Source organism: Microtus oregoni, unplaced genomic scaffold, assembly GCF_018167655.1.
Source record: "Microtus oregoni isolate MIOR12 unplaced genomic scaffold, Mior012 000092F_000, whole genome shotgun sequence".
NCBI lineage: Eukaryota > Metazoa > Chordata > Mammalia > Rodentia > Cricetidae > Microtus > Microtus oregoni.
Genome location: NW_024544601.1, coordinates 1,794,472 through 1,938,650, shown reverse-complemented (window position 1 = coordinate 1,938,650; position 144,179 = coordinate 1,794,472). Strand labels below are relative to the sequence as shown.

Sequence of the window (144,179 nt, the reverse complement as noted above, 5' to 3'; positions counted from 1 at the left end):
TATACCATGGAAGCAAAATTAGTAAATCTTTCCAATATTTGTCACTTTTTAATTGAAGAAATAGCATTTATACCACTACCTTAATTGGAAAATTCTGTCAGGAGGGCATTTATAGCTTTCAAAGAGAAAAAAACTTAAGAAAATGTTTTTTATTACCCCACCTCCAATTGGAAAGCAAGAAAGCTGAGGTCTCTGAGAGTTAATTGTTGTTACCAGGGTGACCAGCCATTCTGATTTACCCAGGACTGAGCTGTTTCTAGGGACACGGAGCTTTCTGTGCTAAACTGCCCTATTTGTTGCCAATGATTGTTTGACAAGGATGGGGGATATGCACGTTTCCATGTGAGCCAAAAGACATTCCTTATGCATTTTCACTGACATTCTGGCTTTTCCGAACTCCTATCGTTATAGCTATTGACTGTTATTAGGTGTCGTCCATCCCCTTATTATGTTTTCTTGCCTACTCAAAGGATTGTTTCAGGCTGCTGAAGTCGTTGAAGGGTGACATCTTTTTCGATTTTACTTTTAACATCTCTGATTTTTGATCTGACATTCCATGCCAGTGAGAGAAATAAAGACTTGGAGAATGCATCCTTGGGTGCTTTCCATCTGCATGGGCACTGATGAGTGTTAGGGATATGCACGGCTAGAGAGAAAAGCACATATTGGGGAACATGCAGTCGACTAGAAGGCACTGAACATAGCTTTGTTCAAATAAGCAATAAGCCAGATGGTACCAAATTTACGCTGCCCCTTATTGCTTGATTAACTGGTTGAAACAAGCACAGAACAAAAGCTTATTTTGAAGGCATTAAAATTTCCTTCATTCGGTCCTCACTAAGAATTTATTTGTTGTTTGCTTAGCTCTAACAGCATGCTGGGAATGTAATGCTCTGAGGGGCTTATTGCCACCATTCTAGCTATGTTTATTAGACTGGAATAATAATAATAATCTATCTAACAAAGTTGATAGATTATGAGTTGGAATTCCTGTTAATAATTCCCTGAGCTGCAGTTCTCAAGTATGACACAGAATAACAAGACCCACTCTTCTGTTTCTAGGCAGCAAGATTCTTTTTACTACCCTACATTTATTATTTTCTGGCTTCAGTGGACCAGGGATCCAGACCCAACTTTCTCCAAGCCTTCTGGGTTAAGATCTCCCAAGGGCTACAGGCAAGATGCAGACAATAAGTACAGTTTGATCTCAAAGATATTTGTCTGAGAATGATTGCTTTTACTCATCTAAATGTTGGCTTGGGCACCTGATCTGAGAACCTCAGATTCTCATTGGATCTTAACTAGAAGCTACTCTCAATTTCCCATCACCTGGGTTGCCCCAATATGGCAGCTTGCTCACTGAAGCCAGTGGGATGATCTGCTACCAAATCTAGCATAATTAACCCAGCAGTTAAAATCAATTTTACGATATTTTATTTGTGAAAGTCAAATCACAAGATCCAGCTCATATTTATGAAGTGGGGATTGTATATGTATATTTACAGCATTAGGTGGTGATCTTAGGGTTAATATTAGGAATCTCCCTTCTACAAAACAATGCACTATTGAAAAGATTATAGCAAATCAGTTGATAAGCTACCTTTGAAGTCCTTGTTGGATTCTGAGCATTGCCAACTACAAGCTCTATAGATTTCAAAAGTCTTAAGTTCTTTAAACTGTAGATTCCTCTGCTGTTAAATCATGATGTTTCTTTGTACTCAGAACGGAAATGAGGTTTAAAATAATGAAATTATTGATGGGCACACTTAATGTGGTATCTGGCACTTGGTTGGTACAGTTGCCCAGCAGTTGACACAAAGAGACAGGAAAATGAGTTAGGAAGTAGGGAATGAAACCAAGATAAGCAAGGGTGAGATTTGGGCAGAAATTCTTCACAAAGAAATCACTGTAATCCCCAAAGGATACTTCCACATAGTGAATTAGGCCTCCAGTCTGTGTCTCCACAAAGGTCAGTATCTGTGCTTCTGTATTCCTACACAGTCATCTCGGAAGTCGTGTGGGAGGGTGGAAACTGCCCGCTGACCCTTCTGAGACTCTGGACAAAGCCCCAGCAGCCTAAAGATGCACCAAAGATACTGGCCTGGCAATTTGAAGAATACTGAAATTGGTGGAGGGATATCATACAAGAGTGGCATTATAAAGAGTAATTTAAAATAATCTGCATGGAGCAATGGCATTTTCTAATATACAGCCACATGGAGTTCAGTATTGACAGATTCTGCCAAATCCTTCGCCTACAATATATGATATATACCTTACTGCTTAACTAGATCATATGGCAAATATAGGCACAAACATCATAAATGTGTTTTAGTCAATGATAAACTACTGCTATCGCTGAGGTACTATGAGATTATAATGGAGCTACAGTGAGTATACAGATAATACAAATTAGACTTTTGTTATTGTTGTTGTTGTTGGAGGGGGGCCACAAGAGTGGGGATGGACATGAAGGACTGGGAAGTGAATGTGATAGGATGTATGATGTGAAATCCTCAAAGAATCAGTAAAAATATTATATTGGAAAAGAGATTATAATGGAGCTACAAAATTTCTGTCACCTTACAATGTAGGCTTCATGACACTGTCTCACAGAGCTTTGCACTCTAGCAAATGAATTTAACTTTGTTGGAAAAGAAAGGAGAGAAAGCACATGCGTATTACAAAAGACAAAGTGAACGGGTATGAGAATTGGGAGTAAAGCAGTTGTGATGGTGAGAGATAGGGGGCAGTGATTTGGATATTAGGAAGGCAGAGAGCTTGCATATTTAAGATTTCCTGAAAATAAAAAGAACCAAAAATGGGCTTTGGGCTCTGAGAAATGAGATAACTCATAGACAGTCAAAACGCAGTTACCATTGGACTTGGGGAATTCGAGATGCTGTTGTCTTAACTGGTGGCAGTTGTGAGCAGACGAACACAGATTGAGAAGGTGACTTAAGATACACAGGTTAGGGAGATAAAATCATGGACATTAGTATATTTGCCAAGATAAGAGACAAAGTCCTGGCAAAACTTTAGAATCAAGTGGAAAAAGAGAATCAAGTCGGGGTCTGTGAAGGACTATTCAGAATAAAGAGAACAAAGGGGCTTCGGCGTTATAAAAGTCATGGATAGGAGAGGTTAATGGCGGTGTGCAGAGATCTCCACGAGAGGAATAGGAGAAAAGGAAACAGCAATGAGATTGGCAATCTGTGGACAGTCACAGTGGGAAAGCCATCTGGGATACTGGCGAGTGGCTTCAGTACCCTGGTGAAAGTGCTATCTACATTTTATTTATTTTTTTTTAACTTTTTTTTTATTGAGAAAAGAGAAAAAAAAACAAATTTCCTCCTTCTCCCAGCCTCCCATTTCCCTCCCCCTCCTCCCACCCTTCTCCCCCTCCCCCCACTCCTCTCCCCCTCCCTCTCCAGCCCAAAGAGCAGTCAGATTTCCCTGCCCTGTGGTAAGTCCTAGGTCCTCCCCCCTCCGTGCATTTCTAGGAAGGTGAACATCCAAACTGGCTAGGCTCCCACAAAGCCAGCACATTACGTAGGTTCAAAACCCCGTGCCATTGTCCTTGGGTTCTCATCAGCCCTCATTGTTCGCCATGCTCAGAGAGTCCAGTTTTATCCCATGCTTTTTCAGTCACAGTCCAGCTGGCCTTGGTGAGCTCCCAATAGATCAGCTCCACTGTCTACATTTTAAAGAGATGAATAACAAGAAGGTATTGGGTTGTTGGTTTTTTTCAAAAAAGTTTAAGTGTTGTTAGTTTTGTGGCCTGTGGGAAGCAGGAGAATTTTATTTTTAATACAAGATAGACCCCAAAATATAAAGGGAAGGGCTATTGAATTAGGAAACATTAAAAATATAACTGGAAAAAGCCAGTTCAAAAGTGTTACCAGAAGAAAATGAAGTTAATATTTGGATTCTTCCTCTCTGTAGATTCTAGTCAACCCATTTGTGGCAGCTTACTGCCGTTGATGTTGGTGTTATTATCACAGCCCCCACTCCTCCTTTGAGCTTAGACACTGTCACATTGTGATTTAAATAGCCTCTCTAGTAAAGTGCCTCATTTCAGATGAAGCTTGCCGTTTGAGAAAGTAATAGGCAAAAGATGATTCCAGCAGGATGAGGAAGAGCGGATGCCTGACTAGAACGAGAGCTTACAAGTCCACCCACATACTCATCAGTATGGAAGGGAGCAATCATCCTCAAACAAGATGCCATTTACAGACATCATTTTTCTTTCTGTGGGAATGAAAATTTGTATCAGCACACAGAAAAAAAAAAAAAACCTTGCAATTGGACTTCATGTACCCAGTCCCTCTTCGGAACTTTAACGGGAACGATGAGGGTTGTTTGCTAGTCAAAGACTCCACACAGAACCCAAAATGATTGAGTGCTGAAGCCGGTCACTGTTTTCATCTTCAACACATTTTTGTTTCTGTTGCTTGATTCCCTTTCTCAGACAATGGGGAGGTAGGTTCCTACAATAGGACTAGTAATGCAGTAAGTAAATCTATATCGGTGACATCATCAGTATTTCCCTCAGTTTATTTCAAATCAGATGATGCGCTTAGATACAGAAGGCCCTTACCTTGTGCAGAGCCTTGCTATACTGTGCAGTCACCTTCCTGCTGCTAGACTTCTAAATCCCAACTTAAACAAACTGAGAATTTAGTCATATGGTATTCACATGAGAATTTCTTTTCACCCATCTGTAGTCAACATGAAAAAAGAATCTAGGACCACACAAAGGAACAGAAAATACAGCTCACAGACATTACTGGAGAAAACATGGCTGGAATGAAAGGAGCCCTGAATATGCAGACTGAAATGAAATATTCTGGAAAAACGGGCACTAAATGAATATGCCAGTTAGTCTTTCAGCTCTAAACTCACCTCTATGTTCCATTTGGTAGTTCTGGTGTTGGGCTGGGATTCTGCAAATTGATGTTTTTGTTACCTCTTGGCTCCCTAGAGATGTGCCATAAAGAAGAGGGAGCATCTTGTCTCCTGTTTGCATCATGCTCTTTTTCAAAGTATCCTACCTAAGACTCTTCGTAGTTCCAATTTCTTTTGGCATTCTCACAACTGACTTATTTTGCTGCTTTAGTCATAAGAATAGCATCCAGGAACATGTACTCTTTAGAGTGCTGAGGTTCAGTTCAATTATAAAAAGCTGGCATCAGTCATACCCCATTGAGTCCCTCCTCCACATCTGGAGGCTTTGTTCCTTCCTTTTGCTTCCTGTTTCTTGGACCTGGGAGCAGTTTTCTGGAGGTAAGGTCTTATCTTTGGGTTCCATGGGCACTTCCTGTTTGTTCTGTTAACTCTTTGATGTTTATTCAAACAATTAACTACCTATTCTAAATTTTCTCAGACTGTGATATTCCTTTTAATGATGACATATTAACTGGTAGAATGGTCAAGAGCAAAACTTATGTATTTTCTAATTTTTTATTTTTTCCTTTCTTATTTAAATTTTTTCATACAATATGTTTTGATCATACAATATGTTTTCCCTGACTGATCTCAGATCCTCCTCACTTTCTCAAACACACAACCTTATGTTCATTCTCTCTCCTGTTTAAAAAAACTAACAAAACAAAAATCAAAACAAATAAAAAACAGTAGGACAAAAATGATTAAAATTTAAAAAATCAAGAGGGTACCTTAAAACATAAAGTCACCTATAGGAATCATAACAATGACTATACATTGCTAATGGTAAAAGCATATATGAGTATTATGGCAAGATAAATATTGTTCATGTATAAAGCTAATAGCATTTTTAGTTATGCAAGAGTTCAGGAAATCTTTTTGATGAAACTGAAATAAGTTTTCTCAAGCAAGTGACTGATAGAGAGTAGGGTAAATGAACCAGCAACAGAACTGACTTTAAAATATTTCTAATAATATTATAAGACAGTAGACTGCAGATATCAAAATAAAATTTGCATATTAATGACATGAATGTGTTTATTTTTACACAAAGAATTAAATCATGGCTGAGTGATTGATACTGCAGGGCACAAAGCATCTTCAGTGTTTTTCAGAGTTAATCCACATTTTGGCACTATAATTTTCAATGCTAAGAACACAGCTTTGCATAAATATATACTATAAAATGGCAGAAGTATGCATTTAGATTTGGATTATTTTTGGTTATTGCATGTTCACATATATTTGTTATTGTCAAATAGTTTACAACCCCTCACAGTTTAAAAACTAGGGTTTACATGCATCATGAGAAGGCTTGCTAATATACTAAACACACCCTATGACAGCTAACCCACTGTTAGAGATAGCAGAATGGGAGGGGAAGCCCTTTAGGATCCAATTACTTTAAAATTTCATCACCTAATATTATCATAGTGATAATTCGATATTTTATATTTTATTTGTTTTCTTTTGTATATATGAGTGTTTTGCCTACATGTACATATGTGTAGAATGGGTGTGTCCTGCCCACAGAGGCCAGAAAAGGGTTTCATATTTTCTGGAACTGACATTGCTAGTGGTTGTGAGTCACAATGTGAGTGTTAGGAGCCAATGTTCTTAACTGCTCAACCATCTCTCCAGTCCCATGGTTATAAAACTTTAACATGAATTGCAGAAAAGACCCTCATTCTTAGCATCAATATGGCTTTTCAATATTAAGTGATAGATGTAGTGAACCACGTGTATTAATTTTTCTAGTATCAAATCAATTTGCATTCCTCAATTCAGATAAACAATGATTTGTTTATTATTTATTTATTGTCTTTGTTTTTGTTAGGGGTTTGTTTATATTTTTCTTTTTTTAATTAATTAATTTATTTATTAAAGATTTCTGTCTCCTCCCCGCCACCGCCTCCCATTTCCCTCCCCCTCCCCTAATCAACTCCCCATTTCTCATCAGCCCGAAGAGCAATCAGGGTTCCCTGCCCTATGGGAAGTCCAAAGACCTCCCACCTCCTTCCAGGTCTAATAAGGTGAGCATCCAAACTGCCTAGGCTCCCACAAAGCCAATACGTGCAGTAGGATCAAAACCCAGTGCCATTATTCTTGACTTCTCAGCAGTCCTCATTGTCCGCTATGTTCAGCAAGTCTGGTTTTATCCCAGGCTTTTTCAGACCCAAGCCAGCTGGCCTTGGTGAGTTCCCAATAGAACATCCCCATTGTCTCAGTGTGTGGGTGCACCCCTAGTGGTCCTGAGTTCCTTGCTCGTGCTCTCTCTCCTTCTGCTCCTGATTTGGACTTTGAGATTTCAGTCCGGTGCTCCAATGTGGGTCTCTGTCTCTGTCTCCTTTCATCGCCTGATGCAGGTTAATATTCAGGAGGATGCCTATCTGTTTTTCTTTGGGTTCACCTTCTTATTTAGCTACTCTAGGATCACGAATTATAGGCTCAATGTCCTTTATTTATGGCTAGAAACCAAATATGAGTGAGTACATCCCATGTTCCTCTTTTTGGGTCTGGCTTACCTCACTCAGGATAGTGTTTTCTATTTCTGTCCATTTGCATGCAAAATTCAAGAAGTCATTGTTTTTTACTGCTGAGTAGTACTCTAATATGTATATATTCCATACTTTCTTCATCCATTCTTCCATTGAAGGACATCTAGGTTGTTTCCAGGTTCTGGCTATTACAAATAATGCTGCTATGAACATAGTTGAGCATATACTTTTCTTGTATGATAAGGCCTCTCTTGGGTATATTCCCAAGAGTGGTATTGCTGGGTCCAGGGGTAAGTTGATCCTAAATTTCCTGAGAAACCGCCACACTGCTTTCCAAAGTGGTTGCACAAGTTTGAATTCCCACCAGCAATGGATGAGTGTACCCCTTACTCCACAACCTCTCCAGCAAAGGCTATCATTGGTGTTTTTGATTTTAGCCATTCTGACAGGTGTAAGATGGTATCTTAAAGTTGTCTTGATTTGCATTTCCATGATCGCTAAGGAAGTTGAGCATGACCTTAAGTGTCTTTTGGCCATTTGAACTTCTTGTGTTGATAATTCTCTGTTCAGCTCAGTGCCCCCATTTTAAAATTGGGTTGATTAGCCTTTTACAGTCTAGTTTCTTGAGTTCTTTATATATTTTGGAGATCAGACCCTTGTCAGTTGCAGGGTTGGTGAAGATCTTCTCCCAGTCAGTGGGTTGCCTTTTTGTCTTAGTGACAGTGTCCTTTGCTTTACAGAAGCTTCTCAGTCTCAGTAGGTCCCATTTATTCTATGTCTGTAGGCTTCATCCGAGAGATGCAGGGCTGGTTCAACATACGCAAATCTATCAATGTAATCCATCATATAAATAAACTGAAAGAAAAAACCGTATGATCATTTCATTAGATGTTGAAAAAGCATTTGACAAAATTCAACACCCCTTTATGATAAAGGTCTTGGAGAGATTAGGGATACAAGGGTCATACCTAAATATAATAAAAGCTATTTACAGCAAGCCGACAACCAACATTAAATTAAATGGAGAAAAACTCAAAGCCATCCCACTAAAATCAGGAACACGACAAAGCTGTCCACTCTCGCCATACCTCTTCAATATAGTGCTTAAAGTTCTAGCAATAGCAATAAGACAACATAAGGGGATCAAGGGGATTCGTATTGGAAAGGAAGAAGTTAAACTTTCGTTATTTGCAGATGATATGATAGTATACATAAGTGACCCCAAAAACTCTACCAAAGAACTCCTACAGCTGATAAACACCTTTAGTAATGTGGCAGGATACAAGATCAACTCCAAGAAATCAGTTGCCTTCCTATACACTAAGGATAAGGAACCAGAGAGGGAAATCAGAGAAGCATCACCTTTCACGATAGCCACAAACAGCATAAAATATCTTGGGGTAACTCTGACCAAGGAAGTGAAAGATCTATTTGACAAGAACTGTATGTCTATTTTTCATAGTCATCCTTTTGTACATTTCAAGATTCTTTTTTTATTTTAATTTATTTTTTAAATTTCATTTTACATTCCATCCATAGTTCTCCTCTCACCCCTCCTCCTGCTCCTCTCTTTCCCTCAGAACACCCCCAATCAACTGCTACCAATGGGTAAAAGCTCCCATGGGATGTCAACAAAGTCTGGCACATTAAGTTGGGGCAGGACCAAGCCCTTTCCCCCTGCATTAAGGCTGATCATTGCATCCCACCGTAGGGAATGGGCTCCAGTAAGCTAACTCATGCATCAGGGATAGATCCTGGTCCTACTGCCAGGGGCCCCTCAGATAGTCCAACCTTCACAACTTTCTCCCACATATGAAGAGCCTAGTTCATTCTCATGGAGGCTCCACAGCTATCAGTCTAAAGTTCATGAGTTTCTATGAGTTTGGTTCAGCTGTCTGTAGATTTCTCCATCATGATCTTGACATCTCTTGCTCATATATACCCTCATCACTCTCTTGGATTGGATTCCTGGAGCCCAGCCTGGTGCTTTGTTGTGGATCTCTGCATCTGGTTCCATCAGTTGCTAGATGAAGGCTCTATGATGATAGTTGGGGTACTCACCAATCTGATTACAAAGGAAGGCCAGTTCAGACTCCTTCTCCAGTATTGCTAGGAGTCTTAGCTGGGGTCATCCTTGTGGATTCTTAGGAATTTTCCTAGCACCAGGTTTCTTCCTAACACTTCATATCTCTCTACCAAGATCTTTCATTGCTCTCCTACTCTGTGTCTCTCGCCCCTCATGTTCTCATCTCTCATCCCCCTTACCTCCAGTTTACCCAAGAGATCTCATCTAAGTCCCCTTCCCTGGGCAATTCATGAGTCCCTCTTAGAGTCTTCCTTGATACCTAGCTTTTCTGGAGCTGTGGATTGTAGCTTGGTTATCCTTTGCTACATTTCAAAATTCTTTTTTTTTAAATATTTATTTATTTATTATGTATACAATATTCTGTCTGTATGCCTGAAGGCCAGAAGAGGGCGCCAGACCTCTTTACAGATGGTTGTGAGCCACCATGTGGTTGCTGGGAATTGAACTCAGGACCTTTGGAAGAGCAGGCAATGCTCTTAACCACTGAGCCATCTCTCCAGCCCCCCATTTCAAAATTCTTAATGAAGCATCCAAGACTCCTTCATGTATACTCAGTGATGACAATAAGCCATGATTTTCTCTTCTTGTACTATGCTTGATTGATAATTGAATCAAAATTGTGCTAACCTTATCCAATGAATTAGTGTTTCCTTTTTTTGGATTCATGACATGTATTTAATTTTACTGACACCCAAATATAAGTACTGTTTATGTGAACAGGATTGGCTAGATCCTCATTAAATAAAGGTTCTCCTTACTTTTTATGTCTGGCATGACAGGCAGATTGTAAATATAATGTTCAAAGTGTGTTGACAGGACCAAATTTGTTGATTGTCATAATTAAATCCACATCTTACTACTTTTCTGCTCCTTAATTCCTGAGGTAAATTTGTTAGTATTTTTCTATGAAAATCACAGATGTGTTCATTTCTTCTTGTATTCATGTTCTTTTTAATTGATTTTTATTGAGCTCTACATTTTTCTCTGCTCCCCTCCCTGCCTTACCCCTCCCCTTCAACCCTCTCCCAAGGTCCCTGTGCTCCCAATTTACTCAGGAAATCTTGTCTTTTTCTACTTCCCAAATAAGTTAGATTTATGAATGTCTCTCTTAAGTCCTCATTGTTATCTAGGTTCTCTGGGATCACTCTCACCACTGGACAGGTCAGTCAGACAAAAAAAATTAACAGAGAAATAAGGGAACTAGTAAATGTTATGACTCAAATGGACTTAGCAGGCATCTATAGAATATTCCATCCAAACAGAAAATAATATAACTTCTTCTCAGCACCTCATGGAACCTTCTCAAAAACTGACCACATACTAGGTAACAAAACAAACCTCAACAAATACAAAAAAATGGAATAACCCAATGTACCTTATCAGATCACCATGTTAAAACTAGAAGTCAACAGCAATGCCAGAAACTCCACAAACACATGAAAATTAAACAATGCTCACCTGAATGGGCCAAGGAAGAAATAAAGAGAGAAATTAAAGACTTCCTAAAATTCAATGAAAATGATCACACAACATACCCAAATTTATGGGACACAATGAAAGCAGTGTTAAGAGGCAAGTTCATAGCACTAAATACTTACATAAAGAAGCTGGAAAAATCCCACACTAGTAAATTAACAAACATTTGAAAACTTTAGAATGAAAAGAAGCAAACTCACCTAAGAGAACTAGACTGCAGGAAATAATCAAATTGAGAGCTGAAATCAACAAAACAGAAAAACCTTTATCCAAATTAACCAAAATGCAGAAAGAGAATATCCAAATAAACAAAATCAGAAATGTAAAAGGGGGACATAACAACAGACATGGAGGAAATCCAGAAAATCATCAGGTCATATTTCAAAAACCTGTACTCCACAAAATTGGAAAACTTAAAGGAAATGGACAACTTTCTGGATAAATATCACTTACCAAAATTAAATCAAGACTGGATAAGCAAATTAAACAGACATATAACTGCTAAAGAAATAGAAACAGTCATTAAAAGTCTCCCAACCAAAAAAGGCCCAGGACCAGATGGTTTCAGCTCAGAATTCTACAAGATTTTCAAAGAAGAACTAAATACCAATACTCCTCAAATTGTTCCGCACAATAGAAACAGAAGAAACATTGCCAAACTCTTCTTGTATTCATATTCTTACATGGCATATGCAAATGTATTATGTTACATCTTCTTGTTGACTTAAAATATGGTAAGAAGGAAACATGTTTATCTTCCTCTTGAGCAACACAAATATCCTAAGGCTTTCTCTTAAGACAACTTTTAGGCAGGTGGTGGTAGCATACACCTTAATCCCAGCACTTGTAAGGCAGAGGCAGGTGAATTTCTGAGTTCAAGGACAGCCTGGTCTATAGAGTAAGGGCTACACAGAGGAACTCTGTTTTGAAAAATAAAAAATAAAAAAGACAGCTTTACATGCAAACATAATTTTTAGTATCTTAGTTTTATATTATTTACATGTCACTATCAGTATATTTACATGTTTTCGATATTCAATTTGATTTTACCCATTAGCATTTGTCCTTAGCTCTGAGATTAGTTTTTCTTACTCAGACATGGCAGTTTTCTGAGCTTCAGTGGGTGTGGTGGTTTGAATAAGAATGACCTCCATAGGCTCATATATTTGAGTGCTTAGTCACCAGGTAGTGGCACTACTTGAGAGGGATTAGGAACGTGGTCTTGTTGGAGGACATGTGTCACTGGGGTGGACTTTAAAGTTTCAAAAGCCCAAGGCAAGTGCCAGTGTCTCTCTATTCCTGCTGCCTGTGGCAGCTCCTCCAGCATCATGTCTCTGTGTTGCCAGGCTTCCCACCATGATGACAATTAACTCAATCTCTGAAACTGGAAGCCAGCCTCAGTTAAATGTTTTCCATTATAAGAGGTGCTGTGGTCATGGTGTCTTGTCACAGCAATAGAACACTGACTAAGACAGGGGTTGCATTAGAGAAAAAAATTTCTTCAATAAAGCATCTTACTTTAGTGAAATTTAGCAGGAACCTTCCAAACTTTCTGTACTAGATTGGGAATGCTGAGGCACCCAGCCTTCTGGACTGACCTGCATCCAGTTGTCAGCCTGCCCATATGAGATAGTCACTGTGACCACTCTGACACCTGAGGCACAAAGCCTCGAACTGTTTCTGCTTGGTAATCTCCACTTTTTCAATCTCCTCCTAATTCTTGTTTTTTTCCTTCAGCATCACAGAAACAGCGCCCCCCCCCCAACACACACACACACACACACACACACACACACACACACACACACACACACACACACTCCTGGCTAAGGAGACATCTGGTGAAAGAGTAAAACTCGACCTAAGGCGATTTTCTTGAGGCCTCCATCTTGGCTTTGAAAATGTCAAATACCTTCTCTCCAATCCAGTAAGAGAAAGGAAAATGGTACCAATAAGGAGTTACAACAGCTTACTTTACAGATACTGAACAGCCAAGAGAGCCCCCTCTCCATCTTCACATCTAGTTTTCCCATTGTTTTGACTAAAAGAGGTATTGCATAGACTCTGTTTTGTTGTGAGTTCTTTCACTTTTAGGAACTTTGTTTTCTGTACTGTGTTTTAATCATGTTTGCCACTTCTCCAGCTCTTCCTGGATCCAGAGGCCTTCTCTACCCGCCTGACTTTGTGTGTCCTTCTTTTGTTTTGTCCATTAAATCTGATTTGTGCTGTCATGTAGTCTTGGATATATAGTCTTCCACTAGAGGGGGCTTGATTGACCAGGGACTAAACTCTTAGCAAAAACTGATTCTTTCTCCCAGAAGCTATCACTTGCCAATTACTCTTCAGCCAGGGATGAGAATTAATGTCCACCTCTCCTATCCATTCTGAGATTTGGTGTGGTTTCAACTTCCACAGCACTAGAACATGCTGTCAGAATCACTGAGTTCATATATGTGGAGCTACCCTGCTGTGTCCAGTGGACACTGTTTCCTTATAATAGCTCACCATTCTGACACTTAGTATCCTTTCTACTGCCTCTTTGATAATGACCCTTGAGCCTTTGGAAGAGGGATGTTGTACACTCAGATCCAAAGGAAACCGGGCTTCCCCAGATTCCAAAAGGCAGAGGGGACAAATGACTGTCTGAGGTGCCTATTAGCATATCAAAGAGCATGCTGGACTCCAGGCTCCCTCAGTAACACAAACACTTGCTCCACATTTCAGAGTCCACGCTAGCAACTCTCTTCTCACTTCCTCCCATACCAAAAACTCCCCCAGCTCACAGGCTCATCTCTCCCTAGTTACTCATTTTTGGCTATGGTTGCTCTGTCTTCTTCTTTCCCTCTCTCTCTATTGCCTCCTACTAGTTCTGTTCTTGCTTCTCTCGTGGTCAGGTCAGATCTGCTGGGTATGTTCCATCTACTAATTTCTCTTTCCACTCTGGACTCTTCCAGCTACCTCTAGGTGCTCTCTCGCATACATTGATATTAAAAACCTTCCCCTTAACCATCCCATGGAACAGGTATGCCATCAGTTTATATAGCATATATGTTCATTTAGGGGTAAACAGTTTGTGAGTCTCTTAGTCTCTGAGCCTTGAACAGATGTGGCTCTCTCTCTTTGTTAATCACCATCTGCTACACATAAAGGCTTCTCAAATTAGCACTGAGAGATGCATTAAACTATGTCTCCACCAAACTTAGGCAGGCTAGAGGGTCCATAGTGGGTAAAGTCGGGGTTCTAGCAAGTCCAAACGGGTGGTTGGAAACCTGGTTAGCAGCTTCTGAGTGACCAGAATTGGAGAGGGAGGGATCTGTACATGTGATTAAAAAATATTTAAATCACTTTCCTTACAGGTGAGTGACCCTTTGAACTTATATTTAGGATGTTAATTGGTCATTTGTCATAAGCGTTAGGCATTAATTCTAATTTCAGAGAAACAGGAAAATCTCATTCAGTATCTGGTTCTACAGAGAAGTATTATTTCTGAGAATTCCTGAATTATCACTGTCAGTTGGGTCCACAATTCTACTCTTCAGTATACTGTGCTTTAGCTCAGCTAATTAAATGAAGAATGGAATAATGTTTACAAGAGTCACTTTTTAAAAATGTTATGTGGCTCGTGCATGTGTGTGTGTGTGTGTGTGTGTGTGTGTGTGTGTGTGTGTGTGTGTGTGTGTGTGTGTGTGTTATGTGCACATTTGCCAAGTGTGATCCTGTGCAAAAGACTGTGGAGGCCGTTTCCTCTACTGCTTTCCACCTTGGTTTTTGAGACAGTTTCTCACTGAACATGAAGTTCATCAGTTAGGCTAGGCCTGTTGTTCAACAAGCTCCCAGGATCATTGTCTCCACCCATCAATGATGGGACTACAAGCACAGCTGGCCATGTCTGCTCTCTTCTGTGGGGGCTACATTCAGATACTCTTATTTCCACAACAAGAGCTCTTAACCACTGAATCATCTCCCTTCCCATCCCTAAATATTCTTGAGCTCTTAATTCCGATATTAGATTTTACTTTCCTATTCCAGACAGGGGAGCAGGAAGGCTGACTGCAGATCTTTATCCTTCCTCCAGTCTGAGACCAATCCCCTAGTCCCGTCCTCAACTCTGGAGCAGACTATCCACTCTCTGCACCCATTCCCAGGGGACTAGGCAAATCCCAGGGGAACATCCAGTGAAGACTTTCCGTCACATCCAGTCCATCCCCATTCCTAAGTATCAGGTCCCAAGACCTAGAAACACATTTAAACGGAATCCCCCAGAGGCCATGCCTATTAGGATCCCAGAAGAATTTCCTACCAGGCAACACATAGCCACCATACTCTGCAAAGAACCAGAGAGGAAACAGAAACCAAGGAAGAAAACAAGCACCTAACAGAAAAGATCAGATATCAGAACCTAGAGTTACAATGTTCCTAAATCCAGATGCCTAGGCACCCAGACAAAACAAAATCAATAACACCCAGGACAGTGACGCCTCCACTAGAGCCCAGCATTCACAGCACTGCAGGCCCTGAGTAAGCATCATAGCTGGAACCCAAGAAAAAGACCTTTAAAGCAGCATGTATGAAGATCATAGAGGTTCTAAAAAGGAAATGAATACATCCCTTAAAGAAACCCAGGAAAATACAACAAACAGTGGAAGGAAATAAAAAAAAAACTGTTTAAGACCTGAAAGTAGAAATAGAATCAATAAAGAAAAAATAAACTGAGGAAAAACTGGAAATGAAAAACTTAGGAATTTGAACTGAAACCTTAGAGGCAAGCCTCGCCAACAGAATAGAAGGAAGAAAATAATCTCAGGTACTGAATACATGATAGAAGAAATGGATTCCTTGGTCAAAGAAAATGTTAAAACTAAAAAAAAAAAAATCCTGGCACAAAACATTCAGGAAGAAAAGGATAGTATAAAAAGACCAACTATAAGAATAATGTTAGAGCCGGGCGGTGGTGGCGCACGCCTTTAATCCCAGCACTCGGGAGGCAGAGGCAGGCGGATCTCTGTGAGTTCGAGACCAGCCTGGTCTACAAGAGCTAGTTCCAGGACAGGCTCCAAAACCACAGAGAAACCCTGTCTCGAAAAACCAAAAAAAAAAAAAAAGAATAATGTTAGAGGAAAGAGAAGAAACAGAGTTCAAAGGTACAGAAAATATTCTCAACAAAATTATAGGGAATTTCTATATCCTAAAGAAAAAGATGTCTGTACAGGTACAAGAAGCATAAAGAACACTAAATAGACTGGCCTGGAGAAGAAAGTGCCTTTGTCACATAATAATTCAAACACTAAATGTACAGAACAAACAAAGAATATTAAAAACTATAAGGGGAAAAGACTAAGTAACATATAAAGGCAAACATATTAGAATGACACCTTCTCAATGGAAACCGAAAGCCAGAAGGGCCTGGACAGATGTTCTACATTTCCTAAGAGACCACAGATGCCAGCCCAGACTACCATATCCAGCAAAAATTTCGATCACATTAGATGGAGAAAATAAGATGAATGTTAAAACCATGATGAAACCAAATTCATACTATCTATAAATACAACTTCGCAGAAGGGGCTAGAAGGAAGACATTCATATCTCAACAACATATATGTTACAGTTGTGTAGCTTGGTCCTCTTGTGGGGCTACTAACAGCAGAATAGGGACTGTCTTGAACTCTTTTATAGGCTTTTGGGACCTACCTCCTCATACTGGGTCATCTTGCCCAGTCTTAATATACAGGGGATGCTTAATCTTACTGCAACTTGATGTGCCATGTTTTGCTAATATTTATGGGAGCTCTGACCTTTTCTAAATAGAAAGGATGTGTGGATTGGGGGGATGGGAGCAGAAAGGGTGGGGGAGGGGAAATAGCCCAGGATGTAAAATAAATAAGCAGATAGATAGATAGATAGATAGATAGATAGATAGATAGATAAAAAGAAAGATAAATAGATAGGATAGATAGATAGATAGATAGATAGATAGATAGATAGATAGATAGATAGATAGATAGATAGATAGATAGATAGATAGATAGATAGATAGATAGAAGAAATGGGACACAGATCTCAAAAGAGGAATCTCAAATGGATAAGAAGCACTTGCACTTAAAAATTGCTAAAATCCATAGTCAGCAGGGAAATGCAAATAACTAAAACTACTTTAAGATATCATCCTATATCCTTCAGCATGGCTAAGATCATTAAAACAGTGACAGCTCATTCTGAGGAGGATGTGGAGTAAGGGAAACACTCAGACATTGCTGGTGAGAGTGCAAACTTGTACAGCCATCATGGAAATCAGTGTGGCAGTTCCTCAGAAAGATGGAAATTGATCTACCTCACAATCCAACTATTCCGCTCTTGGGCATGTGCCCAAAAGTTGTTACATCCTTCTACAGAGACACTTGCTCAACCATATTCATTCCTGTTTTCTTCTTAAGAGCCAGAAATGGGTAAGAACCTACATGTCCCTCAAAATATTAGGTAAATAAAAGTGCTAATTTACACAATATAGTATTGCTCAGCTGTTAAAAAATGAAATAATGAAATTGACATGTAAATGGATAGAACTAGAAAAAAATTATCCTAAGTGAGGTATCCCAGACCCATGAAGAGAATGTGTAATGTATTCTTTTATATGTGGATATTAAGTGTCAAGTCAATGATTACTAAGCTACAATATGTAGTATCAGAGAGGTTAGGTATTGAAAAAGGAACTAGGGGAGACAGATCTCATTAGGAAAGGGAAATAGAATAGACATCTATGAATGGATGGGTGGGCTGGAATAGAAGATCAAGTAGGGAGGCAAAGAGAAAAAAAGGCACCCGGTAGGGAAAATGGGAGAGACAGCTAAAATTAAGAGTCATTTGAGGGGTAGTATGGAAACATAATTTAGTAGAAGCTTCCAGTATATATATGTGAATGTTATCTAAAAGATATTATCAAATAATGGAGGACACAGAGTCCCAACTAGCCACCTCTTGTCACCAAATGAAGTTCCAGTACCAGGATTGGGTTACATCTAATTGAGTTGTTGACCAAAGGGTTGCCATGAGAGTCCCCAAACAACCCAGGTGTTGCCAAGACTATATAGGTTGCTCTCCACAAACTGACAGCAAGGCCCTGTTGCAGAAGGCAACATGTAACACTACTCATTAAACATGGAGAAGTCAAGCTGGTACCTACATAGAACGTTCACCCCTACTTTCTAGTATCTTTGGTACAGGAAGGTTCTCTGACTGATACCAAAAAAGAAACAAACCAACCACAAATCCTTGGATCAACGTTGGTTTCCTACCTTCAAGATATGTTAGTGTAATGTGGATCAAAGCTTGTGGGGAGTAACCAATCTATATATGATTTGACTTAAGGTCCACTTGAGGAGTAGCAACCAATCCCCGACACTGCATGGGTGACCAAGAACTGAGAATAGCTAGCATAGGGACTAGGGCTCAAACCAAAAACTACTATTCTTTTAAAAATAGCAATAACTATTCCTAAAAATAATCTGGCTGGGCAGTGGTGGCACACTCCTTTAATACCAGCACTGGGGAGGCAGAGGCAGGCAGATCTCTGTGAATTTGAGGCCAGCCTGGTCCACAGAGCTAGTTCCAGGACAGCTAGGGCTGTTACACCGAGAAAAACTTTCTCAAAAAACAAACAAGCAAAAAAAAAAACCTAAACAAACAAAAGAATATTCTGCTTTACTCATAGATCAGTGCCTTGTTCAACCATCATCAGAGAAGCTTCCTCCTGCGGCAGATGGGAACAAATGCAGTCTCACAGATCTTGGAATGCTCAGTCATAAATGGAATGTCTCTATCATATCTCTCCCCTAAGGGTAAGGGAGCCCTGCAGAAGAGGAGGCCTAAAGAATGTAAGATCCAGTGGGAATGGGGGACACCAAAAAAGCAAGGTCTTTTAAGTAAACATGACCAACGCTCATATGCACTCATCAGAGACCTGCCTGCACAGGGCCTGCAAAGGTCTGCACCAGGTCCTTTCATGGCTTCTAATTTAGTGTTTTTATGAGATTTCCGAGTCTGTAAAAAAGTAGGTCTCCAATTCTTGTGCCTTCTTCTCTTGGGCTCTTTTTCTTTCATTTGTTTGTTCTGTCCAATTCGTATCCATTAGTTTCTGTTTCATCTTATTATATTTCATTTTAGTATTATCCTTTAGAAGCCTATTTGTTTTCTAATGGGAGACAGAAAGGAATGGATCATATTAGAGGGGATGTGAGGAGGAACTGGGAGAAGTAAAAGGCAGGAGAAACCTGCCTTATATATTATGTGAGAAAAAAAGCCTAATTTCAATAAAAGGGAAAAATTTAAAAATAGAACTTACTACTTTATAATAAGATACTACTTATATCTATTATACTTTCATAAACAGTTTGCAAGATACGTAGTCTACAGAGGTCAGTACACTCTATCTTTATCTTGAATTTTCCTTCAAAACAAAAGCAAACAAACAAAAACATCAACTTCTGGTTAGCTTTCCAAATTAGAGTGAGTACATGCACAAACTATTGATTGTCTGGATGAGCACACACTAACATCATCCATGAACAACTCTAATTAAGAGAGCATCAATTAATGCAAATCAGGCCTTTGGCTGACAATAGACATGACAGAAAGAAGTCAGGATCTACTAATTACCTAATTATTAATGGACATTTAGAAGTTGAAGGGCAATATGACACTCACAAAAAACAATGAAAATTTGAAGTAAAATGCTACATGTTTATTATAAAAGAAGTTTAAAAAGATAAACATGAAGAGAATATAATCATCTTAGCAAATACCACTTAGATAATATTAATACTTAAAAATTTTTTCTAGAAAATTAACTCATGAGCTTTTATGTTTTTATGTATATGTATTTTGCCTGCATTTATGTGTGTATACCACATTTGTGCCTGGTGCCTGCAGAGGTCAGAAGAGGGTATCAGAATCCCAGAAACTGCAGTTATAGTTACTTGTGATCCAACACGTGGATGTTAAACATGGATCCCCCATTCTCTGCAAAACAAGTCCTCTTAACAGCTGAACTACCTCTCCAGTCTCAGCCACAGTCTTGAAAAGAATCCCACTTTATCATGGTTTTGAGTATACTATATATTTTATTTTCAAAAGTTCTTCAGTATTCACCATAAATTTTCCATGTTTCCATTTTATGGGTTACACAAGATTAGTCTGTCTATCTGTAGATATTCACCTGGAATGGTCATCCTTAAGACAATGCAGAGAGGCTTATGGAACCGATTGAAAAGCAGCTAAACATTCGGTTAACCGTAGTGTTAGGGAAACCTACCAATACTGATGAGGAAGAGTATATTTAAAGTCATGGTGTTAGCATGTCCATTTTGCCTTATTGATTCCATGCTGGTGTTAAAGTAGTGGTAAGTTCATTTTGGTTTCTGTAGTAATTTGAGCAGTGGGGCTGCATCCCTGGCACCCCGGCCACCTGGCTAGCTTATGCCCCGAAATAACAACACACAAACTGTATTCTTTTTTTTTTCCCACAGGCATATAAACTATTTATTAACAGCAAAGGCCCAGAGACTCATTTCTTCTTGGATACACCCACAGTGCGGCCCCGGCGGCCAGTGGTCTTGGTGTGCTGGCCTCGGACACGAAGGCCCCAGAAGTGGCGCAGCCCTTTATGGGCCCAAATCTTCTTCAGCTGCTCCAGGTCCTCGCGCAGCTTGTTGTCCAGGCCGTTGGCCAGAACCTGGCTGTACTTCCCGTCCTTCACATCCTCTGTCTGTTCAAGAACCAGTCTGGGATCTTGTACTGCCGGGGATTCTGCATGATGGTGATCACACGCTCTACCTCGTCCTCCGTGAGCTCTCCAGCCCTCTTGGTGAGGTCAATGAACACTTTCCTCAACACCACATGAGCGTATCTCCGCCCCACACCCATAATGGCAGTGATGGCAAAGGCTATTTTCCGCCGCCCATCGATGTTGGTGTTGAGTACTCGCAGGATGTGCTGGAACTTCTCAGGGATCACGAGAGACATGGCAGCGGCACAATAGGCGGCGTGTAGGCCTCCCGTGGAAGACCACAAACTGTATTCTTTTAAACACTGCCTGGCCCATTAGTTTCAGCCTCTTAACCCATTTCTAATAATCTATGCAGCACCACGAGGTGCGCTTACCAGGAAAGATTCAGCATGTCTGACCTGGTGGCTGGCTGCATCGCCATCTGCCTCAGAGAGCAGAGCTATCGCATCTGCCCGGGAGAGGGGAGCATGGCATCTGAGCTCACTTCCTCTTCCTCCCAGCATTCTGTTCTGTTTACTCCACCCACCAATGTTCTAACCTATCAGGGCAAGCAGTTTCTTTAATTAACCAATGACCTTCCTCCATCAGGTTTCCTTCTGCATGGCTCTTCTTTATTACTGTTGTCTTTGCAATATTTCTTTTAATTGCTAAGCAGGACTGCCACCTAGCTTCAGTGGTTTAGGTTTCCAGAATGTCATTGCTTCCATCAAGTAATGAATGGTCAAGATGGAGAGCCTGTCAAATTCTCTTAACAGTTATCTTTATCACAAAGCAAAGAATCTCTTCATTTGGAAGATTGGGGTTCAAGTTTGGTTATAGTACTATCGTCAGGAATGAAGTTTTCAGGAGAAAAAGTAGAACAATTTCTTTTTGCGTGATCAGGAGATAACATGAAAGAACAGAACCTTTGGTTATGCAGAGGATGAAGCAAAGAGGAGTGTGTCAAGGTTCTTGCTTGAGGACAATGAGGGCACCCTTCTTCTACCAGGAAATTGATTCTAAGTTGCACACATTACTCATTACCAGGTGTCTTGTAATAGAAATAGTTGTTTTAATGCTCATCACAATCTATAGTCCTTAACACTGCTTGCACATTAGAATTTTCTGAGATGCTTTAAAACTGCATCAATTACTCGTTCTCATCTCCAGAGACACTGATTTAGACAGTGATTGTTCTAAGATGCCCCTTAGGCATTGGATATCTAGAAGATTCTCAGTAATTCTAACACTCATAGTTTCAAATCGCAGGAGGAAATAAATAGAAAAGAGAAGCCTCATTAAATTTTAAATCCATAATTTAAAACATGCAAGATGTTACCTTGAACAGATTCTCAAACTCTGGGAAAGGAGAAACAAGGTAGAGGGAAGACTTAGGGAGTGTTGGTTTTTCTGTGCTTTAGTATTGTTGGTTTACAGATGGGATGACCATATGGTTGATTATCCAAATAAGGACACATTATATAGTGAAGTGAAACTATTAGTAATGATACAGAACAAAAAATGTAATTGTCACTCTGCTTAGAACCATCTTTTGCCTCTATCAGTAACTGCTCAATGTTAAACTACAGTGTTGTTGATGTTTTAATATTTACCTGATTGGAAGAGTTTGAAGACACTTGTAAAAAGTGTATGTTGTCACCATATCAATTTTGGGGAACTTTTTAAAGAGTTTAAAATTTCTTTGCCCCAACATTTTTTATTCAGCTCTACTTTACCACTCTCTTCCAAGAGATGAAAAACGAAAACTACATAGGTGGGTATTAAAATAATTTAACCACAATTGGATACTCTCTAGGACCAGAGTTTAGCGAAATATAAGTTAGAAACTATGTTCTCCAATTAAGTTTTTAGATTTTATGTAACTTTTAAACACAAAATAAGTTCATTTTTCATTAACAAAGAAAATTAAATGTTATTGGAACTTAAGACAGTCATGAATTCATAGTCTTGGTTAATTACATTTATTGATCAGGTCTGTTCTTCTGGCTAATGAAATGTCATTGAAAGCTACCCAAAGAGGTAGAAAGCGCCTTCTAAATTAAGGTCATTATTATATCACAAAAATTTAAAATGTATTTGTTTTGAGGGAGAAAGAAAGAGAGAATACATTTGTGTTGGCATCACAGTACACCTATAGAAAGGATAACTTTTGAAGATTTGCTCTCTTCTTTCACCTGGTGGATCTTAGGGATTGAACTCAGCTTGATAGGCTTGGGAAAAAACACATTCACCTGCTGAACAATCTATATTTTAAAATGACAACAAAAGATTAGCTTTCTGCTACAGTCTGAAATATTAGTGTACTTCTTGAAGTTTTCTTTCTAGTTGAGGGAGATTAATATAGTCTACCACTAGTCTGCCATTCTGGAATGATGCTTGAGTCAATGATGATAGCTATATTATATTTCTTCCAATGAGAATTTACATACATCTAATACTGTCTACTTTTATACAATAAAATCATTACTAATACTCTTTTAAAGTTGAGAGAAAATACAAGACAGAAACGTAGCTTCTGAGTTAAAGAACATTCTAAGCAGATCCTTATTTTCTTTATTTACTATTTTTAGTAAAGTCAAGTATGATGGTTTGAAGGAAAATGGCCCCCAAAGGCTCATATATTTTTATGCTTAGTCCCAAGTTGATGAAAATTTTGGAATAATTAGGTAGTATGACCTGTTGGAGTAGGAGTTTTCTAGTTGGGGGAGGTGTGTCACTGGGAGTGAGCTTTGAGGTTTCAAAAGCCCACATCAGACCCAGTCTCTCTCTTTGCCTGCCGCCTGTGGATCAGGACGCAAAGCACTCAGCTACTGCTATAGCACCATGCCTATCTACTTCCTGCAATGATCATACTGGACTGACCCTCTAAAACTGTTAGCAAACCCCCACTTTATTGCTTTCTTCTATAAGTTAGTTGCCTTGGTCCTGGTGTCTCTCCACAGCAACAGAATAGTAATTAAGTTACAAAGCCAACAGAGTTCACCCACTCTTGACATTTTCTTCTCATCAATCAATAGTTAATGAATGGATGAAGAAATTGTGGTATATCAATAAGAGGACCAAATCTCAAAAACATTGTGAATGAAAGATGCTAGATACAAAAGACCACTTTTGGATTCTACTTCATAATACTTGAGAAAAGGCAGATCTGGTATCTAGAAACAGAAAGCAGATCAGTGCTGCCTATACCTGGAAGTGGAGAGGACTGACTAAAATAGAGTACAGTTTCAAATCCTTGGGGTTTGGAAACAGTTTCTATTTATATGGTGAAGCTTCCAAGAGTTTTCATATATTTGTTAAACTAACCAAAATATTCATTAAAAAGTAAGTGCATCTCTGGGGCCAATAAAATGGCATAGCAGGTACAGATGCTTCCCACCAAGCTGGGCTACATAAGTTTAATACCTGGGTCCCTCATGGTAAGACAAAACTGACTCTTTCAAGTTGTCCTCTGACATCCTCACATTACAATAGTTCATGCCTCCAACCCGAAGGAAAGGGAGGAAGTAAAGTGGTAAGATTCTATTTCAATTAAAAATTTATTTTAAAAATTTTATTTAAAAGAAATATGTAAAAATGTAAGAATATAAGTACATTTTAGTGTATATAAACAGCATGTAAGTTTAGTTGATTAAAATGTCTTATTGTCAAACAAGCAGCCATTTGTTCTTGACAGTGATGAAATATTATGTTGAAACAGTCTTGTGTGTTATATAGATGAGTTGGTCTGATTTCATCCCTTAGACATGATTCTATATTTTAAATTTATAAATTTTAAATGCAAATGCCACTTCTATATTCACTCTTTACTTTATCCTCTGGATTATTATATTTATTAATTTAATTTATATCCTCTAAATTATTTTTATTTAAACCTCATCTTAATTCTTGTCTTTACACATTTTATAGTATTTTCACGCATATACACAGAAATACTGACCACTAAGAGACTTGGAAATTCAGTGATTCTGGTTCATTTCAAAAGGCATTTCATTACTGTGGTTAGTTCAAAAAATGAATGTTTCTTGTATTCTATAAGTCTCTTCCTGAAATAAGCAGAAATTCAACCAAATGGGTTTAACAGGAGATATCCGGTTGATGAGAAACCTGGTTAAAAAATAAAACAAATATACTATGGACTTAGGTATTGGTTCTCATTGTTTTTGGTGGCAATGGAGATAAAAAGTCCCTAAATATAAAGATATTTAGGGATATTCACAGGAAACTTTCCCTTCCTGAAATCAAAACTGTCTCATGATATTGATGAAATGTATTGTTTAGGGAAGATTTGTCATTGGGAAATGTGCCCAAAGAAAAGTAAATAAGTGAAATTATAAATAACGAGTCAATGAAATAAATGTAGAAAAACCTATTAAGTAATTTCACGTCTTGGTGTAGGAGGTTATTCTATCTATGTGTTGCTTTCATTGGTTAATTAATAAAGAAACATTTTGGCCTGATAGGGCGGAACATAGGTAGGCAGGGTAGACAGAACTGAATTTGGGAGGAAGAAAGCAGGGTCAGAGATTGCTGCCATGGAGCCAGCCACCAGGTCAGATATGCTGAATCTTTCCTGGTAAGCCACTACCTCATGGTGACGTGCAAATTATTAGAAATGGGTTGAATCAAGATGTGAGAGTCAGCCAATCAGAGGCTAGAATTTATGGGCCAAGCAGTAATTTAATTAATACAATTTCTGTGTGGTTATTTCAGGGGTTAAGCTAGCCGGGTGGCAGGACGCAGCCTGCCATCCTACAACAACTTCTTGCATATGAAGTATTTCAAAATCATATAGAAATGAGCCCTTGTAAAGTTACAATAAGGATAAGAATGCAGAACACTGAGTTAAGGTATAGCTGGTCTATATGTGATTGCAGTAGGAATGTGTAGTGAAGACCTGCAAATAAAATTTAAATTAAGAAAAGGCCAAGTTCAAAACTTGTTCAGAAATTTAAAGATTATTATAAAAGACATACAAAGTTGAACAGCAATCATAATGATTTTTTCTATCATTAAAATATTTTTGCTTTAAATTAAATATCCTTTCAAAGTATTTTATAATGATAAATATACTTTTGCCAATAAGTTAATTTTCCTTCCTTCTTGTGAATGTTCATAAGGAAATAATATTATTACATAAACACTTAAGTTGAAAGGAGAGACAAGCTTAAGACTAAATTTGAAATATTTTGCATTGGCAGCAAAATTTGCTGTCTACATTATCCCTGTCGTTAATTCTTGCTACTTCAAGTGTCGATAGCTAGTCCATAGCTAGACTGCAACTATAACAATCACCTAAAATCTGTATACGCTGATGAGCCCCACACTCTACTTTTTGAATCAGAATCTGCATGTTAAAAAAACCCTAGGGGATGTGGGTACAATGCACTTTGAGAAATACAGTCCTACATTACTAATGTAACCAAACTTATTCAAGAAATTGCTATGATAAACAGCCACTTCTGTTTAAGAATATCCTGGACTAAGAGAAGTTATCTTGTACTTGAGTTCAGCTTTAGAACTGGGGAGGAAAAATTCTAGTCATGGATATTATGAGCATGCTATATCAGAAACACATCTTTCCATAATATTAGAATTTATTAATTATTAATCAGTTCACAAACTATGTCAGTTTTTTGCTGACTACAGTTTACCGAGTAATCCCCATTTCCCTTGATAGTGTCACAATTGTAATCACAAATCACTTTTTCAAATAGAAATTACTAATATTAACTTGCAGGTCTCACATTACATTTTATGCAATAGTGTGTGTGTGTTTTGTGTGCATGCATGTGTGTGAGCAATGTGTGAGTGCATACACACATAAAACAGTATGGATATGTGCCTAAGATAGGGTTGAAGATGCTGCAGAGGTCATGAGAATGCACTGGAAGCAGAAGCAGATGTAAAGACAAAGAGAATCACTGCAGATGGTTTGGTGAGGTATTAATGAACCCTGTTGGAACACAGCTGGAGGGCGTGCAGAGCTGAGCTGCTTCAAGAAAGAGCTAGTTCAGGCACGTCGAAGCTAGACACCAAGCAGTCTAGGTAGAAAAAGAGCAATTCAAGTTGCAGTGTCAAGCAGTGGGACTAGGTAAGACAAATTCCTAAAGACAGTTGGGAGTTCCCTGCCTACTTGTGGGGTTTCAGCTAGTGCAATGCTAGGTGTCCTTCTTTTTCTCCAGCCCTCCATTTAGGTGGAAGGGTGTATTCAGTAAGTTCGCTGACATTGTTTTCCTAAGATGGTTTTGATATGCTCATGTGCCCACATATTCACAATGAACTTGAATTGGGTTGTAGGTGGTGCCTTTTCACTGCATGAATAAGTTGTCAGTCAGCTCTTTTGACTTTGTGGTGTCCACGTGGATGAGCAAGATTCAGAATCATCTCACCTCTGCATTTTCACTCAACGTGGAGCTAACTAAAAGACAAGGTAGACTTCCACAGACCTTCTCCCTTCTCTGTTCCCTGAGACCCAATCCCCCAGTCTCATTCTTAGAGCTGTAACAGGGCACCAGCTGCAGCCTTCCCTCACCCCTGTCCACATCTCCTGTGGATCTACACAGACCTTCCCGTCAGAACCTCCCCAGTCTTGATGCTTCACCCCAGACCCCAACTCCAGCAGGCACCCCTGCTAACCCAAGGGCTGCTTCTCCCAAGGCAACAAGTATGCTGAAGGCAGACCCACACCCCTCCTAGTGCTCCTAAGATCCAATCCCCTCCGTCTCATTCCTAGCTCTGTAGCAGGAAACCTGCTGTGGTATCCCTTTCCTCTCTGATCCCATCCCCCAAGGGATCACAGAGACCTCCTCCTCCTCCTCCTCCTCCTCCTCCTCCTCCTCCTCCTCCTCCTCCTCCTCCTCCTCCTCCCTGTCCCCAAGTCATCCCAGTATCCCAGCCTCCAGCACCCAAAAGCATTCCCTGTGAACACTCCAGCTGAACAGGCCAGGAAAATAGGCAACACACAACAATCACCCCTTCAGAAAATCCAGAGAGAAAACAGAAACCAAAAACAAAACACTCATCCAATGACAACAAATCCAGAAATCAGCACCTAGACCTGTAATCATCAACACCCAGACACCTAGATGTCATAAAAACACAATCAATAACAATCAGGGCAATATGTCTTCAATGGGGAGCTCAACAACTCCACCACAGCAGGCCCTGAGTATTCCAACATAGCTGAAGCACAAGAAAAAGACCTTAAAGCAGCCTTATGAATATGATAAAGGTCCAGGAAAACACAGATATAGTGCAAGAAAATGAATAAAACTACTCAAGACCAGAAAATTAAAATAGAATATGTAAGTAAAACCCAAACTCAGGTAATTCAAAAATGAAACATCTAGAAATTTACACAGGAACCACAAAAGCAAATTTCACCAGCAGAACACAAGAATCGGGAGAGAGAGACTCAAGTGTCAAAGATATGATGCTTAAAAAAATGAATACATAGATCAAAGAAAAAGGCAAATCTAAAAAACTCCTGACACAAAACATCCAGGAATTTGGGGACACTATGAAAAGACCAAATCAAAGCATAACAGGAATAGAGGAAGGAGAAGAAACACAGCTCAAAGGCCTAGAAAATGTTTTCAACAAAATGATAGAGGAAAAAACTCCTAACCTAAAGAAAGACATGCCTTTATAGGTACAAGAAACATACAGAACACTAAAGAGATGGGACCAGAAAGGATAGTACCCTCAGCACACCATAATCAAAACATTAAACACACAAACAAAAAATAATATTAAAAAGCTGTAAGGGAAAAGGGCTAAATAACATATAAAGTCAGACCTATTAGAATTATACCTGACTTCTCAATGGAGACTCTAAAAACCAGAAGGGCCTGAACAGATGTGCTGCAGACTATAAGAGACCAGAGATGAGATACCATCTCAGACTACTATACCCAGCAAAACTTTCAGTCACCGTAGATACAGAAAACAAGATATTCTATGACAAAGCCAAATTTAAGTATTATCTATCTACAAGTTCAGCCCTACAGGAGATGCTAGAAGAAAATTTCAACTCTAGGGAGGTTAAATATATCTATGAAATACAGGGAACAAATAATCTCACACTAGAAAAAATTAAAAGAAGGGAAACATACACACATACACACACACAAACATACCACCACCACCAACAACAACAACAACAAAAACAAAGTAACAGGATCTCTCATTGATATCTCTCAATACCAATGATCTCAATTTCCCAGCAAAAAGAAACAGACTAACAGAATGGATGGAAAACAGCATCCATCATTCTGCGGCATCTAAGAAACATACCTCAAAATCAAGGATAGACATTACCTCAGGATAAAAAGTTGGAAAAAGATATCCCAAGAAAATGGACCTAAGAAGCAAGTTATTGTAGCCATTTTAATATCTAGCAAAAAAAGACTTCAAATAAAAATTAATAAAAAGAGATAGGGAAGGAAACTACATACTCATCAATGGAAAAAAATACCACTAAGATGGCATTTCAATTCCTTTTTAATTTTTTTTAGATTTATTTATTTTTATGTGCATTGGTGCTTGGCCTACATGTATGTCTGTGTGAGAGTATCAGATCCCCTGGAACTAGAGTTACAGACAGTTGTGAACAGCCATTTGGATACTGGAAATTGAACTTGGGTCCTCTGGAAGAACAGCCAGTGCTCTTAACTCTCTTCAACCCCGGCATTTCAATTCTTAATATCTATGCCTCAATCACGAGGGCACCAAGTTTGTAAAAGAAACACTACAGTTTACTTTACATATTGACCTTCACACTGATAATACTTCAGTATCCTACTCTCGCCAATGGACAGATCATCCAGACAAAAACTAAACAGTGAAGTACTGAAACTAACAGATATTATAAACCAAATAGACCTAACATATTTCCAGAACATTTCACCAAACAAAAGAATATACCTTCTTGGCACCTCATGCAACTGTCTCCAAAAATGACCACATTCTTGGACACAAAACACATATCAACAGATACAAAGAATTGAAATAACTCCCTACATCTTATCAGAGTGCCATGGACTAATGCTGGATATCAACAACAACAGAAAGCTTACTAACTCATGGAAACTGTACATCTGTCCACTGAATGAAAAATGGGTGAAGACAGAAATTAAGAAAGAAATTAAAGACATATTAGAATTAAATGAATAAATACACAGTATACACACACATGAGACACAAGGAAAGCAATGCTAAGAAGAAAATGTATAACACTAAGTGCCTACATAAAGAAAGCAAAGAAATCTCACACTAGCAAATTAACAGCATACCTGAAAGCTCTAGAACAAAAAGAAGCAGGCTGACCCAGGAGAAGTAGTCTACAAAAAAATAATCAAATTGAAGGAACAAATCAATAAAGTAGAAACAAAGAAAACAGTACAAAGAATCAATGAAACAAATAGTTGGTTCTTTGAGAAAATCAACAGGATAGACAAACCCGTATCCTAACTAAAAGGCAGAAAGAAACTATCCAAACTAACAAAAATCAGAAACTAAAATGGGAACATAATAACAGACACTGAGAGGATCTAGGGAATCATAAGAACATATTTTAGAAAATTGTACTCCACCAAATTGAAAAATCTAAAAGAAATAGTTAATTGTCTCAATAGGAACCACTTAGCAAAGTTAAATCAATATATATATATATATGTCTATAATCTCTAGCGAAATAGAAGTAGTCATTAACAGTCTCCCAATCAAGCCGGGCAATGGTGGCACATGCCTCTAATCCCAGCACTCAGGAGACAGAAAAAGGAGGATCTCTAAGAGTTTGAGGCCATCCTGGTCTACAAGAGCCAGTTCCATGACAGGCTCCAAAACAACAGCAAAACTCTGTCTCACCCCCACCCCCCACAAAGCCCAGTCCAGATGGTTACTACTGCATTTTGCCTTCAAAGAAGAGTTAATGCCAGTACTCCTCAAATTATTCTGCAAAATAGAAACAGAAGGTGCATTGTCCAATTCATTTTATCCTGATACCCAAGCCACAGACAGATTCAACAAAGAAACAGAATTGCAGATCCATTTCCATTATGAACACAGATGCAAAAATACAAAAAAAGTTGCAAATCGAACCTAAGAACACATCAAATGATCATCTGCCATGATCAAGTAGGCTTCATCCAAGAAATGCAGGGATGGTTCAACATATAAAAATCTGTCAACGTAATTCACCATGTAAACAAACTGAAAGACAAAACCAACAAATCATCTCATTAGAGACAGAAAAAACATTTGACAAAATTCATCATCTTTTATGATTAAAGTCCTGGAGAGAATAGGGATACAAAGGGCATTCTAAAACATAATAAAGGCAATTTACAGAATGCCTATGGTCAACATAAACTTAAATGGAGAGAAACTCAAAGCAGATCCTCTAAAATGAGGAACAAGACAAGGCTGTCCAATCTCTCTATATCTATTCAATATAGTGCTTGAAGCTTTATCTGGAGCAATAAGATAACTGCGGAAGATCAAGGGGATACAAATTGGAAAAGAAAAAGTCAAAGTAGCATTATTTGCAGATGATATGATAGTATATAAAGGTGACCCTAAAAATTCCACTAGGTAACCCTTACAGCTGATAAAAGTAGCTGAGTACAAAATTAACTAAAAAAATCAGTAACCCTCCTATATATAAATGATAAACAGACTGAGAAATAAATCTGGGAAATAGCATTTTTCACAAGAGCCTCAAATAATATAAAATATCTCTGGGTAACTCTAACTAAGCAAATTAAAGACTTGTATGGTAAGAACCTTCAAGTCTTCAAAGAAAGAAATTGAAGAAAATATTAGAAGATGAAAAGCTCTCCCATGCTCATGGATCAGTAGGATTAACATAGTAAGAATGGCCACCCTACCAAAAGAAATCTACAGATCCAACACAATCCCCATCAAAATCCCAACACAATTCTCTACAGACCTTGAAAGGACAATTCTTAACTACATATGAAAAAAACAAACAACAACAAAAAGATAGCTAAAATAATCATGAACAATAAAGATTTCCTGGAGGTCCCATCATTCCCAATTTCAAGCTGTACTACAGAGCTATAGTCCTAAAAACTGCATAACAGTTCCTCAGAAAGTTGGGAATCAATCTACTTCAAGACTCAGCTTTACCACTCTTCAGCATATACCCAAAGGGTGCCCCATCCTACCACAAGGACACTTTCACATCCATGTTCATTGTGGCTTTACTCATGATAGCCAGAAACTGGAAACAACCTAGACGTCCCTCAACAGAAGAATGGATAAAGAAAATGGTGTATATTAATACAATTGAGTATTACTCAAATGTTTTTACAAAATGACATCATGAAATTTGCAAGTAAATTGATGGAACAAGAAAAAAAAATAATCCCGAGTGAGGTAACCCAGACCGAGAAAGACAAATATGGTATATATGTACTTCTAAGTGGATTAAGTAAATGATACCCAAGCTACAATTCATAGACACAGAAAGCTTAGGTAAAGAAGGGTGGGAGGGTACGAGGTTCTCCCTGGGAGAGGGACATAGAACAGATTTCATGGGCATGCTTGGAGTAAATGAGGATGAGAGTGCATGGATAAGGTTAGTGGGGGAAGGGGTAGAGGGAGAGAGTGTGGGGAGAGAAGTCGTGATTTGGCAGGTATTTGGGGGGTGGTGTGGAAACCTAGTGCAGTGTTAATACAGAATTTCAACTGACAATCTCTTGTGGCTGGGCAAGTCTTCCAGTGGTGGGTTTAGTTTGTATTTGATTAAGGTGTTGGCCAATGGGGTCCTATGGGAATCCCCAAACAACCCAGGTTATTACTAAGACAAAGAGTTGCTCTCGGGCTGGAGAGATGGCTCAGTGGTTAAGAGCATTGTCTGTTCTTCCAAAGGTCATGCCAATTCCTGGCAACCACATGGTGGCTCACGATCATCTGTAATGAGGTCTGGTGCCCTCTTCTGGCCTGCAGACATACACACAGAAAGAATATTGTATACATAATACATAAATAAATAAATAAATAAATAAATAAATAATTTCTTTTTTAAAAAAAAGAGTTGCTCTCTATATAAACTGACAGCAGGACCCATTTTCCAATGACAGTACCCATACTGGTCGCTACATGGAGCTTTCACAACTAAGTTCTAGTGTCTTTGGTATAGGAAGTAACTCTGCAGGCTACGAAAAGAGAAATGTAAACACCAACCCAACAACAAAACCTTTGACCTACAACCTGTCCTGACCGCAAAATATGCCAGCTCAATGTGTCACAAAGGTTAAGGTAGTAACCAACCAACGTCCCATTTTACTTAAGACCCACTCCATAAGACAGAACCCATCCCTAACACTGCTTGATTGACCAAAAACCATAGACTACTTAGCCCGAAGATCAAGAATAAAACAAAACAGCATCCAACTAGGTTAAAGAAATCAGCGAAATGATTGGTAATGCTGTTCTGCTGTGCTCATAGATCAGGGCCTTATCAGCCGCCATCAGACAGGCTTCCTCTGGCAGTAGATGGGAACAGATACAGAGACACACAGCCATGAATTATGTAGATACAGAGTCTAAGTGGGATGTCTCAATCAAATCCCTCGCCTGGGAGCTCAGGAAATGCTACAGGAAAGGAGATGAAAAGATTGCAAGAGCCTGACTATAAGAACGAGTGCCTGACTCTTGTACCTATTCTTAGGACTCTTCCTCCTGTTGAGTTGCAGTGTCCAATTTCAATATGATAATTTTTGCTTTATTGCACAATATTTTATTTCATCATGTTTGGGTTTTTATCCCATAGAAGTCTGTTCTCTTATAATGAGAGACAGAAAGGGAGGAGTGGAGGGAAGGTAAATTATAATCAGGTTATATTGTATGAGAAAATAACTTATTCTCCATGAAAATATGGAGGTAACCCCTTCTTTGTAAAATGGAGGTACCCAGGGAAAGGCTTAGCTCAAAAGCCACTGTTCCATATTATATAAAAGTAACTTAAAACAGAGCACAGCCTTAACTACAGAGTGAGAAAAGGTTTGTGTAAATGTTTAGTATCTTACCTCTGTTCTTGTACTTTATATTTCTGCTCATTAGTTTTAAGTATTAAGAAAATAAATAGGGACTGGAGAGATGTCTCTTAAGTTAAGAGTACTGGCTACTCTTGCAGATGACACAAGTTTGATTCCCATGACCTACATGGCTGCTCACCACCATCTATAACTCCTGTCTAGAGTATCTTAAGCCCTCTTCTGGCCTCTGTGGGTACCAGGTACCCATGTGCTACACAGACATACATGCAGACAACATACCCATATACATAAAATAAACTTAAAAATGGAATGAGAAACATCGCTTAGTTCACTATCTTGCTGGGCTCTTGCAGCTCTTTGATCCTCCCTAATCAAAAGAATGGCACTGAGTGAGGTCCTGAGTGGATTTTGTAAAAGCTGAAGAGCTAGCATATGGAAAAACCAAGTTGGTATAAAGAAAGACCAGATATTACTCCAAACACACACTACAGAATGTCTAAAGTTCATCTTAACACTACAATGTACATCCTCGAGGTGAGATTAAGGATGTTCATGCAACTTGTGACGTTTGAAATTGTATGTAAAAGTACATGTAACAGAGAATTCATGAGAAAGTCCATGCAATGCAAATTGGCCAGTAGTGGCGTCAAATGAGTGCTATCAAAGTCTCATTATTTGCACAAGATGGCCCTTTGAGCTACTGGGCTTTCTTAGCTCCAGCCCATTTCTCCTCTCCTTTGAAGCTTGCTCTTCCTGAACCAGCTATCTCTGCTGCGACTGCTGTTGGAAATCTCTGCTCAATTCCTTGTTACAGGTGCAGAAACGTGGAATCCTTTGGGCAGTACCTCCTGAACCCTGATGTCTACTGGTATCACTCCAGGGAATCACAACACAGAACACCAGAGCTGAAAGCTTACATGTGCTAATGTATTTTGTCATTGAGTTTTTGCCTCTATGTTAAAGTACTTTCTAAGCTCAAGCAGGTTCTATTCCTTTTCTGGGTTTTCAGTCTGCAGTGAATGCATCCTGTCTGTGATCATCTCACGTCTCACGTAGCTGCAAAACTTGCAAAGAAGGCCACCAGGGATAGAGCTGTTTGCTCTCATTAGCAGGAAAACAAAGCTCTGTTTATTCCTCTTGCTACTGTCAGGGGAACCCTGGTTTAATTCCAACACAAGTCTGGGTGTTGGTTTCACGCAGAGGGATTACCTTGCACGTCTGTGAAATTTCAAAGGCAGCCTCATAGGAGCCATTTGATTCAACACCGTGTGACTAGGGAAAACTGGGTATACATGATACACTATAATTTTCTTTTAGCATGTGATTAGCAAAGAGTTGTGAAGGGAAATCAAGTAAATAAAATGCCAATGACACATTCTTATTTATTTAGAATAGAGTGTTCATTCTGGTCATCACTAACAATGCGCCTATGTATATTGTTAACCACCCATTGGATAGAAGGTGACTCATGAAAGACGATGCTGCCAGGGTTTTATGCATTTTAGCTCTCTGCAGCCTTGAATTCCCAATAGTCTGCATCTGTATCTCTTAATTGGATTGCTATCAGTGAAGAGATGGACATACACCTTCACGCTGTCACCTTCAGCACCTCTAGGAGTTCCCTTAATCTTGTAGGGGATTTTGACTTAGGCAAACTCAGGAGGTGTGGCTTGTATCATGAGAGAAAATAATTTGGGGATTAGCTAGCATGAGGCAGGGTTAGTGTTGTACTAAAACTTAATAGAGCTATGTACTAAACTGGAGCCAAGGCTCAGCAGTTAAAAGTGCTTCTCGTTCTTCCAAAGGACCTGAGTTAATTTCCAAAATCATTGTCAAGAGGCTGTAAGGAACCTGATGCTCTTCTGACCTCTATGGACACCTCCATCACCGTCCCTCCCTCTCTCTCTCTCTCTCTCTCTCTCTCTCTCTCTCTCTCTCTCTCTCTCTCTCTCTCTCTCTCTCTCTCTCTCTCTCTCTCTCACACACACACACACACACACACACACTTAAAAAGAAAAGAACAAAGTCACAGCCAAAGCATGAGCGTGGACTTTCTAGAAGAGAGTTGCAATTAGGTGTCTTAGCGTTTGTCATACTCACTTGGTAACCTTTAAGAAAAATCTGAAAGGGTTGTTAAGAAACTTTGCCTCCCTATTATAGGGTAACCCAGATGTCTTTGATGAAATTACACTCTGCTAAGATACAACCAGAAACCACTAAGGTTTCATAAGAGCTTTCTGGTGAAAGTCCCAGAAAAGTATAGGTTTTCTGCTGGGAAAAGAAAAAGCTCATAAACATTGGTTATTTTACTGGAAATTTTTTTTTTAAGTTGGTGAGAGACTTCAGTCAGATTCATGGTTGGGGGATCCTCTCTCTTCTTATGTCCCAATCTTTGGTCCTGCTTGCAGATGAGCACCCTCAAGTGGCTGGGGCTTGATTCGCCTTGAGAGAGAAAGAAGACAAATTATCTGTGTTGTTCCTTTGCAAGACTACAGCTCCCAGCGTTCCGCTGGACTCCAGCACACGCAAGCGTGGAACACATTTCCCAGAAGCCTTTGCATTCCCCGTTAGAAAGCAAAGGCCACCACGAGTTCCTTCCTTCTTCTCTCTTCCCCCGCCTTTCCTACCGTGTCCGCACGCCCCTTACCTGCCTGTTACCCCTCCCCCATTAAAGTGCACCCATGTGGGACCTCCGCGTGTCTGTGTCTTCTTCCTCGCGTAACGTCTTTACCCTCTAACCCACAGAATTAAAAACAACAATCTGGGAATCTGGATCCCTGAGGACTGTCCTTGAGCAAGCAGAGTGTGTTGATGAAGAAAATTAACACCCTAGCTCCTTTGGCATCAAGTGGGTATGTACAATACTAAAGTGTATCTTGCATTGTCTTTGCAACTCCCCTGAGTCCAAGCCAAAGCAACAGTCCTTGGATCTTTGCTTGCTCTCATAGTCAGGTGTCACCTCCTTCTCATCTTCTCTCCTAACTCCACCAACATGCTGCATTTTTATGGTAGTAATTCCTCATTCATTTCTACAGAAATCCTTGCCTTAAAGTCAACCTTGGGGAACTTAAACTGAAATATCATCTAGAAAGCATCCTAATCTCTAAGATCCCAAAGAGATGGATTGCAAAACTTGGCCACAAAAGACCATCCATCCTACAAAAATAGTCTCTACAATAACCATGATCGAAAAAATGTATATTAAGACTACATTGGCCTCCCATCCACCCTCTTATAACATTAAATTATATATCCCCCTTCTTGGACAATCCCTTTCCCTAGTCCTTTATGAGCTATATAAACTCTGTAGAGAGTCTAAATAAAACACACACATCTAAAGCTTAAAGGGGGGAATCCCACCCCTACCTAACCAAGAAGCTCTTTGAAATTGATAACTGTTGGAAGAGGGAAAATAAGTTTTCTTCAATGGAGTACATCAATCACACTCTAGCAAAAACCTCATTTTCTCACTGGTCAACACAAAACTGACTCCATGTTTGCTTGGTTGGTTTGTTTGGTGTGTGTGCATGCTGTGTGTGTGTGTGTGTGTGTGTGTGTGTGTGTGTGTGTGTGTGTTGCTATGGGATTTTTATATTTTTGTTTTATTGGGTTTTCATTTGTTTTTAGGGATTTTTGCACAATATTTTTATTTATTTATATTTATTATTTGGGGATTTCAAATCATGAACCCTGATCACACTCACTTCCCTGTCCTCCCAGGTCCACTCCCTACCCTTGTGACTTCCCTTGACTGGAGCATGTTCAAACTGCAGGTGTCCAGCCTCTTAAAGAAAATTGAGTCCTTCCCCACCCCTACCCCATCGGAAGCCGTCAATTGTAGAGAACTACACTTCAGGACCCTTATCACAATTTTTATTAACAAAATTTTACTGTTTTATTGGGATTTTCACATCACGTACTCCAATCCTGCTCCTTTCCCAGTCCCTCCATATTCTCTCCTCACTCCATAGCATCCCCCCAAAAGAAAATTTTAAAAATATTAATTAAAAACAAAACAAAACAAAATATCTACTTTACTCCTCCATCTTCCCTGTCGCTCCAACACTCTTCATTTGTCTTAATTGCATTAGAAGCTTTGATGTGACACTCAGTGTACCCTTTTGTCTACTCAGCTTCACTTAAAAATGTCCAAAGGATCACCAAGACCTCCAACCTTCCTTCCCCTACTCTGCCAGTTATCCCCGCCTCCAACAGCAGCAGGCATTCCCTCGAACACACCAGCTGAGCAGACCAGGAAATCAGGTAAATAACCAAAGACCTTCTCCATTTCCTCCTTTCTTCCAAAACCACACCCCCCCCTCAGTCACATCCCTAGATCTGCAGTGGAACACCGGCTGCAGCCTTCCTCCCTGCTCTTCCACATCTCCAGCAGATCCCATAGACCTTCTCCTTCCAGTATTGCTTTATTCCAGCCCCCATCTCCAGCAGGCACTCCCTGCTAACCCACAGACCACTCCTACCAAGAAAGCAGACAGGGTGCCTATAGATCTTCCCTCTCCTTCTCATCTTCTAGATCCAACCCTCCAACCTCATGCCCCAGCACTACAGCAGACCCTCTGCGGTGACCTCTTTCTACTGTCTCCCCCATTCCAAGGAGAGAGATTAAGCAGATGACATAGTTGAACTCTTGGCTCTCCTTCTTCCTGTGAATCCCTTCGGACTCCCAGCCTATGCCCATTCCTATGTGTCAGCTTCCAATATGCAGGAACTCATTTTATCTGAAACCCCCAGTGGGCATAATTATTAGGTCCACAGAAAATTTCCTACGAGGCAACACATAGCCAACATACTCTAAAAAATCCAAAGAGGAAATAGAAAGCAAGGAACAAAATATTTATCCAACAAGACAAACCCGGGTAGCAGCATCTAGGACTATAATCAGCCCAATGCCTAGATGCCAGCATGAAGACACAATCAGTGACAACCAGGGCAATATGTCTTCACTGGAGCTCAGCCATCCTACCACAGCAGGCTCTGAATATTCCAGCATAGATGAAATCTAAAGTAAAATACCTTAAAACAGTCACTATGAAGATGATAGAGGTCTTTAAAGAGAAAATTAATAAATCCCTTAAAGAAATGCAGGAAAACGCACACAGTGGAAGGAGACAAATAAAACTGTACAAGATCAGAACAGATATATAGAATAAATAGAGAAAACCAAAACATGGGGGAATTCTGGCAATGAAGCATTTAGGAATTTGAATAGGAGCTACAGAGGCTTCTTGAATAGAACACAAGAAATGGAAGAGAGAATCTCAGGCGCTGGTATAAAAGAAGATATGTATGCATAGGTCAAAGAAAAATGTCAAATCTAAAAACCTTCTGACACAAGTCATACAGGAAATCTGGGACACTATGAAAATACCAAACCTAAGAATAATAGGTATAGATAGTGTAGGAGTTAAGATCAGCAATTAAAAAATAAATGGTATTTCATGAATCTGAAAAGCTTCTGTTAGACAAAGTATACCATCACATAGACCAAGTGTCAACCCACAGAATGGGAAATTTTGTTTTACCAATTCCACATCAGACAGAGAGATAATATCCAAAATATATAAAAAACTCAAGAAACTAGATATCAAAAATCAAATAATCCAAATAAAATTGGGTTGCAGATCTAAACAGAGAATCTTCAATAGGGGAATCTTAAATGATTGAGGAACACTTAAATGTTTATCACCCTTAGCCATTAGTGAATTGCAAATTTGAGATCCCATCTAACACCTGTCAGAATGGGTAAGTTCAATACCACAAGTGACAGCTCATGTGCTGGTGAGAATGTGGAAGAAGGGGAACACTCCTCCATTGCTGGTGGGAGCTCCAAATAATACATCTCTATGAAAATCAACATGACAGTTTCTCACAAAGCTGAAAATTAATCTACCTCAATCTACCTCAATATCCAGCTATACCCTCTCTTGGTCATATACCCAAAGGAAGTTCCATCTTACCCCAGAAACACTTGCTCAACCATGATCATTGCAGCTTTATTCATGATAGCCAGAATGTGGAAACAACCTAGATGTCCTTCAACCAAAGAATGGATAAAGAATATCTGGTACATTTACACAATGAATCATCTGTTACTCAGTTCCTTTAAAAAGTTACACCATGAAATTTGCAGGCAAATGGATGGGACTGGAAAAAAAATCGCCCTGAGTAAGGTAACCCTGACCCAGAAAGATAGAATATTATTCAATTATTTGCATATATTTGCCATTAAATAAATGATAACCTAGAATAATATACAATTTGTATACCCAGAAAGATTAGGCATAGAACAAGGGACTAGAAAGGACACATGGAGGATCTCCCTGGAAAGGGGTAAATAAAATATATTTCACAGGTAGACTGGGAGCGGGTGGTAGAGGGAATGGGAGTATCGGGTGGGGATGAAAAGGGGAGAGCTGGTTGAGGGAGAGGCTGGGAGGAGAGGCAGCTGTAATTGAAGGTCATGTGAGGGATGAGATGTGCAGTTAAAAATTCTTAAAATATTTGAAGTGGTCCTAATGAGGTCTCCTAACAATGGGGGATACTGAGTCCCAACTGGCCATCTCTTGTCACCAAATGAGGCTTCTAATACCAGGCCTGGGTTGTAGTCAGTTGAGTTGTTGCCCAGGTAGTTAGAAATACTCAAACAATCTAGGCTCTTGCTAAGATCGTGGTTGCTTCCTACAAACAGATGACAGGGACACATTGCTACAGATAACACCCACACAACCAGTTAAACATGGAGAGAAGTTGAGCTGGTGCCTACGTGGAGCCTGCACCCCTATGTTCTAGTGTCTTTGGTGTAGGAAAGTACTCTGCAGTCTGCTTAAAGACAAACATGGAAACCAACCCAGCCACAAAATCTTTGACTTACAATCTGTTCCATCTGCAATATATAGGGCAATGTGACACAGAACTTACAGGAGTTGCTAACCAATGTCTGATTTGACTTAAGGCCCACTTCACCAGATAGAACCAACCCTGACACTGTTTAGGTGACCAAGAACCAGAGACTAGATTGCCCTGGGACCTAGGGTAAAACCAAACACTACTGGTCTAACAAAAATATCAATAACATTACTTCTATGCTCTGCTCATAGATCATCATCAGAGCCATCATCAGAGAAACTTCCCCCTGCAGTAGAAGGGAACAGATGTAAAGACCCACATTATGCAGAAAGAGAGAGATATACCTCAGAACACTCAGCTCTAAACGGGATGTCTCCATTTAGACAAATGCCTCCCCTCAGAGCTCAGGGAACCTTGTGGAACAGAAGGAAAAAGTGCAAGAGCGAGAGTGGAGGGAGGGCATCAGGAGAACAAGACCCTCTAAATTAGCTGAGCAAAGCTCATATGAACTCACAGAGACCAAAGAGCCAGAGTGGAGGGAGGGCGTCAGGAGAACAAGACCCTCTAAATCAGCTGAGCAAAGGGCATCAGGAGAACAAGACCCTCTAAATCAGCTGAGCAAAGGGCATCAGGAGAACAAGACCCTCTAAATCAGCTGAGCAAAGCTCATATGAACTCACAGAGACCAAAGCAGCAACCACAGGGCCAACACTGGTCTGCACCAGATCCTCTGTGATATTATGGTTTCCAGTTTAGTAATTTTATGGGACTCCTGAGTGTGTGGAGTAGGTCTCTGACTTCTGGGCCTTCTCCTGGGGCTCTTTTCCTTCTCTTGGGTTGCCTTGTCCAGCCTCAATATGATGGTTTTTGTTTTGTTTTTGTATTTTATTTTGTCCTGTTTGGTTGTTATATCTTAGAAGCTGTTCTTTCACAATGAAAGACAGAAAAGTGGATCCAGAGGGGAGGGAGGTGAAGTGACACTGGATGAGAAGAGGGAGGGGAAACTCTAATCAGGATATATCGTGTGAGAAAACAATCTATTTTCAATAAAAGAAAACAAAAGAGAAGAACAGGAAATTGAGTGAGCAAGGAGATGGAGGAAGATCTGGGAAGGATCGGGGAGGAGAAAGAATATGACCAAGATACATTGTATGAAAATTTTCAAGACATAATTTTAAATGTAATAAAAAGATAAACCAATATCAGCTGGGTGTGGCGGCTCATTTAAAGCACCAGGGAAGCTAAGGTAGAAGGCTTGCAACCAAGTAAAGACCAGCATGGGATACATAGTTCCAGGCTAAGCAATGCTACAGTCTAAGACTCAATCTCAAAAAGTAAAAAATTAAAAATAATGAAAAAAAAGAAAGGAAGAAAATTGCATTGTGATATGACATGAAGGCAAAACAACCATGGCTCGAAAACATGCTACTCTGGCAAGGTTTTGGGAAAACGGTCATTCCCATCAGAACTGTTGAAAGTCCAATTTATTGAAGAAATTGTAGTATATTTTAAAAATCAAGTATGCATTAATACTTTGATGATATAATTTCCTTTCAATAGATTTTTATAAAAATGCAAGATGGAATTTAAGGTCAGAAATAACTAAGTACACTAAAGAGGAGACTGGTTGAGTAAACCACAATAACTCTAAACAATGAAATATTTGTTTACATTAAAAGAAGTAGGATATTTATATATTGCATATACTATTAGAATAATTTATAAAAAGCAAAATGAAGGATGCTTGGTATCTTTGATAAAAGAAAAGTCTTGGGAACACACATACTTGCTTTTCTTTTCAGTAATACACAGTAGAGGGAAATAAAAACTTATTATTTATGTGAGGCATGTAGAAATACTTTGGAAGGAACAATGAAAGCAAGAATTTATTGAATGTAACTTGTTCTATAGTTTTGACTTTGAATCATCTAACTGTTGTAGACAAAAAGACAAAATTAAGTTAGAATAAGAAACAAAACAACCAATAAAATGTAAAACAATTGGAATGTCAAGTCTAATTATAGTCAGGTTGAGGCATAAGCACAAGGGACTTTAAAGTGTACCCCTTCTAAATCACAACTTATTCCTTGAGAAATACAGTCTAAAAATCAAAGAATTCCCAAATCAATGTTACACCACATATAATAGCCTTATTTCAATAATATCATTGTTATTTATGAAACTTTCAATGTAAATTTGCCTTATAATGTTCACTGTACAGTCAGGATTATTTGTAATTTCTAAAAATACACAGATTTCTGAATTCTTTTTACTGAAAAATTATACAGAAGCAATGAATATCCAGTAGGAATGAGAAATCCCAATGTCCCAATTATGATCTCTAAATAGTAGTTGCCAGAAAAAGAATCAGGACTTCTCAGAGCAATGCTTGGTTTCAAGTCTGGAACATAAAACGTAAAGGGAATTTGAGACCTTACATTGTTCCAGAAAACAAGAAAGCTAGCAAAGTCTTTTGGGGTTGTGATGAAATAGCAACGGCAGAAAGGAATTTCTATTGATGACATGCACCAATTTGTGCATCAAAATGGAACATTCCAGATACATAAATAGTTATGGGTTTGTAAGTTACAAAATGGGAAGAGATTCTTTGGAGGACTCTAGAGCATTGATACTGTTCTGAAAGTTGATAAAGAAAAATAATCAAACATTTATGATATTTCTCATAAAAAGCCATGTTTTAAGAAGTTGCTCCATTAGTGAACAACATACAGTAAAAATCCTCATAAGCATAAGTTGTCAAAACCATTAGGCAAATGAATCAATACCTTAACCCTATGTCATCAGTAAAGATGTTACAGAATAAAACAGTATGACACCATCAAATGAGATAGGTGGAAGATAGTTTAATAAAAGGATTACTTACCAACTACTAATGCTACTTTCCCCATTTCTGTGACAGAGTACCTAGCAGAAAGCATGCAAGAAAGGAAGTGTTTATTTAACTCCAAGTTTCAGGGATTTAAGTTCGTTATGGGAGAGAAGGCGTAACAGCTGGAGTGGCTCAGTTCATGTTGGGAGCACAAGGTGACTGATCATATTGTAATAGGCAAGAAGCATCCACCCCAAACTGAATCAGAGATAAGTATAACTTTAAAGAACTACTTCCAGTAACCCTCCTCTGCCAGCTATGACTTATAGCTCCAAAGTTCCCAAACCTCGCCAGATAACACCACACACTGGGGAGCAAGTATTGAAACATATGCGTGCATCGGGGAACATTACAACTTCAAGAAAAAAACCTACAAGGAAAAATGAAGTGTCTTAGCATTCTATTGATTGAATCTCAGTTACCCAAGGCCTAACCAGTAGAGAGGAAGCGCTAAATGGCTAGAACCTAGACAAGAGAGCTACAGCTGGAAGAGAAGACCGCCTGGGGGGAGCAGTAGCATTTTGTAGAGAAATGTAACGAAGGAAGGAAAGAAAGGAAAGAATTATGCTGACACTGGAAGAGAAGCTTGGGAGAGGGAAGGGACCCAGGTCCTGATATCTAATCTGATTTTTCTTCTGAGAAAGCCAAGAAGTCTAAAATGTTACTAAAAAGGCTTAAATGGCTCATGGAGGCAATGTATGTTTTCCAAAAGGTATCATGTCAAAGACAATCTAAATTGTGCTTACTTAGGCCCAGGTAATGCATCCCTGAAGACAGCTTAATCAAGGATGTCAAGAACAGTAAATGAACTGTGCTTACTTAGGGCCAAAGTGACCTCTAACCTGAGGATCCTCTCTTTCCTAACCCTAAATAGTGACCTCATAAATCCATTTTACACCTTTGTGTACAAAGAAAAGTTCTTGAACTTTTAACCTTGTAACTAACTACCCTCTGTGGGCAATCATTGAAGATGTAACATGAGAACCAGCCAAATCCTGTTTATACCAACTGTAAAGACATTTGGGTGAAACTTTTTCTTGAGGGGACCATACTCAAAGTAATGGAAGTGTTTGTTGTTTTCTTTTTCCTAAGGAGAAAAGGAACTCTTGAGACTATTGTGGAGGTCAGGCCAACACAGAACTGAACTGTGCCTCTGCCTGTATCATTATCATTGCCAACATAGAATGCAAGCAACTGGAGGAATAAAAGCTCTCTTTGCCAACTTCCTATTTAGTCTTATGTACCTTTCTACCATTGGTCAAGCAAGGGCTAGAGCCCATTTAGAACCAGTCTGTCTGTTTAATAAGTGTAAAGGAAAGAACAAGCTATGCAACAATGCTTCCAGCTCTCAGGACTCAATTTTTCCTGCTTGTTTAAAGACAAAAATGGAAGGAATAGGGTGGAGTTGCTTAGCCACAGAACATGTAATTGACACGTTTAAGCTCTGCTCTTCAATTTCTAGCACAAAATGAAAGGAGAAAAGGAAAGACCAGCACTATGAAACAGGTTGGTGGTGTAGGTGATTCCATCAGCAGCCTCAGAATGAAGGCTACAGTGACCTTGTTTTTGTTTTTGCTTTTTTTCTTTTAAACACTGCTTGGCCCATTAGCTCTAGCCCTTACTGGCTAATTCTCATATCCCGATCAACCCATCTCTAATAATCTGTGTAGCACCAGTCTTACCGGGAAAGATTCAGCATGTCTGACCTGGCAGCTTGCTTCATCGCGTCTGCCCTAGAGAAGAGCTGCATGGCGTCTGTCTGAGGCGTCTTACTTCACCTCCTCTTCCTCCCAGCATTCTGTTCTGTTTACTCCACCCACCTATGTTCTAAGCTATCAGGGCCAAGCAGTTTCTTTATTAATTAACCAATGACCTTCCTCCATCAGCTCGTGGCTTGTTACCTCACATCTCACTTCTCCAGCGGTTGCTCCCAGACTCTGCCTTCTTTCTCCCTGTATCTCTGTTTGGATTTCCCACCTGGCTCTATTCCACCTGGCTATTAGCCAAATCAGCTTCTTTATTAACCACTGATAATAAAACCTATTCACAGCATACAGAAGGACATCCCACATCATCTCACCTGTTTAGAGTGAAGAGGACTAGTATGCAGAGATGGGCTATAGAAGCGCGTCACTGAGGGTGGGGTGGGCTGCGGTTAGTGACCTTGTTTTTGCATCTCATCACCAGCAAGCAGGCTAAAATGCCGACAGTGAAATTAAGGAGATGTGGACCATGGTGAGCTCTGGGGACTCCGGAGAAAGATAAAACCTGTGGCAAACTCTTTCTTGTTCTCAAACAGTGAAGCTTCACTTCCATCACATCTTGGTCCCTCATCTTCACTACATTCCTAGTCACAGGCCACATTTTAAGTAGCACATCTTTAGATAATACCCATGCCAATGAAGCTATTGGCATAGTATTCAGAAGGTCAGTGAACTGGTGGAGACGAACCTATAAACAAATAACATACCGTAGAATACAACGTGTGGGTGAACACAAAACCTACTTCAATGTGTTATAGACATGGATTTGAGTTTGGAGGAGTCTACTGAAATTTCCAGGATCTTGTATTCCAGGACAAAAATTGTACCAGGTATACATGTTTAGAATGAAAATAGAGATATTTTATTAAGGACAGAAAACTTTTTCTGGAAATGAGAATGGACCAGTGAGGAGGGAAAAGACATCTGCTCAAAAGATGTTGCGCCACAAAGCTCATGACTTCAGGACATTTATGCAGCACTCGGTGCTACTATTTGCATATTGTGGTTTGTTTGTTTGTTTTCCTGAATATGCTCTGTTGCACACAGCTAAGCAGGTAAGGGCTTCCAGTCTTTCTCTGCCAAGTGGCTTCTTTTACATGTTAATCTTTATGTTGTTTCCTTCAGTCCCTATTCTGATGCCACAATAGCACATAAACATACGTCCCCCAAACCTCACCTACCTGTCGAGAATGGCATATGCAAGTCACAAAATGCCAAATCAACTATTTAATGCACATAAACTATTAGGAATTATATTTTCTTTAATAAAAAATATACACTCAGATCAAAATTTTCTGCTATCTCTTTGTTTTGCAAGGTGTTTTGTGAAATTTAGAAAGAAACAAAATGCTCCGTTGGGCTTAGTAGTGCATGCACATCTGTAATCCCAGCACACAGGTGGCAGAGAAGGGAGGATGGCGAATTCAGAATTTGCCTGAGATGCATAGTGAGAACTTGTCTCAACAGAAACTAACATGGTGAGGAGTTGCTCATTGATACATACCATCATGAACAAGTTTTGGTGAATGAAGATTTGGAAAGCTTCCAACTCAATTACTGTTGGAGCTCTGGCTGGCCAAATAGAAACTCGGTCATATTCTTATGCCCATGTCACATGCCTTTCAAAAACTAAGACCCACCACTCATGGCAATGAGCACCCAATGTACTAGAAACAAGTTTAGATGGGTCAACAAGTATATGGCAGGTAGATAGGAGCCAGATCGTAGTGAGATGGAGCCTAGTTTGTTGAAATGTGACTGTTTCTGGTTATCCCCTGCCAGATTTTCTCTTGAATGGATTGTTCTCTTATTGTCGTCTTTCTGCCCCCTCCACAAGAAGCGATTTCTGAAGTCAGACTGGTTTGAGAGCATTTGTCTTAGAGAGCCAAAAGAAAATGATGCACATTTGATCCACAGAAGCACGCATTGTAAGAAATGGGTTGTTAGCATCAAGGTGTTGATGGAAAGAAACACTTTTAGGGTTTGCTTGTTTATGCATGAAGAATAAAAATGACATTTTAAAGAAGTTTTTCCAGCACTACATGTTTCTTTCATGGACTGAAATGTATTATGCAATTCACCTACTGTATTTCTAGGAAATGTGCTCCTTTAAAGACAATGCTACGTGTCTTTAATGCTATCAATACTAGCTTACTATTTCCTTTAAGCCAGTAATATAAACTAGTAACATTTGGCTTGTCCATATCAAAGTGTACAGCATTCAAAGTACCTTCTACACCAGAGCTACTACATCTTCTTTTAATAATGTTGAAAAATCTGGTGCATCATAGACTTGACTCTTTATGTTTTGGCCATGGTAACATTGATACACTTAAAACTTGGGCAGCTTTTTGCTGTATAAAAACATACAAAACAGAGAAGATGTAAGGGTCATAGTATTAGTTTTACCAACGACTAAATTTAGGTGCTAAAGATTAGATGTTTGATCTAGGGACACTTGGGGAATTTTAATCAATTCAATCACAGTGCTGGCATAGACTCCTAATACATCTTTCGTCCCAAAGAGAATGACCATGGAATTTTAGCCATTGGGCAGGTGACTATGAGCACAAAAATGAGGAGAGTTCCCATAGGTGTGCTTTTTTCCCAGCAGCCTCTTTAGCCCATAGTCTTGCTCCCAGCACCAGAATGCTTCACAGCAATGCTGTCCATGACGACAGACCATTTATTCCTTTCAGCGCATTCATTAAAAGACTTCATGTCTGCTTCGACTCCAGATCCTACCCTCAGCCTCCCTTTTGCACACATATGACCCTAGAAAAGCCATGCAGTCAGTTACATGAAACCATGTTGGCATCCGGAGGGGCTGGACCACTGATTTTTACCTCAGTTTTTTCAAGTGTGTCTTCGCATATTTGCATGTGTGCGCCCATGTGTGTAGCTGTTTGCATAGGCATCTGTGGGCTCAAAGATAACTCCAGCATCCATCACCCTCAGGGATGCCAGTCATGTTCTTCCAGACAGGGCATTTCATTTGCCTGCAGCTCATCAATTAGGCTAAACTGGCTGGCCAGCAAAATCCCAGAAAGGCTCTTGTTCTGCCTCCCCAGTTCCAGGTTTACATGCTCACACTACCACACTCAACTTTGTAACATGGGTTCTGAGGAACAGACTCCGCCCTTGTGTTTACAAGGCAAGCACTTTGTGTACTCATTTAGAGCCTTAAAACTCTACTTCACTGCTTTGAAGGTCAAAAACTCGGAAAACCTTCCCAGAAAAAAAAAATGTGATGGGACAAGAATAGTGTATGGAATTTGCTTGACACTACTTATATTTTATTATGCTGTAAAATCTTGGAATTATTTCTAATAATATATACATGAAAATTAGGTAAAAGAGATTCATTCTGAATTAGCACTGCCACTAATAAAAGAGAAGGGCGTTGACATCTTTGAAAATAAATCTTCTCCCATGGGGAACAGATCTATTAGGTAGCTATCATGCCCGCTCTTCCAGCAGAACACAATTAATGTCATAGATAATGTTCAAGGCTGGTAAGAAAGAACACTATATATATAGATATAGATATAGATATAGATATAGATATAGATATAGATATAGATATAGATATAGATATAGATATAGATATAGAGATAGAGATAGAGATAGAGATAGAGATAGAGATAGAGATAGAGATAGAGATAGAGAGATAGAGATAGAGATAGAGAGATAGAGATATAGATAACAAATGTCTAAACCCTGAAATGTATGCATTTAATTTGCTCCAGAAGTGGCTTGTAGTCGCCTTGCCTTGTCACTGCGTTGCATTTTTTAGGATGGAGAAAGCTGTGCCTTTGTGTTTGCAGTCTGTTCTTAGAGCAGTTGATAGCAGTACAGACTTGGATGACGATGGAAGAATTTGTGGTCCCCCAACGTATTATTTAATAACTTAATTTAAGGCAGATGGTTTCTCCAGCTTAATTGTCTCTGTGACATTCTAACCAGTGCCAAATGTTCATAAAACAATGCCTACTTTGTTGGAAGGGTGAGTTACCTATTCAAAGGGAAGGGTAATTACTTTGGGGGATAAACTTCCTCCCAGCATTGACTCATTTTCCAAGATGCTGCAGTGAAGTGTCATCTTGCCTAGGGATGTAGCAAGAGCTATCCACAGTTTGGTCAAGAACTCTTTCATAATCTCTCTCTGGTTCTTGCAAGGCAGCAATGCAAAGTCGGCATCTAGCTAATGGACCATCATCTGCTTTTTCTTTGGATAGACATTTAAGTACGCCATGCAATATGTGCTGTTTCAGATACTCTGAGATAGAATTGACTGTGCAAGAGATTTATTTAGAGAAGGCCTTTAAGGAAAAATTGGGGTAGGGATTAGATGTGACCTGAGGGAACTCTTATAAATTCATGGGCCAGACCTTCCTCCATGGTCACACTCAGAAAGAGAAGAATAGTGAGGTTAATTATGAGCCTTGGGACTAGACTGGACTCGGGGCTGAATTCACTGCCTGCCCTCTTCTTTTCTTGCCCTTCTAATGTCCTATCACCCTAAGCTCTCATCCATACAGGTCTTTCTGGCTTTACCAAGTACTTTATCCTGAGCTATCACCGCTGATGCTTTGAGTCTTTGGCAATCATACCTTCTGAGATTAGGGCCACTGCACTTGCTCATTCATAGGCATCATCCGGCAAAGGAGCACTGAGAACCTTCCAAGTGTATCACCTGGGTAACACTTGGCCCAGGAAAGTTTAGTCCTAGTATATGAGAACTGGCCACAAGGTGTGATGAGAAGCACAATGAGGCAAAAAGATACAAATTTACAGAGTTCTCTTCATTTGGGACTCACAAATAAAAGTGTAATGTGGGTATCAGAAAGGCCAGTGGATCACTGAAATTCAGGATATAAGAGGAGGCTTATATAGTGATTAGGATAAATGTGACTTTCCTGTGAACTGAGATGTTATCTGGTTTATTTCAAGGTGAAGTAAAAAATATCAGGTACCTTCCTGGTATGGACAGCAACAGTTCTGGCCACAAACTTCCATATTATCACCGATATGTTTTCATTAATTTATACCATGCAGGAAAACTAGGTAAAGAGAGCAGGATACTCAGAGGTAGTAATGGTGATTACAGCTCAACATCACTGCAATCAGACATAGCTGGATACAAAACACATAGTCTCTCATTGGCTAAAAGCAGCACCTCTTTCACTTGAAAACAAGTTTTGTGCTTGAGCAGACCAAGGGGCCACTGGCAGCAGGGTCAGAATTTATCCCTAGTGCTTGACCTGGCATCTAGGAGCATGTTCCCTTTGGAGGGACACCTTGTTCAGACTAGATATGGGGGGAAGGGCTTTGGTCCTGCTTCAAAGTGAAATGTCAGACTTTGTTGACTCTCCATGGGAAGTCTTACCCTCTCTGAAGTGGAAGAGGGGTGAAGTACGGGTAAAGGTGGTGCTGGAAGAGGGGACTGAGTGGGAATGGGGATACATATAAACTGAAAAAAAGATTGTATTAAAAAATTCTTAATAAAAAAGAAGAAAAAACAAAAACACTAAAAAAAATAAAAGAAGTTTTGCTACAACTTGCTTGGTTTTCTCCAGTTGGCAGAACAATTTGGGACCAATTAGAAGAAGTGTCCTTATTTGAGGAACTGTGTCACTGGGGTGGGCTTTGAGGTCTCAAAAGATCATGCCAGACCCCGTTTGTGCTCTCTCGCTCTCTCTCCCTATGCTTGTGGATCAGATGTAACCTCTCAGTTACCTCTCTAGCATCATGCCTGACTGTCCGTTGTCGTACTCCCTGCAATGATGGTCACAGACTAGCCTTCTAAAACTATAAGCAAATCCCCTATTAAATGCCTTTTTAAATAAGTTGCCTTGGTCATGATATTTTGTCACAGCAATAGAAAACTTAGACAGTGAGTGAAGGCTTGCTCCTTTTAGAACAATTGTTTCACAAGATCTCAAAGCATCAGATTATAACTACCAAGGAATCCCTCATAAAATGTCTCAAACCTCCAATGACCTAAGGACGTCCCATTATATTCAACCTCCCAAAATTTCCAACAGCATCACCCTAGGAACCATTTTTTTTAATCACGATGGACCGTAGCCATATACCCAGACCACATCTAAAACATAGCACGTGGTCAGCTCTTATTTTACATGGGAATCTTCGCTTATGAATCAGGCTTTCCATAATCCCTGAATGGGGATGCTGGGTAAAGTTTGGAGGCAGGAAAGACAAGCTTATGTTGGAAAATAAATCCATTAGTGTGAAGACAAATTGCTAGACCCTTATGGAAGGGCCCTTTATTGTCAACTTGAAACCAAGCGATCAGGAGGAAGTGCTATGGGCCATATATGAGGAGTTCAGTATGGGACACTGTTGCTAACAAGATGACCATTCAGAAGCATCTTTATCTAAATCAGCCTTGGAAAGCATCGCTGGCCTATACCTTTGCACCATGAATACAATGCATTTATGTCTGGTGTGCCAGTTCTAAATGGTATAAAAGACTGGCTAAGTGGCCAAGTTATTATGCCTCCTTATATGGCACTTTCTGTGCTTAGTGGTGGATATTTTTGTGTGATGCCGAAATCTTTACATGCTGAATCACTTTTATGGGTCTCTCCACAACCTCTATCTCAGAACTCCTTCTCTTTTTATCTAGACTTCTCTTCGGCCTCCTGACCATATAGACAGAAAATATAGTCAGTTGCCTATTACCTGTCAACATAGCCTACCTCGCTTCCCCGACACAATGAATGATCAAAGGTACCATTCCAGTTCCACATGTTTAGAAGACTTTTTCCTCTGTCTTTCAGGCTACCAGATGTCACCATCCTTCATTTACAGCTTTCACACACATATATTGAGCAAAACCCTCTGAAAACAAATCAGGAGCTTTAGCCTTTGCCTGTTGTGGAATATTAATTTAAGATGTGTTACATTCATTTATGATGTGGAAAGTTTGTTTAATGATGCAAAGAAGTGTTGAATTCTTTCATGTTGCATTTGTTTAACTCTGTGAAGCTGTGTTACTTTGCCTGTCTAAAACACCCAGTTGGTCTAGTAAAGAGCTGAATGGATAATAGCAAGGCAGGAGAGAGGATAGGCGGGGCTGGCAGACAGAGAGGATAAATAGAAGATACAAAAGAGAGGAGATTGGGGAACTAGAAGAGGAGAGGAATCCAGGGACCAGCCACCCAGCTACACAATAAGCCACTGAAAAAGAAGTAAAGAAAGGAATAAAAAGGTCAACGCACAGAGACAAAAGTTAGACAGGATAATTTAAGTTAAGAAAATCTGGCAAGAAACAAGCCAAGATAAGGCCAGGCATTTATAAGAAAAAATAAGCCTCCATGTGATTTATTTGGGAGCTGGGTGGTGGGCTCCCAAAGAGACAAAGAGTAAAAACAAGTAGCATTCCCCTATGTGAGTGTAGGTGAAAGGCATAGGGGAGAGAAGCAATAAGGTTAAACTCATCGAGGTGACCTGAGAGTTTGGCCTACCTACTTATGCAACTTACTTGTGTCCTTGGGTTTTATTCAAGCTTCATCCTGGATGTTTCATTTTCATGTTAAAATGGATTATTAGGCCTGTTGGACTTTCTCACTTGGTTTACTGCAAAGTACCCACTCACAAGAGGTTGCTCAAATTACATGATTATTTACTACCCATTGTCAAGTATTCTAGCTCTGTCAGGGCCTAGTAATATACCAGGTCCTATTTCTCAAAGGACATAACATTTATTACCGTAGACTGCAAATCCTTGCCCCAAATTCCCAAGAATCGCCTTGTTTTTCTCCTATTGGATCATGCAATCCATGCCGCATAGTTCCCCATCACTGACAATTGTAACACCATCTGGTCTAGTAAGTAAGAGACTGCACAGATTTGTTTGTTTGCTTTATTTTTCCCACTGGAGGGAGCAGCCAATCATATCTCTGCCCATTCAGTTTCTCTACTGGGACATTTTCTCAATTTTCTATCACTGAAGTCTTTAGCAACTGATCCTTGTTCCAGAGGTAAGTTACGTCCCGCCTATCCCCTAGTACAATGTCCTTTTGACATAATGGATAGTAAATGCCTGGATCCCAATGTCACATCCTACTTCTTATATTCTCATACTATATCTAGTACTATTTCTATAGTCCAGATTTCCTTTGAACAGACATTAGATTAATTGTCCAAGAGATGTAATATGAACAGTACCTAGTAAGAACGTTGAGAGGGAACCAGGCAAATCTGGAGGCCTTAAAGCAAAACTAAAAGGGAAAAAGAGGAAAATTAAACATAAACAAACGAGACTAAAGTCCTGTATTTTGTTTGTTTTGATTTTTTGTTTTCAAGACAGGGTTTCTCTGTGTATCCCTGGCTGTCCTGGAACTCACTCTGTAGGACAGGCTTGCCTCGAACTCACAGAGATCTACCTAACTCATTCTTCCAAGTACTGGGATTAAAGACATTCACTACCATTGCTTGGCACTCAAGGAATTCTTAAGGCAGAGTTTAAAACAGTCAATTCTTGTATCATTTGTTGGCAGCAGTCTGTGGGAGCATGGCTTTTTCCTTACTTTGGTTACATACTAGTAGGACCATCGGTTACATACTACTCTAGTAGTAGACATGGCAGGCATGTTTTTGGGACTTCCACAAAAGCTTTGCTTTCCTTCCCAGGCAAATACTAATATATATGTAAAAATGCCTAGTATCACTAGGTTCATAGATCTTTTTTAGAACATTTAAAGCCACCGTGAGGGTTAAGAAACAATTTTTACAAGTTGTTACTGATCTCTTCGATTGAACAATGATATGTAAATGGAGACCAGAATACTCACACAGAAACAATATTCATTACAACACTGTTTGACCAACAGCTTAGGTATATTTCTGCCTAGCTCTTATATCTTAAATTAGCTTATTTTTTATTAATCTGTGTATCGTCATGAGGCTGTGGTTTACCAGTAGGTTTTGGCATCTGTCTCCTTTGGCATGGTGTCTCCCTGACTCTGCCTATTCTCTCTTTATATCCCTTCCAGCCTGACTAAATTTTGCCCTGCCACTGGCCAAAGCAGCTTTATTCATTAACCAATAAAAGCAACACATATACAGATGGACATCCCACATCAAGGATAGATTGGTATGAGCTGAAAGATATACATCTTTAAGAAAACCATTGTAAATTCTTGCTATAGTTTGAATGAATGTGCTATTCCATATGCATGCATTATACCTTCAACCCCAACGAGATTATATTAGAAGGTAGAGACTTTAGAAATTGACAGGGTCATGAAGATGCCTTTCTCATGAATGGACTCAGTGCCCTTATAGATGAGAATTCAGACATTAATCCATGTCTTCTGTTATCTACTGACATAGCAACAGATACTATCTTTGAAGCTGAGAGCATACATCAATATGGTTGTGACTTCATCTTAAAACTTACAGATTCCCAAACTGCTGTGAAAATAAGCTTTTGTTATTTCTAAATTATTCAGTCTATGATACTTTGCTATAGCAGGAAGATATAATAAGATAGTCTTCAAAATGTGAATAACATTTTCATTAAAATTCAGGAAGGGGCTATATATTCAATATGCAGAACAGTGAAATTGGAGGAAATACTCAGTATGAGGAGCAGAAACTGCAGAAAATTGGAGTATGTCGAATAAGTATCGCATAAGAATGTCAAGTCAATTAGTCCTATTTCAGAAATAATTTTGACAGAAAACACTTTATTATTATTATTGTTGTTGTTGTTGTTTTCAAGACAAGGCTTCTTTTTTAAAAAATATGTATTTATTATGTATACAATATTCTGTCTGTGTCTATGCCTGCAGGACAGAAGAGGGCACCAGACCCCATTACAGGTAGTTGTGAGTCACCGTGTGGTTGCTGGGAATTAAACTCAGGACCTTTGGTAGAGCAGGCAATGCTCTTAACCTCTGAGCCATCTCTCCAGCCCCAAGACAAGGTTTCTTTGTGTAACTCTGGCTTTCCTGGAACTTTTTCTGTATACCTGGCTGACCTTGAACTCCCAGAGATACTTCTGCCTCTGCTTTCTGAGTGCTGGGATTAAAGGCATGCACCACCACACCTGGTATTATAATTATTATTAACTTTTTTCTTTGGTAATTGTGGTATAATATCCTGCTGACCTGATGCCAGAGGGATAGCAAGCAGCCCTCCCTAGGTATGAACCCCTGCTGGACAATACCTGGCCTAGCTCATGAGTCAGAACACAGTTCTAATCCATCTTTGTGTTGCCGATACCTTTTATTGCCTTATGTGAATCTTGTCCAGGAGTTTCCCATGGGATACAAAGCATATGCAAAACTTGGCTTAGAGGAAACCCTGAAAACCATGGTACCTCATGAATCAGGTATTTGAATCTGGCATTGTATTTTTAGAAACTTCATTCAGTTTCTTTTGAGATATGGAAATCTACTAGCTAAAGTATGAATATAGAAAAAACTAAAGATGCCAAGAGGCAAAGGGAAAACACTTCAATTCACTGAGACTGAGACCCCTACATCAACAGAGGCTAAGTTCATTGTCAAGGTGTCTCTGAGTCTCCATTTCACGGAATCGCTCGAACCCCCCACACCTGCACCAAGTGACATGCGAAAGACAACTTCATAGCAGTAGAAAACAGCAGCAGGTATTTTTTCAACTCTGTTTGTATCCTTGTAGTTCGCATAGCAGAAATTTGGTGAGATGATCAATTGCAAAGGATCCAAACCTTATTATTATAAACAATATGTTCAATTTGATATTTTAACCAAATTGGAGGATATAAATGCAATTCCTTTCAGATAGGCAGTTCAGTTGGAGCAGCAGAAGGAAATACACTTCTAAATTCAGACAAACAATAACTGTTGGTGACTCATTCAATTCTTATGCTTTGGATTTTGGGATCTTCTTAATGTTTATAATATAAAGTTACTTTTATAATTTTAATTGAGCTAAAATGTAAATACACCCAAGTACAGAAATCGCGAGAAAGAGTTCCATAATTTTTTTGTCCATTTAGTCATGTAACCATCAAGCAGAATAAGTGGAATAACTGGATCACAGAGCAGATGAATGTTTAACATTGCTAATACTGCCAAATAGTTTGGCACCGTCTCTGTAGCAGTTTACATTTCCATCAATGAAGTATAAGAATTTTAGTTCCCTCTAAACATGGGTGGATTAGCGTCTTCTTTGTTGTTTCCTTTAGCTCCACTCACACTATCAAGCTGTCTTGACTTGTCTATCATGCTTTATTTCTAAAATGGCAAATGAACCAACATCTATTGCCTTTCTTGAGCTAGAGAAGTAGCAGAAAGGAGCCTGCATCCACTATTACATTTATCCCTTGCATCTAGTATCATGCTGAAGGTCTTTCCATTTCTGTGTGGCAAGAACCACATATGTGACCATACAGTTTCAGTTAACTTCTGTTGCTTTTTTTTATTAAGTATAGTAATATGGCCACTAATAGATGACGTGGAAGACTTTTCTTTTCCTCATGATAATTTCAAGTTAAGTGTTTGATCCTTGCTTTGACTTAGATGCAACCACCAAGTCCTGCCAATTGCCTCTTGACTCAAATCTTACATTTCTATGAGTGTTGCCCTAATTCAAGGAACAAGTTGTCATGAGACTGACTTCCCCCCAAAATCTACATAATATTAATAGATCAATCTTGATGCAACTTTACTTTTATTGCATATTTCTTGTAGGCCAAACCTTTCAGTAAAAAAAAAAGCAAATCCAAACCAACTTAAGTCTTGATGACGAAGACGTACCTTAGTTTAATACTAATAAACTTCCCTAAATACTTCCACACTAATTCCCTAATCGTATGATAAAGAAAACTCCTTTATTACCAAAGAAGCCATGGACATTCTCACCTTACATATCTGTTCATAGTCCTCTCAACTTGAATGACTCTTTCTTAGTTTATTCCATTTTTGGCAGCAATTGACTTATATTCACCCACAGACTTGAATGTGTTTTTTCATTTGTTTTGTTTTGCTTGCATTTTTTTTTTTGAGACAGGGTTTCTCTGTGTAGCCCTGGCTGTCCTGGGGACTCACTCTGTAGACCAGGCTAGCCTTGAACTCAAAGAGATCCACCAGTCTCTGCTCTAAGTGTTGGGATTAAAGGTGTGCGCCACTGTCACCTGACAATGAACGGTTTTCTTACTGACTTTAAAGGTAGTAATTTTCCCGTCCTCTTGAGCCTTACTGTGTTTCCAAGTTGTACCAACCAGACTGCAAATATTTACAGAGTACAAGGTGACATAGTAGATTTGAAAATAAATTATCTATTCCTTAAGTTAAACGAGGAAAAAATATAAGACATAAACATGAACATTTTGAATAGGAAACAAAGATACGTTGGTAACTTTTTAGCATGTACTATATAGCAGTCTATGCTTTAAGTCTTTCCCTTGCACATGCGCAATAATTCACTATTTACGGATGATGGATTTGAAGCTGTAGATCTTAGCAAAGGTCATCTCACCAATAAGAGGATAGGTGGAATTTGAATAGCCCACATTCTCATGCCCTAAGCTGTTTAGTACTTAAGAGGGAACCAAAGGGTTCAGTTGCCCTGTGAGGAAATCAGAGACCTTTAGTGGGTTGAAACAGAATGGTGAATAGAGAGAAATGGGGAAGTGTGTGTGGCCAGAAACACCAAGGTGTCTGAGTATGCCTGTGAGACGCTGCCTTAATCACATTAATTGATGTGGGAAGACTGAACTTAATTTTGGCTGGCTCATTCATTGGGCAGAGGATCCTGGATTATATAAACCGGAGAAAGTGGGTTGAGCACTAGCCTGCGTTCACTATTCTGTTTCTTAATTGTGGATACAATGGAACAAGCTGCTTCAACGTTCTCACTGCCTTGACTTCCTCACCATCATGGATTATGTGTTCAAATAAACCTTTTTCTCCCTTAAATGTATTGTCATAATATTTTATCACAGCAACAGGAAGAAAGCTAGCTAAGGCTGAGAACTAACAAGTAGAAATAAGTTAGAGTGAAATATGAGTCAGGAGAAATGCTGTTCTAGCAACATCTACTGTCCCCCACAATACTCTTTTTATGGAGAAAGTTTTAAGGACAGGTTCTTTCTTGGCTCAGATTTGTTAAGATATCTGTTCTTCAGTTTAAAGCTGTGGAAATGTTGTTTTATTCTGTTGGCTTGTCAACAGTTGAGTAGACTTCAGGGACTGTCTCATACCAACTAAATAGCCAAAAAAAATCAATCCAATTGTATATTTAGCATATGGTATATTAATTTATAATGACTAAATTTAATGATACATAATGATATACTTTTATGATATATTGACTCAAAGTTGTCTTCACAGGACATTTTCAATAGATAGGGCCTATTGATGCCCTCTAATTGAACTGAAAATTAAACCAAACTCTTTCCCTTTGCCTGAGAGATGAACATGGGGTAAGCCCTGCCAAACTTTCCAGAGTGTCTCTGTGTTTATTTCTTCCTTGCTCACTGCATTCCCACTAACCTGTCCCCTCAGATACTTGAATAATACAATTCCCCTTTCCGTCTCACACCAATCTATTCACTATTCTCCCCAGCTGGAATTCTCTTCCTCTCCATTCTTCACTTAATTATATGGGAATTAGAAATTAAATACTTTAATTTCTTTTACTGACCTTAGTTAAAGAAATGTAATTTTTACAATTATATTTAATGAAAAGCCTTAAGGGGAGATAATCTTATTAGCACAAGTACTTTGAGAATTAATTTGAAGTGTCAAGCTGGTTGTTAACCTTAGCAACACAATGGAGTGAATTTCAGAGAACATTTATAGTCTACTAAGCATGTAAAAAGATACTATAAGAAAGAAACCTGTGTCAGTGGTTGTTTTTACTTTTTACTCTTTGCTCTCTTAGAGAGCCTGTCACCCAGCTCCCAAGTAAATCACACATGGAGTCTTATTTTTACTTATGAATGTCCGGCCTTAGTTTGGCTTGCTCGAGCCAGTTTTTCTTGACTTAAATTATCCCATTTACATTTTGCCTTTGGAGTTTTACCTTTCTCTGCTTCTGTATATTTTTACTTTTCTTCTTGGTCCTTCTCTGACAGTGTAGTTGGGTAGCTGGCTCCTTCTTTTCTCTCTCCTTAACCTCCTCCAAGATTTCTCCTTCCATTTATTTTCTCTGCCTGCCAGTCCCACCTATCCTTTCTCCTGACTTGCTATTGGCTTTTCAGTTTTTTATTATTATTTGACCAATCAGGTGTTTTAGCGGGGCACAGTAACACAGCTTCACAGAGTTAAATAAAGGCAACAGAACAGACTGCAGCACGTCTTTGCATCATTAAGTAAATTATCCACAGCAAAAACAAATATAACCCATCTTATATTAATATTCCATAACATACTTGTTAGGGCAAAAGTTTTTAAAGATGTACAATCTATCCTATTTTTTAAAAGTATAGCTTTACATGTCTTTAAGCACATTTATATCTGGTACATATTTTACATATGTGATTAGAATTCAATTTTTTTATTTTTGAGAGTATAATGTATAATTTCCCCCATCCCTTTACTCCCTCTAAACCCTACCATACACTCTTTCTTGTTCTTTCTCAAATTGTGGCCTCTTTTTTCATTAATAGTTGTTACACAAATATATATATATATATATGTGTGTGTGTGTGTGTGTGTGTTTAGAAAAAAATTATTTTATATTAAATTTTTTTCTAAATATAATCTGCTGAGTTTGTATAATGTTACTTATATGCATGTTTTCAGGACTGACCTTTTGGTATTAGATCCAATTTTAAAGAGATAAATCTTTCAGAGAAATATTCCATGTTAAAACTTGTGTATATGCAATATAACCATTTATGCTCAAAATTTCTATTTGCTAAAGGAACCTGTAGCTGTTAACTAATCTAATAAACTATTTTTGTAATAAGAAATGGAATTCAGGCCTAAGAAGCTGGCTCAGTGTTTAAGAGCATTGACTCTTTCTGAGGACTTTGGTTCGATTACCAGCACCCATATGGCAGATCACAGCTTTGTGTAACTCCAAGTCCCAAGGTTATCCAATATCCTCTGCTGGTCTCCATGTATACCAGGCATGAACATAGTGTATAGATTTCCTTGCAGGCAAAAATATTTTTTAAAGAAAGAAATGAATGGGCTCACCTAATGACTCACTGAACTTGCCAGTCCTTATCGTGAACCTCCAACAAATTGGATGCAATTTCAAGGAGCAGCTTTGGTTTCCTAGTTGGTCTCATCACTCCAGACTCACTTTTAATGTCACCTTCTTTCAGAGGTTTGCTCTGGGAACTACATTTCAAGCAGTACTTCTAAACTTTTGGAAATCATTTTGTAGAGCCACAGAGGACCAAACTCTTGTCTACTTCCACAAACCAGAACTTCTCTATTCTTCATTGTCTCTCCAAGTGATCCTGTCACCCACTGAAATTCAGATCTACTATCTAAATGTGTAACTTTTATAGTATCCCTTCATTTTTCTATGACATTTGTTTCCCACACAGCTCTTGTCACAAGCTTCCATTTACACGTGGTTGTCAGTCTTAGCTCCTAGGCCAGGAACCGTGAGAACAAGAAACAGAGCTTTCCTGCCAATTACTTTCATCCCAAACCTCCACACAATGCCTAGCACAAACCTGGGGCTAAAATCTTAGATTAGGAAGATATTCTTTGTAACAGTGAATCATAAACCTTTTGATATCCAGGAGAATGTTTTTGGAAGATAAAAGCAGAATCCAGCCAGTTGTTCTAGTTTAAACAAGAATGGGCATTCCAGAGCCTTTGTCATTTGGCTTTTGTTGGATCTTTGAGGACATTATAGTACCATGATTCACAAAACATAGTCTCTGTACCACATGTATCAGGGAATGATCTGAAAGGAATGGTGGGTAAAACTCTTGACACGTTAGCAGAAGTTCAAGTTGGACAACCAAGATCTGTTGTATTCTTCCTAGTCACACAGAGGTACTTTGAAAAACATCTAGGCTCACTTTCAAAGGTCCTTGGTTAAGTGGTAACAGGTATGAGTATCAAATTTTGGCTGGTGAGTGCACATCTTTCTTATATTCTCTGTGTTGAAATACAGTGAATATTAGATCTTGTATTGCATAATGAAGCATGTACATGATAACATTATATTTAAAAGTACATGTGTGCAGTTCTTTGAGTTATGTTATTGAGCAAGTCATCGTTTTTAAAAATTAGGATACTCATTTTACTTGAAAAAAAAAGACTAACTATGGTCATTTGGATTTGGACATTTGCAAGACATTGCCCTATATAACAAATACGTAAGACTACCACTTCCAAGAAATCAACTGATTATTATCAAAGACAAAACTTGAGATTTTAAGAAATATTTCAAATTCCATAAATTTGTATAAGCTTCCCAGTACTTAAAATGTTTTTCTTTTCTTTTTTGTTGGTAATCACATTCTTTGTACTGCTGTTTATATCAGCTATTCTACTCAACATCTCTGTCACAATAGGAGATATATATATATATATATATATATATATATGCAGTATATAGTATATATTTTTTCCTTTTTCTTCCACAATTCTTTTAAAGAATTTAAGTATTAGATGCTCAAACAAATAAAAGGTCAGTAGTATTTACTTAGCATTTTTCTGGAGCGAACACTAATACATAATACTTTATTTAATCTTCCCAGGGACCCTGTGAGATTGTTTGGATTTTGGATATGACGAGAACTTAGCAAAAGAAAGACAAAATGCAGGCCTCAATGCCTTCAACGACTGATCAATAGTTACAGCCTTGGGATGTGTGTGCTGCTGTGCATTTATACTTCATGGTGTGGGGATCAAAAGAACTTCCACAAATCTTCAGGCCTACCTCAGACTGGCGATTCTCAAAGTGCAGTCCCTGGACCAGTAGCATGAGTAACGTTGGGAATTTGTTAGAAATGGAGGCAGGGCCCACAAGGGCTCACAAGGGCTCACAAAGACTGAAGCAGCAACCACGGGGCCAGTATGGGTCTGCGTTGGGCCCTCTGCATGTATGTTATGGTGGTTAGTGGTTTTGTGGGATTCCTAATACTGGGGGCAAGGGTGGTCTCTGACTCTTTTGCCTGTTTTGGGGACCTTTTTCCTCCTGCTGGGTTGCCTCTTCCAGCTTTGATATGGGGCTTTATGCCTAGTCTTGTTCAATCTTTTTGTGCTGTGTTTGGTTGATATCCCTGGGAGAACTGCTCTTTTCTGAAGGGAAAGGAGGAACAGTGGAGAGGGGAAAGTGGAGGAGGGGGTGGAAGGAGTGGCGGGAGGGAAATTTATGTATTGAAATTTAGAGTATTAATGAGCATTCATATAATGAATGAGAGAAGAAAAAAAAGAAAAAGAAAAGAAATAGACTCTCAGTCCTCACTTGAGACCAGCAGAACCAAATTTGGGGATGGGATTCAGTAATGTATGTTGGCAAGCTGGAGAGGAATCTGCTGCACCATGAAATGAAAGGACTACTAAGGTATGCCAACACTACCTCAGAATGGCAACGCTAAGGGCAGAACCACTAAACACTTCTAAAGATTGCCTTGCTATAGCAATGTAAGATCACCATAGTAACACTATGTCAGTACTGTGTCAGTGGGGTTATATCTGCTACTCAGCAGAGAAGTGGATTGCTCTCAGGTCTGTTGCATCTAAATGATACATTCCCTGTTATTAATTTGAACACATGAGAGGAAATATTTGCTATTACTAATATTCAGAATACTAATGTATGATCTTAACCGAAATGCTCATTACTAAATACAACCTTGTTGATATCTGTCTAGCTGCCTCTTCCTACTTCTCCTTCAGTGCCTGAAGGATGAGTAGTACTGACCCTCCACCTCCCAAAATACCTTATTCTAAGACGTCTTTGATCCAGTTCCCTGGAAGCAGAGTCTGGGCTGGGAATTCTGGTGTAGGCAATGTACTGAGGAAGCATTCTTGGAAGAAAGGAAACAGCTTAGAGCAGTGAGGTGAAGCCAAGTATATTAGTTGCAGGGTGGCAGTGAATGTGACTTCCCGGCTGAGTGTGTTCTCTGAATCCTGAGAGCAGTACTCGAGAGAAATGGGCGGCTAAGAGCCATTATCAGACCATAACAACTGGTGATGGGGGAGGTGAGTGGAGAAATCCAGGCAAAGTGATCCAGAGGAACCTTCACCAGCAACTCTTACCTGGATGCTTTTGTGACTGTTTATAGTTTTTGGGTTTTTTTGTTTTGTTTTTAGATTTTTCAAGATAGGGTTTCCCTATAGCTTTGGAGCCTGTCCTAGAAATAGTTCTGTCAACCAGGCTGACCTCAAACTCACAGAGATCCACCTGCCTCTGTTTCTTGAGTGGATTAAAGGCATGCACCACCACCTCCCGGCTTCTGTTTATAGTTTTAGATACCCAGGGTCTATCTCTGCCTCATGTCAGATCCCTCCTTCTGTCTAGCCTCTGACCCCACATCAGAACCATATCTCTGGACCAGCCAGTTTCCTATTCTCAACCATACCTATGAAGAAATCAAGCCAATTGGTTATATCCTAAACCTATTTATAAAGGAGTACTTAGCCCAAGAATTATCACTCTCAGATGGGTATATATTAGAAACACTGTTGTTATTTCTTAATCTTTTCCCCTTAAAAGGAAGGTACAGACTAAATTCCTGTTAAGTACTGTTCCATTTTTTGTTTTGTTTTAGTTTTTTGAGACAGGGTTTCTCTGAGGCTTTGGAGCCTGTCCTGGAACTAGCTCTGTAGACCAGGCTGATCTCGAACTCACAGAGATCCGCCTGCCTCTGCCTCCCAAGTGCTGGGATTAAAGGCGTGTGCCACCACCGCCTGGCAAATACTTTTCCATTTTTAAAATTAATTTGCCTAATGGATTTTGCTCAGAAAATAGTTGTACAAAAGCATGGATTAAAAATTAAATATAGTACTGTTGATAAAATCAAGTATTAATAAGACTGGAATGTTTAAGCCCATGACAAAGAATTGCATGCCATTTGACAGGACAATGTTTTTTTTAGCAATAACTGATACCATTTTTCTTGATGATTTAAAAGAAAAATTATTTTATATCATAGTCATAGAACTGCAAATTTGATCCATAAAACTTTGTTTCAGCTATTTGTATCCTGTATACATGCCACACAAAATCACCAAATGCCACCATTGTTTTTCTATAGGCTCTTAAAGAACTCCTCCCCTCGGTGGGACTTTTTTTTTCACTGTTGCATATGCCTGAATAGGAGTGTCATTTTCACGAATGCTATGGGGAGAAGTTCCAACAGCAACAACCAAAGGCGTGTATTTTTCCTGGCTGAAAGGCCTGGAAGGCAACAACAGACTACCATTGAGGTGCGGATCAGGGCTCAACCTTGCTGTGCACTTTCCCTTGTGGTTTTTGCACAGGGTACAATTTGCACAGCATCATATGACATTTCTGATGGCAGGACCCCTTGACCGACTTTCCATTTTCAGTATGACCCTTCATATTTGTCAAAAGGTAATCCATCCTGAAGAACTGCTAAGGCATGCCATCTCTGAAGATGTGACTTCAAGAAGTCATCAATGAGAACTTCCAAGACAAGAAGGTCCTGAAGGAATGTGCCCTGGATATCTTGTCAATCAATATACACTCTCCACTCACTCTTACCATGTGAGAAGACTTGCCCTGGATCTTTAGCAATGGAAAAAGGAGTCCCCAGCATGGTAACTATGGTTCCAGGGTTATGTGCTGCTGTGGTTTGAATACAAACTATCCCTCGATGGTCGCATGCGTTTGACAGTTGGTTCCCAATGGATGGCACGTTTTGGAATACTGGGAAACTTACAGGATGGGGAGTTGCACAGATAAAGGTAGGTCACCAGTGATAGGTCTTTGGCGATTACAGCCCGGGTTCTATGTCCACCCTAAGCCCTTTGCTCCCCGAACTGTCCAGATATGAACAAACTTCAAGGTCCTGCCACCAAGACCGTGTGTTCTGCCATGCCTTCCCAGCAGCACCTTCGGGAGGTGAGCCACAATAAACGCCTCTTTTAGGTTGCTTTTGCCAGGTACTTTTGTCACAGCGAGGCAGAAAGGAAGCAGTATAACATGCCGTCAGTTGTTACTCTGGGAAGCTGTTTCTAGCCTGGGATCTTACATTAATTAAGTCATTAGAAATATGTACATTAGAATTATCTGACATTAAATTGTTTTTCTGGAAGTAACTAAAATTGATCACCAAAAAATAAAATAAAATAAAACCTACTGAAGATTCTTTCCCAGTGTAGAAATCACTGCAGTGCAATTAAGTGTGCTTTTTCTATTTCCAATGTCACAGTGTTACAGAGAGCTTGTTAGAAAATAACTCTTTGGCTACTTTTGTTAATTAAATGGATAGTATTTCTTATATATGCCAGGGGCCCAGGGGTCACTGTTAGAGTTTTGTTAATCTTTGGAGTTTGGTGGTTTCATAAAGGTCAGCTGAGTAAGGAGGAAAGTGTAAGAAAATAAAAATAGCATTGAGAAAAACTTTAAGGTCAAGCTTTCTTCTTCCACAATTTTTTCTGATGATACAAATAATGCTTTCTTAAAATGAAAAGTTTTCAGAGCTAACAATTTCTTTTCAGTTTTGTTTAAAATAGAAGTTAAATCATGTGGAACAGAACAGTTGGAAAATTCTGAGGAAAAACTAACTACATCTTTTTTTTAAGCAAAAAAAAATGATTTCAAGTTATTTCTGGTGGAGGAAGAACACTAGCCCATGCATGTGGCTCACTCAGGTAAAGTATGAGAGCCTATCACCATGGGAGAGCATCTGGTACTTAGAAGACGATGGCTTTGTATATGTGCATAAGTATTTGTCCATGTGTAGGTATGAATGTTGAAGGTCAACATCTGCTATCTTCCTCAGTGGCTCCCCACATTATCTTTGGAGATGGATCCACTCACGAAACCTGGTACTCAGCTACAAGTCAGACTGACTGTCCAGTGAGCTCTGGGTATCGGCCTGTTCCCATGCCCCAATTCCCCCATGGCTGTGTTAGGGTTACACACACACAAACCACACCTGGCTTTTTCAACGTGGAGTTGGAAATCGGAATTCAGGTCCTCATGTGTATGTGGCAGGTACTGAGCCATTGCCCTTACCTCATTACCTTTAATGTTTGAAGGTGAACCTTCATAGTCCATGGAGTACCTGAGGGTTGGATTGTTCCAATATGCTTTGCTGGAAGATTTTCCAGAAAACCTCATTCTATTTCTCTTTTAAGTGCTTCCAATAAACTTCAATAGATGTGAAGGTCACTTTTGACATTTACCGCAAAGTTTGATATTTTTCATGATATTAGAGAATAATGTTTTATTGTATCTTCGTTGTAAATCTAATTTTTATTTATCTCTTGCTTACTCATTTAAGTCATAAATGTCTGCCAAAGAATATCAGTCAACCAGACTGAAAACATTTTTTTTAAATAGAGGTGGAACATAAAGTAAATTACATTATTTGGTCCTGTGTAAAATTGTTATTTTTAAAGAACAACCACCTATATTATTTAGAATTTCAACTAAAACATTTAAAATCATATCATAGTCATTTGATGACACAAATTTTTATCATCTACAAAGGAGATCTGTTCAAATTGTGATGAACATAGGTAGAGAGAAAATGACAAGCTAAAATAGGACAAATAGTATATTTACAGAAATAGTCGATTGTGGTATGAGTAGATTTGTGATAAACACGAGTGTGAAAGAATTAAATTGCTCTTACTGGAATACTCAGAATCAAGGGCTACATCAGTTTCTAACGGACCTGCATTGCTAGATGGGTACCCACGGTTTTACCACATGCTAACAGAGCTTTTTCCCACTTGTACCATGAAGTAGTCAATACTTCATGATTGATGGGCACAGAGAGATAGATGCTCTTGAAGGACTCCCATCTTCCCATAAGTGGTTGAAAGCCTTCAGTACGGTCAAGTTGTTATTTTTAAAGAATGTCATGATCTCTCTGTGCCTGTCTTCCTCATTGGCCTGAAAATTGTACTCTATTTGCAGGATGTCTGTCGTTTAACTTCCTCATTGGTCTTAAGACCCATGGCCATAGCCTACAGACCTCCTAGTAGCTGACTGCCTGGCAAATGTTTATTTATAAATGAGCACAAATGATCACTTATTAAGGTAATAAGCACAGATTACATTTAATGAGTTAGACATTATGCATTGCAAGCATAGTGTTTTATGTTTAATAGAAGGAAATGTGTATGATAATTAGTATGATACCCAAATGTAATTCAGAATGGTGAACTAAAGAGTGAGTTTAAACCCAGTCAAGCAGATATTAAAGTCAGTTGGCACTTAAACTACAGGCTTCAAGAAACTCTCACAATAACAAAGAAACAACATATGTTACTCATACCATGTATTAGGGATTTGTTTACATTTTAAATTCTTCTCTTTTTCCATAAACTGACTTATGCTGTTGCTAAAGAGCATTGGTTTTCTCTTGGGATGTATCACAGCATCAAAACTTTGGCTTCTGGAGCATAGGTGTGTAGTCTGTCAGCAGGGATACCATGACAGCCTGGGATGACATAATAAAGAGAAAGAAATGGATAAGCATTAGTATAACTCTGCCTTGGGACCTAAACCAAGAAAATTAGGTTTCAGTTTTTCACACCTAGAGTTAAAGTGTCTTTTCCCAAGGCCACAATGAAAGAACAGTTTTCAACTGGTATTTCCTTTTGTTTGGATAAAGGAAGGTCCTGAGACATTAGACAAACCCAAATAAATATATGCATAAACTCTGTGTTTACTTAGGACTCCTTCCCTTGAAATGTGATGTCACGGTGCTCGCAATGATTGGGTGTTCCAGTTAGTAGTGAGAACATGGGCACTGGCTGGTTTTATGGCCAAATAATTCCTTCTAGCCTAGTTCCTCATGTTTACTCCATGATTTGGACACTTGGAACCTAGAGAAGTTTGGTAGAAGCCATATGTAAGTAATAAATGTAAACTATTTAGGCTAATGAATAATGCTTGCTCTCTGAATTTCTGACTCCTGGAAAAGAGGAGTAGCTCTATAGACAGGAGTGTAACTTGTTCTTGGGCTGTCAACCACAAGTAGTTACTGTTGGTTTTACTTAACTCTCCCCAATATCCATGCTAGGGACAGTAGAAATTTATCAGAAAGACTAATAGTGAAAACACACGCATGCACGCACGTACACACACACACACACACACACACACACACACACACACACACGTACTCCTTTTGTGGATGCTGGGAACTACACTCATGACTTCTGCAAAAGCAGTATGCATTCCTAACTGCGGAGCTATCTCTCCAGCCCCATGAATGTCCTTTCAAACATCTAACTTATGCTGAGTGGTTTCTGTACATCATCACACCACTTTAAAACCTTTTATATTATATGAAGTGGTAAGAGATATGAAGTGTAAACAATAAAGATGAGGTGCAATTCTTCTGAATGGTTGGTGGTAAGAAGTGGATCTGTACTTGCTTGTTCTGGGAATTTGATCTCTGTGCTCAGATAACTCTTGCCTCACTAAATCCTCAAGACCATTGGACATTGCTTCTGCTTTTAGCTTCAGCTTTTTCAAGTGAGAAAATCTGGTTAAATGAAATTAAGATATTTTCCAAAGATCAGAGAACTGAATTTAAACTCATTTTTAAAAGCCTACATTCCCAAACCAGTATAATATACTGTCTTTAGGGTAAAAAAACAAAATGCTTTGAATACATATTTAGGATGTGTTGTAAACATGCTTGTAGATATAATGCAGAACATCACAGACATGGTCATTGTTCTTAGAAATTATCTTTTTTTCTCTCATTTCAGTAGGAGTACAATAGACAAAGAAATAAAAATACAAGGTATTAGTTTTAAACAATAATATTTGAAAGTGGTTAAAAAGATGTTGAAGAATCTGAAAAAGCATGGGATAAAACCGGACTCGCTGAACATAGCGGACAATGAGGACTACTGAGAACTCAAGAACAATGGCACTGGGTTTTTTTTTTTTTTTATTGTGAAAAGAAGAAAAAAAAACATAAACAAAAAACAAGTTTCCACCTCCTCCCAGCCTCCCATTTCCCTTCCCCTCCTCCCACCCTTCTCCCCCTCCTCCCACCCTTCTCCCCCTCCCCCCACTCCTCTCCCCCTCCCTCTCCAGTCCACAGAGCAGTCCGGGTTCCCTGCCCTGTGTTAAGTCCTAGGTCCTCTCCGTCCATATCTAGGAAGGTGAACATCCAAACTGGCTAGGCTCCCACAAAGCCAGCACATTAAGTAGGATCAAAACCCCCTGCCATTGGGTTTTTGATCCTACTGCACGTACTGGCTTTGTGGGAGCCTAGGCAGTTCGGATGCTCACCTTACTAGACCTGGATGGAGGTGGGTGGTCCTTGGACTTCCCACAGGTCAGGGAACCCTGATTGCTCTTTGGGCTGATGAGGGAGGGGGACTTGACCGGGGGAGGGGGAGGGAAATGGGAGGCGGGTGGCGGGGAGGAGGCAGAAATCTTTAATAAATAATTAATAATAAAAAAAGAAATGACAAAAAAAAGGAATCAAGTAAGAGTAAGCAGCCTAGGGAGGCCTTGGTAAAGAGAGACATTGATAAAAAGGACCCAGGGAGGCCATTCTAGGATACAAACATGTAACAGGAAAAACTGTTTAAGTTCTTTTAGGGGTTTATAGGTTGGGTCTGCATCTTCAGTTCTCCTTTATTGCTCATAGTCATACAACATGTCAAGCTGATAACACACACACACAATTAGAAATAGTGTTGCCAGGAAGACTCAAATTAAAATTTACACTTACATAGAGATGTCAGCGAAACAATACATTTTTACTATACATATATTCTAAATACCATATGGAATATGTTTATATTAAAATACATTGTTTATCTGAAATTGCAATTTAACTGGTCATAGCGTATTTAATCTGCCAATCCTAGCTTGGAGAGGAGTGAATAATTTCAAGTACTATAAATTGTATTTGTAAAGGTGTTCCATACTTAAGGGCCATCCAGATAACAGAGCTTTTAAGTATATGCATTTTCAAGGGTTTCTTCAGGTTACTTTAGTAGCATGGGTTAAAAAATGTAGACAGAGGGGAAAAAAATCTACCAAGAGTTTTATAAGTATTGCTTTCTTACTAATCACATAAAAATACAAAGCCAAACTCTCTGGAGAGGAAACGGTGCCTTTTGTTAATGTTGCTAAATGAAAGGATCTAAAGAACTGTGCACTGTGGAGAGAATGGTTTGTTCACGAGAATGCTGGGAATAGATCTGTGGGAAAGTATTTAATGTGGAGGAGACCCTACAAAGGAATTGAATGAGCACACTTCTTGAAGAACTTAAACATTTTAGGAATAAGATCTATGTTCTGAGCCTTTCAGTTGTCATTGTGCGCATCTCCGACATGGAAGCAAGGTCGCATCGTTTCTTCTCCCTTCCATCTTGATTTTAGAGGAAGTTATATAGTAGAAAATCATTCCCTAGAGTCGTGCTGCTCAATAGAACTGTCTGCAGTGATGAAAAGACACTGCCTGTGCTGTCTAATATGGTAGCTACTAGCTACAGAAAGTGTTGAACTGTGGGTTTTGAGGTTAGTTTGACCGAGAAATTGAATCTTCAATTTATTAAGTTTAATATAAATTTAAATAGCTATGTGTACCTAGTGGCTCCTGGACTGGTGGAACAATTGTAGGCTATTGTCCATTTAGAGCATCCTGTAAAAATTATCACCGTGACCATTATGGACAAGCAGAGAATAATTTTATTGCCTATAAAACGTGGATGCAGTCTGGATGACCTCTAAGGTCTCATTCTGCTTGAACGTGTTCTGCACTTAGAAATTGTAACAGGCTAGGTGAGGGCTGCATATTAGTCTCTTGTATTTTTATTTTAAATCCTCTGATGCCTGACAGAGCATCTGGCAAAGTCTGAAAGCTCAAATCATGTGGCTGAAATGAATTGAACTCCTAGAGACCTCCAAATCCTCCAGCATAGACACAAGGAGGACAGCCATGAGCTGCTGCTACCTTTTCATCATTCATGCCAAGCTTGTTAATTAACCAGTCACGCCCCCACTTTTTGTTCTACACAACAGACACAAAATTTCCTTTCATATAGGACTCCAAGTAGCCGATTGATGACATTAGTGCCCTAAATAAAATAAAGTTTCATTTGTAATCTCTATGACTCAGTGAGCTCATTTTATGTGTGAGAATATTGGGACAATTTATCCAAGATGACACAGATGGTCTGCATTAAAACACTTTGGTAGATGTTTCTTCATAGCCAGTTCAGCATTCTTTAAACTTTAGACTCTCTATATTCATTTTTAACATAGTTCTACCTTCTAGATTTCATTAAGATAAATCTTTTCCTAATGATAGTATTCAAAGGCAAAGGGGATGGTGAAACAACAGTATGACCTAGATGGATAAAGTGGGGTGTAAATATTCATTGTATGAATGTATGTCTTATAAACGTTTGAACCACATCAATACATTATACATTTATTTGGAAGTAAACTGAATTTAAACATGTTGTGTAATAATCTTTCAAAGTTCAGAAACATAGACTATCTCCATATTTGAGATTTTTAGAACTTTAAAAAGCATTTCCCCTAGTATTTCTATAACCTTCCTTAACAGATTTATGTGGATCATCTTTGGCAACTTTAATTGCTCTCTGATAAAAAATAGAATCCAAGGGGCAGTTTTCTGTCTTTTCCTAAGTTAAATGTTGGAGAGCTTCTATTTTCTATTTTTCACCATCTAGATCTTTAATACCCAAATGGTGGTCCATAATACAAGGGCACCTGAATTATCTAGGTTCTCATTAGAAACACCAACTATCCAGCTTCATCTCTGAACTAGTAAACATAAACCTTCATTTAACAAGATACTTGGGTGAGTGAAATGAACACTAAATCTTCAGAGACTAGCTTATAACACGTTAGCTACTATACTAAACATTTCATGCATTAGTTAATGTTTACAATGATCCTCTTCTCACTGATAGGTAAAGAAAAAATAAGAAAGTAGTCCTTCCCAACTTGCTTTACTCTACTATGGTGATTATTAGAAGCTAATACTATGTTTTCTAGATTTCCTTGAAGCTTTAGTACAGGAATGGTAATGAGTTACATCCACTGAAGACGTGGAAATATAAGTGGACAACACACAATGGAAGCCATTCTCTGAATGACTGACTCTCTTCTTCTGTTCCGTGTGCAGGTAGAGCATCTGTTTCAGCTAGTGCATTTGAGTCCAATGGCTGTGGGTGGTTGTGCCGGGATTTTTTCTGGCTATAGAGCACCCACAGTGGTTTGGGGTAATTTCTCTGCCTGTGATGTCCTTACTATGTGGTGCTCCATGATGATTCACTGAATCCCCTCTCCCAAAAGATTAAAAATCTCCATAATCTACATAGGATGGAGTCTGTTGTTTGCAGTTGAGACTCTGAGTGTACAGTAATTGAAATCGGTTAAACCAATTAAAAATAGTGGAGCTAACTTATAGCATGTGTGTATTCAGTTTTCCAGAAAAATTTCCCACTGAATATTGCAAAAAAAGCAGTTTTTAAGGTTAATATTTCTCAGCATATCGGTGATAAAAAATGATCAATGGTTTTGTCTGAAAGGGACTAAAAACTTCCGAAGGAAAATTTGATATGAATTTTGGAAATATTCTATTCCTATAAACCCATATATCTATATGGCCAAGCTCAAACGGAGAACTTCAATCATTTGATTAAGGTATCAAGAAAAGAATGAACAAGAAAAAGAAGAGAAAGAAGGAAATGGATTTTTAAAATCCATTTTATAGCAGGCACTGAATTAGCAGCTTCACTGAACACAGACAGATTAGAATCTAAAAATTCTATAATATGTAACAGTTGGCCAGTAAGAGTAGTTAGTTCTTACAGCAGTTAGAATTTTGATTAAAATTGATGAATTTGGAAGGAGATCAATTTTAGTTCATTAAAATATACTATGTATGCTAATATGAAATACTGACTTATTAACTTTCTGAACAAAACTAGATAGATACTAGGCTGGCAAAATGGCTCAGCAAGTAGAGACAACTTGCCAGCAAACATGAGGCCCAAAGACCCGCATGGCGAAAGTAACGAACTGACTCCTGCAAAAAAGGAAAAAAAAAACTCCCCTGGTCTCCAATTATACATCATGATAAATGTGTGTCACCTCTGCACGCTCAAAACTAATTAAATAAAGTATAATTTTAAAATGAAAAGCATATGCCATATGAGCCATCAGTAGAGTTGGATAGCCTTGGTTGCTTATTTACCCAAAAGCATGGATTGCCAAGTTGCAAGCACACTTCGACTTCCAGACTTTCTTACCCTTCCATACACACCCTTTTCCTTACCATGATTGTCCACTTTCTATTTTCTGCCTCTGGGAACACTAATGACCGTGGAGAATAAAACACTTCATCGTCCACTTCTTCCGGCTTTCTAGGCAAGCAGTGTAAAAACGTCCAGTCAGACGCAGCAACTTTAGCAGTCTAAAGAGATGGTGATAAGATGGCATTTTAAGTATCAACTCTTCTATGTGGCAATCATCTATCTCTTCTTCAGTATTTTTACTGACACAGTTGTCCTGGCCTAATGTATCACTACAAAACAAAGGATAGAGTGAAGGTTTTGGTTAAAGACACCAATAATGAATTAATTTCTTTAACCTATGGCATTTTGTAGTCACTCTTTTACATTTGGGAGATCATCACTTCAAGTTAAACCAGTAATTCACTTTTCTGATATTCTGTCTAGAAGGGCAATGGCCAATTTCAGTTCTCATATGTAATTGGTAGCAAAAGGTGCCAATATACAAAGAAGTTACTTTGATGCAATGGTATTATATTTTGAGCTTTTTTTCAAATTACAAGTGTTAGCATTTGAATTACCTTGTCACAAATTAAAATAATTTTGAAAAAAGCAGTGAGGTAGGAGTACATTAAAAAGGGTTCAGAGCATTCTGCTCCAGTTATTTTCTTCCCAATGCAAATGTGCTATGACTCTCAATTTTCACCTGCAGTTAATTCCCAGAAGTAACATTCCCCCATCCATTTCCATTTCTTCACTTACAGATTCAAACCTACATTGCCTCGTGCTTTCTTTCCTCAAAATTACTGCCTTTGTACTAAAATTTTATTTCACTTTTAAGTTGAGAATAATTGAGCTTCTAAAGTACTGGAAAAATGAGATGGAAAAGGAAGTAACATTTATACCTGTCATACATCAGGAAAATTATTATTCTGCAAGCTTACAGTACCAGAATCAGAAAATCACCCAAGGCAAGCAGGAGGCAAAGCATAGGTAAGTTAAAATAGTTCCACCAAATATTTGAAACATATATGACAAAAGATTAACCATAATGTATAAAAAGTTCCTACAAACAGCGACAAAAGGGGAATAGAAACCAAGTAACAATATGATAGCAATGTAAAGACATAGAAATGGAAATGACCAATACACATGAAAAGATCTTAGCATAACCAGAAATACGGCAAATTTTAAAACATCACAAGATATAAAATGTAAATAACAAAGATGTATGGAGAAAGAACAATAATATATATCTAGAAGAGTTTAAACTATTCACTCTGTTTGGAAGAGTATCACTGGTATTTTTTAAAGTATAGAACACAGCACACAAAAATTCTTCCTTCAGAAAATTATTCTCTAGCAACGCTTTATAAGGAAATATGAATAAGGTTGTTCATTGTAGAACTGTTTGAAATTATGATTTTTAAAATACATACATTAATATATCAGTAGGAATTATTATGGACAACATTATCAGTCACTTGTACTTCAGATTCTATGGGCAGTATTGAAAAGAATAAAATATCTAACTAGAGTTAACTACAGAACTGAGCTGTGACTGGAAGGGTCAGGGATACTGGTGATGTTTTTCCATTGAGATGCTGGAAATAAATTCACTTTGTGGAAACAGAATCATCTTTATACTTATGCTTTGTGCTTTTTTTGTTTAAATGCATACTGCTCCTCAATGAAAAAATCCATTTAAAAATCCCCAGGAACTGGAGAGATAGGTCAGCAGTTAAGAGTACTGGCTGCTCTGCTAGAGGAGCTGGGTTCGATTCCTAGCACCTACAAGGTGGTTCCCAATTGTCTGTAACTCCATTTCTAGGGGATCCAATGCTCTCTTGTGACCTCAATGGGCACTGCATGCAAGCGGTGCACAGACATACATGGAGGCAAAAAACCCATAGACATAAAATAAAAATGAAAGTAAATACATTTTTACAAAACTAAAAATATCTATATGAATTGATAAGAAAATCTAATTTTTCTTAAGTGAAAAAAGCAAGTGAGAATAATATGTCTAAAGTACCATGTATCAAAAATCAAAGCAGTATTTGTATGCAAATGGCCAAACATATGTAAATGTGCAGAAAAGGGCTGAAAAGAACCACATTGTGTTGGTAAATAGTAGATTATGTGAACATAATCACCTTTGAGAGAGGAAAAAGTAAACATGTTGGTTATGTACCTTGTTAAAAGGGGGGGAACAGTTTTGCTTTGTTTTCCAAGCTTCCATTCTATTTGATATGTAATAAAAAAAATTATTTCTGTTACTTTATCCACAATTTTTGTGCATCTGTGTAATGACTTCTCCACCCCAGTGTGCTCCTGTCATTTGGGGTATGCTTTCAGCAGAGGTTCTCAAAGTTGGGCCCTCAAGTAGCAGAACTGCATCATCCGGGAATCAGATAAGATGCAAATTCCTATGCACAGGAGCTACTGAGTCAGAATCCCTGGCGTTGCCACCTTCTAGCAACGCATACAGGCCATTCTAATGATTGCTCAAGACTGATTGAAGCAGGGTGTGTGGAGGAAGGTAGAGTCTGGTGGTAGAGTTCCTTGTCTAATATTCACTAGGCCCTGGCCTCCACGCCCATGTCCAACACTGCAGACAACAAAAGACAGAGGCGAGGAAAGGAAGGAGACAGTCAGGAAGCGAAGTTTGATATGCAGCTTTTCTGCTTTTCCTGGAAGGCATTAGATTGAAGGGGTGTCCCTTAGAGTGCCTAGGGAGGGTTGGCAAAGCTATCATGAATTTGAGAGACATTAGAAAGGAAAAGCAAGAACTAACCTGGCAAGCACAGTTGTGGGCTCTTCTTATGGGAGAAAGCTTAAGAAATTGCATGCACCTGAAGTAACGCAGTGCTCCCGAACTTACACACAATAAAGCATTTTGGGATCTCTATTGTTGTTAGAGGGGGAAAACTTACTTTTCTCTACAGCCAGGTTTCATAAGTGTTTTTTTCCCCATAGGCTATCACTGATGTTTGGGAGGACAGAGATCATGATGGGATGCAGTAAGTTCTTAATAGGGAACAGAAGGTCAGTCTACTGTCCCTAAAGAGAATGAGGGCTGGGGTGGTGCTAGTCTTCATGAATGCAGCTAATGAACCTTCAGAGAAGCAGCAGTGTGTACCTTCATCGTGACCTGGTAACCCTGGAAAGCCTGAAGACGCTTTTTCTTCTCCTCCTCTTGCCCCATACTTATCCAAGTGTCTGTAATTAATACATTGCCGCCTCGTGCTGCTTCCAATGGATCATTCGTCATTAACAGCTTGGTACCATACTAGCACAGAGAAATTTGCTGGTTAAAAAACTAAAACTTCATGGAACAACAAAAAGCAATTTGAATAGTACAAGAAGAGAGAGCATACCTCCTTGGCATACTGCTCTGCCTGCTTGACTACATTAGGATCTGGCTCATAACCCTGCAAGAAGAAAAAAATAGCTGTTATTTAGGCAGTTAGATCATTTGATTATTAACTATTTAATATATCTTATACCTATCACATACCTAATGACTTAAGACAAAACTAAATAAAGCTCAAGAATAGCCTCTCTCTTCGCTTTTTAAAAGATGTTCCATGTTCAGCAGAGCCATTGGCTTTCATGCTGTCCTTTGGACTTTAAAAAGACAAGCAATTGGTCCACCTTTTCTGGACTATCTCTGTCTTCCTCAATTGTAAAGACAAATGAAGAGCATGGTATTTTCTACCTCACCACAGAGTTCTCTTCGACCTTTCAACGGAATAAGAGTGTTAAATACAAACTTGTCCAGTGCATTTTTATCTGTGCCTTTGCACACAAAGCTCTTTTTTCTCTAACTGACATACTTTTCATCATCCATTCCATGAACAATTTTTTGAAGTCTCAGTCTGAATGACTGCTCCCCAGAAAAGTCCCCTGTGAGCATTCCAGCTAAATAGTAATGGCTCCTGCCTTATTCTTTTCCAAGGGAGTTGCGACTTGATTTGATATGCCATTTCGAATGGTTTGGAGAGGTAAGCAAGGTGCCTAGGAAGAGGTACTCAGTCTTAGGATTAAATGAGTTTGCATGTTGGGGTCTTGTTTGCTTATGCTATTCCTAGCACTAATGGACCTTCTGCTGATGACTAAAGTGGCTAAAGCTATTGCCATGCAACCATGAACAGCTTCCCCCACCCTCTTGCCTGTTTTGTTAACAGCAGTGTCAATTGGTTAGTACGTGCTCCTTATGTCAAAGCTGATTATGAGTCTCCAGCCTCTGGCTACATCCGGGCTTCCATCTCCTTTAGTTCTTCTCACTGTACTCCCACAGGAAAGCCAATCTTCTTGGCGTCCCTGTACATATTTTTGCCCTTTTCTGCCATACCAGCCTTTCACCCTTGAACACCTCTTCCGGGTGGCCATTTTCATCATAACATGTCCTTTCACACACTCTAGCCTCATCTCCAATGCCTCCATATAGGATTCGTGGCAGTTCAATCCCCACAATTACGCTCCCCCTCCTCCATCTTTCTCAGTTTTTGAATTCTAAGCATTTATTATAAATCAATTGTTGTACATTTTAAGTGTTGCTTTCTGTTGAATGTTGCGGTATCCCCTTCACACCCCACCGATATGGGAAATCACAATTAAAGGATGTACTCCTCTCTGTTTCCATGGTGATGCTAGCTGGTGGCTTCATCTGTCAGCCCCCTTTGGACACTGACTTAGCTATAGAAGATCACCTCCCTCAAGCAAACACAGCCTTCTAGGGCCCCACAGATTCAAGGACTGATTGACAGGAAGATAGGTAAATCAGAGCCTCTCTGCACATGCCCAGACAGTTCCAAGTGACCATTCCATATGCAAAATGCTCTGTAGGTCTACTGAATCTATGGGCTGGGACCACATCATAGCCCAACTTCTCCCCCTGCACACGACTGCATCCTTACCCTGCTCTTTGCCACAGCCATCGATTTCAAGAACATGCTGTCATGGGCGTTTTATACATCCTACACACTTAAACTCTCAAAGTCTGCTGTCCAAGAACCTCAGCTTGTGACAGGCATGGCCAGGTGCATTCATTTGAAATCTGGCTTCTTTACCCATACTTATCTACCATAGTTCTGCCACCATCTGATTCTAGAGGATAGAAACTGCAGACATTTTAAAGGAAGCTTTGTTGTGGTCCCACTACCATGAGCTTTTGGGGCCTGGTTTTATGGGGTTTGGGGGAAAGTAATTAATAAAGATTTGTGAATTTGGTAACAAATGTGATCAGTCTTACCAGTAAACATGAGTAAAGAGACCTGGATATTACACTAGGTGCCCACTGCTCTGAAAATGGAGTCTTGCCCTCAGAGAGCAGGTTTTAGACTAAGAATCATTCTTCGAGGAGGAATCAATAAGGACTTAGGGAACCGAGAGGAAATCACCCAACCTTGCACACCCTGAGCCATGACATAGAATGCAGAGGCAGATTCTTCTCTCACATCTCAGTTTTCAGCACTAAATCATTCATTGGCTTCTCCATAAATCTTCAAAGCAGATGAAGTAGGTGAACAGCAAACCGAGTCTAAATAAATATTCACTTAGAACAACGGTGAAAAGCATACCGTCGATGGATATAGAACACTGCCTCAAATCATGGACAGAATACTTAGTTTTGAACATGGAAGTTATTCTTGGGTGAGGCATGAGGAAATGGATTACTTATGACTTTGGAAGCTGTGCAATGTTTCTTAAATTTGCAATAAATCTCCTAGCTTTATCTTTAAGGGAAATAGTTCCAATAACAAGCAAAGACTTACAAATTGTTGGACCAACTTCTGCACTATCAGACTTAACAGCAGGGTTTTTTTTTTAAACAAAAACTTTGCTCTCACCAAGATTTAAGTGGCTTTTGGTACACTTTATCATTAAAATGAGTTTCTGTAAAAGAACAATACTGAAATTACTCTATAATATTGGAATTTTTCTCTTAATGTTAATAAAACATTTTTGACATGCAATCAAATGTTTAAACTGTATATTTCTTCAACAAAATGGAGCCATTCCAAAATCACCTTATAGCAGGGAACAATTATTGTTAATGCACATTTTAGCTGTAAAAGCAAATGCAGTCACATTTTGCCTTAATGCGGAGCCTTTCCGCAGACCAGTGTTTCAGTGAGAATGTGCTCAAACCTGTCAGATCTGAGCTTTAATTTCAGCGTGTGCTGAATGAAAGGAGTATGGTGGTTGTTGCAAGGGTCATCTCCCTGAGTCACTAAACTTCGCTGTAATAGGAGGTCTTCCGGAGCATGCCGTTATTGAATGTGCTTGCCATTTGTTCTACAGCATGACAGGTACATTTGCGCAAATAATGCCCTTAGAAAAGTCATGCCCTAAATATAGAGCAGAACTCAGAGGCAAAGTATTTAGGTAGAATATTTGAGGCCCTTACTTTGAACCCCCTGTACCAGACACACACACACACACACACACACACACACACACACACACACACACACTGCCCAATGGGAACCCCAGAATGTAACTTTATTTGGAAACAGGGTCTTTGTATATATAAGTATATATATATATATATATATATATATATATATATATATATATATAGTCATGGTGAGTGACAGTAGACCTAAATTTACTGCGCTATTATTTGGAAGAACAGGAACATTTACAAATAGAGATATATGGACACAGAATGAAGATGATAGAGGAAGGGATTGGAGTAATTCAGAAAGAATTCAAGTAACAAATGGAATACGGCTATGCCAACACCTAGATTTCAGACAATGTATTACTGTGCTTTGCGAGCCACCCAATTTGTGGTCATTTGTTTTGGCCACCCTAGGACACTTAAGAGAGAAGAACGCACTGACCAAGACTGACTTAATAGTAGAGAAAATGATGTAATGGGTTTTTTGTTGTTGTTGTTGCTGTTAACTTGTTTGGGATATAAAAGGCCACGCAAGTATGTTTCCAACATAGAACTTGCTGCTTTTTAAAGAAAGCCCACTCTCTGGCTACCAGGCTGCTCTTCTCCCTGTAAGTACCAGAGACCTTGCCACTCCACTACGCCCGTTGTCACTCAGCAGTAACCGCTCCAGAAGGAAACCTGCTCTCATGTCTCCAGACTGAGACAATTGTGACGCATACCTTCCACTCTAGACCTCGCTTGCTGTGTCAAGTTAAGCTTCTTCCTGTTTGACTGAGCATATCCCAGTGCTCGGGTGACCAAAACATCCTGGTTTCCCAAATACTCAGGACATTTTTAGCATTTCTCATCTCCAGAAATACCCAGGTCCAGGGAAACCAGGATGGTTGGTCCCTATAAATGGTACACTTCCTTGACTCTTTCCTTTCCCAAATCTTCTACTAGTTCCGCATATGTCTCCTAAATCCCTACCCAGGGATGTGTTAGGAGGAAAGAGGAAACTTAGCCTAAGACACAGGTTTGATTTGGGGGCAAGTGCATGAGGAACTCAAGGACTGGGTGATTACTATTCAAAAAATTCTGCTGTTTATCTTTATGTCATAATTCATGCTCCTGGGAGTTGGTAAGTAAAGATCAAATGGGGGGAGGGGGAGGGAAATGGGAGGCGGTGGCGGGGAAGAGACAGAAATCTTTAATAAATAAATAATTTTTTTTAAAAAAAAAAAGCAGAAGCAGAGAGAAAAATTTTGAAGTTCCCCCTATGTTCAGCTCAGAATAAGCCACAGATGAGACTACTGGGAACTAGCAACCACGTCCTTGTTAGGCAACACTGGCTCATCACTCTGGACAGTAGTTTCCTAATATGATGGTCAATTCCCTTACCACAAATCAACACTTAGTTTCTGAAATAGTTTCTTTTTAGTGGAATTTTCCTTTTTAAAAGACTCCTGAAAGAACATCAGAAGCTAAATAAGAAACAGACTGGGGAGAAAAGAGTAGCAGGTCCAGGTGTTTACCACATTCCTTGCAGATCCTTCAGGGTCGATTTGGGCTTCATTCCCTTAGGTTAATTCCTACCTTTGCCAAGTTCTGTTCATTCTGTGAGGAACAAGGGTATCTTAACATAGGGCTACTTTTAGGGAGATTTGGATGCTTTATTTTAATTTACTTATCCATGCATGTATGCTATTACGCAGATCAAACATTTATGCGTTAAGGAATTCAAACCATATAAAAGGACAATCCCCTGAAAAAAAATCTCCATTTTACCTCTATTCTTGAACCTTTTACATCTATATAGAGGCAGCAACCATTGCCATTTCCTTATATAGCAAGAGTTAAGATATGAAAAATACACATTCAATGAGAGTGTATAATTAGGATCGAAAATATGTATGGGTAATTTTCCTAGACACGTGAGACTCAGACTTAAAAATCCCAAGAGACCCTGGAGATGAGGTTCGAAATCTTAAGCTGGATGCCAGTAATGTGTCCTTCACATAGGATTGACTTTTTCTTTTTCTTTTTTTTTAAAAATCAAATTGCTGTATTAGAGAGATTATAGCACCATTTCCAAGCACTGAGGATTCTACATTGTCTGGTTTTTCGCTGCTTTTTTCAGCCTGTGTGTTGATAATAAACAAAGATGCCAGTCATCATAATGACTGGTATTAAGGCATTCAAAGGCATAATTTGGATGTGCTTCTTATCACAGACTCGAGGAATAAAAGGCATCAGCCAAGACTAGCTTCCAGTATAGAAATGGAAAATTGGGCTCTTAAGCTAGATAGCCATGCCACAGAAGAGTTGGTAATATAGCTTAAAATTGTGTAGCCTCTGCTATGCTGTTTTTGGGCAGAAGCTTTGTTCCTACCCAGTAATAACATCTGACCAACAGGGAGGATCTTGCAGGGCAGAAAGTTTTCCTACCTTTGGAGTAGCTGCTTGAATGTGCATCCCGAATTTTGCAGCACTCATCATGATGGAGTGCAGGATGTTGTTCCCATCCCCGATCCAGCTGAGGGTAAGGCCTTTGAGAGAGCCATAGTGTTCCTAAAAAAGAGGTAAAGGGAATTAAATATAGGGAGGAAACCCACTTTTATGAACAGTTACTAGAGTTAAGATAAAGGAAACAGTTTTCCACTCAAAATAAATGCCTTTGTGGAATGAATAAACTATATTTTGCATTAAATCCAATAACATGACCATACGATCACAAAACAGTAGTGAAAAGGTTCTAATATCTTGATCACAGGTCCAGCCCCCAAATGGGGTGGAGACCCTCTGCTCAACCATAGACCACCCTAGCCAAAAGACAAGAAAGGAAACAGAGACCAAGCAAGCCAAGCAATGAAGACAAACTCAGAAATAGGCACCTAGACCTATAATCACTCCAAACCCAGATGCCTAGACACCAGTGTAAGAACACAGCCAACAACAGCCAGGGCAATGTATCACCACCAGAGTCCAGCTTTCTTACTGCAGCAACGCCTGAATATTCCAACACAGCTGAAACATAAGAAAAAGACCTTAAAGCCAACTTTATGAAGATGATAGAGGTTCATAAGGAGGAAATGAATAAATTCTTTAAATATTTTGAGAAGACAAAAAAATGAGAGGAAATGAATAAATCCTTTAAAGAAAGACAAGAAAAAAATCAAACAAACAGTTGAAGCAAACTAACAAAACTCTTTAAGACCTAAAAATGTAAATAGAAGCAATAAAGAAATCACAAACTGAGGGAATTCTGGAAATGAAAAATCTAGGTAATTGAACAGGAACTATAGACACATCACCAACAGAATACAAGACATGGGAGAGAGAATCTCAGGCATTGAAGATATGATATGATAAAAAAAATTGATACCTAAGTCAAAGAAAATTTTAAATATAAAAAGTTCATGACACAAAATATCCAGGAAATCTGGGACACTGTAAAAAGACCAAACTAAGAAGCAGTCCTTGAAAGTCTCTCAACCCCCTACATCTCCCCCAAGAAAAACAGTGCTGGACAGTTTTAGCACAAAATTCTATCAGACTTTCAAAGAAGAGCTAAAACCAATTCTCCTCAAATTATTCCACAAAATAGAAACAGAAGTAATATTGCCAAATTCTTTCTATGAGGCCACAGTCACCATGATACCCAAACTACATAAGGATTCATCAAAGAAAGAAAATTAGAGACCAATTTCTGTCATAAACATAGGTATAAAAATAATAAAATACTCGCAAACTAAATCCCATAACACATCAAAAAGATCATTCACCATTATCAAGTAGGCTTCATCCCAGAGATGTAGGGATGGGTCAACATATGAAAATCAGTCAGTGTAATCCACCATATTAAAAAAAACTGAAAAAACAACATGATCATATCATTAGATGCTGAAAAAGCCTTTGACAAAGGCCAACACCTCTTTATGATAAAAGTCTTGGAAAGATCAGAGATAAAAGGAACATACCTAAACCTAAGAATGGCAATTTACAGCAAGCCTAAAGCTAAAATCAAACCAAATGGAGAGAAACTCAAAGCAACTCCACTAAAAACAAGAACAAGAGAAGGCTTTCTACTCTCTCCATATAGTCCTTGAAGTTCTAGTGGGAACAATAAGACAACTGAAGGAGATCAAGGGGATATAAATTGGAAAGGAAGAAGTCAAAGTATTGTTATTTGCAGATGATATGATAGTATACACAAGCAAGAACAAAACTTCTAGCAGGGAACTCTTACAGTTGATATATGCCTTCAGTGAAGTAACTGAATACAAAATTAACTCAAAAAATCAGTAGTCCTCTTATATACAAACAATAAGTAGGCTAAAAAAGAAATCAGAGAAACAACATCCCTTACAATAGCCATAAATGATATAAAATATCCTGTGCTAATTCTCACTAAGCAAGTGAAAGACTTGTATGATTAAAAATTTCAAGTCTTTGAAGAAAGAAATAGAAGAAAATATCAGAAGATGGAGAGACTCCCCATGCTCATGGATCAGTAGAATTTACATAACTAAAAATATCCATCCTACCAGAAGCAATCTACAGATTCAATGCAATCCCAATCAAAATTCCAGCACAACTCATTACAGATATTGAAAGTGAAAGGACAATATTCAATGTCATAGGGAAAAACAAAAAATCAGGACAGCTAAAATAATCTGTACTATAAAAAGAACTTCTGGAGATATCAGTATTCCTGATTTCTGGCTCAACTACAGAGCTATAGTAGTAAAAACTACATGGTATTGGCATCAAAACAGATAGGTTTTTCAATGGAATTGAACTGAAGACCCAGATGTAAATCCACACATCTATTAACAACCTGATTTTTGACACAGAAGCCAAAAATACACAATGGAAAATAGAAAGCATATTCAACAAATGGTGCTGGCATAACTGAATGTCAGCATGTCGAAAAATGCAAATTTCTCCATATCTACCACCCTGCACAAAACTCAAGTTCAAGTGGATCAAAGACATCAACATAAAACCAGATACACTGAACATAATAAAAGAGAAAGTGGGGGATAGCCTTAAACACATTGACGCAGGAGACAACATTTGGAACAGAACACCAATATCACAAGCACTAAGATCAACACTTAACAAGTGGAACCTCATGAAACTGTAAAGCTCTGTAAGGCAAAGAACATAATCAATAGGACAAGACAGCAGCTTACAGAACGTGAAAAGGTTTTCACCAATTCTACATCAGACAGAAGGCTAATATCCATAATATATATAAAGAATTCAAGAAATCAAACAATCCAATTTAAAAATGGGATACATATCTAAACGGAGTTCTCAAGAAAGGAATCTCAAATGGCTGAGAAATGAATTCCTAACAGTAAGAGAAGGGGCTGTCACTGACTCTTTTACTGGCTTTTGGGACCCTACTCTTCATACTAGGTCACCTTGCCCAGCTTTAATAAATGAGGAGGTGCTTAATCTTATAGCAACTTGATATGTCATGTTTTATTGATATTCATGGGAGACCTGCCCTTTCCTGAACAGAAAAGAGGAGTAGGTGTGGGGGGGGGGGGAGGCAGAGGAGGGTTAGAGAGGAGGGATGGGAAGAAAGGAGGGAAGGGAAATTGCAGCCAGGTTATAAAATAAAAAAGAGAAATGTTCAACATCTTTAGAATTTGGGGAAATGCAAATCAAAACTACTTTGAGATTCCACCTGTAATAATGGCTAAGATCAAAAACATAAGTGATAGTTCATACAGGTGAGGATGTGGAGCAAGGTAAACACTCCTCCATTGCTGGAGGGAGTACAAATTTCTACAGCCACTATGGAAATCAATGTCAGCTCCTCAGAAAACTAGGAATTGAGCTACCTCAATACCCAGCTATACCACTCTTTGGCATGTACCTAAAGGATGCTCCAGCCTATCACAAGGGCATTTTGTCAATTATATTCATATATGTTTTATTCAGAATAGCCAGAAACTGGAAACAACCCAGATGTCCTTCAACAAATAATGGATAAAAATTGCAGTACATTTGCACAAAGGATTATTACTCAGCTATTAAAAACAATAACATCATAAAATTTACAGGCAAATCGATGGAACTAGAAAGATCATGCTGTGTCAGGTAACCCAGACCCCAGAAAGACAAACATGGTATGTACTTACTCAAAAGTGGACATTAGCTGTAAAGGATAATCATGCTACACAATTCATAGACTCAAAGAGGAGAAAACAAGGAAGGATCAAAGGAGGGGGTGCATGGATCTCCCTGGGAAGGTTAAATAGAATAGATTTTGTCTGTGGACTGTGGGTGGGTAGGAATGGCGGCAGGAGGGTTCAGGTGCAGTGGTTGTGGAGGGAGAGAGTACTGGGAGAGACAACCTGAATTAGGGAGTATTGGAGGGTGATGTGGAAACCTAGTGCTGTGGAAACTCCCAGGAATCTTTGAGTGTTACCAGACTCCTAGTAATGGGTGATACAGATCCCCCAAATGGCCATCTTTTATAATCAGGCAAGGCTTCCAGCAGTGGGACTGGGGCACGAGTCAAGCCACAGAACTTTTGACCTACAATCTGTCCTGCCTCCAAGATGTGACGGGGTAATAGTGATGCAGAACTTCTGGGAGTGGCCAACCAATGACTGGTCCAAGTTCAGACCCACACCTTGAGAGGGAGCCCACCGCCCAGATGGCCAGGAAACAGACGTGGGACAGCCCAGAGACTCAGGATAGAAACAACCATGACTGTAGGTGGGGGCAGGGAATGTCAATGAAACGATTCCTCATGATAAGTCTGCTGTACTCATAGATTGGTGCCTAGTCCGGTAGCCCAGTTTTCATGAGAGAGGCATCCTTCAGCAACTGATGGTAGCAGAGGCAGAGACCCACAGTCAAACCCTAGGTGGAGCCAGGGTAACCCTGGAGAAGAGGAGCGGGTGGGAGAAAGGAAGATTGTAGGAGGCAGAGGGGTGGAGGACATCACAAGAACACCACCCACAGAATCAACCAATAAGGCTCATAGGAGCTCACAAAGACTGAATGGACAGTCATGAACCCTGTATAAGCTAGCTCTGCATATATGGTTTGGTTGTGTAGCTTTGTGTTTTGTGGGACTTCTCACAATGAGAGTGGGGGTGTCTCTAAGGCCTTCACCTGTTCTTGGGACCCTTTTCCTCCTAATGGTTTTCTTCCTCCAGCCTTGATGAGGGTTTGTGTCTAGTCTTATAGTAACTTGTTATGACATGTTTGGTTCATATCCCTGGGAGGCCTGCTCCTTTTTGTTTTTGTTTCTCGAGATCAGGTTTCTCTGTAGCTTTGAAGCCTGTCCTGGAACTAGCTCTTGTAGACCAGGCTGGCATAGAACTCACAGAGATCCACCTACCTCTGCCTCCTGAGTGTTGGGATTGAAGGTGCATGCCACCAGTGCCCTGGTGGCCTGCTCCTTTTTTTAAATAAGGGAAACAAAGGCGAAGTGGATCTAGGGGGCGGGGGAGTGTGTGTGGTGGGAACTGGGAAGAGTAGAGGGAGGGGAAACAGCAGTCAGGATGCACTATATGAGAGAAGAATAAAATAAAATAAAGCTCTAATATCTTAAATCAAGACACGTTACAGAGACTTAGATTTTCATGAATGTTGAATCTGTTTTATCATTCAAGGAATGAGCACTATTGATATCCATACATCATCTTTAATGCTGAAGATGAAACAAAGAAGAGACAAAAAGCAACCGTGACTTTCACTCACTGATGTAAGGAAGGAGCTGCTATAATGCACTAGAAACACCATCGCATAGTGACTCAGAAAACACTGCCACCATTGATGGTTGAAAACCATGCCCAATGATATTTTGATTGTTTATGGATATAGTTATGTATAAAGTATAAAGTCATTCCCGGGAATTATAAATACAAATATCACGCAAACAACTTCTTGGTGGGGTGGGAGTAAAAGGAAATGTACACAGAGGTTTCAACTCAATCATTTCATTTTGAATAGATAAATAAATTTAAAGTAATTGCTTTACCACCTGAGAATTTGACAGAAGTGCTGTGAAGATGGGGCTCACTAGTAACGTTCTTTCCAAGCCAACGTGAGGCCAAGGGTACCATCCCCAACCCCACAAAAGAAAAAAATGATAAAGTAGTATACTGTACACATAAGAACTTATCGTTATTTCTAAGATTAAAGGTATTTCTTTTATGGAGGGATGGCAAGCACATGCCACAGCATGTGTGCGGGAGTCATCTGACAACTGCCAGGGTTAGTTGTCTTCTTCCTCTATGTGGTTTCCCAGAATTGAACTTGGGTAATGAGGGTTGGTGACAAGTGCCTTTACTCCCTGAGCTATCCCATTGGCCCCGGTTTTTATTTGTCTTGAAATGTCTGTAGGCTTAATAGATTTAAATATTTAAATAGTTGCAAAGATCAAAGAAGAAAGGTAAAGACTAAGGAATTTGGAGATCATGAAACTACTAGGTTGCTAAGGTAGGATGTGAAGCCAGATTCATCTCATGCAGACCTCATGCACTTGAGAAACTGCCCTTTGGTCACCGAAATCCTCTTTTGGTGTCTCGTTGGTGAAAGCATTGCACAAGGGCCAGAAGGAGACCCTATGATGAACAGAACAGCTCATGACTCCCACCCCAGTGAGTTCATGATTTAGTAATGATAAAAACCCAAAGAGAAGCATAAAGTCATCTAGTGTCTACATGAAGGTTCACTAAAAAAACAGCACCTATCCATCTGACATCACTGTTTTGTCTCCTCTGTGTGGATCTTATCTTCATCTCTGAACAGCATTTCTTTATGTTCTATCTCTCATTTCAATGTTCACAGCTTATTCAAATGAGAAGGAAGATGGGTTTATCCAGTTTGTCCTGTCTCCACAAAATCAGATACTCAGAAACCATGATTGTTATGATGCCAAGTGACAAAAACTTGTAGTTTGGCCATGTCTAATCAAATAATGTAAGTCTTAAAAGTTATTAAAGTTCCTGATGTATGAACACATGGCCGAATTAGACCCTTAACTCCATAAATTCTACATATTTTTCATTTTATTTTTAACCATTTTTTTAAATGACAGAAAATGCTCCCCTCCTTCTACCACTAAGCATTTGACCTAAACACCTCTGATCTTCATTTCTAAGTTACAGAGTCTGGTGATTGTAGAATAACAGTATTAGCTACCTTCTACAGTGCTTGGATGAAATACTTGGCAAAAGCAAGTTAAGGAAAGAAAGGTTTATTTTTGGCTCAAAGACTCAAGGATACAGTCTATCATTGTGGGGCAATCAAGGCAGCCAGAGCTTGAGGCAGCTAGTCGGACTGCATTCAGAATCAGGAAGCAGAGAGAAAAGCGAATAACAGTATTTAGCTAATTTCCTCCTTCTTGTCGCTTCAGGATGCCAGGTCATGGAATAGTGCTGCCCACAGTTAAAGTGGCTCTTCTCCCCACCTCAGTTGACCTACTGTAGACAGTCCATCACAGACATATCTAGAGGCTTGTGTTCTGGGTGATTCTGGAGCCTACGAAGAACACAATCTTGAGCAGCAGAGTCACTTAAGTCATGGTAATTCTACATGCAATTGCATTCCTTCTTCTTCCATTGTTAAAGAGAAAGCAAAGTGATGAAAGAAGAGAGGATGTGAGAGGAGCTGGAAGAGGGTTGGAAAAGGGATTGGGAAGCAAAGGATCATACAGACTCTTTATAGCAATGCACTGTTTTCTAGATCTATAGCATTCACATGAAAGACCCTCAGAGAGGACCTTTTTCTCCAATGATGACCCCAGAACCAGGACACTCCGAGACCAGGCCACAGGATGCAATTAGCAAGAGGTTTATTGAGTAAACACAGGTACCTGTGGGCAGCAAAGTCTTTCGGAGGACTTTGCACGCCTGCAGACTGGGGGGAGGTCTTTTTATAGGGAAGAGCAAAAAGCAAGTTTACAGAAGCAAAAGCGTGGTTATCGCTTGACCGGAATGAGGCGGGGGCATGAATGGTTTCCTCTCTCAGCATGGATGCCTGGCAACAGTCATCCTGTTCCTATCTTTATAGATATCCTGTTTAGCAGTCAACCTGCTTTGTTGATGTCCTATCTTATTGACATCCTGCCTTGCAGTCTTCCTATCTCATAGACACCCTGCTCTCTCAAGCACATGGGATGTTCTTATGAGAGCAGGCTGGCTGCTGATCCGGAGAATTTTTTTTTAAAGCAAACAGACGTTCCCCCGGGAGCATGCTAGCTGCGGGTTTTGAAGAGGGGGTCTGTAGGGTCTTTCACACACATATGCTATAATTATCTTCAGACAGAAGTTATTCACAGTAATGATTAAACGTCATTTAAGTAAATGGTTCCACTTGATGGTAGGAAGGAATTATTTGTTGATTTTTTTCCTGTTTTGTAAAGCAAAGAAATAACACCAACCTGGAGTGTGAGGTAATCAGCCAGGATCTGAATAGGATGGTACAAGTCTGAGAGTCCATTGACAATTGGAATGGATGCTTCCTTAGCCAGGATGTCCAGATCTGACTGTTTATACACTCGAGCTAACACTGCGTCTGTCATGCTAGATAGCACACTGTAACAAACCAAGAAAAGACATTCTAAGCAAGTTTTACCTAATAAACCCATCTTTAATACAAGCTCCTAAAAGATATGAATAATTGCTAAAAATTAAAATGTGTATTACAATATACCTATAAACATGATAGACTGAAAAGCTAACATCAAACATATAGTCATTATAGAAAAAAGATGCTGTTCCACCCCCATCTTATACAATGACTTTGTTACATTTTTACATACATAAGAAATCAATTTTTCAGTTCAGCAGACATGATAAATTATAACTGATAAATGCCAATTTGTCAGTTTATCTATGTTTAAATGGAGAAGACCAAAAGGGAAGACATTCAAAGAAACATTAATGACCTGATACATGGCTAATTTTCTCTTATATTAGTCCACAGGGGAAAATTTCACTGTTTCTATAAAATATAAAGCATCCATATAGCAGCTATGGAAACACACATAGACTGTCCTACAAAAGATAACCTGCTATATGGAAAACTGTCCACTGACAGACTCTGAATGTCATAGCGTCTGCACCTGCAGCATCAAGGACATGGCTACCTTCTCCATAGGCTGTTCCCGTGCAGTGACTAAGTTCAGCATAGGGGAATGGCGCTGGACCATTTAGTCTTTTCTCTGGAGATGCCTATCGCCCAGTCAAGTCTTTTTCAAAGCTGCACTGCCACATGGACCTCTTCTACTCTTACCTGTATCTCTTTCCTTACTTTCTCCCATATTCAAGTCAGTCCTGCATGCTGGTATGAAGTCTCCATCAAATCCCTTCAGGCTTTCTACCTCTATTCTCTTCCTTGGGTGTTTCCCCTAATAAATGTCTTGTATGGCTAATTCCATCTTGGAGTCTGCTTCACAGTGGACCTGTCCTAACAGCTCAAAATGAACTCTGGTTCTTAGAAAATTCAAGTGTCCCCCAAAGATTTCTTGCACACAGGATCAAAGATTGGAAAGTAGATTCACATATAAACATTTCCTAGACATTTTGATTCTTTGAAATGTTGGTAGATTGAACACAGCTATAATTCCCAGACTTTCAGATTTTTTTTGAATCAGCAACGTTTCCAAAAAACATCTGGAGATCGACAAAATATCTCCAACTCCCTGACTTTGAGTTTTTAAAATGATTAAATACAATGTATTGTTAGCCTTCCCTAATAAATCAGAGAACATTTTTAAGACAAAAAAGGTGTTGGGAGTGATCCATAAAGTCTGTAAATTGAGATGTCTGAAATTTATGTTATTATTTAATTCTTTTTTTTTAAAATTTTGCTGCTGATGGGAGCTTCTCCATAGTAGGGCATCAGCAGAGGAATCCAGATGCACTGTAGCTCTAAATTGTGTAAGCACATTCTGTAGTATAGCATGAGATGGGTGACTAAAAAAACACTTTATAGTTGGGGTGATGTCCCTGCTTCCCAAGGCTCAGGGACCAATGAAGAGGAAAGTGTTGGAAATATTACAAGGAGCAGAGGTTGGATAATACCATAGTTACCCAGTGTCCTCTGGACATGATGGAACCACTTTGCTCAGGATCTCCCAGCAGCTGGGGTTGCCTGAACAAGACCTGCCCACAATCAAAGCAATCACCATTCTAGCATGGAAGAGGAAGGGGTTTATGGGCCCCTACCACTGAGGAGCTATGGACAGTTGATGGCTTCTGGGGGAGAAAAGGTTAATTTTCTTTAGGTGTGGTTCCTGGTAGCTCAACCCATACCCCAATGGACAGCCCAGTACCAAGGAGAAGTACAAAATGGATTCTCTGGGCTATTTTTTTAAAAAAAAACTAAGACAAAAGTTGGGTATTTGTCAGGAGGTGGGGTGGATTTGGGGGAAGAATGGGGGTGAGTATGATCAAACATATTATTATATTAAATTATTAAATAATTAATACAATATTTTTAAAAATACATGGTGTCTATTATCTTTTGGTGCTGCACTTAAGGCATTTCAAATCTGTTCCACACGAAAATCACTGAGAATGGTTTTGAAATTTTTGATGCTCACTCTACATAGCATCCCTTATGTCAGAAAAATCAGAATCTCTAGGAGATGGTACTTAGACATCAGTGGTTTTTGTTTGTTTGTTTGCTTGATTGATTGATTTAATTTCCAAGAAGATGCCAATTTTCAGATAAGGCCGAAAACCCAAACTAGCCCATTGTTCTTCATTTCGGTATTGGCAGAACCTGGACCCTTAGCAGCGACACAGGATCTCAGAGTCCACCCAGATTTTCTGATGCATCATCCCCACTGTAACTGGATCTCTAAGTCCAAATTTGCACATTAAAGTTTAAAGTTCTTGCTAAAAAGAGAATTGAGCCTACCAAATTTTAAAAAAATCAATGATTCTTTTCTTAGAATCATAACAAGTTAGAAAAAAATACAAGAATAAAAAATGCTTCTGAGGTAAGCGCCTATAATAGATGGTAGAGAATATTCTCTGAGTCACTTTAAATAAAAGGGTATCTCAAGTACTCTGAGTATAGAATGATTCACCAGGAAATACTTCCAGCAAAGCCTCCTGATTAGAACAACCAGCTACCCTGGATCTGATAAGCTGAGCCTTTGTTGACCTATACTATGTTGAGTAACAGAACTTTCTCCAAATATAGAGGATGACTTCTGAATTTTTAGGTGTTTCAGCTAACCATCCAAAGTTTAATAATAAAGGCACTAATAGCTATGTTAAAACAATTTTGTACCAGCTTTTCTATTCTTGATAATCAAAATACAAATCTTCCGAGTAGAATGCCAGTTTCCAACTCTACTGCAGAAAAGTAAATCAAAGGAAGTAGAAAACTCAGTAAGATCTAAATCATAACCAACCAATAAGCCCACATTTAAAGCGAATTAATTTTATGACACCTACAATCTCATAAGTGAGATGCAGTAAAAGACTTTGGGGCACCTCAGCATTACTGCACCCCCCTTCCTGGGACCCAGGAACCTGGTAACCAACCATGCGTGCACTGGAGCTTTGAGTAATTTCCATCCCCTTTGTAGTCTTTCTTCAATAGACCCAGACTCTGGAACTGGGGTGAGACGACCTGCAGATGACCTGCAAGTGCTCCTCCTTGTTCAACCAACCCAGCAACCGCCATAGCACTGATCAATTAGAGTTAGCTGACCATTAAATGAACTAGTCAAAATAGTTGACAAATGATTTCTGGACTCTCCCCTTTGATTCTGTACTACCCCCTCCCTGATTCTGTGTTTTTTTTCCTTCAAAGGATTCTGTAATAGGCAAAGCAGGGGTCCAATTCCTTTTGCTATTGCATCAACCGCGCTGAGAGTGTCTCTTGGGGCTAGCTCCTCCTTGGTGGGGCTTTAGGGCCCAACAGCAGAAGTATGTTTGAATTTATATGTCATATTTTACCTTCTTTAAACATGAGTGACTTCTTAAAGTGTATACATATGCCCCCAAACCCGGTGGCTTTGCCAAGGTACCACCTCCTAAATTTTCATCACCTCCTATTATCCTAGAAGTTTATGTTCGTCAATGAATGTGTTAATCTACTGATGATGTCACAGCTCTCATGACTCAATCATTTCTCAAACTTCCCACCTCTGGACATTTCTGCACTACTGACTAAGCCATGAACCTGTGGGGGATATGTCAAAACCAAACCACAACGACCCCTGTGTGGAAGAGTAGCCAGGCATGGAGAGAAAATGCATATGGTATGAAGACTTTGGTGGCTGAAATGAGAGGAAGACAGCCCTGGACATGGCCCTAGATTTGGAGCAGACAAGTACTGGGAATGTATGTCAGGAGGATTATACTCTAGAAAATTCTCTGCACTGTACTATCACAAAGAACCTGGAAATGGAATCTTGTAGTAACACTACAAACCAGCCTTCAGAAAGCAAAATCAACTTCTGCAGTATTCCAGCTGTTGAGCCATTTTGAAAAGGTATGAGTGCTGAGTAATACTCTAATATGTATATATTCCATACTTTAGAGGTGGGCGGTCCTTGGGCTTCCCACAGGTCAGGGAACCCTGATTGCTCTTTGAGCAGATGAGGGAGGGGGACTTGATCGGGGGAGGGGGAGGGAAATGGGAAGCGGTTGCGGGGAGGAGGCAGAAATCCTAAATAAATAAATAAATAAATAAATAAATAAATAAAAAAGGTATGAATGAACTCATGAAATGTCTGCTAACACATGATCTACAAGTTCGGTGCCACAATAAAGGGATGTAAAGATAGAAAAGATGGCAGAAGGAACTGGGAGTGTAAATCAATAAGGCACTTGACTAACATGCATGGGCTCTCGTTCCATCACCAACACTGAAGGGCAAAGTTAGGTATGATGGTGCACACCTTACTTATAGCACTCTGAAGGTTGAGATAGGAAGATAAGCACTGGCTCAAGGCCAGCCTTAGGCATATAGTAAGACACTCCTAACCCAACCCCACATACACCAAGCAGAAATAAGTTTCCATTCTAATTCCTTGTGCAGGGCACAAAAGAAGCGTCATTTGGGATAGTTCTTCAAGATCATGAAGAATTCAGGGTCAGAAGAGACATTTGTAAAGGCAAAATGGGTCATGCACTTCTCACTATTGGTCCATTACAGCAACTCAAATGCCAGAAAGAACCTGGTGTGTGCTAATAAAGTTCTTCTTGTGTTACGACAGAGAGAGAGAGAAAGAGAGGGGGGAGAGAGGGAGAAAGAGAATGGGACAACAGCATGATATGACAGACTGGAGGGATTAAGATTTTATACACATATTAAGAATTTTCATTTCAGCTCAGTCAGTAACCATGAGCTGTACAGAACATGACAGTACAGAAGCTGTTTTCCCCCCTAGATCCCTGCAAACATCTTTAGCACAAAAAAAATGGTCTTTAAAATTGTTCTATTAAAAAAAATAGAAAGGGAAACATTAGAGGCTATTCAATTCAATGTCCTTGGCAGGATAAAATCAGAACAGTTCTGTAACATCACATTGTTGCCAGGAAGCAAGAGAGCCTTTTAATTGGCAAGGGCGCAGTGAAGAAGGAGGGAGTCAACTTAAGGAAGCTTCCATTTTCCATCTATAATTATTTAGAGCAGTAAAAAATATTACATAAAACATGTTCAATTTGTAAAAGGCAATGGTACTTGTAAGAGATGGATTAAGAAGAAGAAAATGTACAAACATTAAAGGGAAATATGAAAGATAAATGAATAAAATCTCTGCATTTGAATTTATTTAAACAAGTAGGCATACCTACATACACACATACATGATTCAGACAGATATTTTATGGGTATTTTTGTTAAATATATTTCCTAAATATTAAGCATATATATCTATTATTTTCAATTTGCATAATCCATAAAAAATTGCCTTAATTTTTTCATCAACTGGTCCTAGAAACAGTAGAAACTGTTCCAAAAAAGGCCCTCTAGCATCTGTGGCCTTTTACAAGAGAGAAGCAGCAGTGTCTCCTGCAGTTTCCTAGCACCAAAAAATGTGATAGTACTGTTATTCCAAAGATAATTAGTTAGCTTTCCGTCTAAAATTTCAACTTCACATTCCTGCTTCTCTGAAGGGGAAATCTTTTCATGACTTAACTAATTCTAATGCAATGCAAAAAAACAAGGTGTATACTTAAACATGTTGAGAGAGGACAAGAGTATTACAAAGCTGTGGTAATGGGTCATGTCAGAAAGAAAATGCAAACTCCAGAATAAACATGAAATGTTATAATAAGAATTCTGTGGCCCACAGAATAATGGGTTGCAAAGGTGCCCATATTCCAATTCTCAGAACCTTCACAAAATGAATTAGACAGCTATAATCAATGTAAGGATTTGGAGAAAGGAAGATTCCACTGGGTTGAACTCAATAGGATCTCAGAGGCCTTTGTAAGTTAGAGAAAAGAGCTGAGAAATGGGAGAAGATGCAATGGAGAGAAGTTTGGGGATGAGCTGAAGGATGTGGGCAACCTCTGGGAACTGGAAAGAGAAAGAATTCAAATCTTCCCCAGAACCTCCTGAAGGAGACACTGCTTCTAAATTTCTGATTACCAATGTAATAATTAGCAAATTAACAAAATAAGAAGTTTGTTTTCTAATTGCATAAGCCATGACATTTGGGACAGTATGTTCAAGAAGCAACAAGAAACAAACAACCTCACAACAAAAGTGAGAACTATTGTTATAACAGGATACACAGCCCAGTAGATACAGGTGGAGTGCAACTCACCTTGATCTTAGCAACCAGTTCTCACTAGCCAATCAGAATCAAGTGCCTAATAACTCACTTAAATTGTATCCCTCTGTTCCTGAGATTATTATTTTTTCTTCCCATCCAGGTCAAATTATTTAAACCCTTAGAGGATGGAAAAGAACATACAGCTCAATAATGTTTAAATTCCAAGACTGTGAAAGAATAATAAAGAAGATATAAGAATAAATAAAATAATATCTATGAAACTAATAATAACATTACAACCTGTTTATCATCAAAATATTAGTTGACTCTGTAATCAATGTGATACTTTATGTGTGCATTTTCCCTTGTAAAATGCTTAGAGCATTCTGGGAAATATGAAAGGTTAAGCTGTGATTAAATTTTGAAAGCATTTGATTAAGTTTGCAATCAATACTGGAATGTTTGAGATTCCTTACTACACGATTACACATTTGATTGTATAAGCAGTATGGGCCCTTTTTCTTCTTGTAGTCCTAGGGATAGAACCCAGGACCTTGTGCATGCTATCCAAGTGCACTAGCACTGAGTTATACAGTCAGCCCTTCCATCCACATTTTAAAGAAATGCAAACTTGAATGCACATCAGAGTCACCAGGAGGTTTTGCAAAGCATCATCAGCTCTATTTCTCATTCAGTAGGTCTGGTTTCAGACCCGAGAGTTTGCATTTCTAACAAGCTCCCAAGGGTTGCTTATGTTGTGCTTTGGTAACCACATTTTGAGAGTAAGTGATTTGCAGGAATGCATTCTGTATTCTACTTAAAGGATTGGAAAATGTTTGATAAATTCGTGTGGTTAATATATTGGACCATAAACAAAGGACAGTGTAAGGAATATTGTAAAACAGAAGCATGTCAAAACTTTATCGAAAGCACCACTTGACTCCCCTTTAGCCATAAAAGGTGCAGGTGAGGTTGCATGCAATGATGTGACTATGATGTGGGCCAACTGGGAGAAGCAGTTCCCAGAATGTTTTTTTCATTAGAAACACTTGGGGGAACAAAGATATTCCAGACACTTTTAAGTAATTAGTGCATATTATTTTGTCTGTGGCATTGGTTTCTTCATGCTTATAGTTACTAGAAATAGAGAAATCACTCTTTATATGTTTTCAGGCTAATAAATATCATTTAAAAAAATAAACAAACCCTCTCACCGAAAACAATGACAAGCTTGCAGCTAGAGCTGGGTACTTCATGCAGCTCTCTCATGTAAAACCCCAGCTTTCGACATACTAAGATCTTGATTATACTTGCTACAGAAGGAAGGCTGGCAAGTCAAAAATACTTCCTGGTTCTGTAAAGGGTTTTCAATTTGGTCTCTCTTCATTTCTATTGAATGGAAATGGAATTCTGCTTGATTTCCAGTAGGTTCCTGCAAGCTTTCAGATGTTTTCAGGCCTCCGCCAACAATTATAGCTTTGGCAAAATTTGAGTTTCTTGTATTTAAAACACCCCTGGTGTGTATCAGCATGCCATAGGTATTTAATAGCCAATATTGGAATTTTTCAAGGATAAATACAGCTTAAAACATTTATCCATCATATTTTGTCTAGATGTTTGATAAGGCAAACAATTGCTTGTTCCTTTCTGCTCAGCAGAAGGCAGGACCAGCTGGAGACTTCCAATGGAAAGATGGTAAAGGACAAGCAATGGTAACCGACCCCTTCCAGATGAGGGTGGGGTCATTGCCAATAACTCTGAGTGGTTTTTTTAATCAAAAAGTGTGCTACTGTAATAATCAGAAAACATGTTTATATGATTATTTTAAAAAGTTAAAAACAATTATAAAAATTATCATTCAACAAAAGAAAACAACTCTACTTGTGGTGGTGGGTAATGCCTGTAATACCAGCACAAAATATGGTGATGCAGGGAGTTTGCTGAAAGTTCAAGGCCAATGTGGTTTACATACTGATCTCAAGGCCACCAAATGACACACCAAAACTACTCTCAAGAAGGGAGGGACAGGCTAGGGATATAACCTAGTGATAGGGTCCTCACTTACCATATGAAAGGCCTCACCATGGCATTAAGAAAATTTCTGTCTAATATGATTATAAAAATAACTAAGGTGGTATAGAGCTTCTTACATTAATGGCTAACTCTTGACCCTGTTAAAGAAATGAGATGATCTGGAATGTATTGTCATCAAAGATGAATGGGGTTTATTTCAAAAATGAGACAATTGGAACATATACCACATTTTCCAAATATGAGATATTATGTACATCCATAAGGATAACAATTGTGTGTATTGCAACTTTCAAATATATTAAAATCCATTAGTTTATAAATATGTTAAAATAGAAGAATTATAAGCCAGGCAGTGGTGGTGCACACCTTTAATTCCAGCAGTTGGGAGGCAGAGGCAGGCAGATCTCTGAATTTGAGGCCAGCCTGCTCTGCAGAGTGAGTTCCAGGGCATAAAGGTTACACAGAGAAACCCTGTCTTGAAAAAAAATACAACAAAATCTATTTAAGGTCAATTTGAAAGGGCATATAAGCTCTTAGTCAGAAAGTCAAACTACAGAAAAATGGAAGAAGGTTGTTCAGTAGGTCAAGAGTACCCCAGGGCTGGAAAGAGTGATCAGTGGTTAGATTAGGAGCACTTGTTCTGCAGGGGACCTGAACTTGATTCACAACACCCACAGTGTGACTAACAACCATTTACAAAGGAATACGACGAAAACGAAAAAAATAAAAAGTGCCCTAAAGATTGAAAGGGGGGGGGGTCGTATAGAAGAGACATGCCAAGTGTGGTTGATCTAAACATCTCCTTTCCAGCACATGGTTTCTATTGTTCTTTGATGTGTTTTGCTTCCACGTAAGACTATAAACTCAAACACCCTTAGAGCCAAACAAAACCAAATAATCAAGTCTCCCATGGTCCAAGGGAGGTCTGGTGCAGAATCTGTGGGATAAAGTAAACACGTTTTTAAAAACACAGGCCATGTTCTGAGGCAGATCGTAAGAGAAAATGTGGGTGTTGATGATATGGACAACCACAGAGCAGTTTTCCTGCTCTCAAGTAATTATTGAGGACTATCTGACCCCGGTATATGGGAACTAGCTTCAAGGTACCCTGAGAATACAGAGATACATAGATCAAAGACTGCACAGGGCACAATCTAAAATACTGATGGTCAAGTGAAGAGGCAAGACTTGAGTAATACAGAAGGTGTTCTTAAATGTGACCAGGACAAAGGTGACTGGCAATCAAGCTGAAATGTACCTGTCCACATGCCGACATAGTCTAACTTCAAACAAGCAAATGAAAACATCAGTAACATCCCTGTACCTAAGGTGCCTGGGTTTGGTTATAAAGTTCCATAATACAGCTCTCATGGATTTTCTGTATGTATCTAGAGACAAGAATGTCTTAGGGGCAATAAGGATGGCCACAAATTATGATATTCACAGTGAGGTCAAGATAGAACCCTACAAAGTTATATATCTGGAGCTACTGAGTACCGGCCTCAGCACTCTTTCAGAGTTCTATGACAAGCAAAGACTGGTTTGGGAACAGGATTTGAGGGGTAGAACAAACTGACTTAGGAACGTTTTTTCCCGCATGTATCTTTATTTCTTGGGGGAAAATGAGAGAAGGGAGAAGCAGCAGCATAGGGGCATAAGGTATAAAGGCAAAGCATCAGACAGAAGGGTAACGCATAAGGGTAAAAAGATGGCATAAGGGCATCAGGCATAAAGCACAAAGGGGTGAGGGTAAAAAAAGGGGGGGGCATAAGGCTAGGGTAAGGTGTGGTCTCCACAAAGTTTTCAATTTATATAGGCAGACAGACAAGTTAATAGTCCCAAAGGAGGAAACAAAGGTATCGAGCATGCATTTTCACAGTCACAAGAAACAGGTAGCTATGGCAAGGAGGCACTTTACCTCTCAGAGGCGGCGTGGCTGTGAAGTTCCCCTATGGCTGGGAATACAGCACTGGCAGCTATAGGAGCCTGCCCTGAGGGCTTGATTTGCATTAGCATCTAGCTGGTTGACTTAAACGGAATCTGTTCTGGGGACCCTGCTTTTGACTCCAGCAGGGTGCCCACATGAGAATTTTCCTATCTGAAGCTAGTTTTAGCAACTCAGGCCTTTTTCCTGTATAAACAGTTAGTTTCCTAGGCTATAACCCAATGTTAGTTGAAGCCACTGTAAAGGGTAAATACAAAATGTTAGTAGCCTGTTAGGTCAGAGAAGAAGACCAGTAGATCACAGTTTCCTTAGTCTGCTGTAGAACAGACATACTACCTCCTGTGTGAGGCTGCTTTCTTATAGGTGACTCCTGTCAATAAAGTTTGTGGAAGACTATTTTTATGTAGATTTTGCCTATGAGTATAAAGGCTTGACTGAATCCTTTTCATGCCATGGTGTGTGTGTGGGGGGGGGGAGTATCCAGTTGCCCTACAATAAAAGTCAGGTTTATACCCTACTGGGATACTATAGAAGGGAGAAATGCCATGATTTCACAAGACATTTACAGAATGAACAGTGACTTATCCAAAGGACAGCTGTGCCCGTAGCTCTGTACAAACAGGTTCTCCAGGTGGAGTGTACGTCTACACTTCCCATGGATAGCCCATCAGATCTGTCAGCTGCACATTTACTGTATAATACTTGTGGGCTCGCCACAGTCAGGCCAAATTCAAGTAGTCTTGTAGTGTCCTGCAATTCACATCTCCCCTTGTTCCTATGCTACCATCATCCAGACTGTGTCCCTTTGGACTCCGGTGTTTTACCAGTGACATATATCACTTGAATAGCTGACTAGGAAACAGTGGGAGAAAACGATATTCGTAATGACAACAGTGAGAACTTCATAATCATTTTCCAAGTGGATACTTCCTTTCTTCCTTCCTTCCTTCCTTCCTTCCTTCCTTCCTTCCTTCCTTCCTTCCTTCCTTCCTTCCTTCCTTCCTTCAATTCCTAAACAGTCCAGACCCTACAGTGGACACACAGGTGGTCTCTCCAGTGTAAACTGATCAATACTTCTCTAATGAGTATGTTCCAGGAAAGAAAATATCCTAGGCCTCTAGCATCTCTAACCAGGTGAAAATAACCTTGGCCTCTTTGGACTGTATTAATAAAAATTGATAGAGAACCAAAAAATATAGCTTCAGGAAACCTAAATGTAACCTTCTCAAATGAATTGGTATTGAAGAAGTACGGATGAATTCAATTCCCATATTCCTTTCGTTATGAAATTACCTCCAATGACCAGACTGTATTGGCTTAAATGTTAGATTATGAGTCTGAGGACTACAGAGTGAAAAATGTTTAAGGTGTGATAGTATTTGGAATGACCTCCTCACAATGTGCCCTGGTAACTTCAGAACTGAGTCTCTGCAAGCTGTCTATGAAACCACAGAAATGGCTGGAGCTGAGTCATAGAGTGTCCTGAGATTGCGTTAAACCATAACTTGCTTCAATCAACAGTGTAAGAATTCCTTCCGTGCCCATGACCTTTACAACATGAACTCATTACCCTTCATGAAACTCCTGAAATATTATTATCTTCATTTTACAACCCAGTAAACTGGGAATCAGAAATAACTGAAGCAACCCATAAGGGCTAGAATGTGGGAAAGCCGTGAACTGGACTAAAACTGGCCCTGTTTCAAAGTCTTTGCTCTTTACCCTATACTGTCATTCCTTAAAAAAAAAATACAGCAGGATTTAAACTTGAAGAAATTGGGTTTTAACCAAGGCCATATATCTGTCCTGAACATATCATCTAGGTCGTAGCAATTTATTAGTATCTAATTAGACACCTATTTCTTGCTAGGTACAATTTTGAAAATGCTTTATCAAAAGCCTTTCTGCTATTTATGTTTTGCCTTTCTGATATTAACGTTGTCAATACAAATACTTTCATACTAATATTTCATCTTTTTACAGTATTCTTTCCAATTAGATGATGATTCGCTCCTCTCTTAGCTGTTTTCCACACTCAATGAGATCCCTCCCTCTGGTTCATCATTTGGAATATCAGCATGGCACCGATAGGAAATTCTCCCACACTGCTGCAAGGGTAAGTGTCTCTGTGACCATAAGGCCTGACTTCTGTCCTTCAAAACACCTGTCCACCCAGAAACTCAGAATGTGACCTTGCCTGCAAATAGGGTCTTTGAAGACTAAATTAGTTAAGAAGAAATGATAGTAAGTAGGAGAAATCATAAAGCCAATGGTTGCTGCTCAACACAAATTCAACTTTCTCTTCCTCCTCCTCGTTCTTGTGTGTGGGGAGGACACAAGTGTGGGAGTGGACCAGGGAAGTGTGATTGGGGTGCATGGTGGGAAATTCCCAATTAATCAACAAAACTATTATGTTTAAAAAAGTGATGGAGTAAGGTCATTGGCTAATAAAGGAATTGCCTTGGCCCATTTTATTGGTTAGAAGATAGGTGGAAGGAGTAAACAGAACAGAACGCTGGGAGGAAGAGGAAGTGAGCTCAGACTCCACAGCTCTCCTCTCGGGAGCAGACGCCTCAGAGAGACACCATGCCCCGCTCCTGGGCAGACACACGTCATGAAGCTCCGACCCAGGATGGACTAGGCTAGAATCTTCCCGGTAAGACCGGTTCTCACAGATTATTAGAGATGGGTTGATCGGGATATCAGAATTAGCCAGTAAGGGCTAGAGCTAAAGGGCCAAGCAGTGTTTAAATGAATACAGTTTGTGTGTTGTTATTTCGGGGCATAAGCTAGCCGAGCAGGCGGCCGGGGTGCTGGGAACGCAGCCCCGCCGCCCCTATTACTACAAAAAAGAAGAGAGGATACAAAGAAACACATAGAGAAAAAATATGGAGAGAAAATGAGGGCAAACTTAGAAGTGATGCAGCTTCAAGCCAAGAAATATGAAGAACTGCTGGGAGACAGCAGAAAGGGAACCAAGATGCTGGTGGCACATGGATACGTGTTTTCTACCCTCTAGAATTGTGAAAGAATAAACAAAGTCATATTCTAAATTTATGCCAACCTTTATGATAGCTCCCGAAAATGGATCCAAGTGGTGGTGCTCTCTTAGCATCCCATCAGCAGAACACGGGAGCAGTTGCTACCATAAGGAAATTACACCCGTGGTGAAAGTGATCAGAGTTGAACAACATCACACTATTGGTTTCTTATATTGAGCCTTTTGTGCACATGGCTCCTGAAGTCGCATTACTAACTACTGTATTAAAGCGAAAATGACTGTGAAACCATCATGCCCCTGTCAACAGAGCACTCAGATCATTAGGCATGAACTGCTGTCATTATGGAAGAAACCCAGAGCCTGGGAACCGGAGAGATAATGACTCACTGTTGTAGCCAAGCTCCGTCTGATTTTAAAATTCCAAAGAATTGGTGACTTGAGTCATAATTAAGTGTCACTCCTGATGTGACATCTTAAAGTACAATGTCAAAGCAAGGAACAAAATAGAATACCTAACTCTTAACCCCAGTAGAACACCAGAGAATCTAAAAATACTTTCAAATCTGAAGTGAATTTCATGGAACGTACACAGGCATGTTTTGTGTTTTCTGGTACATTCGGTGGTGGAAGAGTGTTGTTAAGAAAGATTTCAAGAAAGGAAAGGAAGCAATGGAGCAGATTTGATTCTGTGGGATTCCTCTCCTTCAATGATCCGGGCTCCATTAGGGAAATGAGCAAAACTTTAAGGCTGTCCCTGCATGGTATAGGATAAATTCAAGTTCTCTAACCAGTTTTTAAATTGAATTTTGCTTGGTCACTGAGAAGCTTCTTTATCAGTGACCACTGGAGAGGGAGCCTGTACATCTTCTAGGACTTTGACCTGCTTTGAAAAAGAAATAAAATACGGAATAACTGTTTGGAAAATGATTACATAGCTCTCGATGGTGTCATTGTGTACAACCAAAGCTTCTCATACTGTTTCCTGGGTAGCAAGGTTGAAACACCTTCTTGTGCAGGAAAGAGCAATGTACCAGGCTTGACGTGGCAATCCTTCGAAATGGCCTGACCTCAAGGTTGGCCCAGGGCTGGCATCTGGAAATGCAGCATTTAGTGTGTGTGTGTGTGTGTGTGTGTGTGTGTGTGTGTGTGTGTGTGTGTGTGTTGGGAGGGGGGTCCTGAACTGGTAAGTATATACACACTTTGATTGTGTGGAACACCTTCCTCCTAAGGTGCCGGAATGTGGATCTAGGGTAGGCAGATGGCTGAAGTAACCAGTCCCCAATAAAAACTCTGGGATCTGTTTTTCTGAGGGAGTAATTAAGTGTGTTTATGTGACCAATCTCCAACAAAAACCCTGGTAACTGTTTTGCTGCGTGATTTAAGTACCTCCTGTGTACTTCACTTAGTGAAGACTTAGAAGTTTGTGGCAATATGGTCCACATGTCACACATACGTCTTTTCCCTTTGTAATTTTTTTGCAGTGTTGGGATGAAACTCAAATCCTTGTGCCTGGATCCCTGAGTTGTATCCTCAGCTCTCCTTTTGTGTTTTTCACTTGTAGTTTTTAATTGCTGTAAATCTTGGCCAAGAAGCACAGAGAACCCTCCTAATGAATCACTGAACCTGTATATGGTGTTGCGATTCCTCAGCATAGCAGTTCCTCCCAAACACCACTGCTGTGGGAACTGTGTGGTATTTTAATTCTGGGCGGATGGGACTGGACATGCTAGTCTCTTACCTTTCTTTCATCCTTTCTTTCTGTCAGGGACCATTGTCCTAAAGATGATAGCAGGGACCATTGTCCTAAGGATGTTTGCAGAGAGCCCCAGATCCCAACTATCTTGAGAACTGTTTGTTAACAAAACCACAAAAAGAATGTTTCCGCTTACACAAAAAAACATCAGGTGTGCTAACCTTTGCTACCCCCTACACCCCACCCCAAGCCAAATTCCTCATTCAAGGGCTATATAAGCTGTAACCATTACCCTAATAAAAGGAGACCTTGACAATTGAATTCTGCTTGGTCTCCTTCTTTTCTCTCGCCCATGATTCTTACAGGTAGAGCCTCTTCAGACCCTGAATAACTGGACCTGCTGGACGGGTCATCTTTCTTCTTCTTCTTCTTCTTCTTTTTTTTTTTATTTATTTTTTGAGATAGGGTTTCTCCGAAGCTTTTGGTTCCTGTCCTGGAACTAGCTCTTGTAGACCAGGCTGGCCTCGAACTCACAGAGATCCGCCTGCCTCTGCCTCCCGAGTGCATCTTTCTTCTTTTGGTGTGCTTTTCAAGGCATGGTTTCTCTGTGTAACAGCCCTAGCTGTCCTGGAATTCACTTTATAGACCAAGCTAGCCTCGAACTCGCAGAGATCCGCCTGCCTCTGCCTCCTAATTGCTGGGATTAAAGGAGCGTGCCACCACTGCCTGGCCATCATTGTACTTCTTAATTTACCTACCTTCAGATTATTTGGTATCCTCAATATCTTGTATGATAAACAGGTTATATTATTATAAATCAAGAAGAAAGAAGTAGAATATTTGTTCAGTAATTGTAAAAATCATCCTTGGGATACTTTTCTACTAGTCTTTAAGATCTTACTTGACCCTAAATATATTTTTTAAGGTAGGAAACATATGTAACATGAAAGATGAATGAGAAAACCAATCAGATGAGCAAAAAGGCAATCTGCAAGAAAAGGGCAAATATTTGTAATACATGTATCTGAGCACAGAGGTCAAAATGCCAAATATTTAAGGAATTCCTACAACTCAACACCAAAACAAATCCTAATTTCTAAAATGGGCAAAGCATGGGAGTTGACATTTCTGCAAAGACGCCACCCACTGGCCAACATCTATTCTGAAATAGTGTTCAGTGGTGATTCTAAGGGAAGTCCAAATCTAAGCCACAAGGAGCTACCACACCTGCTAGAATGGCTGGCATCAAAAAGACAATAGGTAAGTGGAGAGGAAGGAGGGAAACACAACAAAGCCTTGCTGGGTGGGGATGTAAATCGAAATTGGAATTAGGGATGTGGTTTCATGTAATTTTTTCCTTCCTTGGGTAGGTAAAATTGAGTTGAAAACACACATACATATGTATATAAGTATTTTCAGACTTAAAATAGATATATTTGCTAATTTTAGGGCATTCCTGGCTTCCCTTCTGCTCCTGAATAAGCAGCTTGCCACCGCTTTAGGCCCTTCTCCAGAAGTTCTTTCTTTATGTGATGTTATTCCCCCAGGGTTTCATGTCTGACTCTGTCTTTTCATTAATCTCTCAGCTTGACTGTCACATCCTTTGAGAAGCCTTCCCTGACCACAGAGTAAGGTGACCACAGGCAGGTCACACTGCCTTGTCTTCATCCCAGCACATCTTCCAATCAACTCTGCTATTCATTCTCGCTCAGTGGTTTAATAAAGTAATAGTGTATATTCCCACCCCCAAGAAAGATCTTGTTTGACCTAATCAGCATCTGATTCTCAATGCTTAAAAAGGTTTGGTAGAAAAAAAAACAGGTATTTAACAACTGGTTTTGAATAGATGAATAATTAAAGCATTTGAAAGAACAAGTTATAGTCTGGAAATTGCATTTAACAGTTATTAAGAGACCAGCCAGCTTTGCTTTATCCCTCACCTTCCAGTGGCTGCACCTATTGAATCCACCTCCACCAGTTTCATCTTCCACCAACATAAGACACTTTTTATTGTCCCCGGCCCCCAAAGCAGCCAGACAGGTAGATTGGGAAAGTGGTACCATCAATCAGTGTCGTGTGCGCACTGTTCTCTTGACTAGAAAGGGCGAGCACTGTCATTCAAGCGCCACACAGTCCCTTTGCATCTTCCAAAGTTAAACTTCTACAGAAAGCAAAGGATCCAATTGCTAAGGGTTGTTCCGTGCATATTGCAGGGTAGATGTCATTAAGATTCACCTCCCTCCTTGCCCTGTTCAGTTGCTTCTGTGGAAGGCAGGGGATTTCTCTTGTCTTCTTCAATTTGGGTTTATTGAATTTCCGAATCTCAGCATATCTTGTTTGTCAGATAGTTTGACAGATTAAGTGGTAATGGGATACAGAGAAGAGAGTCAATGTCTCCAATAACTGCTACTCTCGTCTGACTCCCCCATCTCCCAGCCCAGCCTCTTCTTATATTTGACTACACATACTCTCTTTTTTACCCTAATTGCATCTGCCCTTGATGTATGACCTTCTGAAATTCTCCCACAATGAACCTGTGGAGTTCAGTTTTTTAGAACCACTGAGCTGATACATACGTCTCCAGCTCTCAGTGTCACCTAAGGTGCTTATCTCCACTGGCATAGAGAAGTATATGTACTTGGAGGTTCAACCTTTAATGCAGTATATTCCTTCTCCCAAGATCAGAAACACACACACACAATTAACAACAAATCTGGAATAATTTAGCCACTATTACTTTTCACCTTTTAGAATCAGTTGTCATGAAGCCATGTGGATCTCTTATTATTTATCCCTTTATTTACCATGACTTCATTAATAGATCACTGCGTAACAGTCTGGATTTTCTGCACAGCTTCCCAAGTCTCCCTTTTATATGTGGTGCATGCACATTTTCATGTGTATATATTCACACACATGTGTGGAGGCCAGAAGTTTACATTGTGACATTAGTGTCTTACCCACTTGCTTTCTGCCATATTTATTTAATATAGGTTATCTCACTGAACCTGAAGCTCATTGATTCAGCTAGGCTTGTTGGTTGGCTAATGAGCCACAAGGATCCCCTGTCTTCATTTCCCACCAGCACCGGGGTTAAAGTATACCTTGCTTTACTGTGGGTGCTGGGGATCAAAGCTTGGGTCCCTCTGCTTGCACAGCAGGTACTTTGCTGAACAAGCCTTCTCCCCAACTCTCAAGGTCTCCCAAAGTGATTCCAAGTGCTCTTATATCATCATTAGAGTCATACAAACCATCTTAAACTTAACTGGGGAACAAACCTCTAAGTGTGGGGACAGAATTTTCCGTTTTAACAAACTTACCAATTCCCAAACTAGCTTTTAAAAACCCGGTCATTAATCTCCTTATCTTCCATTTCTATAGTAATCCAAATTACTTTATAACTGTCCACATATGTACAGATATTTACATTGGGACACATTTCTGTTTAGGGAACCATTCCTTTATATGTTATACATTACATGCATTTGATAAAAAAATGTGAATTTTAGGGTTGGTGAGAAGGCTCAGCGGGTAAAGGCACTTGCTGCCAAGTCTGATGACCTGATTTCAGTCTTCAGAATCTACATTACGGAAGGAAAAGAACCAACTCCTACAAGTTGTTCCCTGATCTCCACATGCACAAATATATGCTGTCACACACACACACACACACACACACACACACACACACACACACACACACACACACACTGGTAAACACACATAAATAAAAGAAGCAGACAATAACATCTTTTAAAAACTAAAAAAACAAATGGATCTTCAGGATCAGAACCCCATCTTATAGAGGACACAATGGTTTGAATTAACAAAGCAGGCCTGACTGTTACCCTTTAAAAGACCCGAATTTAAGGCTGGCTCTTGGAATAACATCTGGTAACTTCATTTGGGGGAGTTTCCACTATTCCCCAGAACTGATAACACTGTGCCTAAAATGTTTTCATAAACAATATGGCTTGAAATAAACACACACTTTATGTTGGCAGGGGGCAAGAATTTGGTTGGAATGTGCTAATGTGAACAGTCTTCAGCAAAAACTGTGAGCTGGGTCTACTGTGGGCCTCTTTTCTTGCCAATATTTCACATACTGTGTCACATGTATTAAGTCTATCCTGTGCAGCCCCACCAGAAGAGTTTTGGAAGCTCGAACCTGGTGTCTTCTGAACTCTACTTCATATGTCTTTTTCATTGTATTTGGTATCTTATTGTTATAACAAATCAGAACCATGAGTATGACTGTGTAGAGTTCTATGAAGGTTAATACAATGACTCACCAAACCTCAGCATGATGGTCTTGGAGAGCTCCCACAAGTCAATATTGTCTACAACTTATTTTTTCCATGAAATAGAAGCAACAAGAGTAGGTAATAAAAGCATGGAAACCCAGACTTAGCATCTAAGTTTCATTACTTCTGTGTCTCATGGCTTCTTTGATTATAAAACTGAGCCAATAATGCTGACTTTGCAAACATTTTACAATGATAACAGAAGAAGTCTGTGGTAAAAATCCTTTAAGAAGTAACTATTATTTTTATTTAACCTTTTAGGTTGGGTTTAATGATCAGAAAGAATTCTATGGATCCAATTTTATCCTTATTCTACCATACATACGCTAGAAGTAATTGGATGAATTCAAAAGGTCACAGTTACACTGGAGCTTGTGACTAGATGGTTTGGCTCTGGAAATGTGTAGAGCTTCTCTAAGGACCCACACGGGGAATTGCTCGGAGAGAAGTCAAAGAAAGGTACATGTTCATATTCGGCCCCAGCAATCAGCTACGGTTAGATGTTTGTCTCCTGCTTTGAGTCTCCTAACAGTCCGCTGATTTCTGGGCCCTAATATTGTTCTAGCTGCCAGAATGCACTGTTTTACCTTTTCTTGGATGCTCAGCTATTCCCTCAGCTGGGTACTTCTGCAACCATTAGTTCACGCTGCCTTATTCACTCCTGCTCACCAGGTGCTTTCTAGAGGTCCCCCCTCAAAATGTCTCTCCTAGATGCAGTCCTGTCTTTTTCTTTCACTTGCTTTTGTTACTTGCTTATGAATTAAATTGCTTTACATTGTTGTAATAAGAATCACTGGGCAATATAATCTCTGTAAGTAGCAGCATACTTGGAAAAATATCCTTAAAATGTCATGTTCATTTATTCTTTGTGTCCCTACTATCCAAAAGACAATGACATCACCTCTTTGTACTCCCATTGCTTTATATGAAATGACACAACATCTTCAAACATAAAAGGCTTGAAGAAGAGTTCTTGAAATCTCTTTAGGAATTCAACTAAGGCAAATTCTCTAGCATATACTAGAGGAGCTGGAATAAAGAGCAGACATTATTTGGAAAGAATTGCTTTGTATCATGAGATGTTTTGGGGGAAATTAGTCTTCTCTATTGCCATAAAACATTCAACAAAGGTATTTACTGTGTATTTATGAGCTAAAAATGGACAATCGTAAGATCCTTACACAGGAAGTCAAAAGACCGATGTTCAAATGTTTCAATATTATATAGTGAGCTCAACTTTCTTCTCGCTGAGTGTGAGCTGCTGGGACTTGCCAGTGTAGTGTTGCTGCCATTGACTGTGGTACTTCTCTGGAAGATAGCTTTGAAGTGAATATAGCTTTTTCATGCTCACTTCTCCTGGGATTTGACTGGAGGTTGACATCCATGGTGACCCTGGAGACTACTTATTGGATATGAGGGAGCCATTCTGTGTCAGAATTTCTAAGTGAGTATGTATTCCAATGGCCTGTCATTTTCTTTTACCAATTAAGAATATCTGTACTATATTAATACCTTGGCATTTGAGACTCTGTGCTATCACAGCTAGTATGTATGTTTCTGATTATATCATTTCACTTTTGTGTGTCAATCTGTTCAGGCTCTTACTAGGGTAGATGCTTTAGAATAATACTTGCTCATATAATGATTAATAAATGTTAGCTATTTGTATTATTGGTACAGATGAGCTATGAACCATTGAACATGGCAGTTTTCTTAGACTCACACTTCCTTGATTGTTAAATGTAAGAGTCATCTTGATAATTTTAAAATTTGGAATTTTTTTTAATACACCTCTGTGAAATTGCTAAGGAGAGATGGAGAGATTGCTCAATGGTTATTTGCAATGGGTGCTGTTACAGAAGATCTAGATTCAATTCCCAGCACCCACATGATGGCTCACAGACCTCTGTAAAGCCCATCCTGAAGTATTCAATGCCTTCTTCTATCCTCAGAGGGCACCAGGCATTTACATTGTGCACAGAAATGCATGAAGGTTGATCATCCATGCACACAAAAATAAATTGCTAAGGAAAAGACTTCAACCATTCTCCTTGTTAGATTTTTGTGTCTATGTGAACTTGATACAAACTAGTGTTGAATAAGAAGAGGAACCTCAGTTGAGGAAGTGTCTCCATCAGATTGCCATTGGGACATTTTCTTGATTGCCAATCAATAGAGGAGGGCACAGCTCACTGGGAGTGATGCCACCCCAGGGCAGGTAATTCTGGATGGTATAAAAAAGCAGGCTGAGCAAGGCAGGAAGAGTAAGCAAGGAAGCAGTGCTTGAACATGGATGGCCTCTGCATTAGTTCCTACCTCTAGGTTTCTGTCTTGAGTTCTTGTCCTGGCTTCCTGTATAATGGACCTGAAGATGAAATAAGCCCTTTTCCTCCCCAAACCGCTTTTACCTTGGTGTATATCATAGCAATGGAAGCAAACTAAGACTCTCATAGAAAGGGGCTATAGGATGAAAGAGAGGCATTTCAAACATTAGGCAAAGAGTCCAGTAAATGGGAGGGGTACAAAGGACACTGAGAGGGGGAAACCATTATTGAAGGAGAATCGTCATCTTCTCTTTTACATGAATCCATCAAAGTTTGAAGTAACATTTGGAAAGAAAAAAGAATTTACAAACCGAGCTGTGTCCGTAAGACTTTCATTCACACCCAGATGAATGTCTTGGGTGGTAAGAAAACAAGGGTGTCCTCCCAGTAGAGCAAAGCCTACAAAGAAAGAAAAAGAAAGTTTTTTTAAAAAAATAACTAAAGTGCAAAACAAAATCATGAGGCATTGGTACTAGTACCATCTCAATAGCAAAGTCTACACCTTAAAGCTCTTCAACCATTCTGTTGGGAATTTCCAAGCATAACAAAGTGATAAATCTAGGGACAAATATGAAAAATATGCAAAAATATGAATATGTAAAACCACTTACCTTTTTTGAATTCATACTTATACCCCCCCTCTTTTTATTGAGGAACTGGAAATAATGGGACATTGCTCCCTTTGGGGGAACTGTGCCTGCTTTTTAATTCTTCCAATATAGAAAGATAATCTTCTAGGATGACAAAGAAATAAACTTGAGTTATATGGGATGTCTTGGGTGACAATGGGGTATTAATCAGCAATAAAAAAGGAATGAGCCTTCAGAAACATTATGCTAAATGAAAGAGTAAATATTTAGTGTAGGGAAATGTCTAGGAGTAAATATCTGGAGTAGAAGAAATGAAGATAGCTGTTGCTGTAGCTGGGCTATGTGTGATTGTCTGGAAAGGTGTACTGCAGTGTTTTTCTGTGTTAACTGAAATATTCTACATCTTCACGGAGTTTATAGGTTACACAGAAAATGTGCATTTGTCACCACTGAATTGCACATTTAATATTGGCCATTTTCTATATGTAAATTTTACTTTAAGTTTAAAAAATATAAAGCAAGCACCGAGGTGGTAGTTTAAAGCTACTAAGAAATAAAGGGTTACTGGTCATCATCTTCTAATAAAGACAAAGCTAAGTACCAAGTGGGACATGGCCCTCACTGCTTTCCACCATATGTGTGCTTAGAACATTACAGGTGCTGGAGCACAGGAGTCTGACTCTCCCTTTTCTCCCAACACATTCTATTGAGCATAATCTCAAGATAACTCTTGTATTTTGCAAACATACTTTATATTATGATGGGTCAAACTTATGTCCTCAAAAACATATAACTGTCACAGTTTGCTAATTGCATCTGTTTAGGGGATTTACTTTGTAAGGGAAAATGCCTCCATAAGATTGGGGTGTAGACAGGCCAGTAGGGCATTTTCTTGATAGGGGAGGTCCCAACCTATTGTGGGTGGTGCAATCCCTGGCCAGGAGGTCCTGGGCTCTATCAGAAAGCAGGCTGAGCAAGTCATAGGAGCAAGCCAGTATGCAGTATTTCTCTCTATGACCTCTGCTTCAGTTCCTGCCTCCAGGTTTCTGCCTTGAGTGTTTGTCTTGAATTCCCTTCATGATGAACTGTGACCCGAGAGTTCTAACTAATACAAGTCATTTCCTCCCCAAGATGTTGTTGAACATAGTATTTATATACATCTATAGAAACCCAGACCAAGACAGACTGTTGTTGAATGTTATTAAGGAATCATTTTGTTAAAGACATTGCAGCTATTGATGAAAATATTCTGTATTTTAAATAATGTAAAGGAGGGTGTGGGGGATAAAATGTCATAGTTTTAATTTATATTAAAATACTTTAACAATGAGAACAAACAGACAAACTAAGGAAGATAATATGCTAACAATTGTTAGATTGATATAAGGGGTATTATGTGTTCTTTATGCTAATCTTTCTACTTTGTATTTACTTGAAAACTTCTATCATAAAAATAAGCATCAAAAGCTAGAATAATTACTTATGTTACAATGTTTACCATTTTACTAGAAGCCAGCATGTCTTGAATCTTACAATACAAATCAAGAGCACTTACTGGCATTTTATACACCTTTCTCTTTGATTTTTCGCTAAGAAACAGTTTAATAGAACTGTTGTATGAATTTTATAAAACATAATTCTTTGCTTTTTTGTAACTTGTATTCTAGCGGTGAAATACTGATTATAAAGCAAGTGAGTAGCCTCATATCTATTAGATATTAGATACTGGTAAGTGTTATAAAATTTGAGTAACAAAGGACAAGAGAAAATGTAAAACAGGAATTGCCATTTTAAATGTCATGGTCATTGAAGAGCTGTTTGAGTGAAGGTTGAGGAATGTGACAGTGTGGACCATGAGAAACCTATCAGATGGGCAGAAGACTAGTTATTTGTCTTGTGTAAGGGTCACAACTGGTGGATTCAGGAGCTAGCAAGAAAGTGGGTGTGGAAAATACAGTGTGTGTGAAGAGGAGTAGAAGGGAGGCTGGAAAAGGAAGGTAGGAATAAGAAGCAAGAACTGCATTTTGTCTGAGAAAAATGAAAATCTATCGAAGGTTGGAGCAGATGGGTAAGATAGACTTTGGTTTTAATGAAATATATACATAATGGGGCAGAATCAAGGAGGCCAATAAGGAGAGACATTTGTAAAATTTGGATGAATGTTCAGAACTCAGACCAGAATGGCAGTCCCTGAAGTAGTAAGAAAGTGGTTGCATGATTAATCTATGCATATCTTGAAGGTAGCAGCAGCATTAAACTGCTGGGCCTATTTCCTATCTCAATGAGCACATTACAGCTAGCAGAGGACTTCCAGGTTCCTTAGTAACACTCTACTTATCTACATCTGTGTCCATATATTCTGCTTTATTTCCCATTATGCATAGGTGAACTTCTTATCTCTCATGTTTCCATGTCTCTTCCTACTGTCTTAACATGCCCAATTCACCCATATTCTTTAGATCTTTACTCAAATGCTTAACAACTCATGTGTCATCTTTGTCCCATGCTCCCATTCATACACTAGAAGTCAACCCCTTTAACTGTTCACAAACATAATCAATGCTTTATCTCTTTATGTCATAGTCATCGAGAACTATGCTCAATCATAAACGAAATATTTTTCTTGGCACTATGTTCACTTTTGAGTATCACTTTAATTCTTTGCTCCCCTCTAATCAGTCTATCTATCCATCTATCTATCTATCTATCTATCTATCTATCTATCTATCTATCTATCTATCTATCTCTACCTTCCTCCCTCCCTTCTTCTCTCCCTCCCTCGCTCCCTCGAAGGGAGGCTTTGCTAGCCATCACTGCGGCAAGACTCCTCCCATCAACATCAATATGACCTCCACGTTGTTCCATCTTTTTGCCCCTTTCTTTTCGATCTCTTTAACAAAATGGAACAGCAGTCTCTCCCTAATAACCATCCTTTATATAAACTCCAAGATACCACACCTTCCTGCTTTTATATCCAGTTTGTCAATTATTCCTTCTTGGTCTTGATTTCTGGTTTCTACTATTTTCCTTGACTGCTAAGCATTGGAGTCTTCCAGGGTTAGTTCTTGGTCCTCTTCTTTCAATCTAACTTCACTGTAACAAGCTCTCTGGCTTCAAATACTCTCTCTATGCTGATGAACACCTCTTTCCAGGTCTTTCTCTTAAACTCCAGACTCATATACAAGCGCTTTTCAACATCTTTCTTTGTATGTCTAACAGACATCTCAAACTCAATACAAGCAACAATGAATGTCTGGTCATTTGCCTTTGATCTGTTCCACCTGAAACTTTCATAATTCCTAGGCAGAAATCTTGAAGTCATCCTTGACACCCATCTTTTGCCAAGTAAATTTAATCTCTTTGGATCTCCTTTCAAAACATATTTAGAATTCATCCCTCCTGTCTTTCTCATTACTACCACACTGGGGCTAGACTTCCTCTCTCTACGGCCTCCCCCCACACTGACAAAGTATACTGCTTTTGTATAGTTTCCATACCCCTCACACCCACAGTCCATTTTCAACAGAGTGGTCAGTGTAACCTTATAAAATGCAACTTAGAGTATGTCTACCATTCCCCCAAACTCTCAGGTAGCCTATTTCATTCTGGCTAAAAGCGCAGGTTCCAGTAATGGTGCAAAGCTTTCTGCTTTGACATTAGAGCCATTCTCTGTGCTGAGAGTGTGCATTGCCATTCACCATGCTCTATTAATAGCTTATTGATTATGTCTATTGTTTGTTGTATCTGTACCCACTAGAAAGTAAGTGCCATGAGAGAAGGGGGGTTCCCTATCCTTTGTTTACTGTTGAGTGAGTCACAAACATTTCTTATAAAGACTGCCAAATAGTAAGTGTATCAGGAATGCTTGTTGAATCTATGAGTGAAGGAAGGAAGGACATTGACTCTGAAGAGAGGACCCATTTCCCAAACCGCCGTAGTGTTGATGGAAAGATTAGAAACTTCTTGTTTTTTTTTTCTCAATTTCAACCTTTTATTAAGTTCATACCAGAGACCGTCAGAGGTACACAGGATTTCGGATTATTTCCTCAGGCTTATTGAGTCCATTGATCTCTCACTGGAGTCTCACATGTATAGGAACAGCTCCAAGGCAAAGCTGGCTCATCTTCCTGTGTCCTCTGCACTGCGGTCATTGGATCATCTTTGGACCAGTCGCTAAGGTGGGAGGAAGACTCGGGACAGATTGACTCCAATTAAGGAACCTGAGTCAATGTACCAGCAATTAACTCCCAACTAATTAGCAACGATCACATCACTATGTAAGGAACTCGCCATCTCAGCAGTGTGCACGGAAGTGCCCCCAAAGAAGTGACATCTATATTAACATTCTACAAGGCTGATCGATGAATTAGAATTGTGGGCAGTGGGAATATTGCATGCCCAGAGCCCATTGATAATTTATCTTCTGCTGTCTTCGCTTTTTAAAGAGCACTTATTGCCCACTTCTCTTTGCAAGCCAACATCTTGGTGAGTACCAGGTAAACCCTTCTGGAATTGTGTAACAGACACATCAATTCCACCTACACAAAGACTAAGAATGTCATAAAACAGCATGCAAGGTCTACAGTAGAGGCTTTCCCATGGCTGTAGCTGAGGTACCCACCAGCGTATTTGAAAGGGCTCATAACTTTCTTTGCTCTGTTGCTATGAGACTATTACATGGCCACTCATATCTGCCTTCAGAATAAACTCTCTTACTCTGCGGCAGAAGCTGTGTCTTCATGTACCAACAGCAGCATGCAGCATAAACATGTATTTCAGTCCTGTGTCTGCAGCCTGCAGCCCACCTGGGATAGCTGTTCTGGTCTGTGTTGTTCTGTGTGTTTCTCATGGTTCCTCTTCCATGAGGAGAGCACAAAAACTATAACATTCAAATCAGCAGTATCTGTGAAGTCAACTCCGGAGGTCAGCGATGAAGTCACACTTCATTGCTGATGGAAGTCAGGGCAGAAACTCAAACAGAGGAAGAAACCTGAAGGCAGTAGCTGATGCGGAGAGGATGCGGGGACACTTCGTGCTGGCTTTCTCTCCATGATATGATCGGCCTGCTTTCGTATAGCACCCAGGACCACCAGCCTAGGGGTGGCACCACTCTCTTTGGGGTGGACCCTCCCCATCAGTCATTAATCAAGAAAATGCCTTACAGACTTGACTACAGGAAAATCTTATGTAGGTATTTTCTCAACTGAGAATCCCTTTCCCAAATGACTCTAGCTTGTGTCGGGCTTGACACAAAACTAGCAGGGTCAGATACTGCTTCTGAGAAGGGGTTTCTCTTTTTCACTGGTCAAAAAGAAACTCAGACCCCAACCCAAAGGTGCAAGTCGACTATTTGCTAATTTATCAGGCCTGGGTGGTGATGCGGTATTCAAAGGGAGTTAGAGGATTTGAAAAGCACGAAGAGTGGCCATGGAAGAGGAGAGGACAGAAGGGTGAGTCTCCACGCTCCCTCACCTTTCATTAAGACGCATCTTTTTACCTCTTATATTTATTCCTGTTTTCATACCAGATATTTTCATTCCATGTTTTTTTCTCCCGTTAATTTCTCAATTTCCGTTTGAGAAAATAAAGCGAATCTTATGTTTCTCTTTGTTTTCTTTACATTTCCCTGTGGGCTCTGGAGCAAAGGGCGTAAGTAGAATCCATCCAGTACAAATAGGAGGGATTTGATGCCTCTGTCTGGTAGACGTGAGGCAGTCATTAACCTCTCCGTGCCCTGCTTCAGACTAGAATCCCAATCTTCGTATCGGTACCTTTGTAAAGATGATGAATTTGAAACAGCTGCTACAGAACCAACTTCAATTTCACCTTGACGTGACATGCTCGTGTTAAATAATGGGAAGAAGCACCACTTGCAATTCCCTGTGTGTCTTTCTCTCGGCTACTGCATTTACTAGGATTTAAAAATATGTATCTGTCTATCAACTCAATTAATTTGCAATAAAAGAATACAATTGCCAGTAGATACACAGGAGAATTGCCTGGTTTGCCACGCAGCCATACACTGAGAGATGCAGAATGAACGGTCTAAAGCTACACACAAAGACATGGGCATTGTCTTACCAACATAATGCGGAGCAAAGAAGCCAGACACAAAAGAGCACATGCTGAATGGTTCCTTAAGACTAAGGTTGAAAGCAGGCAGAGCTAGTTTGTGGTAGTAGAAGCCTAGATAATGGTTGCCTTTTCATGGATGAGTAACGGCTTGAAGGAAAAACAGGGTTGATGCAAAGGGCTTCCGAGTCCTGTTAGCATTCTGCTCTCTTAGGTATCAGTTATAATTATGCATTTACTGTAAAAATCCATTGAATTGTCATATACTTAGTGATCTATACACTTCTCTGAAAGTGTGCTAGACTTAATATACATGTTTCATGAACAATTACTATGTGTGGATAATCATGTCCTATTTCCTGAAATAAGTAGAAACATTGCTGAATCCCCGAATCTCAGTCTTAAGATGGAACCCTTAAGGACGATACTATAAGAATTGCCTCATCCTGGGGAATGGCGCAATTCTGTGGCAGCAACTGACAATGAGATACAAACTATTTTAATTCTAAATAGCAAGGATGCTGTATGTGTTGGGAAATGATATACATATACAGAGGTGGGGATGCAGTGCTGTGACAAATACCTCAAACAAGATCCTGGTCTCTATTCCCCAGTGATGCACTCAGCAGAACTGGTTTGGCCATGGCTTTGTCATTTCTGTAAGCATTTAAGGCAGCTTCTTACTCTAATTTGTCTGTTTCTGAGTTTGGTTGGCAGCATGCCATGTCCAATTAGACCCATAGGGATTTACTGAGGATAATAACAAATACCCTGTGAACCATACATTTTAAAGGCCAAACATTCCTGTCCTCGTGCATTGGTTGATAGAGTTTGCAGTGTTGTGCAGGCTTCAGAGCACTTCTTTAGAGACAGTTGTAGTCGAACATAGTGCTTCGTGCCATTTGTGGAAACAATTTCACTAGAATAAAATGTGAGCATCTCAGGCTTCAATTAAACTAGATTCTTAAAAAGGTAAACTTAACAATCACATCCAATCACATGTCTGCCATATGTTAGCTATGTGAACTTGGGCATTTCCTGAACCTAGATCAACCTGCACTCCTCTATCTTACTTTCATCGCGTTGTCATGACGATGAAGTGTGGTGATCCATATAATTAATAGGGAGCACTGTCGGAGTCATTATCCAAACTCTGCGACAGCCTCACTCTTACTGATAGCTTTAATACAGCATTATGGAGGAAACTATTCAGGGATATTTCAATATCAAGTATAATATTTAAACAGAGAAAATTGGAGAACCACCAAAACATAATCACTTAAGAAATTAAAAACTGAACAGTTTTTATATAATAATTCTTTAAGTCACCAAAAGGACTCTTGAAATACTAATGGTTAAGTTTTTAAAAAGATAAAATTCTGCCAGATTCCTAGAAAATCAGTGTTAGGAGGAAACAGAGTTTGAGAATGACTGGCACTTTTATTCATTTCTCCCCACAATTGCTCAAATGCCAAAGAAATGTCTTACAGGAGCCAGATTTAAATTTAAAAAAAAGGAGCCATCTGTTTCCTTCCAGGGACTTCTAAGATTAGGTGACATCTTACAGATTTCCCTCTTCCCGTTTCCTTCTCTCAAGGGGCAAGGGAAGTATTTTAATAAGAAATGTGGTCTTGAGGTCCGAACCTTGGTGCGATTTTTACTGAGTGAAGTTAGAGGTCACTTAATCCTTGTGAAAGTCTTTTGGGGGGGGGCTATCTATTTGGTGAACTTCATTATTAATCACTATGAGGCCACTCCATCTATCACATGTGATAGCGTAGTAGCTCACATGGAAGCTTGAGAGAGTGCTCGCCGATGCTTGTGAGGCAGGGGAAGGCATTGGAGGACTGAAGAGTCAGGCAATGTTTATGTGGTACTTCCTCCTCAGCCCTGATTGCTCATTTGGATCACACCATTGCAGGGAGGTCTGATAGGGAAGAAATGCAGAGATAAAGAGAAGAGGTAATGTGTGGCTCATAAGTTTCAAAATAAACTTTTTGAAACCCATTGTGGAGATAACAGCTTTAGACACAGACAGTAGTACTAGATTTGGAAGTCAGAACAGGTTTGCTTCTAGCTAGTCTTTTCCTCACGTGACCGCTAACACAGGAACCTGGGAGGGGAACAAGGAGAGCTCGCGAGAAGTGGAACAGCGATAGAAAGAGGTACAAGCTATGTGCTCCCGCGACCAACTTCCAAGGAGTGGGAACATGAAATTCTCACATGCGTTTGAGGAACTCTGGTGCGGAGAACATCTGTGTTCTGCCCTTAAGACAGAGCAGTGAGAGGCAGGAAATATTCTAGGGTTCCTTTGCACTGTCTTTGAGAAAGGAACTATTAGGTAAAGGTGGCCTTAGGGTATCTCTGTTCCAGTGAAGTGTGGAGTACCATCAAGAGCTAAGACAAGAGAATCTTAAAGTCTTGGAATCAGAGTGAGACAAACCTTGTAGCAAAATGCAGAGCCAATAGAGATGTAAAGACCCAGGAGGCTCTGGTGTAAACATCAGATGGCAATGCCCTGATGACCAAGCACACTAGCTGATCCCTAGCTTTCTAGACATTCAAATATCCACCAGGGCTTAGTATAACTGGAGACAGGGAAGGAGACCCGATATCCATAAAATAAACCCTGAGACAAATAAGGACTGTTGAATGCAGAAGAGGTTAAATTCCCATCGTCTAATAGAATTGGCACAGAAGAAAACATTCATGAGTAAAAAGACCCATTTCTCAGCTGAGTTTTGGGCCTCAGGGTTGGTGTCCACTTCCATTTCGCCATACACAGGAAGCAAAATCTAAAGTGGCTAGTCAACTTTTCACAGCTGGCCTCCAGATGAGGCTGGTCTTTCTGCCTGTAGCTTTTACAAGAATCGAAGGACACCCCTGCACTGCTGCCCCAGTGAGACAGCTGCTCTCTGTGGTTGCTAAAGAGACACAACAAACTCACCAGTGATGGCAGCCTTCCTCGTGCCTACCCTCTGGCTGGCTCTTCAAGCCAAGTGTGAGTTTTCCAGTGGACTCACCTGTTTCTGTGGACAGTCTTGTTCGAGTACTTCTTTTCTCAAAAATCATTCCCAAGGATTTCCCTTGCAGTAAAGGCAAATACTGAAAACCAAGGACAAAAATTACAATTAAAATGCAAGGTATACTTCCTATCCAATATCAAGGATTGTATTTCAAAATGCTAATAAAAACACAGGTCAAATAACTACTACTTCAGAGTAAATGGACACAATATTGTTTAAAAACTGAATTTAAAGTTGTTTCACATTCAATACACACAGATTATTAACATGAAATTAGGAATTAAGACTATTTTTGGATACAGGTTTCTCGTGCAGTCCAGGCTAACCTTGAACTTGCTGTGTAGCAGAGGTAGGCTTTGAACTCCCCATCATCTTATTTCCATTTTTAAAGGCCTAGGGTTACAGATGAATGTTGCTCTGCCTGGCATATATTATTGCTGATTAGTGGGCTCAATTTGGGAGCTTATCCAAAGCAGAATATTCCACACTGGAGCCATCATCTTACTGAACTCTATCCCAATCCCTTTCAATTCCAGAGATGCTGAAGATACTGAATTCGGAGTGACTTTCTCAACTAGTAAGATCCTACTTTCTCACAACATGGGACACTAAGAGTCCTACTTAGGACACTGATGAAGCTCAGTCTTTCAGACTTCATATTCATCAGTCTCCCTCATGAGAGAACATACAGACTTTGTTCCTGGAAGTCATTTGAAAACACTCCGGGAGCTTGAGTACTGGGTGGAGCGCTTTCTCCTTCCTCTTGTGTTATTAGACTTCCTGTTAAAATGCACTCTGGTCTTTTGGTCTTCAGTCAGCAAAGCATAAAAAGGCAAAGGTCTGCACCCTAAGCAGACCTTTCCCCTGTTTCAAGTCTTCTACAAGAGCATCAACACATAGACGCTGGAGCATCACCTAGCCTCTTCGGAGCTTGGAGAGCTAGCCAGCTAGATAAGAAAGCCAAAGTCATATCAATTTTCTTCAGCCTGAAACAAAATATTTTTTAAATGCCTTTGAGCCTAGCAAAGTGACACACCCCAGCACTGGGGAGGCAGAGGCAGGGGATCTCTGTGAGTTTGAGGTCAGTCTGGTCTACATAGTGAGTTCCAGGTCAGTCAAAGGTATAGAGTAAGACCCAGTCTCAGAAACAAACAAGCAGCTTTTGTACAAATTCATAACACAAATATGCTTTCAAATTAACCAAGCCCTCTAGCTGAAGCCACTTCATTTAGCATTTTGAAACAGAAATAGCTCAGAATGCAGACCAATGCCCATAGTTGAGCACCACATTCCATTCCTTCCTCGATTTGGCTAGCATTGCTTGTTCCTTTATAATTGAAATGCTTTTAAAAACATAATTTCATCAATGTGAATATTATCATAATGATGACATATCTGCGATATTTCCAGAAAAGAAACGTATTTTTAAAAACCAATACATCATCTTTAAGTTTTAACTGATAGAAAACACACGAGAGAAAAGGGACATATAAGAACAAAATCTTTCTAGACAAATGATATCTCAGTTTCAGATCCAGTTACTAATGAATTTCAGCATTCTTCTGGGAAAAAAGCACAAGGACTTGTCCTAGAATAACTGCTTTTCATGCTTATTTACATGCCTCTACACTCAGTGCTAATCAATTACCTTGCCTGAAGTTTCATTACTCAGCTAACGTTCAGGAATTTTAATGCATTTTGTTTCCCTCTGCCTTAGGAAAGCAGCTTCCAAAAGGGCTATTGGTTTGTAATGGAAGAGAAGAAAGAAATGTCACATACTTCTCCTTTGTTCTTTATCCGGTATTTCAGATCTGCAGAGAGCCATAACATGTACTGAATCTCCTCTCCAGTGAAGTTCTTCAGGGTCAGGAGGTCACGGCCTTTCAGCTGAACTTGGTTCTGTAGCGGCTTCCCACACCTAGAAAAGAGGGGAAAAATCAGAATAGGATAACATGTATTCAAGACAACAATGCTGTGGGGTGATTCACTGGCCTATTCTTGAAAGTCAAACATAGTAAATCACATGGTATAGCATGTCTCTCCCAAAGTGTTAATAAAACTGATATGGCTGTGGTTTCAATTTTACATATCCAGTAATTGTTATGTTTGAGAGAAAAGAAGAATTTGTGGAAAGAAATTGAAAACTGACATGCTTGGATTAGCTGAGTGGGCAGCTTTGGCACTTACTAAATCATACAACTTGAGGCAAGTTACCCAACCTCTCTCTGCAGCTGTTCATCACCAACACAATGAGTGTAATAATTCTATGACGCCATTGTGAACATGAAATTATTTAGGCTATGTGAAGCAGTGTTCCGCATAAGATGCACCAGGTAAAACTTACCTACTCTTCTTGCAAGCAAGAATTTATAATGCACAAGAGAAAACTGCGTTGTTTACCCCTACTCCTTTCATACAAGAGTGAAGACTTGTATTCCTTTTGTCCGTAGGTGAAAACATATCTTTTTGAGTACCATGCAGAAAGAATTTTTAAAGTTCTCTGGTTATTTTTGCACCAGAAGAATGATAGTAAACTAATAAACAATAATAATATAACAATGATAAGCATTTTTTTTAAGTTTGGGAAATCCATTGCAAGTTGACATCTTTTACCTTCAGCTCATGTCTGATTCAGATTGGTCTCCTTTATTGGCAGAAGACAAGCCAGGACCTGGTTGCTCCGTTTCATTGCCTTCAGTCCCTCAAGGTGAGGTCAACAGGAGAGCAAATCAGTTATGTTCGAGTTTTCTAGTATGGGCATAAGGGTTTGAGGGCAACTGTTTGTGTTATATTTATGGGAGTCCTCTAGAGAGACTCTCAGAACAGTTTTGGATATAAATAAAAGCATTTCCTCGGGTATTAATGGTTTATATTTATCAGCCGCTGCCACCCCCAATGAGATCTTTATGCCTCTCCAGGACATCTCTTGTCATGATCAGAAACAATGTCACGCTACGAGTTCTTTTTCTTATTCCAGCCTGTCTCAAGGGAAGCACTCCATATTGCTTGACCTGACAAGTGTAAGGTCCATTTTATTATAGAGTTCTCTTTTATTCTGCCATCAAGACAGTGAACCAATAATTACCTCTTTAATCTCTCCCCCCACCCCGCATGTGTGTGTTCTAGAACTTATTCTTCCTGCCTAATTTTGTCCCCTTTGATTAACAACTCTCATCCCTCATTAACCACTGTTCTACTCTCAATTTCTGAGTTCAACCTTTTCTGATTTTCAAGACAGGGTTTCTCTGTGTAGCCTTGACTGTCCTAGAACTAACTAGCTCTGTATACCAGGCTTGCCACAAACTCATAGACATCCTTCTGCCTCTGCCTTCCAAATGTTGGCATTAAAGGCATGCACCACCACTGCCCAGCTGAGTTCAACTTTTTTACATTCCGCATACAAATAAGATTCTGGGGTATATGTCTTTCCCATTCATGGTTTATTTCACATCATATATAATATTCTAGGTTAAGTCTGTGTTGTACCAAATGCCAGAATTTCATGGATATTTACTGGATGAATGATATTTCAGGGTGTACATATATGCTACACATCTCAATCCATCCATCTATTAATGAACACTTAGGCTGTTTCCTTATCTTGACTTCTGTGATCAGGTCTGTCAAGATGGCTGGACTACTATAATTTTAAAAAAATCCTCTGTTAATCTCCACCCCTTCACTTGGTTTCTGTAACTCATTTTATAATATGTTAGCAATAATGTATGTTATAAAAGTGATTCTTGTCTGTCTGCAAGTCTGCTTTGGGAACTCTGACTACTCACTCTGATTCAGTGAGAGCAAAGTCAGCACTGGCTTGGCCCGGGTACAAACCAAGACAGAAATACACCTATTTTAGCATTCTGCTGCACTGCGTTGATTCCTGTTATTTGAGGTAATCATTGTATAAAATGACAGATTTTATTTAATTATTCCCAGTGTTACCTGTATTTAATAAGAATTGATGTCTATCGCACTAGGGGGTGAATACTAATTAGAAAAATGACAGACTGAGGGAAGTTGATTTACCATAACTATTAATTTTTACTAGGCACAAACTAATTGTCACAAAGTGATCATGCTTGGGTTCCATCATAAAGAAAGAATTTAGGTATATATTCGGTTGAGATTTATGTATACCTTTTTGCAGTAGTGACATGGTCATAGGTATGAACATCACAAATTCACTCAAATTGTTGAACCCACTTCATGATGTCTGACAGCATGAACAAATTTCACCAAATAACTTTCTAGCAGAGTTAACTTGTTCATCTAGAGTTCAATAAGTGAGTACATCTTTTTCAGAACACATGATAGGAACTGTACGTTTCCAAGTTTTGAGTTGATAAAGAAGAGTAATTACACTGGGACTGAGAGGTTGTGGGTGGGTTGGCTATTTAGTTGACACCATTAATATGAAATACTAATGATGTATTTACTGGACATAGAAAGAATTTCATTTTTTCAGTTTTTGTGTGGAACCAAATTTTGGTCCATACACCTATTTCCGAAATGTGAGGTTGTCTTCAACTTCACAAAATATATGAATAATAGACTCTACAAATTGGAATTTCTTTCTAACAGTGATCTTTAAATTTCTAGCTAACTTTCAACCTTGGGTTAGAGAGATGGCTGAGTGGTTATACTGTTTACTCTTCTTGTAGATGACTCTGGTTTTGTTCCTAGCACACATATAGTTGCTCAAAATGTTTGTTACTCCAGTTCCAGGAAATCTAATGTCCTCTTCTTACTTCTGCAGGCTTCTGCATTTATGTGATATACATGCATACACTCAGGTACACACAAATGCACATACAATTTAAAGATATTCATAAAGAATTTTGAATATAAATATATACTTATTTATAATATGAGCTAACATAGTAACAGATTGCATATAACAAATCATAATAAAAAATTAAAAGTAAAATATAAAGAATAAAAATAACAAAATACTTTAAAAAATTTAAATATACAAAACATTTTGCTAAGAAGCTTCTAGAACAAAGTGTTACTTCCTTCCTTCTACTGGAGTCCTAGCTAAAAGTACATAAAACTGTGTACAATATCTCCATGCTAGTAAGTCATCCACTGGGTAACTTTAAGTCATAATATTTATGTAGAAAATTAGACTTCACTTAATAAATCTGGCTATACATTTGATTCTGATAACATTAAATTAATGATAATATTAACAAATACATGGCATATTGCTCCAGGAAGGTTTACAGCTGGTAATTACCCGCCTCCTGGGGCATGGCCTTTTACACTATATATCTGGACTAGGCTGCCAAGTCTGCCTCTCCTCTCCTCCCCGCTGGTTTCCGTTTACTCTTTCAGTTTGTTTTGGATCCCATCTCCATCCACCGTTCAAGCAGAGAATCCTGATTTGTAAGTTTTCCTCCTATATAAATAACTATCTGTCTCTCAGTTCTGAGCTAGTGTGGGATTTCTTTTAAGCATTCGATCTCTCTGCCATCAGCATATATAAGTGCTTGATGTTGTTGAAAAGTTAGGCTTTGACTAATATTTATGCAGCTCCAAGGTCAACTGCAGCATTCTTACGGAGCTCTATAAAATAGGTTTTCTAAATCTGTCTTGAATAGAGGTGTGGCAGTTTAATATTTAGTTCTTCACATTTAGGGTGATTTTGAAAATTATTTTCTTCTGGAATATAATCAAGGTAATTTATGATTATAGATGGTAAACTCCTTTGGCTCCACTTATTATGATAACACATTACTATTATATGGCCTGAGGCTTCCTCCAACATTATTTTTTTTAATTTTTTTTCTTTTCTTTTTTTATTGAGAAAGGAGAAAAAAAAAACAAGTTTCCACCTCCTCCCAGCCTCCCATTTCCCTCCCCCTCCTCCCACCCTACGCCCCATCCTCCCACCCTTGTCCCCCTCCCCCCTCTCCTTTCCCCCTCCCTTTCCAGTCCAAAGAGCAGTCAGGGTTTTCTGCCCTGTGTTAAGACCTAGGACCTCCCACCTCCGTCCATATCTAGGAAGGTGAACATCCAAACTGGCTAGGCTCCCACAAAGCCATCACATTACGTAGGATCAAACCCCCATGCCGTTGTCCTTTGCGTCTCATCAGCCCTCATTGAGTGAGGTATCCCAGACCCAAAAAGATGATCATGGGATGTACTCACTCATAATTGGTTTCTAGCCATAAATAAGGGTCACAGAGTCTACAATAGGTGAATCTAAAGAAGCTAAGTAAGAAGGGGAACCCAAGGAAACATATAGTTATCCTCTTGGCTAAGGGAAGTAGACAAAATTGCCGGGGAGAAAATTGGGATCTTGGGGGTGGGGTGGGATGGGGGTAAGGGGAGATGGGGAGAGAAAAGTTAGAAAGGAAGGAGGTCGGGCCTTGGGAAAACAGGAGGATTGGGATAAAGGAAGGTTGGACAGGGGAGCACGGAACCACAATTCTTAGTTAAGGGAGCCACTTTAGGGTTGGCAAGAGACCTGACCCTAGAGGGGCTCCCAGGTGCCAAAGCTGAGGTCCCCAGTTAGTTCCTTGGGCAGTTGAGGATAGGGAACCTGAAATGACCCTATCCTAGAGCAATACTGACGAATATCTTGCATATCATCATAGAACCTTCATCTGGTGATGGATGGAGATAGAGACAGAGACCCACACTGGAGCACTGGACTGAGCTCCCAAGGTCCCAATGAGGAGCAGAAGGAGGGAGAACATGAGCAAAGAAGTCGGGACCACGAGGGATGCACCCACCCACTGAGACAGTGGAGCTGATCTACTGAGAGCTCACCAAGACCAGCTGGACTGTGACTGAAAAAGCATGGGATAAAACTGGACTCTATTTTTTTAATTTTGAAAATTTCTTTCTTTCTTTTTTTTGTCTTTCTGCACTTGATGTATTTAATTTGGTTGAATATTCTTTAATTTCATCCATGTTGTTGTAAACAGCAGGAATTTCTTTTTTAAGATTAAGTAGTATTTCATTATGTATAGCCAGCCTTTTTAAAAAAACATTTGCCTTTTTACATTACAGTTTTATGAAGTTTAATTTTTTGTGTTTGGCTTTGATTTTCCTTTTTTAAATTTTTTTTTGAGACAGTGTTTCTCTGTATAGCCCTATCTATTCTGGAATATTTTTTTTTCATTTTACATACCAATCCTAGTTCCCACTCCCTTTCCTCCTCCTGCTCCCTCCATCTTCCCCCTCCCTAGTCCCACCCATTCTTCATGGGGAGTCAATAAAGTCTGAGAAAGCATGTTGAGGCAAGACCCTCCCACACCATATCAGGACTGAGCAAGGTATCCCTCCAAAGAGAATGGGCTCCAAAAAGCCAGTTCAAGAAGTAGGAAATAAATTCTGGTTCCACTGCCAGTAGCCCCAGAGTCTGCCCTAGCCATACACCTGTCACCCACATTTCAAGGGCCTAGTTTGGTCCTATGCTGCTTCCTTCCGTGTCTGACCAGAATTGGTGAGCTCCCATTAGGTCAGATCAGCTGTTTCAGTGGATGAACCCATCATGGTCTTCACCCCTTGTTCATATTCTCACTCCTCCCTCTCTTCTCCTCAGCCCAGTGTTTCATTGTGAATGTTTCCATCAGTTGCTGAATGAAAGTTCTATGATGACAATAAGGTAGTCATTAATCTGATTACAGGGGAAGGCCAGTTCAGGCTCTCTCTCCACTATAGTTTAGGGTCTTTCTTCACAGACCTCGAAAGAACAATACTCAACGTCATACAAAACAAACAAACAAACAAACAAACAAACAGGATAGCCAAAACAATCCTCTACAATAAAGGAACTTCTGGGGGCATCACCATTCCTGACATCAAGCTCTATTATAGTGCTACAGTAATGAAAACAGCTTGGTATTGGCATAAAAACAAACAAGTGGACCAATGAAATAGAATCAAAGACCCTGATATTAATCCATGCACCTATGAACACCTGATTCTTGACAAAGAAGCTAAAATTATATAATGGAAAAAAGAAAGCATCTTCAACAGATGGTGCTGGCATAAGTGCATATCAACTTGTAGAAGAATGAAACGAGATCCGTATCTATTCCCATGCGTAAAACTCAAGTCCAAATGGATCAAAGACCTCAAAATAAATCCAGATTCACTAAACCTCATAGAAGAGAGAGTGGGGAGTAGCCTTGAATGCATAGACACAGGAGATCACTTCCTAAGTATAACACCAGTAGCACAGACACTGAGAGCAACAATTAATAAATGGGACCTTCTGAAACTAAGAAGCTTTTGTAAGGCAAAGGACACAATCAATAAGACAAAACAGCAGCCTACAGAATGGGAAAAGATCTTTACCAACTCCACATCAGATAGATGACTGATCTCCAAAATATATAAAGAACTCAAGAAACTAGACATCAAAATACCAAATAATTCAATTAAAAAATAGGGTATAGATATAAACAGAGAATTCTCAACAAAAAATTCTCAACAGGCTGAGATACACTTAAAGTATTGTTCAACAGCCTTAGTTGATGTGGGAAGTCCTTCTGTATATGTGTTGCTTTTATTGGTTAATGAATAAAGAAACAACTTTGACCTGATAGGGCAGAGTAGAGCTAGGCAGGAAAACTAAACTGAATGCTGGGAGAAAGAAAGCAGAGTCAGTTGAGATGCCATGTAGCTGCTGGAGGAGACAGATGTGCCCAAGAACTTTACTGGTAAACCACGAGCCTCGTGGTAAAATATAAAATAATAGAAATGGGTTAATTTAAGATATAAGATCTAGCTAGCAATATGCTTAAGTGATTGGCCAAGCAGTGTAATTATTTTGGGTCTGAGAAGCCGGGAAAGAATGAGCAGCCCCTGACTACATGTAGTCATCAGACAAATACAAATCAAAATGACTGAGATACCATCTTACACCTGTTAGAATGGTTAAGATAAAAAACACCAATGACAGCTTATGTTGGAGAGGATGCAAAGTAAGGGGAACACTCATCCATTGCTGGTGGGAATGCAAACTTGTACAATCCCTCTGGAAATCAGTATGGCAGTTTCTCAGAAAGTTGGAAATCAACTTACCTAAATACCATTCTTAGGTATATACCCAAGTGATACTCAATCATACTACAAGGACATTTGCTCAACTATGTTCATAGCAGCATTATTTGTAATAGCCAGAACTTGAAAACAATCTAGATGCCCTTCAACTGAAGAGTGGATAAAGAAAATGTGGTACGTTTATACAGTGGAGACTCAGTGTTAAAATAAATAAATAAATGAATACTATCTTAGAATTTGCATGCAAATGAAGGGAACTAAAAAAAAAAACATCCTGAGTGAGGTAACCCAAACCCAGAAAGACACAGGTATGTACTCACTCATAAGTGGCTATTAGATGTAATGTAAAGGATAACCAGCCTATAGTCCACAACCCCAGAGAAGCTAGGTAGCAAGGAGAACCCTAAGAGAAACAAACATGAATCTCCATGGGAAGGCGAAAGAGACAAGGTCTCCTGAGAAATAAGGAGCATGGGGGTGGGGGGAGAAGGGAAGGTAGAAGGGGAAGAGAAGAGGAAGGGGTAGGAGAACATGCGGGAAAGAGAGGATCGAGATAGGGGAAGGACGGAGACGGAGAGCAAGGAAAGTGCTATTTTGATTGAGGGAGTCATTATGGTGCTAGAAAGAAACCTGGCATTAGGGAAAAGTCCCAGGAATTCACAAGGATGACGCCAGCTAAGATCCTTTAAGATTAGTTTTAAAGCATAAAACATTCTGTTGGAAAACTCCACTTCCTGTGTTTCATGGAATATGGAAAATGCCACTATAGCTGTTGGATTCGTACTTAACAACAATAAGAAAACAAACTCCTGGGCTCATTTTAAGGCTTTACTTTTGGCCTGGCATTCAAGCTCAGTCTTCTGGTTATTTTTGGAGCACACAAAAGCTGAGTTTCCAACCCTGTGTCCTTAAAGGATTAACTGCCTAGCTCTTCCTACCATCCTCTGAAGAATTTTGGTATACATTTTCTAACTCCTGAGCACTTGCATGATTCCTAGTTTCATTAAACAAACAAACAAACAAGAAGAAAGCCATAGAGTGGGGATGCAGTGGTGGCTCAGCAGTCAGGAGTGTTGACTGAGCTTCTAGAAGAGCCGGATTAGATCCCTAGCACCAACGTGGTGCCTCAGAAACATTGACAACTCCAGCTCCCAGGGGATCCAGCATTCTCTTCAAGCCTCTGTGGGTATCATCATCATCATCATCATCATCATCATCATCATCATCATCATCATAATCATAATCATTGTAATAATAATAGTCATAGACTTTAAATAGGTATTGTTCTAGATGAATTTCATGAAATAGATTTGGAAACAAAAAGGACAAATTCTTTTTCAAACACCTTAAATTTTCTTCCTGATTTTTATGAAAGAAAACAGAAAGGAGGATCAATGCCTTTTAGTGATTCAAAGCTTCTAACTCCTTGATCTTATTACCCCTCTTTAAAAAAAAAAAAAAGACAGGTTGGAGGAGGTATATGGTCTCCAGGTCTTCCTAATATTTATTCTTGTATATGTTAAATCCCATGTTTAAGGCTTAGTGTCAATGTCCTGCCATTGAGATTCATAATAAGATGCTGATATATTTCTCCACTGACTGAAAAGGTGAGTACTAATGTACAAGTAGTAGGCAAACATGTCTGTCTATTTTTTGTCCCAAACCCTTTAATCTGTAAGTTTATATACAGCAGAAGCTGCTGACTATTCTCATAAAGTGTGGGGGACAAAAGCTTGATTTTCCACAGCATCAGCTGATAATGCTGCCCTCATTCTCATTGTGCAGAGACTGTTCTAGTACCAACCGTTAGCAGACTCACTTTCCTGACCGGAGACTCCTTGTGTCTTTGCCTTTGTTTTGCAGTAAGAAAATCTAGTCTCTTTGCAAATGTTGATGTGGAAAATACCATCCTAAAAATCACAACTACTGCACCGTAAAGAGCATTCAGAACTTGTTTGTGTAGCATAACCCAAACTTTATATTCATATGCCTCATTCTCTGGCCTCACCACTGCTGCAGTCTCTGTTCCTCTATGCCGGACTAGTTTTGGTGTGATAGGTCTGTGAAATTATATCCTAGCTGTCCTTCAGTGACCACTTTAATTCACTTAGTGTAAAAGCCTCCAAAGCTTGCTTTAGAAAACATGCAAAATGTTTTCTACCTTGGCATGGTAGTGTTAGGTAATAAATAAGCATTAAATCGGAAATAATACAAACTGACATTAATAATTAGTGGGAAAATCACTATTGTTCTGTGACTTCTAAACGGGATCAATCTACCCCAGGATCCAGCAATACCACTCTTGGGAATATACCCAAGAGATGTCCTATCATACTACAAAAGCATTTGTTCAACTATGTTCATAGCAGCATTATTTGTAATAGCCAGAACCTCGAAATAACCTAGATGTCCCACAATGGAAGAATGGATAAAGAAAATGTGGGATATATACGCATTACAGTACTACTCAGCGGTAAAAAACAATGACATCTTGAATTTTGCATGCAAATGAATGGAAATAGAAAACACTATCCTGAGTGAGATAACCCAGACCCAAAAAGATGAATACGGTATATTCTCACTCATTAGTGGATTCTAGCCATAAATAAAGGACATTGAGCCTATAATTCATGATCCTAGAGAAGCTAAATAAGAATGTGAACCCAGAGAAAAATATATAGTTATCCTCCTGGATATTTGAAGTAGACAAGATTGCCAAAGTTGGGAGCACGGGGGTAGGGGTGGTGTGGGAGTAAGGGGAGATGGGGAGAGAGAAGGGAGAAGGGGAGGATGGGGAGAGCTTGGAGGAATGGGATGGTTGGGATGGAGGAAGGGTGGATATGGGAGCAGGGAAGTAGATATCTTAATTAAGGAAGCCATTTTAGGGTTCGCAAGAAACTTGACTCTAGAGGGTTCTCAGGTGTCCAAGGAGATGCTCCCAGCTTGTTCCTTGGGCAGCTGAGAAGAGGGTGCCTGAACTGGCCTTATCCTATAGCCACACTGATGAATATCTTGCATATCACCATAGAACCTTCATCTGGTAATGGATGGAGATAGAGACAGAGACCCACATTGGAGCACTGGACTGAGCTCCCAAAGTCCAAATGAGGAGCAGAAGGAGGGAGAACATGAGCAAAGAAGTCAGGACCACGAGGGGTGTGTCCACCCACTGAGATGGTGGAGCTGATCTAATGGGAGCTCACCAAAGCCAGCTGGACTGGAATTGATGGAGCATGTGATCAAACCGGACTCTCTGAATGTGGCTGACAATGAGGGCTGACTGAGAAGCCAATGATAATGACACTGGGTTTTGATTCTACTGCATGTAGTGGCTTTGTGGGAGCCTAGTCTGTTTGGATGCTCACCTTCCTAGACCTGGATGGAGGGGGCAGGACCTTGAACTTCCCACAGGGCAGGGAACCCTGACTGCTCTTTGGACTGGAGAGGGAGGGGAAGCAGGGGGAGGGGGAGGGAAATGGAAGGAGGGGAGGAGGTGGAAATTTTTTCATAAAAAATAATAAAATAAAATAAAATGATAAAAACTGAATTAATCTTGTTAACCATGAAAATGTCTAAATTAAAAAAACCTCCTTTCCAGAGCATTAAAAGCTCCCCTACTGTCCACCATAAACATGCAGAGAATCGCAAAAGCATCACAGCTGATGTGTCTTTAGTACACATTGAAAAAAACAGTGAAACTTGCAATGCTTTGTTCCTTTGTGAAATCTATCAAGATTTCACAGTGCTCGATTTTTTTTAATCATATATCTTTTCAAACAGAGCAAGGCTCTCTTCTAGTCTTTTGGTGAATTGCCATATTCCTTCTTCAGACAGGATTAACGTCTAGTGATTTATCCTTTGCACTTCCGATGCTGTATATTATCTCGGAATTTTTTAATATCAAGTGTGCAGTCAGTATCACTACCTCACAGACAACTTTGTTCTTTCCTTACAACCATTTTCTGCATTTAAGTTGATAACTTATTCTTCATTCAGTTGCTCTGGCTTTGTAATTAGTGCCTTTCGAACAGAGGCACAATCAACAATTTCATAGCCAGTTGTTGGTTCTACAGTTTCATGCGGATTCAACTCAAAGACTTGTGAGGCATGGAAAATATTAATTGTAGCCTAGAATATTGCTGAAGCTGAGACTCCCCTAGGACTCAGCTACTCTGTCACAGGATTTCATCTACTGAGAACAATGAATGGGTGTGGATTCAGAAATGAGAGTACATCCTAAGGCATATCTCTTTAGGTCAGGTGCCCAAATCTCAAATCCTAATGGGAAAAACAGGTGGCATCAATGTGTGCCCACCACACCAAGATGGCTGGATTGTAAGCATGGCAATAGTGGACCATAAGCCCCTTTTGGACAGAATGAATTGAAATGGTTCTCTGGGCCAAAAATATAGATAAATAGATATGCTACATTTTGAGACACCAATATGTTAGGACTTATTGACTAGAAAAATGATTAAGATTAAATAAACGTAGCTCAACCTGTTTATACCATTGAAAATTAATTACAGCAGTCATTATCTTTTTGAATTCTATCCAGAAGGTGGGGCAGGAAATGTTAGCTTGGGAAAAAAGTTGTTTTTCATAGATACCACGAACTAACCAGGAAAATTTATCATTAAAGGAAAGCAAACACAATGGCCTTAGTTTAATTCCTATCCTGTTTATTCTCAACTCATAGAACTTGCCTTAGCTGCAAAATGAAACTGCCACACCTCTTTCCTAAGCTAACACAAATTAGAGAAAAGCACAAGAGCTCCACAATTAAAAGAACTGAGACACAAAGCTCTTTTTTCCCAGTCCTTGTTCAACATTGTCCTCTTTGGGGTGAATGAGTCAGGTAAAGGTGCTGACAGTGTTACTAAGTCCCAATTCCGATCAGACACAGCCTGCTCTAGCTCAGGAACACCCAAACTAAGGCATGAATCACTCTTTCTCAAAAGAGATTTGTTTCATTTTTGTTTGTGTGGCTGGTGGAGGGGGTATGTGCATGGAAATGCGGGTTCCTGCTTGGCCTAGGGACCCTCGTTCCCCGGGGCTGGGGTTAGAAGTGTTTGTAAGCTGCCAGATGTCTGTGCTAGGAAGCAAACTTAGGTCTTGTGCGAGAGCAGTACAGGCTCCTGGTAACTGAGCCCTCTTCCCAGCACCACACAAACCACTCTTCATGTTTCCCACGAAGTATTTACCCTTATTGTGCTAACGCATATAAGAAAGAGATGAAAATTAAACAAGAAATCACTTCTCAAACCAGAATGAAGCTACATTATCATTCTCCTTTTTTTAGAAATACATTTTGTTTTATTTTATCTTATTGAAATATGGGGAATTTCCAGGGCCTTGTGCATGCCAGGAAGTCCCCTGCCAATGAGTTCCAGCTAGAATCCCACATTATCATTCTTCTGCTCACATATAACAGAAAGAACAAACCATTGGGGCAAATGAGAACTCTGTACAGATTTTCCATCAATGCTATCAAGATGATGTGTACGAATTACCTGTAGTTGGGCTTTACTCAATATTAGATTCATATACATGAGTCTAAATATGTAGAAGTACGGTGGGCTGCGTCCCTGGCACCCAGCTGCCTGCATGGCTAGCTTTATACCCGAAATAATTACATGGAAACTGTATTCTTTTAAACACTGCTTGGCCCATTAGTTCCAGCCTCTTATTGGCTAGCTCTTACATATTGATCTAACCCATTTCTAATAATCTGTGTAGCCCACGAGGTGGCTTACCAGGGAAGATCTTAACCTGCGTCTGTCTGGAGTGGGAGAATCATGGCGACTCACTGACTCAGCTTCTTTCTCCCAGCATTCTGTTTTGTCTACTCTACCTACCTAATTTTCTGTCCTATCAGAGGCCAAGCAGTTTCTTTATTACTTAACCAATGAAACAACAAATAAAAAGATGACCCTCCTCCATCATAAATATTTTGTGCCTTGTAACAAATATATACAAATAGCATGTGTCGATTCAGATGTAAAATAAAATAAGATTTAAAAACCAATTTGCAGTCTAATTAGAGCCAGAGCCTTTGAAAAAAGCACAAGTAGTTCCTCAAATTACACCATTTGAAAAAAAATAAATGAAGAGCCTTCTTAAGCCCAAATCACTAACTTGTAAGAAGCTCAGCAAAGAGTCATATATGAGGTTTACCCAAGTATCTTTCTCACTAGAAAATGGAAGCCCATGGGCTACTGGCAGCATAAAGCCTTTCGTCACTACAGTCTGCATTTTCCAGTTCTGACAGACTAATTGGTGTGTGTGTGAGGGGGGGACAACGACTTGGATGTGTTCTTGGAAAAATGGTATTTCATTGAAAGAGAAACTGCTTGATTTGTATAAAATGTGCTCTGTTAGAAACTGACTTTTCCAGAGAAGGGAAAACCTGCCTTTAAATGATCCTCTGATCCCTCCAGAGAACTTAATGAAGGCTTTAGCTTTTGGAAACATAAGAGAGAGCCAATGGGACTCATGATTAAGATTTTGATGCTTCCTTACCTTTGCAGTAATGTGAAAGTCAATATATATTCCCTTATTTTTCTTTATTTATTGGCATATTCTGGCTATATCTGAAAAAGGATATTGAACCATTGTAGGTTGGTCAGACTCGTTAATTTGGAGGATTCAAAGTTTCAAAGTTGAGTAATTACTTTTAAGTAGTTGAATTGCAGGCCTAGGCACAGGAACACACTATGACCTTGAGGAGTTCATTTGCCACCTCTGGCGTCAATTTCTTTTCGGAAAAGCTGAGTCAGGGAACTAAGTCAATGGTTCTTCATGTCTTTCTCTTTCACAACATCCATAAAGTTCATAACCACAAGAATTTACAATGGCCAACTTAAATTCCATTCACCTTCTTTCTTAAAGGGGTACATTAGAAGGCAGTCAAGGGGCTTCATTTTCACAAAGCTCTTGAATGGATCCCCTTGGATCCATTTAAAATTATCCAAATTTAAAATCTTTATTACTAGCAGCTATAATAATTTTAACAAAATTATTTGAAACCTTCCTTACTGTTGTTACATGTGCTGTAAATTATTGTTGATAATTCAGTGACTATTTCTAAAAACATTTTAGAACATCAATATTGAAAAATTGTGGTACTTGTTTGAGAACTGAAGAATACAGACGAGCACCGGCTTTGTGTGGACCTATTGCTAAAAGCCTGAAGACTTTTCCTATCTAACACGAGAGTGCTAAAAATATGTGGTTTCCATTATTTTAACTAAATTACTAAGTGGTAAATGGGGGGATCCACTGTTGGCCATTCCAGTTTGGCCCCATGCCTTGTATGCGTTTGTGAGGTCACAATAGGAAAACTGTTTTAAATCATTTGAATTTTGATGTTAAAACACAATCAAAGATCGATCATGTTTGCCTCTCCTCTACGCAATGTCTCTGATCACTTCATCCGAGTGTCCGTGTGTGTATGTGTGGGACAAAGGAAGCACAATGAGTCATGTGAGTCCTTGTGGAGGTCTGGAATGAAATACCCGAAAGCCAGTCACCTCCGGCTCCAATCCATAACCTCCACAGAATTGGCTGGCTTAGCTCAATATTCGCTGAAGAAATTTCTATTTGGAAGATGAAATTGAAGTGCACTTATAAATTGGTCTTCTCTGACAAAGAAAGAGATTTTTAGTGGTTTCTTTAAAAGCCATAAGTGGTTTCCCTAACTGGCAACAAATCATAGAGCACTATTCTCCAGCCCCAGCCAGGCTCCACAGCCTTGTGCATGAGATAAGATGCCTGATGATTTGCTGTTTTCGCCATTCTTCCTGTCTGACCTTATTGATTTTGAAAAAAAGAAAAGAAAAAATTTAATTGGCTAAAATTGATTGATCCAGGTGTCTGCGTAGATGGTTTCAGTACCACTTCGGCCATTATTTTATCACATACATTTCAGTATATGACTATACACTTCTATTAAATCTCGGCTTTGTGGCACTGCCAAAATCCTAATCGCGTACTTCCTGTTAGTCTCTAGTGGTAAATTCATATGGTATGCTGTGTAACGGGGACCCTCCTCTCCCAGAGATGGAAAAGAGAGAAAGAGCTCAAATTTGGGTGAAGGCAGAAAATCAAAGCAAAAGAGTAACAGTGTTTACAAGGAGCTTTCCTCGGTTATCAAGGAGCCCTGTCAAAGTCTGAGAGGCATGATAGAGACTGACAGTTTGGAATTAATCTCCATGTAGCTAGTTTGTCTAAATAAAGCAGTAGGAATACCAAATACACACACTACATGAGAATACCCTATGCAGAGCCTTTCAGTGCGTGTCCATAGCTCTTGTGTCATCGCCATTAAACAGACAATAGACAACTTACGGGAGAAATTAAATAGACAACTTACGGGAGAAAGTCATTTCAGGAAGTTCAGTTTATTGTGTTTGAAACAATGCGTCATAGAAAAGCAACTTACATTATGGTGGCCAGAAAGCAGAGAGAATAGGCAAGGTTTCCTAATGAGTTCATTCTCTCTAACACACTAGAGCTATGTTTTCCTAATATCCTAGATGCTACTCAGTCCAGTCAAGTTGAAGAGACTAACCATCACACAGCATTCTCTTATTTTTCATCGGACATATACCATTCATTTTCTCAAAAATCTAGATGACACTAGGATTTTCAAAAAGCCAGTACAGTTTTGGGCTAATTCAGCTGATTTTGCTCCAGATTCTGTTTGGCTTTAGAAATGGCTCACTAGGATTTTAGAATATTAGTACTGAGGTTAGTAGATACGAATAAAAGAATATTAGTACTGAGGTTAGTAGATACGAATAAGAGAATATTAGTACTGGTCAAAGAAGACAACTATTTGGGAGAGGTTTTTCTTATAAAATTCAACCTGCTAGGATTATAAAAATTAAGGTTGCATATAACCTGCTAAAAAGAATGTATGTCTAAGTTCTAAGCATTGGCTGTTTATTCACCATGGTATTTTAGATTCAGTGATTTTTTTTGTTGTTGTTGAAAACTATAAAATGGAACCACCTTTTTATCTGATGTTACCCAGTGAGGTGGAGTGAAAAACAGGGAGCATTTATCTGTTATTTTACAGCTTTTGCACAAATTATCTCGATTATCACTAGAGCGTGACTTTATGTGACTGGAATAAAATATTTTATGTCGTGATTAGGGTTTCTATTGCTGTGATGAAATTACCATGGCCAAAACATCTTGGGTAAGAAAAGGTTTGTTTAGCTCATGCTTCCACAGCGCTGTTCAGCACTGAAGGAAGTCAGGACAAGGACCCAACCTGAACAGAAGTAGGTGCAGAGGCCATTCAGGGCTGCTGTTGACTGACCTGCTCACAGGGCTTGCTCAGCCTGCTTTCTTATAGAACTTGGGACCACCAACCCAGACCTGGCACCACCCACAATGGGCTGGCCCCTTTCCCATCAATCACTAATTAAGAAAATACCCTACAGGTTTGCCTACAGCCCCATCTTGTGGACACATTTTCTCAGTTAAGATTCCCTCCTCTCAGATAACTCTAACTTGTGTCAAGAGAACCTAAAACTAGCCAGCACGCCTTATCTACCATTGCTTCTCAAACACGATGCATACTGAGTGGACCAAATTGGGGACTCAATAAGTATTTGTTGAATGAGTGATTGAACTACCCTATAATATAGAGCATATATTTTGCCCCATCCATTTTGTAGGGGAAGTGCATTGCAGAAACATTCAGTGACTTGCTCCAGGTCATGCAGCCAATTAGTAATGCTGCCAAGGCTGGAGGCCATCGCTATAGATTCCAAAACCTCAAGGGAGACTATACTTTCAGGGATTATTTCCATAGCTCGTTAAAACCTGAAGGTTTCCCCCACCCCCCAGGTGATTTTAAGGATTTATTTAAATGATGTGCCTCTGGCACTAAGTGATAAGACACCACAATTTCCCTGGGCTCTACTTATCCTATCTATCTATAAAATAAAAGAAGGCATGGCTAGATGAGTTAGGTTCTCAGCTGGACTGATAACATGGGATTACTTTACAATATCATGTATAATATTAGTCTTGCACCTGAGAGCAGTATACCAAAGAAGGGGTGCTAAAGATGGAGGCCAGTGAACCTAGATCTATCAGGTAATTGAGAGCAAGGAAGCCCAAGGACCACTGTCACCGATACATTTCTTTTGTCGTTTGTTTTTCAAGACAGGGTTTCACTGGTTGTAGCCTTTGGTATCCTGGGTCTCATTCTGTAGACCAAGCAGGCCTCAAGCTCCTAAGTGCTGGGATTAACTGCATGTACGTACCACCACCACAAACTGACTGACAGAAACCTTTTTTTTTTGTTTGTTTTTTTGGGGTTTTTTTTGTTTTGTTTTGTTTTTCAAGACAGGGTTTCTCTGTAGCTTTGGAGCCTGTCCTGGAACTAGCTCTCGTAGACCAGGCTGACCTCGAACTCACAGACATCTTCCTGCCTCTACCTCCCAAGTGGTGGGATTAAAGGGTGTGTACCACCACTGCCTGGCAACAGATACATTTCTTAATAGTGAGAGAAAACTGCCAACTGGAACCTCCCCTTAGTAATCCTTTTGCTGGTAGGTTTAGAGTGCAAAAAGGCTCTGGCGAAATTCTGATTGTCATCAAACAACTATTCTGGAAGCTTTCTGCCCCTAATGAGTTTGTTAATCAGCTAATTCCTCTTGCCCCCCCTTCATCACTGGCGCATGGCATGCCAACTTCACCCGTGTGCTCCGTGTCTGTTAGAGGTCAGTAGATAAGCTTTTGTAATGAATTCATTGGAAACACACTCCTTTGCTGTACATGCCAGTAATTTCAGAGATGAGTTTCAAATTTTTACTTCAGTGAAAGAAAAGCCAGCTGTAGATAGCGGTAGCCGCAGATCCTTAAGCTTCATTTGCGGCAGCTCTGCAAGTGTTCACTTCACTTACATTTGAAGCTTTTTTTTTTTTTGTCTTTTCAGAATTGAATTAGTCCCGACAACCTAGAGTGACACATTGTTTTCCAGAAAAACCAAGTAAGAGTAGAAGGCTCTTGTAAATTCCTGCCTCTAGTTTCCTTCAGCCAATAGCTCATTTAGAATCTATTCAAATGGAAGATGTCAAGAGCATTTAGTCTGTTGTACTTGCCTTGGTTAGCATGGCATAATCCAGCTATACAATGACGGACAGAGGAAAACTCAGCTAGAATTAGAGATGTCTTATACAACTGTGAACGGGGGCTACTACAATTTACTCAGCAGAAAGAAGCACTGTGGACACTCCCTCCCCTGCAGAACATAATTCCAGCGTTCAGGATTGACCAGATCCCATTCTCTGTCACTTACCGGAAATTTCGAACCACGGAATTGTGACCCTTTCTAAGGGTTGCATTGTTGAACAGGATCCTCAAATTAGACAGCATCTTCTTTTGCTCGTGCGAAGGAGGAGATTTCTGCTCTGGAGAGCTCCTGAGCCAGTCAGGTAGTGGGGGCCACTGGCAAGCTGAGAATGCTTTCAGTTGAAGAGAGGGAGCAAAGGTCCTAGCACCTTATCAGATCAGCCTGCTTAGAGACAGCCAGGCCAGGGTGCGTGCGGGGCCACTTGAACTTTAAGCCTAACTCTGGTGTTGTTTTTTAAAGAAAAAAATCCTAACTCTTTCAGAGCCCAAGCTCTTCGTTTTTTCATAATGTATTTATGCTGTCACTTGCTTGTATAAAATCAGTTGACAAGTATCCATTGAGCATGTAATATATGCAAGGCACTGCGGTGCTGGCTGCTGCGAAGGGACACAGAAATAACTCATTCAGAAAATGGGAATTGGCAGCACAAAACCCCAGATGGAGATATGGCAGCCCTGAGAATTCCTGTTGATTTCGCTTTCTTACCTGCCACTCCCAGCCTTTCCAAAGAAACAAATAGAAAGAGGGTCGACTGGAAGTTGGGTTTCCATGGCAAAACGCATAGAGGCATAGAGGTATAATGAAAAGATCTCAGTCCCAGGGTTCCTTTTATGTCTTGCACATAATAGACCTTTAATAAATCAGTAGGCATTTATTGATTCTGGTATGAGCTTACATCGAGCACCAGTGACTCCCCCAGCAACTCCCAGGTCACTGAGATCTGCAGCTTCACATCCGTACATTTATCCATACCTTGAAATTGACTGGTTTCAAATTCTCATCTGTGTCAGACAACAGGGTAGACTAGAATTTCAAAATAGGAAATGATCTCATCACTGCAGAGCTTAAGATTTCAACAACCGTGATAGCATTCATAAATAATATTTCTGGTGTACGTCCATTTGGAAGATTCAGATAAAGTTGTTCTGCATAACACAAAAGTGGAAAACATTTAAGCCAGGAAGGCTGGAAGACAATGGGGGGAGAGGCAGCTGTCTCCTCTTGTCAATTCATATGACTTAGCAACCCCTGGTAGGCACCTGCTAGAAGTTTGTAGAATACCACAAGTAAACGTCATTTGAAAGTCAGCTATGGCTACTTCAGGAACAAACACGGTTATGAGAGCATCATTGATATTGGCAAGGAAATAAATCTTGACTCTTCCCTTCTACTTATGGAGAATGATTTCGGATGAACAGGGGGGAAACTGAATTTCCAAACTTCTGCTAAATCTTATGTTCTGGAAAGAGCGCTCCAGACAGAAGCAGTGGTTTGTAAACGCACAGGACAGAAGGCAGAGGGTGAAAGTGCCGAGGAGGAGAGAGGATGGCTGTGTGTTTGAGAAGACAGTGAAGCATCTTTGCGGCGGAAAGGCAGGCCAGCTGGACAGGTCTGAGGGACTAAAACTATTCTTAGAATACACGGAGGGGAGGGGATGCTGGGCCAGATCCTGAAGAGCATATGCCACTAGAAAGCTCCGAGCTTCACCCCAATATTGTTAGAAATTTGTGCCATCCACACAACCAACTCATAGGTGCAGTGTTTGGGCAAAATGCAAGACTTTAGGCTACAGAATGTGGGCAGCATTTCAGAAAGTAAGTCACCAGCCCTTCTAATTGAAGGAAGTAGAAGCTCAGAGTGGGAGAGGGCTAAGAGAAATTGAAGTTACCACAGAGACTGGGTTAGAGGCCCCGCACCACAGTTGGGAGGGTACTAAAGGCTATTTCCTTGACTCTCAAAATGAAGCTATGTCAGTGGAATGGAGAGGTACATCTCAACTAGGCCGACTCTGATTGCATCACACACGGAGGGCTTTTTTTTTTTTTAACCATTTAGGCTTTGTGCTTGTATAAGTTATTTGTCTCATTGTTGCCACAAAAACCCCTTCACCATACTCACAAATAATGTCCACTTTATAGTTCAAGCTTTCTGCTTGAGAATATGT

At 39.5% G+C, this 144,179-nt stretch overlaps 1 protein-coding gene and 1 pseudogene across 1 annotated transcript; both read right to left on the bottom strand.

Moving 5' to 3' along the window:
- Positions 1-20,523: 20,523 nt before the first annotated feature.
- Positions 20,524-21,065, bottom strand: LOC121442581 (annotated as a pseudogene).
- Positions 21,066-67,513: 46,448 nt separating this feature from the next.
- LOC121442570 (ornithine transcarbamylase, mitochondrial) lies at positions 67,514-142,342 on the bottom strand. Its single transcript, XM_041644153.1, has 10 exons — positions 142,181-142,342; positions 123,616-123,754; positions 121,834-121,915; positions 112,460-112,547; positions 90,539-90,692; positions 82,567-82,689; positions 77,108-77,161; positions 76,870-77,019; positions 73,772-73,909; positions 67,514-67,921 (listed from the first exon to the last, which is right to left on the bottom strand). The coding sequence occupies exons 1-10, from the start codon at positions 142,255-142,257 to the stop codon at positions 67,862-67,864; spliced, it is 1,065 nt and encodes a 354-aa protein (XP_041500087.1). The 5' UTR covers positions 142,258-142,342; the 3' UTR covers positions 67,514-67,861.
- Between the last annotated feature and the right edge of the window lie 1,837 nt (positions 142,343-144,179).

Excerpts from the sequence above, each read along its gene's own strand:
- LOC121442570 (XM_041644153.1), bottom strand. The coding sequence starts at position 142,257 with ATGCTGTCTAATTTGAGGATCCTGTTCAACAATGCAACCCTTAGAAAG. Across the intron at positions 121,916-123,615 it reads GGATAAAGAACAAAGGAGAA|TATTTGCCTTTACTGCAAGG; the intron begins GTATGTGACATT and ends CTTGGTTTTCAG. Across the intron at positions 112,548-121,833 it reads AAGACTGTCCACAGAAACAG|GCTTTGCTCTACTGGGAGGA; the intron begins GTGAGTCCACTG and ends CTTTCTTTGTAG.